Here is a 144,179-nt window from a genome sequence, read left to right as displayed (position 1 = left end):
GAATATGATTTCAATCTTTATGATACATTTTTCATTTCCATGGCATAAAATGTACTCTCTGGCATATTCTCTGAGTGAGTTTGTTCAGTAAAAAATGTGTGATGAAAGAGACAGATGTGCTATATATCTGGAGAGACAGACAGACAGACTCTGACAGACAGGTCTGCAGCAGTGCAGGTTTGGTACAGGACGTGAGGAATCGGCAGGAGTGCAGGTTTGGTACAGGACGTGAGGAAACGGCAGGAGTGCAGGTTTGGTACAGGACGTGAGGAATCGGCAGCAGTGCAGGTTTGGTACAGGACGTGAGGAATCAGCAGGAGTTCAGGTTTGGTACAGGACGTGAGGAATCGGCAGGAGTGCAGGTTTGGTACAGGACGTGAGGAATCGGCAGGAGTGCAGGTTTGGTACAGGACGTGAGGAATCGGCAGGAGTGCAGGTTTGGTACAGGACGTGAGGAATCGGCAGGAGTGCAGGTTTGGTACAGGACGTGAGGAATCGGCAGCAGTGCAGGTTTTGGCCCAATCGAGTGCACCAGTCTACCAGTGTGTCACATGAGGACTTTCAAGTATATTTCACACATTATTTTGGGGCCCTTGGCCAGGACAAAACACACCTTTTCGAACTCTACCTTAGTCCTCCCTCCTGATTTCCCCCGCCCCCCCTTTCTGATATCCCTATCCTCATTGTCTAACCCCCCAAAAAAAAAAAAAAAAAAGAAATGCACTTATGATAACGACTATATGTTTAGAACAGCATTCCATGTGTATTTTCCTAGTTATGGATGTGATGCTTTGACTTGTGGAAGAACCTATGCACTTGTAAGTCGCTTTGGATTAAAAGCGTCTGCCAAATGACTAAAATGTAAATGTAAATGACAAGTGGCCAAAAACCGAGCTTTGTTGTTTTATCCGCACTTCCTCTTCTTGTTGAGAGACGTTGCTCACTAGCACTTCCGCAGTCAGCTCCAGCAGAGGTGTTTCAGACACCACCTTCAAGACAATGGTACGGTAAAACTAGAAAGTCAATCCCACAAGAAAATGAAGATACAGTTGGTGTTTTTTCTTTGTCTAATGTCTCCCCTTGTGCCGATTTGTTAAGTTATTGTGTTATTTTGACAATACAGGTACATTTTGTGGATTAATCAGGTGCAGTGTTTGCAGTCACTGCCGAGTCACTGTATCTCACGAGCTTAGTGGGCGACTTGGATGCAGATATCTCTCTACTGCGCAGTCTCTGGCTCCGATTCCTACAATATGGCTCCACCCAAAAACTGGTATTGCACGGTGTCAAAAGTGCTTTTCACAAGCCCATGGAAAGTAAATGGGTGAGGTCACACACACATTTTTTCTTCAGTCTATGGTGTGGGCATGTGACTCGGTACCCATCCGGACATGGGTCACCGATTGGCCAGTTTTTGTGATCATTCTGGGGCCTGGACGAGCTAGCTAACAGGGAACGTTCAGAGAACATTCAGTCACGTTTTCAGTAGTTTCTAAGAAGGTTCCACTGTAACATTACAAAAATAACATTCCTGGAACGTTCTAGAAACATGCGATGTAAGAATATTTTGCTTCATTGTGTTTTTAGAACGTTGCTCACATAACGTTCCCAAGAAAATGTTCCTGCAATTTTCCGGAAACTTGCTTCATAATGTGTAGTGAAAACAATGCATAAAACCGTCCTAAGAACTCCCAGAAAACTTAAACAACATTGAACATTCTGGGAACTAAAACTAACCTTCAGAAAACATTGTTAGCTGGGCACTCAGAGGTGTTCTGAATGGCAAATGGCCAAAGGCAGAATGAGTTGCCCCTCATGTGTTAACTGTTGTCATAATGCCTGAATTTACTATCATGCCGCACAGCTAGGTTTTCAAAGGATTTTACATCCAGAATTGGAGCAGTGAGGAGATTTGCTCCCCTCTGCTGGCTTCTCCATTAAACCACATCATGCACTGGGGGCGGGCTGATTCTCACTTAAACCAGATCTCCATAAATACCTCTGTGTCTGATGTATACTTATCAAGCACTTTATTAGGAACATTTTTATTACACCAACTTATTCATGTGATTATCTAATATACATTCAGTAACACCCAAACATTCATTGGGACAGGGCAGCCTGTCGCGTAGTGGTTAAAGTACATGACTGGGACACGCAAGGTCGGTGGTTTGATTCCCTGGTGTAGCCACAATAAGATCCGCACAGCCGTTGGGCCCTTGAGCAAGGCCCTTAACCCTGCATTGCTCCAGGGGATTTCTAAAAAATCAACTGTAAGTCGCTTTGGATAAAAGCGTCAGCTAAATGACATGTAATGTAATATTTCTGAAGGCCTTCTCAATAAAATACTTAAAATACAGTCAAAGTCTTTGGTATTTTTTGCTAGAATAAGCATTTTGGTATTTTGTGGACAGCGAGTACTTTTCTTTCATTCAGAAGACTCAGTGTTACAATTATGATGCACATTAGTGACCCAATACACTAGACAGGTGAGTGATTGGTTTGGGAGTGATTTCTTATTGCCACTCAATAGGTTAGTCTTCAAACATGTATTCATGTACAATCCAGGGTATAGGTGAATCACTTATTTCTGTGGTTTCTGGTGGTCTAGCAACTAGGCAGAAATGTTTCACATTTCAGATTTCAAACGTCAATAGTACTAGCGTGATGCCTGTAATCAATCCAATAGCTGTCCTGGTTGGTCACAATAAACACTCTCTTGGGCCATGGAGATGAAGAGAAAGGGGTTACCGGTTTCCATACGTTTCTGACACCTGTGACGTGCCTTATCAGTCCTTTAAAGCTCGGAAGCCCTTTGCTGACATTCACAGGGAGGCAGGGTTGCAGTCTGAGTGACACAGCTTATCTGAGCACACTTTAAAAATGGGTTTTACAGAAGCTGATTTTAATAGCATGTTAAATATAGTTACAGGGCTTTATGTCTGTAATGAATGGCATGTGAAGGTCGTTTTGCATTACATGATCACCGTGCTGTGGGAAATACAATCAAGGTAATGCAAAGGATGGTGACCCCCCCCCCCCCCCCCCCCCCCTCTCCTATCCAACAAATTATTCAGAAGGACAATAGTGGAGAAAAATCCTGTGACAGTCCTGCCAGGTCAGGTCTAGATCAGGAGTGCCAGTCCGAGCTTAATTAGCTTAACCGCTGCTGATGGGTGAGCACACGACTGGCTGCTGTTTGAGCATACTGCATCACACGTTGGGTGCAACTCGATGGAGGCTGATGGTTTACCACCTTCAAAGAGAGAGAAAGAAAGGCTCTTTTCCTTGTGTGGACCCTTCCTGCAGACATGATGGTCCTGGATAACGACTCTGTACATAAAGTATCAGCAAATAACTGTAAGAAGTGGTTTTGATTATAAGCAGGTTGCATCAAGTTTGTAGACAGAGGCCCGGAGTATGAGAGTGAGTGTCGCAGATTGTTTGTTGAAATTCTAGAGGTCCAATGCCTTCGGCATTCTTCCCCACGGTGAGCTGTACCGTTACGTCCTCTTTCAATTAAAATACCGCGCATGTATAACTCGCATGGCCTCCAGTGGCTGGTCTGTAGTCAGCCATTACTGCACGGATGTTTTATCGCCGCCTGTTGTTTTGACTCTTGGACTCTCCAAAATCTAGCCACATCTCCGCGAAGTAATCGATACCCGCGGAACGCAAGCCGTGAGCACGGCAAACTTTTCCATGAAAGCCACGCGCCCCGGGATATGGCATATTGGCCTGGTCTGAACAACATAACACAAAACAGAGAGTGTCTTTTGCAAGTCGTTACTCGTGGCATCTGAATTCCAAGTGGTTATTCAATCATTTCGCGTTTAAAACCCAAGACTAATAACATGTTCACAATTTCACAGGACAGAAGCGACTTCCTAGAACTAGAGGTGCTCGTCATAGGTGTTCGCGTGAGCCTAATTAATATCGCAGAGAAAGGGACAGACGGGATACGTTTAATTTTCGCTAGTTATTTATTCTAAACGGCGTCAGCTTTACCTCTAAAGCTTGTGCTTGTCTGTCTCGCTCGCAGACTGTTTGTTGTGTTGTGAGTAAATGTTTACACAGCTAACATGTATGTCCCTGAACGATTGGTTTTGGATTTGAAAATTATTCTGTATGTATTGGTCTTAAAGTGCCATCTAGTGGCCATTTTGTGGCACAGTACCAAGCTGTTTCTCACGAGGTGGGCAAGGGCGAATCAATGTCATGTCCCCATCTCTGCACTCGGGGGTCGGGTTTGAACAGGACCCTAATTGCAGCGCTGGTGGTCTTGCTTACATGAATCACTGTGATGTAGCTCTCTAGTATTCCATGCTGGTTTAGTCATAATACCCATAGCATAAAACCAATATATGTTGTTAAATAATACAATACTGTATATGATCTTACCTTTTCTTAAGAGAGGCTCTTCTTCACTCTTCCTCATAACGAGTGGGTCCATTTAAACACATCCCAAGGGATGATACAAGACGGAAAGTAAAACAGTCTCCAGGTTTCTGTGTTTGATCCTGCACAATATCCTGCCATATACTGTCTATACAATATCCCTTCACCAGTATTATTCATAAACAACCCTCAGCAATCCACATTTTAGCTAAATTAAATCACTGTTCTAGAACTCAATTACCAGTAGTTAGACCTGCAAGTTACATCTCCCTTAACAGACGGATGTGACCTGCACATTACATCTCCCTTAACAGACGGATGTGACCTGTGTGTTACATCTCCCTTAACAGACGGATCTGACCTGCGCGTTACATCTCCCTTAACAGACGGATGTGACCTGTGTGTTACATCTCCCTTAGCAGATGGATGTGACCTGCACGTTACATCTCCCTTAACAGATAGATGTGACCTGTGTGTTACATCTCCCTTAACAGACGGATGTGACCTGTGTGTTACATCTCCCTTAACAGACGGATGTGACCTGCACGTTACATCTCCCTTAACAGACGGATGTGACCTGCACGTTACATCTCCCTTAACAGACGGATCTGACCTGCGCGTTACATCTCCCTTAACAGATGGATGTGACCTGTGCGTTACATCTCCCTTAACAGACGGATGTGACCTGTGTGTTACATCTCCCTTAGCAGACGGATGTGACCTGCACGTTACATCTCCCTTAACAGACGGATCTGACCTGCGCATTACATCTCCCTTAACAGACGGATGTGACCTGTGTGTTACATCTCCCTTAACAGACGGATGTGACCTGTGTGTTACATCTCCCTTAACAGACGGATCTGACCTGCGCGTTACATCTCCCTTAACAGACGGATGTGACCTGTGTGTTACATCTCCCTTAGCAGACGGATGTGACCTGCACGTTACATCTCCCTTAACAGACGGATCTGACCTGTGTGTTACATCTCCCTTAACAGACGGATGTGACCTGTGTGTTACATCTCCCTTAGCAGACGGATGTGACCTGCACATTACATCTCCCTTAACAGACGGATGTGACCTGCGTGTTACATCTCCCTTAACAGACGGATGCGATTATTGTATTTCATCATATGACCCTTTTTCAAGACACAAGACCGTTGCAATGCATTGTGATTCCTAGTCAGTGAGGGAGTCAGAGTCAGTGAAGGAGTCAGTGTCAGTGAGGAAGTCAGAGTCAGTGAAGGAGTCAGAGAGGAAGTCAGAGTCAGTGAGGGAGACAGTGAGGGAGTCAGAGCCAGTGAGGGAGTCAGAGTCAGTGAGTGAGTCAGTGAGGGAGTCAGAGTCAGTGAGTGAGTCAGTGAGGGATCCAGTGAGGGAGTCAGTGAGGGAGTCAGTGAGGGAGCCAGTGAGGGAGCCAGTGAGGAAGTAAGAGTCAGTGAGGGAGTCAGTGAGGGAGTCAGAGCCAGTAAAGGAGTCAGTGAGGGAGTCAGAGAGGGAGCCAGTGAGGGAGTCAGGTAATGGCTGGATGGACTGTGTTGTGAAGGCAGCCCGGCAGGCTTATTGCCTGTGTGGTAAATGCAGAAGTCACAGCTACGACAGCAACCAGCGATCACTCCCCTGCCCACGATGCCTCGCCCACCCAGTCTGTCCACCCCTCTCCACCCCCCTCCAGCCCTCTCCACCCCTCTCCGCCCCTCTCCAGCCCTCTCCACCCCTCTCCTCCCCTCTCCGCCCCTCTCCAGCCCTCTCCGTCCCTCTCCAGCCCTCTCCACCCCTCTCCTCCCCTCTCCGCCCCTCTCCAGCCCTCTCCGCCCCTCTCCAGCCCTCTCCACCCCTCTCCTCCCCTCTCCGCCCCTCTCCTCCCCTCTCCGCCCCTCTCCAGCCCTCTCCGCCCCTCTCCAGCCCTCTCCACCCCTCTCCTCCCCTCTCCGCCCCTCTCCAGCCCTCTCCACCCCTCTCCTCCCCTCTCCGCCCCTCTCCAGCCCTCTCCACCCCTCTCCTCCCCTCTCCTCCCCTCTCCTCCCCTCTCCGCCCCTCTCCTCCCCTCTCCGCCCCTCTCCAGCGCTCTATCGATCCCCGTACCCGCCGCTCCGCTCGGATACAGTCCGGGTGTCTGTTCATCAGTGGCAGCTGAGCGCTCTGTGCCTGTTGAAGGGCTGCATTTAGATGGTAAATGTCTGCATTTATATAGCACCTTTATGCAAAGCGCTGTACAATTAATGCTTCTTATTCATCCTTACACTCATTCACACATGACAATGGCGATTGGCTGCCATGCAAGGCACCAAACAGCTCATCAGGAGCATTTAGGGATTAGGTGTCTTGCTCAGGGACACTTCGACACACCCAGGGCGGAATCAAACGGGCAACCCTCCAACTGCCAGACGACTGCTCTCACCTCCTGTGCCAATGTAGCCCATGTGCATTTAGGGGCACTGAAAAGGCTCCTCCAGCAGAAACAGAAGCTAATTTACAGTAAGGGAGGGGGATAGGCGGGGGTTATTATAAAACAGGCCAAAGAATCCTCACCTCTGTCCTAGGTGAGGGTTCTCTCCCCCCCCCCCCCCCCCCCCAAAAAAAAAAAAAAGATTAAGAATGAATAGATAATGCATGATGATGAGAACATTAATGTAATTTAATATATCAGCAAGAAGCACAATATTCAACACACAATACTCTGTAGAATTTACATTTTACAGCTGTTCTTCAAACATCCTCTGGACCCCCGTAGAGGGTTGCAGTTTTTGGGGTCTATGCAACATAGAGGGCTACTCTGTGTCTACAGCAACCCCACTAATATTCAAACTAAATGTACGCCTTCTTTCTTAAAACTAATGGCTGAATTGCGATGTCCTTGCCATTCTTCCACAGCCGAATAACTTAAAAATATTAAAGTGGTTGCGGAGTTATTGACAACATATAAAAAGGAGAGAAAATGTTCTTCATAAATACTGCTCCTGACGGGCCTTGAAGCAATGCTTACTATGATAAAAATCCATTAATGGTCTGCTTGTATAATATTCACACTCCTTTTACAAGCACTTTCAATTAGGAACTCAAGGGTAAAGGAACTCAAGGGAAATCTAACACGGTGTCCAAAGTAAAAGAACAAACAAGGACCAAACAGCAAAATAACAAATGATATTATTATGATTATTGCGAAGGCACCCTATTGTTATTTTCAATGCTTTCACATTTTTATTTTTTTTATTTTGTATTAAAATTATTCCGCAGTGGGAGTCTATGGCTGCAGCTGGTCGCTTTTTATGACACTATGCACAATGGTGGAGGGTAATGCAGAAAGGCCATTACATGAATTTTACATCGGTTGGCCAAAGGGTGGCGCTATAACAATCAATTGGAATTGCTAACTTTGAACAGCCACTACAGGCGCAACCCTTTGTCCTCATATGTCATTTATGATGAAAACATTTGCCTACTTAGTTTTTCCGCCATTTTGAAATCTGCAATAAAATGCTACTGCTCCTAGGAGATTTGACAAATCTCCATGAGACTTGGTAAATATGGTCCATGGACCAAGGTCTAAATTGCACAGCATCAGATTTCTGATATCTCAAAAAAACAAAGCTACTCTGAGGCAATTCATTCTTCTTTTGATAGAAATAGCTATAACCTCAAGATGGTTTCATATAATGCTGCTAAACTTAAGTCTATCAACAACCATAATAGGAAGCTAAGCCTCAAATATTGGTCCGATCAAATAAAAGTGGGCTGCTAGTAATTTCCTGTTTAGGCATAACCACTGTGTCGATTTTTCTGAAACTTAGTACAATTTTGGTAGGGTACCCTTAATAACTGTGCTGGTATCCTGTCAAAGCTGGTCAACCAGCTACCAACTGTTTCAAAACATAGCTTGAGTGGGTCAAACCATGTCAAGCAGAGAGCTGGTCTGAACTGCTCAACCTGCTACCAGCTGTTTCAAAACATAGCTTGAGCTGTTTCTTTTCAGCAGGGTTGCCTTGCCTTTCTGATTTATTCAGAGCATTCGATGAAGCACAATGTTCAAGCCAACTGCTGGGATTTAAGACACGTCATAATTACAGTGGTATTTATGTGAACTGGAGCAAAGTCAAAGGGAGAGCTGTCCTTCTTTTTTTTTAAAGAACAGTGTTTAGTCATCTGTACCTGATATCCCCTGGTCTGAAGGGGAGTGCACCTTTTTTGTATTTAAGAAACGGACAGCTTCGGATGGTGGGAGCTATAAACTATTCCTGATTCAGCATGTACCGAATGTCAAACAAGCGTAAAGAGAGCTGTGGTTTCGATGGTTGATGTAGGGGCCTGGGGCCAGTGTAGTGCCTGTAATTTAAGCCCACTCTGCTGGCCTTACAGGACAAAACGGGGGCTGTATATCTACCTGCCCACCTTCTTCTCACCGAATGCGCGCATAAGAAAGCCTTCGCATTATATTTGATGGACAGTTCCTCCCAGGGAACAGGGCTAATGCAGCACATATCTCACAGTACACTGCGATGTGGTGCAGTAGTTTTATGTGCACTGGAAATACAATTTTACAGGGTGAAAGCAATTTGACAAGCTATTTTTCATCACAAAATTGAAGTTGGCAAGTTAGCTCACTGTCTGTGTATGAGCACATGCTTGTAATGGTTGTTTGACAAAATATTTTTGGAAAAACCTGGTCAAAGTATTTAGCTGTATAGGAATCATATTTCGGGACATATTTCATGCATGATACTTCAATAAAGCTCTGATCTGTGCAGAAGCGAGGGGGATGTCCTTGCAGTTCACTGAAGGTCACACGATTTCCTTTGGAATTCCATGATGGAAATAGTCTCCCCAAAAAATGAAAAAAAGGACCATCAAAAGGCCCTCAAATAATGGTCAAAGAGGGAGTCCTTTCATCTGGTTTTCAAAGAGGGAAATACAAATTAATAAAAAATCTAAACAAACTAAATAGTGATTTGCAGAAACATGTTGGTTTGCAAATGTGTGTCTGGTCTAGTTGACGTCCTTACAAACTCAAATAACTTGGTCAACTTCATATATCCAGCATTTTCAGTTACTCAAAAAGCCACACTACAGAAAAGCTTTCCTGATAAGGAATAAGGATAAGGAATTTTTGGGAGTGGGAAGTTAATTATTTCTCTATCCTTACAAATGTATGCATGGGTTTAGTAGTGTACTTGTACATGTACTAATAATTGTAGCACAAATAAAAATGTTGCTTTCATTCTGTAGATTTGATTGAACGTGGGCCTTAAATGTGTATGGCAGGGTCATAGGCCGAAGCTTGCCGTTTATATATAGTATTTCTTCCACTAATTTATTTTGAGAATAAACCTTTCACAATAACCATTGAAAACTATTTTTAGAAAATGTAGTCATCCATTGAAGAACAACGTACACTCACCGAGCACTTTATTAGGTATTTATTAGACTTCTTTTTTAGACTTCTACTGCATACCACTGTTGTAATATGTGGTTATTTGTCACCTTCCTGTCAGCTTTGACTAGTCTGGCCATTCTCCTCTGATGTCTCTCATTAACAAGGTTGACAGTTACCTGCCTAACTGCACTGGAAATACAATTTTACAGGGTGAAAGCAATTCACAAGTTAGCTCACTGTCTGTGTATGAACACATGCTCAGTTACCTGCCTAACTGCAAGGCTCGAGTATAAACTATACCACCAAGAAATAATATCTGCAAGTAGTCATTCACATGTGCACAAAGTTTAGCTTGCGTCCACTGCTGTATAATATTTCCTGTCCTGTCTGAGGAGGGAACTCGAATCGTGCCCCCTCCTCCCCTACCGTTTAAGATTTTAGTTTTGTTTCATTTGTTTACTTCAATGACCGTGCTTCGTTTCTGATTCTGATTGGCTACTTCTCCGCCTGTCAATCTCCGGACTGTCAGCAGTCTCCGCGTCCCTTAGGACGCTGTCCTTGTTGCACACGGTGATTGGTTTCAGCTGGGGGGACGGCCCCCGGCCCGGCCGAAACCCCGAGGACGAAAGCGCAACTTAATGAGCCGGGGCTGCCAGCCGTCGTGCCCTCGATCGGCTTCGGCGGAGTAAAGGTTTATGGCTGCTAGAAACCAAACGCACCGCGCCCTGACATCTTAATTAGTCCGCTGTCAGTAAACAGAGACCGTGCCGGGAGCCCCCCAGGGGCCCACCCCATCTGAGGAAATCAAACGAGGGGACGCCCGTCGGCTGGTTAAAAGCCCCTCCTCGTTAACCCGGAGGAACGCCAGCCATAAACAACTACGCTACGGAGAGGCCTAAGGGTGTAATATGTGCCAGACAGCCTGAAGAGGGAAATGGAGGGGTACTCAGCACCAAGGGCCCTCGCTGTTTACTATAAGTGTTTTTGCGCAGAAGCATTTGAATGTCCTTTGGTGTAGTTAATCGGTTCCAGTCGTACACATACACGGTATATATTTTTTTAAACTGAGCTGCAATTCCGTTGGTCGCATTCGTGCGACACGGCCGTCAGTTAGGTGTCCACTGCTTGGCAGCAAGGATTTATGCGTTTTATTACAGATAGTGTCCACTAGATGGCAGTATGCATTTCTGCAGTCCTGTGAAGGGAGGACTTTTCCGTCACGCTCAAATTGCGTATTAGAACTGGAGCAAAGCGGTTTCCTGGAGTACATTGTATTCAGTGAACTGGAAATTTTATTGGCAGCTAATATGGTGCAATTACCATGGTTAAATATTAGATTCAACAGACTGACTAATTGCCCTGGAAATGCTGCTGTCAAGGAAAAACGATAGCTGGGAATGACCACATCCACATGCTTGTTCTCTCGCATCCTGGGGTTACGCTTGTGCAATATTGGTCTAGCCCATGTAAGACTGTATTTACAGTATTTGTCATCTGCAGTTCTCCAGAGGAGAACAGTCTGAACCCTTCACAATGAGGCTCATAAAATAACCGCTCGTAATGAACAGATTTGTTCTTGTTTGAGTGATTTAAGAGAACTTGGCACATTAACCAACGTTCTTCATTTAGACTTTTTTCTAACATTTATGAGTGGTCCCGACCTGTACTACGAATCATGTAAACATCCGTTCCAGAGTGTGGATAGAGTGGGTGTGAGTAGAGTGGTGTGGGTAGAGTCGGTATAGTGGTGTGGGGATAGTGGGTATAGTGGTGTGGGTAGAGTCGGTATAGTGGTGTGGGTTGAGTGGGGATAGTGGTGTGGGTATAGTGGTGTGGGTAGAGTGGGGATAGTGGTGTGGGTAGAGTGGGTATATTGGTGTGGGTAGAGTGGGGATAGTGGTGTGGGTAGAGTGGTGTGGGTAGAGTGGCGATAGTGGTGTGGGTAGAGTGGTTATAGTGGTGTGGGTAGAGTGGGTATAGTGGTGTGGGGATAGTGGTGTGGGTAGTGTGGGTATAGTGGTGTGGGTAGTGTGGGTATAGTGGTGTGGGTAGAGTGGGGATAGTGGTGTGGGTAGAGTGGTTATAGTGGTGTGGGTAGAGTGGGTATAGTGGTGTGGGGATAGTGGTGTGGGTAGAGTGGGTAGAGTGGTGTGGGTAGAGTGGGGATAGTGGTGTGGGTAGAGTGGGTATAGTGGTGTGGGTAGAGTGGTGTGGGGATAGTGGTGTGGGTAGAGTGGGGATAGTGGTGTGGGTATAGTGGTGTGGGTAGAGTGGGTATAGTGGTGTGGGTAGTGTGGGTAGAGTGGTGTGGGTAGAGTGGGGATAGTGGTGTGGGTAGTGTGGGTAGAGTGGGGATAGTGGTGTGGGTAGAGTGGGGAGAGTGGTGTGGGTAGAGTGGGTACAGTGGTGTGGGTAGAGTGGGTATAGTGGTGTGGGTAGAGTGGGTATTGTGGTGTGGGTAGAGTGGGGATAGTGGTGTGGGTAGAGTGGGTATTGTGGTGTGGGTAGAGTGGTGTGGGTAGAGTGGGTATAGTTGTGTGGGTAGAGTGGGGATAGTGGTGTGGGTAGAGTGGGTATAGTTGTGTGGGTAGAGTGGTGTGGTTAGAGTGGTGTGGGTAGTGTGGGTATAGTGGTGTGGGTAGTGTGGGTATAGTGGTGTGGGTAGTGTGGGTATAGTGGTGTGGGTAGAGTGGGGATAGTGGTGTGGGTAGAGTGGTGTGGGTAAAGTGGGTATAGTGGTGTGGGTAGAGTGGGGATAGTGGTGTGGGTAGAGTGGGGATAGTGGTGTGGGTAGAGTGGTGTGGGTAGAGTGGGTATAGTGGTGTGGGTAGAGTGGGGATAGTGGTGTGGGTAGAGTGGTGTGGGTAGAGTGGGTATAGTGGTGTGGGAAGAGTGGGGATTGTGGTGTGGGTAGAGTGGGGATAGTGGTGTGGGTAGAGTGGTGTGGGTAGAGTGGGGATAGTGGTGTGGGTAGAGTGGGGATAGTGGTGTGGGTAGAGTGGTGTGGGTAGAGTGGGTATAGTGGTGTGGGAAGAGTGGGGATTGTGGTGTGGGTAGAGTGGGGATAGTGGTGTGGGTAGAGTGGTGTGGGTAAAGTGGGTATAGTGGTGTGGGTAGAGTGGGGATAGTGGTGTGGGTAGAGTGGTGTGGGTAGAGTGGGTATAGTGGTGTGGGAAGAGTGGGGATAGTGGTGTGGGTAGAGTGGGTATAGTGGTGTGGGTAGAGTGGGAATAGTGGTGTGGGTAGAGTGGTGTCAAATATCTAATCAGCAAATCAAGTGGCAGCAACTCCATGCATAAAAGCATGCAGACATGGTGAAGAGGTTCAGCTGTTGTTCAGACCAAACCTCAGAATGGAGAAGAAGTGTGATCTAAGCGACTATGACTGTGGAATGATTGTTGGTGCCAGACAGGGTGATTTGAGTATCTCAGAAACTGCTGATCTCTTGGGATTTCCACACACAACAGTCTCTAGACGTCTTATAGAGAGAGAAAAACAAAAACATCCAGTGAGCAGCAGTTCTGTGGGCGTAATCACTTCGTTACTGAGAGAGGTCAGAGGAGCAGGGCCAGACTGGTCAAAGCTGTCAGGAAGGTGACAGTAACTCAAATAACCAAACATTACAACAGTGGCATGCAGAAGAGCATGTCTGAACACACAACATATGTAAGTGGATAGGCTACAGCAGCAGAAGACCAATAAATCTAATAACTACCTAAGAAAGTGGTCACTGAGTAGATCTATAAACTATGTCAGTCTGGCCACTGAGCAGCCTGCCCTGTCCGTTCTCTATTCCGGGTCTTAGCGAGCCCTGAGCTAGCCAGCTCCACATATATCACAATAAACACCAACCCCCCTCCCCCATGCGCCCGAGATCACCATACACCCCAATAATTCCTGCTGTAATCCTCTGAACCTCATGCCAGTATTCATGAGAACTCAAGTCACATAATTCAGATTCCATTCTGATTGAGGTCAGGCAACTGAATTAAAAATGATATAAAAAAGATATTGTAAAACGTTTATTATGCATATATGGGCAAATTATTGATTCTTTCACACACACACACACACACACACACACACACACACACACACACATAGATATACTGTATGCCCTGAAATGGGGGCTTGTACTTTTCATGGCCCTCACTGTCTATACCTATAATATTGATTTTACTGGTATTTACCAACTATTGTCATTATATTTCAGTGGGACTGTAGACAGGTCAAAACCGAAAGTCCCAATAACTCAGTATTTACACTGCTCAGCATGTCGTGTGCCCCACCCTGCCCCAAACTGTTTGTAATATAAGATAAGACTGGGGGAGAACGGGGGGTTTGTAGCCCCCCTGGGTCTACGGTCACCCTACACCCTGCGCACTTCAGGCTGGCCTGGAAGAGAAAGAGCACAATTGGATTAGGTAGGAAAATATGGCCGGTGTTTGTTTTAATCAGTCTGGTGACATAGGGAGCTTTTCAGAGTGCGGGGAAGACAGCTCAGTGGGAAGAGAGGGGGCAGCTTGGGAGGGGCAGGGAGAGGTCACGGCCAGAACCTGGACAAGAAGAGGGGACAAAATGGCCGCCCTCTCCCCAAATTCCGCCACGGTCCTCTCTTCCCAGGCTCCATGCAAAGACTGCGTTGGAGCTGTGTTGTGATTATTATTATTATTAATAATAATGTTGTCCATTTTAATCTAATACACGACACCGTTTCCAGTGCATCGTGGCTATTCAGAGTGTCGGGTTACAGTGCTGTAATGCGCGGTAATCTCAGATTGATGTCAGATGGATTCCCTAGAATGGAATGTAGTTCGATTCTGGAGTCTTCCCCGGCAGATCCGGTTTCTTGTAATGTGTTTTTGTTTCTCTAGCTGGATTTGGAACGGAGACGGTGAAGGGGACTTTGGTTAGTTAAGCAGGTCCTGTTTCCCCTGGCTCCTGTCAGTTAGAGGGGTCTAGCCCGGCTCTCGCCAGCTGTGTCCGCAGCGCCCACTCGATCTGCTGCATTTAATTTCACACACTCTCTCAGACCCTCTCTCTCCACTAAAAGCTTGTCAGTCTGTGGGAATGAACATTGTATGATAACCTATTTGCACAACTGGACTGAATTCCTCCCTTGCTGAAAAAAACAGCTCACGCTAGGTTTTGATAGTTGGTAGCTGGTTGATCACTTATACCCAGCTAGACCAGCTTCATGAACAACTTCGCCATGCTGGTTGACCAGCTCATACCCAGCTAAACCAGCTTATCACCAGCTTGATCAGCTCAATTTTCGAGCTAGTCAAGCTGGCATAGCTACATTTTACAGCAGGGTCTTGTGGGGAATGTAGTCACAAATATCTCTTCATCAGTCGCTGGTGCTGTTGGGGGAGGGTGGTGTGTGTGTGTGTGTGTGTGTGTGTGTGCTTGGGTAGGTGGGGTGGGGGTTGGATGCTATGAAAGCTGAACCGCCTAGTCTCTGCCGGCCCCTGCAGAACTCTGGTGACTGTAACAGCATCCTGTGCTCGGAAGTTCAAATCCAGCTGCAGTGGCCCGGACATGAATCCAATTCTCCACAGTTTGGAGAAGGCTCAGACCGCCGCGCTATTGGGGAAGAACACAAAGTGTGCTCATGAGCCCCACCGGCTCCAGTAGATCACACAATATCAAGCTCTCAACCCCCCCCACACACACACACTGACCTCCCCCACCTTGCCTTAAATATACTCCCCACATACAAATAATTACACAATCATTAATATACCCAGAGTATAAACAGGGTGAAAAACCAGGAGCCACATCCAGAGCTCAGCAGCCAACAGGGCTTTGTGTGATGCCCACAGACCCCTGGGGCTAATTGGGTCTCATACGGCTGCCCAATAGTGATGTCACACCCTAAAGGGGTCATAGAGCTGCCCAACAGTGATGTCACACCCTTAAGGGGTCATAGAGCTACCCTATAGTGATGTTTCACTCTGACCAGCTCAAAGAACTGCCCTACGGTGATGTCATACCCACACTGTGGCTGAGACAGGGCCTGCTAAGTGCTATCAACCTATGAAGCTTCTCTCTCCACTCAATTCAAATGCAAATGCTTTGTTGGCATGACATGTTTCAGAATACATATTGCAAAAGCATAGTGATAACAATCAATCAGCAACAATACTGAAAACTAAAACAGCATAAATAACAGTAATACAACCTTTATTATACATTAAATATTATTTGATTCAATTTATTTGTATGTGTCCATATACAGTGATCCTTTATTGTTGGATGTTTCTTTGCTGTACCTGTGGCTGTGACAGGCAAAAACATACTGAGCTGTGAGTGAGGCTGTTGTGCCTTCCCCTGAAAGCTTGTGTTCATTTCCCACCTTGTGTGGTCATGGTGGCTGAGTGGACCCCATACTTCACTGCCATATAAGGCAACTGTTTGGATTTATTATCAAAGATTTTATGCCAAATTCAGGTATGTTTATTTTGTGAAATTTCCCTCTAATTGTATATAAGGCTCTACATGGGCTTTCCTTCACCATGTTTACTTCCTGCCAAATGTTCCCTGAGACACTTATTTTGAGCCCCAGGTAATCATAGGACAGGGAGTACTCTAGTGTGGTGTTTCCTAGAATGAACACATTACTAGATTTGGAATATCATTATTTTATTTTTATTCTTTTTTTGTTTGCTGTCAGGGCCCAGTTCTGACAGTATTGCTCGAGCAGAACCAGATGTTGATGTAGCCCTTGTTCTGTGGGTGACAGCAGCACCAGGTCATCAGATGCAGATGTTGCTGTACATTACGTGGCATTTAGCAGACGCTCTTATCCAGAGCGACGTACAACAAAGTGCAAATCAAACACAAGAACACGTGCAAAAGTGGACCTGAGAGGACAGTACAGTTCCGAGTCCTAGTGTAAACATACAGAAATTCAGAACCCTTGAAGAGTACAATCAACTTTCAAACTAGCATACCACAGTTGGCAGCTAGAATACAGCAATACAACAGCCAATAAAAACAACAATACCTATACAAGTAACGATATCTATACATAAGTGCCATTACAGTCTAAGGCTAATCACGGTGATTGTGAGTTGGGGAGGGAAAGGTGTAGCCTGAAGAGATGGGTCTTCAGTCTGCGCTTGAAGGAGGTCAGAGACTCTGCCGTTCTGACATCCACCGGGAGGTCATTCCACCACCGTGGGACCAGGACAGACAGCAGTCGTGAGCGTGAAGTGCAGGTGTGGCGCCAGACGGCACAAAGTGGCAGAACGGCGGGGTCTTGTTGGTGTATAGGTCTTAATAAGGGATCGAATATATACAGGGGCTGATCCTTTAACTGACTGGTATGTGAGCACCAAAGTTTTAAATTTGATGCGAGCCATAACAGGCAGCCAGTGGAGGTTGCTGAGCAGGGGGGTGACATGTGAATGTCTGGGAACATTGAAAACCAGACGGGCTGCAGCATTCTGGATGAGTTGTAGGGGTCTGATGGCAGATGCTGGAAGGCCAGCCAGCAGAGAATTGCAATAGTCCAGGCGGGACAGGACCATTGCTAGAACAAGGAGCTGAGTGGAGTAGGTGGTGAGAAAGGGTCGGATTCTCCGGATGTTGTACAGGAAGAACCAGCACGCCCGGGTCTCCGTAGCGATGTTCTTGGAGAAGGATAGCCTGTTGTCCATCACCACTCCAAGGTTTCTTGCACTAGGGGATGAGGTCACTGTGGTATCCCCTAGTGAGATGGAGAAATCAGAGAGGGGGAGAGGTTAAAGCAGGGATGAAGATCACCTCCGTCTTACCTGGGTTGAGCTTTTGATGGTGGTTGCCCATCCAGCTCTGGATGTCTCTCAGGCAGGCGGAGATACGGGTAGAGACCTGTGTGTCTGATGGGGGAAGGAGAGAAAGAGTTGGGTGTCATCGGCATAACAATGATAGGAGATGCCATGAGCAGGGATAACGGGGCCAAGAGATCTCGTGTAGATGGAGAAGAGGAGGGGTCCGAGGACTGAGCCCTGGGGGACTCCTGTAACAAGGGGGCGAGGGGTTGACACTCCTCCAGCCCAGGACCCCAGGGAGGACCGGCCAGAGAGATAAGATTGGATCCACTCTAAGGCTGTGCCACAGATCCCTGTAGATGCCAGGGAGGCTAAGAGGATGGAGTGGTTGACCATGTTGAACGCCGCAGAGAGGTCAAGAAGGATCAGGACAGAGGAGAGAGAGGTTGCTCATGCAGCCTGAAGGGACTCGTTGACAGAGAGGAGTGCAGTCTCCGTAGAGTGGCCAGGTCTGAAGCCGGACTGGTGGGGGTCCAGCAGGTTATTCTGAGAGAGGAAGGAAGAGAGTTGGTTGGAGGTGGCTCGTTCAATGGATTTGGATAGCCCTTGTTCTGTGGGTGACAGCAGCACCAGGTCATCAAATGCAGATGTTGCTGTAGCCCTTGTTCTGTGGGTGACAGCAGCACCAGGTCATCAGATCCAGATGCAGATCTTGCTCGAAGCAGATCTCACTCTTTCTCTTTCTGTCTCATTCTTTTTCTCTCTCTACTTCCTCAGTATGTATGCTGGAGGGCATGATGATTTCTGAGTGCTTTTATCCGTCATTCAAATATGAAGTGAAACATGCATGTTGAAGCACAAAGATAAATTTCACTAAATGAACATGACAGGGCTCTCTGGCTTATGTGGGAACAAACAGCAACCACAACAAATGTTCAAGTTCACGTAAGACTGTGGTAGTTTTCATGTAGCAGTGGCACAAAGCTTTGAGAATGTTCAAGGCTAACTTTAACTTTAAACTATTGTTCCAATGAAAATTATGTTTACAGCAACAATAAAAATACAACATCAGAACGCATAAAACAACATATAATAAAAGACAATCCTAAAACAAATACAAGCCTAAAACAAATAAACAAGTCTGAATGGAATCGCTCCCATCAAATATAATATACAGTGTCATGTGTAAAGTTCCTGTGTCGCGAAGAACCAGTTCATTTTTATGTGAAGTGATTCAGTTTGTTTAGGGCCGCAGGAACACTTCTATGTGTTCTTGTTTGGGCCATCTTAAATCTGCGGCCAGAGGGAAGGAGCTCAAGTCCAGGATTGAATAGGCCTCCCTGGTGACATGCCTAAAAGCATATCCCGGAGCTGTGTCTGATCCTCCCCAATCACGTTACAGGTGATTTTTCCGCAAATAGATGTGCCTGGATAGTGTTGAATGCTGAGGAGAACTCAAGGTGTTGATGTAAAAGCTGTAAGAGGGTGAGTTTAGTATCATTGACGCCTTTACCTGCCCAATAGGCTAAATGTACTGGAGCAACCTGACCCTTCTCCTGCCTCGGGGCCTTTCTTTTCGCCAGTTTCTGTTAAAGACTGTTAAAAACATTTAATCGTTAAGAAGTGAGGCAACCAGTCTAAAATCATATCGAACTTTTTGGGACTTATTTTCAGAAACAGGAACAATGGTGGACAGCAACTCAGTCCATTTATTTTGTGTGTAGTGTCATGAAATATAAAAAGAAAGCACAGCACAGGTTCTAAGCACCTATCTACCAATATTATCTGGCCCTGGAATTGAATTTTTCCTGAAGTCCAGGGGTGTCCGATCTTATCCGAAAAAGGGCCGGTGTGGGTGTAGGTTTTTGTTTTAGCCCAGCACTAACACACCCGATTTTACTGATCAGGATCTTGATTGAACACCATGATTAGTTCAGGTGAATCACAAGGCATAGTGTTGGGCTAAAACAAATACTTGCACATATACCAGCCCATTTAGAAGGTTGGACACCCCGGCCTTAATCTGCCCAAAAGACACTGGACAGTAAGAGTGAATCATTATTTACCAGAGGCTGGTCTCTCTACCTGCCTGGCCCTGGTTATCAGTGAGCCTGCTCAGGGCTGGTCTCTCTACCTGCCTGGCCCTGGTTATCAGTGAGCCTGCTCAGGGCTGGTCTCTCTACCTGCCTGGCCCTGGTTATCAGTGAGCCTGCTCAGGGCTGGTCTCTCTACCTGCCTGGCCCTGGTTATCAGTGAGCCTGCTCAGGGCTGGTCTCTCTACCTGCCTGGCCCTGGTTATCAGTGAGCCTGCTCAGGGCTGGTCTCTCTACCTGCCTGGCCCTGGTTATCAGTGAGCCTGCTCAGGGCTGGTCTCTCTACCTGCCTGGCCCTGGTTATCAGTGAGCCTGCTCAGGGCTGGTCTCTCTACCTGCCTGGCCCTGGTTATCAGTGAGCCTGCTCAGGGCTGGTCTCTCTACCTGCCTGGCCCTGGTTATCAGTGAGCCTGCTCAGGGCTGGTCTCTCTACCTGCCTGGCCCTGGTTATCAGTGAGCCTGCTCAGGGCTGGTCTCTCTACCTGCCTGGCCCTGGTTATCAGTGAGCCTGCTCAGGGCTGGTCTCTCTACCTGCCTGGCCCTGGTTATCAGTGAGCCTGCTCAGGGCTGGTCTCTCTACCTGCCTGGCCCTGGTTATCAGTGAGCCTGCTCAGGGCTGGTCTCTCTACCTGCCTGGCCCTGGTTATCAGTGAGCCTGCTCAGGGCTGGTCTCTCTACCTGCCTGGCCCTGGTTATCAGTGAGCCTGCTCAGGGCTGGTCTCTCTACTTGCCTGGCCCTGGTTATCAGTGAGCCTGCTCAGGGCTGGTCTCTCTACCTGCCTGGCCCTGGTTATCAGTGAGCCTGCTCAGGGCTGGTCTCTCTACCTGCCTGGCCCTGGTTATCAGTGAGCCTGCTCAGGGCTGGTCTCTCTACCTGCCTGGCCCTGGTTATCAGTGAGCCTGCTCAGGGCTGGTCTCTCTACCTGCCTGGCCCTGGTTATCAGTGAGCCTGCTCAGGGCTGGTCTCTCTACCTGCCTGGCCCTGGTTATCAGTGAGCCTGCTCAGGGCTGGTCTCTCTACCTGCCTGGCCCTGGTTATCAGTGAGCCTGCTCAGGGCTGGTCTCTCTACCTGCCTGGCCCTGGTTATCAGTGAGCCTGCTCAGGGCTGGTCTCTCTACCTGCCTGGCCCTGGTTATCAGTGAGCCTGCTCAGGGCTGGTCTCTCTACCTGCCTGGCCCTGGTTATCAGTGAGCCTGCTCAGGGCTGGTCTCTCTACTTGCCTGGCCCTGGTTATCAGTGAGCCTGCTCAGGGCTGGTCTCTCTACCTGCCTGGCCCTGGTTATCAGTGAGCCTGCTCAGGGCTGGTCTCTCTACCTGCCTGGCCCTGGTTATCAGTGAGCCTGCTCAGGGCTGGTCTCTCTACCTGCCTGGCCCTGGTTATCAGTGAGCCTGCTCAGGGCTGGTCTCTCTACCTGCCTGGCCCTGGTTATCAGTGAGCCTGCTCAGGGCTGGTCTCTCTACCTGCCTGGCCCTGGTTATCAGTGAGCCTGCTCAGGGCTGGTCTCTCTACCTGCCTGGCCCTGGTTATCAGTGAGCCTGCTCAGGGCTGGTCTCTCTACCTGCCTGGCCCTGGTTATCAGTGAGCCTGCTCAGGGCTGGTCTCTCTACCTGCCAGGCCCTGGTTATCAGTCTCCCCAGGACTGAGGCAGCAGGAGAGGCCAGCTTCTTCCAGGCTACAGTTTGTACAGCAACTTTTTTGTAGATTGAGTTGAGAGAGTAAGAGGAGAGAGGAGAGAGGGAAACCTGAGAGCTCCCACAGTCCTGCGATGACAAGGGATCCCACTGGGCTATGCTTTTAATAAGCCACTTATTTTTATCACATTCACCTATAATAAGGATTTCTAAAATCAAGCTGTAGCATAATGTAGCCTGCTGTGTTCTTACAATAATTCCCATAACTGACATAGATGGGTAATTTGTATCATACAGATTTCCCCTCTCTGCCTCGTGACTGCAACATTGTTTATGGCCTTTGACTTCGATACTAAACGTTGCTCTACTGTCAGACTTTGGTTCCATTGGCTGCGTGTGCATGCCTGCGTTTGCGAGTCAAATTATAACTGCTCGTCCACCATGCATTTATATTGGCCGTGTGAACTCACCCAGTCTCAGCAACACACATACAAAAAAAAAAAAAAATCTATTTGCGCGCGCGTGCGTCATGCGTGTGTGCTATTATGCATGTGTAGTACGCTATAGGCTTGCTTGTATACTTTAACCGGAACGGTGTGCAGCTTAGTGTGACGCTGGACTGGACTTAATCTTAGGAACCTGAGAAATCGCGGCAAGGTTCTCAGTACGGGTGTTCTGGAACTGGTCTGCGATCCAAAGCAGAGAGGGACAAGGATTTTACATCTGGCGGTCTGTACGACAGGATGCTGCGAACGCCAGGAGGGTGTGAGGTAACGACTCTCCGGCAATGACTAGGCCACTAGGACAGGCAAAGAACGGACTTGTAACCCGACACCTATCAGGTGTCTGGCCGAAAGAGTGGGCCGCAGTAGCCTCGATTAAAACAAAATTATAAACACCTAATTCTGGAAATGTAAAACTAAACAGATTTGAAATGTTTAGCGTTTTTACTTTACGACACGTTGGCTATTTAATTGCTATTGATTTATATTTTCACGAATGAAAGAACTGGCATCCAGAGCAAGAAGTGAGCTAGCCTAATTATACGCCATACTCACCACAGTCCACAAAGATGTGGCATGGCAAAATAATTGTGCTTCACTAAAGTTTTACTAAAGCCATCCTTTTTTAAATGTATTTATTCAGTAGTGTACTAATTAACATAGGTATACCTGCCCCCTCTAAACACCGAGAATAAGCTAAACAAAACAGTATGCGATTAAAGCCGTTTTCTTATTTAATTATTTTGAGAACATACATTTCATATTAGATTAGATCCACTGTAATTTGGAAAGTTGTATTTGTTTTGCTTGAAATCTGCTTGTTGTGATGTTTTGTAATGAAGGAGAAAATGAAGAAGTCATACTGCACTTGGTGTTTGTTTGTTTTTTTCATACATTCTTGACTTTGCCTCATGAGTAACATCGGATTTCCTCTCAACTAGCCTAAACCATGAAATTCTCTTGGAAAATTTGATTGTCTTTTTAAGACAAATTATTGCGCAGTACTAGCATGCTAAATGCATTTTATCAAATTTACAAAAATATTTTACACACACATTACACACAGACTATGTGTTTTTTTCCCCACAATAGCCTATAATTAGGATATGCGAAATGGGTTTGTTATTTTCTCTGCTACACATTTTAGCCTATTGCTACCCTTTTTTTTATGTTTTTTCACGTATCATGCGCTTTTTAAAAATCAGGCTTGCCTGCGTATTGTTAGGCTATTTATTTTTACATTTGCCAATGTGAAACGCATAGATTAGATGACAATTCCCGTCATTACAAAACAACTTTAAATGTGTATCTGTCTTTCATTGATTGGTTAAAATTTGAGTCGTGCGACGAATCCCTTCTTTTATGCGTGCCATATAGTCATTGCAGAATGTCATTCATTGGCCTATACCGAGGTTAAATGACAGAAATTGAGTTATTATCAACCATATTCTAGACAATTTACGTTATAAATTTAAAAAATAAAAATTATCTCAAACCCTATGAATCCTGACACTGAAATTAGACTCTGTTGCCCATGAGAAACAATTGTGTTTGGTGTTCTTATACGCCTGTCGAAAAAAGTTTATTTTTATAACGACCTTATGAAAGCCCTTGTAGTTAGAAAATTACAAGAATTTACCATCTTGCCCGTTTCGTGACTACAGGGTCTTTAGTCGCTCCGACTTTGAGATCCCAGAGAACAAAGCATTATTTTCAGATGTGCTGTTTAACCATTTCCAACGGTCACGTGGGAGCAAGTGCAGATAGAAGCTCTTTGAGAGACTGTCACCCACACAACGAACTAGAGGTCCGGGGTATTCCGGACCAGGCGAGCCAATTTTTCTTCCTTGTTCAACGACGCACAAATAACGTCTGCCTGAATGAGTTAGCGTGCAAAAGATACAAGTTCCATACAAACTAGGAACGAATTTAATAATAATAATAATAATAATAATTAATAATAATTAATAATAATAACAACAATTATAATATAAGTCTAGTAATAATAATACCAATAATAATAATAATAATAATAATAATAATAATAATAATAATAATAATCGTCGTCGTCGTCGTTGTTATTATTATTATTATTATTATTATTATTATTATTATTATTATTATTATTGATGTTGTTGTTGTTATTATTATCATCTTAGTTGTAAATCCAGTTGTCTGTCATTCGCAGGCGTTTTGTGAATGGAATTAAATTCCTTCGAATCATTCTCGAACACGACACAACTGCTTGAGCCTTCTTAAAACTTTGTACTTCGCTGTAGGAGCCAATCGCACATTTCCTTTACAATAAACCAAACCTCAAATAATAATTTCAAGCTAAGAATGTAAAAATCAACAGGAGAAACTTTGATGTGACTGTTTCCAGGCTGCTGGGTTTGCGGTTGAATCGCATCGGCGCTTTACACATGCAGTTCCTTTTTACAAACAGCGGTAAAAAAATTACATTTAGGATAGCCTTCATTTTCAAAATTGAGACATTAACAGAAACGTACTGTCCAATCCATATTAATCATTGGGATGTTTTTTCAGCACCTGGCACCATTTATTGCTTTAGACCTATGTTTGTCCGATGAAAATGAGCCACTGAGCACTTTATTAGAAACTTATTCCTGCGATTATATAATCAGCCAATCGTGTGGCGACAGTGCAGTGCATAAAATAATACAGATATGATTCACGGGCTTCAGTTACAGTTCACATCAACCATCAGAATGGGGGGAAATTTGATCTCAGTGATTTCGACCGTTGCATGATTTTTGGTGCCAGACAGGGTGGTTTGAGTATCTCAGAAACTGCTGATCTCCTGGGATTTTCACTCACAACAGTCTCTAGTTTGCAGAGAACATCCAGTGAGCAGCGGTTCTGCGGGCAAACACGCGTTGTTAATGAGGAGAGGTCAGAGGAGAAGGGCCAGATTGGTTGAAGCTGACAGGAAGGTGGCAGTAACGCAAATAACCACGGATTACAACAGTGGTATGCAGAAGAGCATATCTGAACACGCAACCCTCTTTAGTGGATATGCTACAGCAGCAGAAGACTTAATGTGTCTAAAAAAAGTAATAAATAGGCCTACCTAATAAAGTGCTCACTGAGTGTATTTACAGCCTGTCGGCCTAATTTCTAAGTTCTACAAATGTTATCTTGTCACAAGCAGTTAGCCTACCTATAGGCCTACATCGAAACAGTGTAATTTATTTTGATAGACGCGGTTTTGACTTGTGTGTAGTTCTATAAACTGCTTTGGGTTATTCGCTGTCAGTAACAGTGAAAGTTACTCTATCGACATCATTCCACATCTCATTGCGGAAAGTAGGTTGTTGCTCGGTGGAGATTTCCACGTGAATTCGCGGAACCTCGGGTCGCGAGGACCAATAGCCTTCTATATGGCGGAATTCCTTTGGTAGAAAGCGTGGAAAGCGCTTTGATACACATTAACACGCGCTCTCTCTCTCTCTCTCTCTCTCTCTCTCTCTCTCTCTCTCTCCATTCTGAATTGAATGCACAACGTGTTGCAGCCCATTACGTCTAATAAGATGACTCTTCTCTTGCCGTATTTTTTGTGGAAAATAATTTAAAAGTACGATATTGGATATGTCGCATTGTTATTGTAGACTTGACATAGGCCTACATATTTTAGACTGATAGTGCACTGGTGATTTTTTTTTCGTTTTAGTATATATCTATCAACCTCCGCAAGGCAGTCTGCTGTGAGGACGGGTCCCAGTGCTTTGGCTATGGTCCTATGGATGAATCGGGCTAGGCGTGGCGGGCCGAGGCGGTCGCCCACACTGCCCGGGGTTATGAGGACCTCCGTCCAGGTTCCTGTTCTCCAGTCGGGGATAATGAGAATCCCATGGCCGAGCTTCCGTATATGCAAACGCGGCTTCGTGGCCGTCGCACGCTCACGTCTAATTTAATCAGTCCCGCCAGGTCACAGAAACACTCCGCTAGCGGTTCCCCGTCAACTATAAACACATTGGAGATTATTTATTTTTAGCACGAGTGTGCGTCCATAGCGCACAGGTCAACCGATCCCCAGATGGTTTCGGTAAGATGCCTGTTTATGGATTCCTGCAGATTCCGACGCAGAAAAGGTCCTGCGGGCAGTCAGTGCAGTCAAACAGCAGGACACGGGTCTCCTGAACCAGCGTGAGCGAAGTGGGATGTTACTACACAATGTGCCACATTTATTATTTAATGGAAAAATAGGCTATATCACATGCTGCTTTCCTAATATTAAGACATTTTTAATGTATCCTAACTGTTTATGTGTTGGAGAAATACAGTGGCACACGTGCAGGTTAGCGTGTTGTTTTTAGCCAGTGTGGCGAAACTGTTGTTTCAGGGTCGGCTCTTGCGTGCGTACTCTATTCTAAACTATATCCACTGGACTTGGAATACCCGGCCGGAGAGCGCCCGAAAAAATATATTTGCTTTATTTTTTTATTTTTTTTAAAGGGGGCCCTGAGCAATATTCTTTCAGAGGTCCCAGAACTCCTAGCTACGCCCGTGCGCATTGCCAGCTCGCAGCCGTGTCACACTGTAGCCCCGCACGTGCAGCTCGCAGACGATTCAGAGGACGTGCAGGTGGGCCTGCAGGTGCTCCATCCCCCCAGTAGGACTGCTAGACTGCGATGAGACATGGATTCATGCAGCCAAAACCCTCTCTAAGCCTGGGCAACACTGCCACTAATTATTCCCCCTCCTGTGCGGCTATGCTGACCCAGTCCAGTCAGGATAGCCTGGACCATGGGGCTCTACCTGGAACGGTGCCTTATCTTAACCACCCGGCAGCCCAGATTGTTTATACAGTCCTGTTTAAAATGTTCTTGGGTATTTTTTCTCCTCCATCTTGTTCTGGTGTGTTTTATCAGAACTTTTTTATTTCCCTGCTCCGCAGTGTAGTGCAGTCTGGCCCACACAGCCCCTGGCACTGCGAGCCCTGTGCTGTGTGTGTGCCTTTGCGTGTGCTCATGCGTGTGTGTGTGTGCCTTTGCGTGTGCTCATGCATGTGTGTGTGCCTTTGCGTGTGCTCATGCATATGTGTGTGTAGGTTTGCATGTGCTCTTGCATGTGTGTGTGTAAGTTAGCGTGTGCTCTTGAGTGTGTGTGTACATTTGCATGTTCTCTTGCTTGTGTACATTTGCGTGTGCTCTTGCGTGTGTGTGTACATTTGTGTGTGCTCTTGCGTGTGTGCGTTTGCGTGTGCTCTTGTGTGTGTGCGTTTGTGTGTGCTCTTGCGTGTGTGTGTACATTTGTGTGTGCTCTTGCGTGTGTGCGTTTGTGTGTGCTCTTGCGTGTGTGCGTTTGTGTGTGCTCTTGCGTGTGTGCGTTTGTGTGTGCGTTTGCGTGTGCTCTTGTGCCCTTCTCACAGCATCACACCTGCTCTTCACAACCTTATCTAAAGACACATTTCATTCGGTCTGTCATTTTCACTCAATGAAGTCAGAGATTATCATCCTGTTGATGCTGATAGTTCAGATCATAAATCTTGTAATACTTGCTTGTCCCTGTCCCTGGTAACTATTGAAACCCTTGCCTAAATTAATTGCGTAAACATTAGTTAAGGTTACCCCTTTTCAGCATTGGTGCACAAATCAGACCTGGATTTAGGTTGTTGGTGGATAGTGACAGAATAGTGATAGTGTTATCCAGAACAGCGGGTCCAGGCAGAGGGATAGCAGCCAGTGGGTGCCCCACTGAAGGAGCGGTGGAGGTGGGGATGGGAGACCCCCATGAAGCTCACCATGTTTAGGGTGTTTTGGCAGGGCCGCTCTGGGGGTGGGTTCAAAAAAAGGACAGCGCTCCACTTTCCTTCTGTCCCCCCCAGCCTGTCGGCCCCCTCGGCCGGCAGAATGACCCCGCCCGCCCCCGTCTGTCCCGCCTGGTGACCCCGCGACCCCGTGACCCCGTGACCCCGGGGCTTTGGCAGCTGTCAGTCAGGCCCCAGAGCCGCGGTGCACAGAGGAGGGTCTGTCAGCGTCTCCTTCAAAGCCCGGCCGTCGCTGCGCACTCATGACACGTAATTCAATTATGCCTCTACCACCCCCCGCCCCCTCTCTTCCTCCTCCTGCCTCTTCCTCCTCCTCCTCCTCCTCCTCCTCATCCTCCTTTATTCCTCCACTCCTCAGGTCTGCTCCGCGGGTTGGAAGGGGGGGGGGGGCGTGCGGACACACATGTTTCGAATGTGTGTGTTCCTGTGGTCGTGCGGGGCGGTCAGCGGCGGCCATCTCGTGCCCAGCCCACAGAGCGATGGTCTGTCTGCCTCCCCGGCCTGGGCCCTGCAGCGCTGGCTCAGCCTGACCCGGGGCCCCTCGGCCAGAATGTGCCGGAACAGCCCTGTTAGGAGACCACCATCCCTCCTTCCCCCTGTCCTCCATCAAAGACCTGCTGTGTGTCGGCGGCCTCTCTCCACCCTGGGTACATCCTGCACAGCACACCTGGCTCAGGCGCCTGCAGTAATGCACCAAACCAGCACAATCCCTGCTGTTTGTGGACCTATATTTGGACCAATATTCAAAATCAAGTCTCCTTTCGTATGAATGTGCCGTTGTGTTGGCAACGAAAAAGGTACACACGTTTCACTGAAAATTCACCGGGATGTGAGGGAGTATTTGACATCGATAGAGTTATAGCGTTTTAATCCGGGACCTTCTGCTTCTGTGCCTCTCATTGTGTTCCAAAGTGTCATTGATGCTATTTAACCCTTTCAGGTGTGAGATCGCAAATATGTAACAATTACTATTACAAACAATTGAGCTCTAGAGCAGACTGGAAAACAAAACATTGCAAAAAAACTACTCTTCAAGAGTTAAATGTCTTTTAATAAATAACTCTACCTGCATCCACACCTCTGCCTTGCCCCTGATACTACCTTTGACAGAGAACTCTGTTCTGGGCAGGCAGAACTCCTGCACCTTCCTGCTTCCACCTTACCCAGGAAACGCGAGCTAGTATCATTTCTTCTTCTTAAGCTTGATTGATACTTTGTCACACACCCTTGCCATAAGTGTCGTATGAAACAATGATGCATTTTCAACTGAAGAAACGTACAACACAGTGTCCGTGTTACATCCCCTGCATGCATGCGGCTGGCTCCTTCAGGTGCAGCCAGTTAATTGATTGATTTATTGACTGGTAATTATGTTCAGCTGCACAAAAAGCATAAAAGGTGGAAGTTTCTACAGTTAGAGAGATTTTTGAGGAGACTTTGTGGAGTCATTTTGAAGGCGCCTTTTGTGGTGGGGTTTTTCTTGTTGGTTTTTTTTAAGACTATAGTTTGAGTGGTGTTGTGCCATGGCTTGTTTGCAGTTTTTCTGTTTTTAAAATAATTTTCTAAGGTGTTTTTTTTGTATTTAGATTTTGGTTTAGTAATTTGGCTTAGCTTGCTGTCCAACCATGCCCCCTATGCTCCATGGGAGAGGTTGGGGCACCTGTAGGATTTTTTACACAGTCATACTTTGTCGCGCAGCGTTGATTGGACAAGCAGATGGAACATTGTCATTGATAGGCTCCGCCCAGCTCCGCCATATTTTCAAAAATGGAAACCTCAGCTGTCTGGCATCTTCTTACCATAGACACAACAGAACCGTTATCGCAGACCTTTGCCAAAGTATAAAGGTAAAACATTGTGTGACATGCTCATTTTCATCATATAACACTTGTCGCAAGGGTTGTCCAACAAAGTATAAATCAGGCTTTAGTGTTTCTTTGATGTTCTGTAGAGATTATTGCATCAGCTGGGACAGAAGGCAAGGTGAGGTGGTGTTTGGAGGGGTGGGGGGGTGGGTGTGAGCGATGCGGCAGGGTGGGGGGGGGTTGGATGGAGACACAGGCACCCCCCAGGGCCTCTCAGCTGGGTTTGGGGGTCTCTGAGGTCACCCTTATCGGGTCTGTGCTCCAGTTCAGAGGGCAGACGAGGGGGAGTGGAGGGGTGTATGGGGGCTGCCCACAGACTGGACTGATTTTGTCTGTGGGGTCACACTGGGGACAGGACCTGAGAGGGGTCATAGCAACAGTGCCCCCTGTGGTGACTTATCAGATTGCTGTCTGCTGCCCCAGTGCTGATAACGAAATGAGATCTTAGCCTCATTAGGGTGTTTGGAAAGCACCAGTTTTTACATTACATTACCTAACAGGCATTTGGCAGATGCTATTAGGGCAGGGCTATTATGGCAGCCTGTAGCGTAGTGGTTAGGGTAAATGGGACCCGGTCAATCCCTGGTGTAGCTACAATAAGATCAGCACACCTGTCGGGCCCTTGAGCCCTCCAGGGGCGATTGTCTCCTGCTGAGTCTAATCAACTGTAAGTTGATAAAAGCGTCAGCTAAATGACATGTAATCTAATGTACTGTAATCTATTAGTCAGTGCAACGTAAGTAGTACAAGGGATTAATAATAAGGGACAAGTGTGCTGAAAGACTCTAGACCAGTAAAGTAGCAATGAAACCGTCTTTATAAAGACAACCCGAGTAATAATTGAACGAGTATACACAATTGTGAAAACTGCAATAACAGCTAACACAGTCGGGAGGTAGGGAGGGGTGGGGAGAGGTGAAGCCTGAAGTCTGCACTTGAAGGTGGACAGCATCTCTGCTGTTCTGACCTCTACAGGGAGGTTGTTCCCTCCACCGTGGGGCCAGAACAGACGATAGTCATGACAGGGAAGTGCAAGTGTGGAGAGGGGGAGGCACCAGGCGTCCTGTGGTGGACAAACGGAGAGGTCTGGCAGGCGTGTAGGGTCTGATGATCTTTTGGAGGTTAGCTGGGGCTGACCCCTTAACTGCCTGGAAAGCTAGCACCAATGTTTTGAATTTGATGCGAGCCATGACAGGCAGCCAGTGGAGGGAAGTAAGCAGGGGGGTGACATGGGAGTCTTTGGGAAGGTTGAAGACCAGACGAGCTGCAGCATTTTGGATAAGTTGCAGGGGTCTAATAGTGGATGACGGAAGGCCAGTGAGAAGAGAGTTGCAGTTGTCTAGGCGGGACAGTACCATCACTGGGTTGAGTAGGTGGTGAGAAAGGGGCGGATTCTCCGGATGTTGTACAGGAATCTGGATGTGCGGGTAACTGCTGAAATGTTCTTGGATAGGGACAGTCTGTTGTCCATCACCTTGCACATCATCGGGGTGTCCCCTAGGGAAATGGAGAAAACAAGAAGGGGGATAGGTTTGAGCAGGAATGAAGATAATTTCCGTCTTATCTAGATTGTGCTTTTAATGGTGGGTGTCCATCCAGCTCTGGATGTCCCTCCGTCAAGCGGAGACGCAGGCTGAGCCCTGTGTCTGATAAGGAGAAAAAGAGTTGGGTGTCATCAGCATAGCAGTAATAAGACAAACCACAAACAGTGATAACAGGGCCAAGGGATTTAGTGTAAAGGGGGAAAATAAGGGGAGCCCTGTGGCGAGGGGTGAGATATCGATACTGTACCAGCCCAGGCAACCTGGAAGGAGCGACCAAAGAGGTAGCTAAAGGGACAGCTCCATTGTATCTTCAAAAAATTATCTGACCCTGCATACCTAGAACACTCCTCCATTCTGCTACAGAAAGAAAGAGGAGAGATGGAATTTGATTATTTAAAAATATCGCTTTAGTTTATTTCCACATGCAATAAAATAAAATATTAATGGTATGATAGTCAGTTGAATCACATGAGAAAATGGGATGCAGGTAATGTAGCTGCCCATGTGATATTTTTGACCAATTGTAAGTGATCTGAATTGACATTGCTGTGCTAACATATCAGGTCGTGTGGCCAGGAGGGATGCACACACTGCAGTGGTGGGAGTTAATGCAGAACTTTGTTTTCACTGCCATTTGCGGCATTTCGTTCACACAAACTAGGCAAAGTTTGTTTCCGTAGCAAGTATACTTCCAGACTGTGAGCCTGTGGTGTAATATAAATGCTGTGCTATGTGATTGTGCCTGTCCTGCACAGGGTGAGGGCCAGGTCAGATGCAGTACCTGTCACTGTGCTGCAGGGGGCAGTATGTTCTCCCCCTCTCTTCCTCCCTATAGCCCCGGCTATCGCCTAATTGAAGTCACACTGCTCATGAATTGAGTTAGGCTTCAGGAAACACTCCATGTGCACTAACCCTGCCTCGACAGCGGTCATGCCTCTGTAATTATGCCGTCACACAGAACTGAGTGAGGTGTGTCCACTGTGCAGTCTGCCACGTTCAGCCAGCACTGATGAGCAGCTGAGTGATACTGAGGTGTCCCACAATGCTTAGTGTGCAGCCTCCTCCTTTGCTAAAATGAACTTAAAATGAATCATTTAGTTACATACAGCATGCACGTTGGTATGAAGGCTGAATCATTTCATCTATTGTATGCAGTATGCACGTTGGTATGAATTCTGAATCATTTAATCTGTTATATACAGTATGAACGTTGGTGTGAACTTTGAATAATTTAATCTGTTATATACAGTATGCACATTGGTATGAATTCTGAATCACTTCATCTGTTATATACAGCGTGCACATTGGTGCACATTTCTCCCCAGTTGTGTTAAAGCCACCTGATTCATTCCATCTGTTCCCCCATCTGACTCACAACTTCCCCCGTATATTTATGCGTGAAACTTTCTGTGACAGGCCAGGTCTACCTACGGTCCAAACCCTCACATTCCCCAAACCCTCTCCAGAGGCATGATTGGTTCCACACTCTGTCCCAAGCTTGCAGGAATGCCTGGGTCCCCTCCATGCCAAACTCATTTTCACTCTTACTCTCAAACAATGCCCGGCACAATACAAAGGTTCAGAGTTCAATGTTAAGTTACTTCACTTTGTCCCTGGTGGGCTCATATGAACTCTATTGGAGTTGAATTAACACTGAACATTCTATTACGTTATAACGCTGGTGTTCATCTCCATTAAACTTGGCTGTCTCCCCATATGTTGGCCTCCTCCTGGTTACCTATATCAAACTAAAGACAGTGTCAGTGTTCTAGAAATCTATTGCTTTCAGTTAACAATAGTAACTGTTACAACAGCATTAGAATATTCAGGTATGAACATCCAGAGCTGGATGGACAACCACCATCTAAAGCTCAACCCAGCTAAGACTGAAATGATATTCATTCCTGCTATTACCTTTCCCCATCTGGATCTCTCCATTTCCCTGGAGGATACCTCACTGACACCATCACCCTGTGCAAGGAACCTTGGCGTGGTGATGGACAGCAGACTGTCCCTCTCTGAGAACATTGCGGCGGTGACCCGGGTCATACAGGTTCCTCCTATACAACATGCGGAAAATCCGCCCCTTTCTCACCCCCTACTTGACACAGTTCCTGGTCCAAGCGATGGTTTTGTCCCACCTGGACTACTGCAACTCTCTCCTGGCTGGCCTCCCAGTATCTGCCATCAGACCCCTCCAACTCATCCAGAATGCTGCAGCTCGTCTAGTCTTCAACCTTCCCAAACACTCCGATGTCACCCCTTGCTTACTTCCCTCCACTGGCTGCCTGTCATGGCTCGCATCAAATTCAAAATATTGGTGCTAGCCTTCCAAGCAGTTAAGGGGTCAGCCCCAGCTTACCTCCAAAAAATCACCAGACCCTACACCCCTGCCAGACCTCTTTGTTCAGCCTCCACAGGCCACCTGGCACCTCCCCCTCTCCGAACCTCCACCTCACGCTCACGACTACTGTCTGTTCTGGCTCTACTGTGGTGTAACAAACTCTCTGTGGAGGTCAGAGCAGCAGAATGTCTTGCCATCTCCAAGCACAGACTAAAGACGCACCTCTTCAAGCTGCACCTCTCCCTGTCCCTCCCTACTTCCCTGTAAACATTAACTGTTGTCTTTACCTGTGTTAGTTACTTGTATTCTTTGCATGTGGCGGTATTACAATTAATAATAATAATAATAATAAAAAAATTATAATAATTTTAATCTGATGATCGAGTAGGCACTGGGCCTTATCTTTGTTATACAGGTAGCAGTCAAAATTTTACTTCCTTCTAGGGTCTTTCAGCGCACTTATCCCTGGTATGGGTATGCACTTTGCACTTTGTTGTATGTTTCTCTGGATAAGAGCGTCTGCCAAATGCCATTAATGTAATGTAATGTAACATTCTAATCATATATCTGTGATCTTCCACCTGAAAGGGATATTTCGCTTAGGCATAACACAGGTCATTTTATGGAGCATTGTGTAAATACTAGGTTGCTTTTATTTTCAATACACGAAATGCTGATGTACTTTCTACATATTAATGCCTTCAAAATAATAAATGCATAATTACACCTGCGATTCCTGTACACGTTGTGCTGAGCGACAGCAGAGACTCTCCACCTCTATCCTAGTTTAGCTTCGTATTCTTAATGTGTTCTCTCGCTGTCCTTCCAATTCATTGCAGGGCGCGACGAATAGAAATAGTCCCGTGATAATGGATGTTCTGCAATGGAATATAGCACCAGAGACGCGCAAATCGGCTATCTGCACCGCAGGTAGAAGTGAATTTTGCAAATGCGCATTATCCAGCCGCGAATTGACGGACGATCGCGATTTAACTAAGCGAAAAGTCCCCGCCCCATTAAATACCAAAATTCCCACCCCAGGATGACATTGGGGTAACGCCCCCGCTTGTCACCCCGAAACTCCTGTAAAAGGAGAGGGGGCAGAAGGGTGTGAGAGCTGGGTATCTGGATGAATAAAAAAATCTGTGGAAACGTCGGGTCACCCCGCAGCTGTGTCCCCGCTGGACCACACATCCAAAACTGCCCCTTTGCCTCGTGCCCCCCAGTGGTGGAATGGGGAACCTGAATATGTCAGCGTCACAAAAATCGTCCATTGACTTCGGTAAGAACTTGAAAAGCACCTGTTCAGACTGCGTTTTGGTGCCTGGGCGCTGCACGCAGTCTGTACTGTGTACTAGTACCGAGTATGAGGCTTGTGTCCGAGGCTTGTCTCCGTGTCTTAAGCCGCATACCAGACAGAGCAAAAGCAAAGCAAATCAAAGACATAAGGGTCTGTGATCACTCATTGCAATGAAGGCCTGCGTGTGTGTTAAAATATTTTCTTTAAAAAATGTCTAAATATATTTGCCTTAAATGGTATTTTTATTTAAATTAAACATTAAACAGTATGCTATGTTTCATTAAAGAATCAAGAAGTATTTATTTGCCGAACCTGATGACAACTGATATCTTTGACTTGCAGAGTAAGTCATGAACATACTTTTAAATTATATTTGACTCTCAAAATAAGTGAAACAAAAACATAAGATGGTGCAAAATATGCCAGCTTGTGAAATATACCTTTGGACAAACGCAATATATTTCTCAACATTTCTACGATGCGTTGCCTTTAGTTTTGTGCATATTTGGCTCAAATATATTGGCCTACTTTTCCCCCTCATTCTGACAGCTTGGCGTTTTAGAATGGTTGGAGATTTAAATGGGCCTCGTGTCCTCGAGCGCTGCAAATGGGCCGCGTGTTTACACACCTGTCCGTCAGTCCGGCTCCGCGGGCTCACAAGTACAGAAAGGGCCAATGTGACGTCCTCCCAACCTCCGTGCCATTCTAGAACTGTGTAAGTGCTCTGTAGCCGGAGATGGCTTGGGAAGATTGCATCGCTCGTGTCAATATCAACGTCGTTTTAGCCCTCAAACCTCAGAACCTTCGTTTTGGCTTTTCCTTGATAATCTATAGTGTGAGGGCGACTATCCGTTTTCTTGGCTGGGTGTCGTTTGTGTTTGTTTTTCGCAATGTTAAAAACCATGCCCATGTTTTTTGCATGTTAAAAAAAAGGAGTTGGAAGCCTTTGTCGCCAACATGCCGATGGTAATGCTAATTATTATCATGAAAACCGCGAAGTCGCATGTATGTATGTGCTCGCATCGGCAATTTACTTGTTCGTTCTCCTACTTTCTTACATTCAACAACCTTCCCTCGGGCCGCGCCTATTGTAAAATGTCCACGGAAAACAACATCAGAAAAAGAATGCACTCCCTTTTTACATGGATTTGACTATTTCATGAATGTAGTTATGATATTGTGTAATTCACCAATTATTCAGTGTTCCATACAAATTTTAAAACTAGGCAACATGGGCACGTTGCATATTGCAGTGCAGGTACTACTTGCTTGTAGCCTACGTTTATATCTAAATTTTGTTAATACATTTTTACATTACATCATATTGCCATTTGTGTTCAACTTTTTGGATAATTTCATAATTGCATTTCTCGATTTTTCACAGTTTGTGCAAAATAGCCAATGCATGCCTCGTTTTGTTTCCCATAATTTGAACAATTGTTATGTGTCATTATTTCTATAGAAATTCTGTTGAACCAAAGTCTTCTTGGTGTTTTGATTTTGTAGCCTATTGTCCGTAACGGACAGTGAATGCAGTTGCAAAGATATGAGATACTTGTGAGTTAAAACCTTTAGTGATTTATTTTTCTTTGAATGTGCCATTGGACATTGCCAACGTACTGGGTTTTATATTTTACAACTCAGTACTGAGTAGCCTACGTTATAAACTGCGAGAATAAGTGTTATTAAAGTTAGGCTCATAAAAGAATACAGTAAAAATACCAAACATGTCTCAACAATGCTGCTACGGTGTCAAAATTTACTTTTCTTAACATAAGTGCTGATTGTGTAGAATTGAATCCTTGCTTGCAGATCGCGATGATGTTGCTCTTAAGTGGTTTATCCGACCGGACATCCCACTTAAAAATTATAGGTGTAACAAATTGTTGTAAAAGAAATGGTTTAACCAATGATATAGCATTTTTTATGGACAACTGGTCATTACAAAACGCTGCAAGTAATGCATTTTTATTATATATTATATCTTATTATTATTATTATTATTATTATTATTATTATTATTGTTATTATTGGTAGTAGTGGTATGGGACGTTTTTTGTTGTTTTTCTTGTTATGGCAGTCCAATGATAGATGTATAGCTATCAAAAAATTCTGCATTCTGACATTTACGATAGGTCTATCTTTAGGTAGTATGTATTAAACATGGTGAATTTACCCAGATTCTTGTTACTCTTTTGCGGACTGGTATGCTTTAGAAGCAAATACATAGCCTAGTAATTAAATTAATGTATGTACTAGAATTCTCGCAAAATGCTACAAACGATTACTCCATTTTCATAATTGGAAACGGAGTGCGAAATGTATAGATCATCCATTAAATAAGTTTAAATTATTTTGTTTTTATTTATGTATATTCACTCTTTTATCTGCCAGTTAGTCTAAGCTAAGTGGATTTCTTTATATTCCAAGCAATCTGCCTTCTTGTGTCCATACGAGAAAATAATGGCTAATTGGATTAAGATCAGAGAACCATCTTTGAAACATCTGGCTACCACCCATCGCCAATCGAATATAAAAGGTGCGACATGGCTCAGGCAGTAAGAGCAGTCGTCTGGCAGTCGGAGGGTTGCCGGTTCGATCCCCCGCCCGGGCTGTGTCCAAGTGTTAAGACACTTAACCCCCAAATGCACCTGAGGAGCTGGTCGGCGCCTTGCATGGCAGCCAATCGCCGTCGGTGTGTGAGTGTGTGTTTGAATGGGTGAATGAGAAGCATCAATTGTACAGCGCTTTGGATAAAGGCGCTATATAAATTCCAACCATTTACCAAAAGGTGAAAGTATGCTATCGATATATTTCGACAAATGATAATCATAATAATAATGTAAAATAATATAAAAATAATGTCAATTGCAATGTCCTAATATGCTGTTTTCTATTCATGAAAAAAAAATCATTGTTTGCAAACGTCAAAATTGTGAAGTTGAACTTATTTTAACGGGCGCACATAAACGTGAGTAGCAGAAATGGAGCGAGTCAGTGACCCTAATTAAATGGTAGGACCTTGAATTTTCGTCTCTGAACAATTGAGGATATAGATATATAGGGCTAACATACCAACTGTTTTACATGATATACTTGCATTATCTATTATTCAGTGATAATGCAAGTGGACATTTTCGTTTAGCTAAACTTCTAAAACATCCAATAATAATCATAACAGTTATGTTATGATTATTATGATTATGATTATTGTTCATAATAATGATAAAACGCATAATAATAATAATAATAATAATAATAATAATAATAATAATAATAATAATAACAACAACAATAATAATAACAATAGTAATATTTGTATTAATAATAATAATAATAATAAGAATTATTATTATTATTATTAATATGAATATTATTATTATTTTTATTATTATTATTATTATTATTATTATTACAACCACCCAGCTGCTTGAAGGCAGGTCTACCGCTTTCTTACCTTAGATAATGTGTTTAATAGTATGTGTGTGGCGCATATTTAGGCGCGCTATGTGCTGTATAGGTGACGACAACTGTGTGTTATAATTGCACGTGTATTAATTGTGAGATTTATTACAAGGTATATTTTATATATTGTATTCATTGTGAGATGTATTAAAAGGTATATTACAAATATACATTATTCTAGTTTACTTTAACATTGAAAGAAAATGCCAGCTGAATTGTGGATGCAAACATCACTTGAAATAAAACAAATCACAGAAAATCTATTATGTATATGAAAGTACAGGTGTCAGTCTGTCATTTGGGAATTTATTTGCTCGGCCTACATGAAATTGACTCAAAACGGTATCCATCCTCGATATTACTATTTTTGCACTTCGGCCTAGGCCTGTAGGATCTGTAAAAGGTGGTGAGGGTGTCTATCTGCTTGCATGGCCCAGATTCGCCAGTAGAGCATACCTGAGCTCTGTTGTTGTCTGTGTAATTGTATTCACCGTCTCCTGTTTGTAGGATATTTGTTTTGGTAACTAAACCAGGGTGGAATTAAATGGTTAATTAGCCTAAAAGGAACCACACGTGATTGAATTCTTAGCGGATTAAATCAAACTGCGCCGCCTAGTCCACCCAACCCCTCCCCCGTTTCACGGGGTCTTTGTTTCTGATCTGTTAAATCCCACCCATTTGAAATGGAGACCTTAAAAAAAAATCACCTCCTCTCACACACACAAGCGTTTAACTCCAAATAAGACGTTCAAAATTGCGCGCTGGACTGGGCGATGGAGACGGATAGTTGTTTGTCTTTCTGTTCGCAACAAAACAGAAGAAGCCCAGACACCCCGCCGGCTCTGGAGCACAGCTCCAGCTCCTTCCACCCGGGCGAAGACCTGCAGAGCCCCCCGCACCACCCTCATCCGCACCGGCTGAGCTTGCGGACCGACTTCTACGGGACCCCGGGCGTAGGGAGGTTCGCTGACAGCGCCGCGGACTTTACGCACAACGTCGCCACGACAAACCCAAGCGCGTCACCCCACAAACTGCAGAGTAAATACCTGGAAAATATCAATCAAGGCCAAAAGGGTTTATCAATAAGCGGGAAATCCTTTTATGAGAACAATCCAGAAGGTAATAACTTTTTTTTGTCTTTAATAAAAGAAAAGTGTTAGACAGTGTTATGACTATTATTATTATTATTATTATTATTATTATTATTATTATTATTATTATTACACATTTTATGTGGGTTATATTACACCCAAAAAATTGGAAGGTTTGCATGTTCTTCACATTTTTATCGGCTGCTAGGCTATTAGTATAAAGTCACACATATTATGACTATGACTATGATTCGACAGTATATTTTGCCTGCGCAATTTAGGAATAAGGCGTCCATGTCTGAAGATGGCGGGGTAGATTTCTTTGATCTTTTGTTATTTATTTATCTGGTTTTAGATTAAATTGTATATATGTTCTTGATGATATATAGTCTTTTATAATAGCTCCATGTTCATTTCTATTTTAACTTACATTGTTTTACTTTCTATCTTAGAAGACAGTTTCATTATCATCTTTACTTTCTTGCAACGGTTAGAGCAAAGAACGGTCATTAAATTATACGACCACGATGCTTTAAATGTTTAAATATGACGGTTATGTAACGATGCGGCCATGATTCTTTTTGAATTGATTTTGTGACTTTAATCCCAGTTTTCTTCATGACTTAGCCTACTTTCAGTAGTTTGTTTTTGCTGTTAGGCCTGAAGGCACTTTGAAAACATATTATAGCCTATCGGTCGAAGTTAATTTAGCAATGATACATTTGATCTATTTTCTATCGAAAAATGTGGGGCTCAATTTGTGTGACGTATGTAGCCTACTGAAAGACTACATAAAACTTGCGTTTGTGTCAAGTGTTTTCTAGTAAATAAACCAATAGAACGCTACAACACGAGCAGTATAAGGTTCTAACTGACATTTAGTTTGTGATTATGTTGTTTACAGGGAACTGAATATATATGTGCGAATATATGTGCGAAGTTTTGCACAAAAATACTGTTTAAAAGTATGAAAAGTACTTAACTTAGGTATCATTGAAGTTCAATATCTCAAAGCCACTCAGAAGGCCGATAGAACTTTATAATTCCAAGGTCACAAAAAAAGAAATAGAAAATTGTCTCAGTTGGCTCGAAATTAGTTTCTAATAGTGTTTTGACACCCGGTCGAACTGGTCGCTTACAAATACAAATTACACTGTCACCTCTGTGTCAAAAATGACACTGTGTTTTCATATTAAGTTTAAGTTGTAACTTATTTGGAATAGGCTATATAACAGCAATAGTAACTACATGGTCGGTAATATTAACAAAGTAGGTCTAATTCGTTCATTCTATCTGGAACAGAAATTCAAGTAAGAATAGCCTAACAAGGCATGTTCATTATTTTAGATTAAAGTTAGTGCAAATCGAGAAGGAAATAACAGAAACTAAAGATAAGCCTACGGGACGGGTTTAACCGAATAGCCCATTGTTTCAGTTTACGAATTAGATTTTGATCAAGTAATGGTACAGTACACTTTGGATCTAATTTTTGGAGTTGTGATTATATGGACTGGTAGCATGAGGATGCGGAATAGACTAGTAGGTAGTTATGCAGGTAGTATTATTTAATTAGTAAATCCAACCAATAGGCTCGCCTATATTATTGCAAAGTAAACATTTCTTCTTTGTTCGTATGGGTCATATATGTTGAAATTATAGCAAAACATAAGGCTTTGAAAAAGAAATTGCGAAAAAAATTATGTTAATACGTCTGCAAGCAATTAAAAGGTATTTTGAATATAAAATGTTGTAATTATATAAAAATGTCTTCACCATAGCCCTATATTTATGTATATTTATGTACATTGTTTTCGTTGAAGTCCGATTAATATTCACTGGATGCCTGGATTACTTTCGATAGTGGAATGGTGGTATTGACATACGATCAAACGGTTCAGATTGCTCATGTTGGCGACATCCAGAGCGTCGTGATAAAACTGTCAGTCGGGTTTATCTGTGCTCTGACACCATAATCGCAATTAGTTTTGATGTAAAGTGGAGCGGGTCAAAGGTCAGTTTATTAACTTGCCCTCTTGCGACAGAATGAGCCTGTCTATCCTGGTCTACGGTAGTCTAAACACGAACCGGCTGGAGACTAGCTATAATCTAGTTTCATGAAAGCAAACATTGCCATCTTCTGATACAGAGTTAGAGATAAATTGTTGAGGTTCGTCTTGGTCGGTGGTTATTGTCAATCTCTGACCAAATATTAGCAATTCTCTGCAACAATCAGGCGCGATTTCGCTGAGATTTTGGTTAATTAGTCATTTATATTTGTGGATTTGGCCATTTGCATCGTATGCGGCATCATGCTTTTGGATAGCTATTGATTCAGTTATGATATTTGGACTAAAATATGAACACACCAACGATTCTGGAATTGCAATGGTATAACGGGTATGGATTTAAGAGAGGGAAATAGCTTTTAAAGGGAGTGGCTTATGGGTCCAGCCATGCAATAAAAGTAATGACTCAGTAAATTAGGTCGTTTCACACGCATCGGAGAAAATGCTCGCCTATACTAATAGATTAGGCTACTGACGGATTGCCATTTAAACGAGGTTTTGTCATTTTCTTTTCTCGAGGGAATTGTAGTTTATTTGGTAGGATTCGCGACCTTGGAAAATCATTTAGTATAATATGTGGTATAATAGTTAGTATAATTAGTATAATAGAATTGGCACACATTATTATGAATATTATGAATATTCTTCTTCTTCTTCTTCTTCTTCTTATTATTATTATTATTATTATTATTATTAGGCTATTATTATCATTATTGTTTGAATAGCTTGAATAATAATAAGAAGATAAAATAAAATAATTAGTTACGAAGAAATATCAAATTATTACTTCATAAAATGATGGGCAGTGGTTGTACACAGTATGTGACTTAAACTGATTAAGAACGTGCTTAGTCAGTTTAAATATACGTAATAATAGTGCGTGCAACTGCTGTCCATAATTGTATATGTTTATAAAATGTACTATCCAACATATTCCTTTTTTTAGTGTACTTGCCAAAAAGCAAAGATTAAGCTGTCAGCGGTGTGGAAGTGGAGCCATCACGACCAACGCCTTTAAAATAAACAACATACACATTGTGTCAAGATGTCGGAAACAAAATCAGTGCAAAACAATTCCAGGCAGGGTATAAACACGGTAATACTCACCAGAAAGAGATCCATGCCGGGTATAAACACGGTAATACTCACCAGAAAGAGATCCATGATAGGCTCGCTCAGGCTCATTTTGAATTCCCTTTCCTTCACTACTCCGGTAGTTTAATATTTAGACAAAAAATTAGATTATTCATATATTTAATAACTTAATACTCTGTTAGTGCACTTGGGTATCTCGAGGAGTGAAGTACTAAATGTGTTGAATGCATTTCAAATATAATCAAGGTTATTTACATGACCTTTTAAAACATGCTTTTTCAGAGTGCCTTTATTGGAAAATGTGTATTTATTTAATCGAAGATTTAATTTATTTTGTCTAGATGGGATATGGAAACAAACTTTTAGGAAGACTTAAATGATATCAATCGACAGAATAATACACAGAGTTTCGTTTCATGTTACAGCCAAGAACAACACATCTCCAAGACACATGTTTTTGGTGAATTTTTTTGCAACTATATATCACTTTTCGTGTAAATTTGCTCTCTAAAGATCCAGACTGCAGACGTAAGCCAGCATCCCAAAGAAATGTTGCAATAGTTGGTCATTTCAGTTTTTTAATCTAACATTAATTGCTTTCTGGATGACCGCAATACGAGACTAGTTTGCTTACGTGTCTTCTGTTATTAACGGTGTGCGCGTGGATGTTTGTTGTTTTAGTGATCAACATGATACTCTGCCACATATTTGTTTTTTTCTGAAGCTAGATATTGTAGCATAGTCTGATCTCATTAAGGTAGGTATTTGCTGAGAGCGTAGCACAAACAACCCCGCTCTTCCTTCAGAGAATTCCTTCAGAAAGATGTTCATTAATTGTAGACGAAGATTTTAAGGACCGAAAAACTAAAAACAAGACTTCGCCTCAGAACGGCGATCCCTTCGAAACGACACTGGTCACAGAATTAGTTTCTGAATGGCGTCACCTCTTGCTGAACTCTAAAATATATAAATAGAGATTTCATTACATAAATTGGGCTCAGGGGATGTATTTTTGTTTTGCTCCCTTCTCTTCTTAAGAAGAGTTAAAAGGTCAGCCTCTCTCTGTCTCAATAGCTCCGCTCGCATTCAGGTCAGTAACTTTCTCCTGATCTCACCGTCAATCGCTTATTCCTGCTGTCTCTCACACTCTCTGCAGGTTATCGAGTTTTAGTCCGTGAGAGAATAGCCTATGTCGCGTGTTTTTCTTTTATTCATTTTTTATCATGTGTTGTTCAAATAATTTTTTTTCAAAATTAGCACGGAAACATTTCCCGTTAGTCGGGACTATTCCACTATAGTTTGACTATAACACTCCAGTGTTTGAACATCACCTGCAGATCTTTAATGGAGTCGTCGCACTTTCTCTGAGAAAAGTAGCCTACGTGCAGAAAAAAATCACAAATTGGTTTATCTAGTGGTGAAAATTAGACATTACTGACAAAATAACCTGTTTGTTTGTTGTGTCTGATCATCGTTGTGAAGGTTTCCAGTTGGTCGTTAGTCAGTTAAGGACTCACGTGCTTTCCAATGGGCCCAGTCACATGCCCTTTGATTTAACCGCCCACAATAATAATGATTGCATTGTTGCTGTCATTAATTTCTATTTGGTCAATGTTTCGACATCAGTTTTGCTCAGATTTTCTTACTTTCACCATCTGCCTCTCAAAAAGTCTCTGCACATCCCTGCTACATCAGCCGGGACTGCGATCTGCTCTCTCTTTTTTCTTGTTCTTCTTGGTTGATTAAGACGATAGGAGAGAAGTGAAGAGCTCCTACAGACTAAGAACAATCGATTTTATAAACATCTAAGCCGAGGGACACGGGATTTTAAATAATCAGGGAACGCTATAAACATTGGCAAAAAGTTGTCATACCATCGAAGTGTGGCTCCCACGCTAAGCATTCCGGTTTCCACCCGGGAATTCTGAGCTGGCAGGAGCCGGGCACGACAGGGCTAGCTCACGCACAGCACGCGCTCGTATTACCGAGGGTACAGGGGACAAATCCAATGCGTTTCCATTTTCGCGGTGAGGTCAGCGTGCAGGAATAGCACGGTGCGGGCACGCTGTGTACTCCTGCTTAATTAGGCCCAATTGGAGTTTACCTTGAAACGCTCCACAGTGCCGTTCGCATGCATCTCCAATTACGGCATGGAAAAGAAAACATCATTTGAATGCCTCTTTCAAAGACGCTGCTCTGTGCGTCCTCGGTACAGATGTTCTATGCAGTGTTTTGAGCCGCTGAAAACTGGAGCCCATTCAGTTTGAACTATCTCACAAGGTCGGGTCCAAATGGACATTACAGATATTTTTTTACGTTGTGAAAGGCTCCCTCTGTTGGGACTAAAAATCAAATGAAGCGAACTGAGTGATGTTTTTGACTTACCGATGTGATCCTGCTGATAGCACTCTCACGGGCCAAGAAGAAGAAGTCCTGGCAGACACGATGGACAGCTGAATTTATTCAGCTTAAATGGGTCTGGTTGCTATTAGTAAGATGCACAGCCAGGTTCAAGATGTGAATTATGTTCTATATCTAAGCATTATCTACACTCAGACACTTTATTAGGAACACCTTTCTCGTACTGGATAGGACCTCCCCTTTGCCCCAAGATCAGTCTGAATTATTTGTGGTGAGGATTCAACAAGGTTCTGGAAACATTCCTTAGAGATTCTGGTCCATGTTGACATGATAGCATCACACAGTTTCTGCTGATTTGTTGGCTACACATTCGTGCTGTGAGTCTCCCGTTCCACCACATCCCAAAGGTGATCTACTGGATTGATATCTGGTGTCTGTGGAGGCCATTGGAGTACATTGAACTCACTTCCATGTTTGTGGGGATGTGTGCTTTGCGACTTGGTACGTTAAATTATGGAAGTAGCTATCAGACATTGGGTAGACTGCGGCTGTAAAGGGATGCACATGGTCAGCAACAATAGGCTGCATTTAATGATGCTGTATTTGTATTAAGGGGCCTATTGCGTGCCAAGGAAACATTCCCTGCACCATTACACCACCACCAGCAGCCTGCACCAAGGCAGGATTTATGCATGGATCCGTGTTGTTTACACCAAATTACGACCCTACTATTTGTGTCACTGCAGAAATCAAGATTTGTTTTTCCAATCTTTAACTGTGCAGTTTTGGTGAGCCTGTTCCCACTGTAGCCTCAGCTTCCTATTCTTAGCTGATACTTAGCTGTGGTTGGAAAAAAAGATTAAATATCAATTCAGCAAATGAAGACATGGCAACTTTCAGTCATGGCATAGCCTACATCTCAGGTGTCACACCGGAGGGCCACAATGTCTGCTGGTTTTCAGGTTGGTCTCGGCACCCGTGGTTCAAGTCATTGATTGGCAAACAAATCCACCCACCTTGTTCTCAAGGCCTTAATTGACAGCTGATTGAAAGGAAACCGGAAAAACCTGTGGACAACTGCGGCCCCCTGGGAATTCAGTTTGACCCCCCCGTCCTACACCGTCAGACATCGCTCAAGCTCTTCCTTCCCCGGGGCCACTCTGAGAGGAGGACAGGAGGAACTCATACACAGCAGGTCGGCCATTTTATACTCACCCCCAACCTTGGGCTCCAGCTGCGGGGCTCTGGGGCAACATGGGGATATATGCTCCTTTTGGACTCACCGTCCTCCCCAGGACAGTCCCCGAGTACAGCAAGGCCCATACGGCTGCGTACTGTTTACTGTTGGGCTCATTAACCCGCCCTGGCAGCGCGTTCAGACCGCATTAACCCACCCACCCAGCGAGTTCAGACTGCAGTCTGCTGAGTGTCATCTCAAAGAGCTCAGACTCTTCTGGCAAAAACCTGCAGGGCCTGTTACCGTGATTGGCAATGAACCTACGTCTGCGGCACAGTACTGCAACCTGGATTCAGTCAATAGGTGTACCTGACTTTGACATACGAAGCAAGTGCTATGTTCTTCTGCTTCACAAGCAGTTTGTGAAGCACAGGCATCCACATGCATCTGCAGTAACAGCAGGGCTGGCACCAGAACCATGAAGCCCAAGGGGGGGGTTCTATACATGTATAGGCTGTATGTCAATAAATGACTTTGCAATTCACTCAGGATTAAGTGTATTTGCTAAATGCCTAAATCAAATGCAGTACCAGGTGCATGGTGCATTCCATAGGACAGCCTATATACGACTCTGGCTGGTGTGTTGATTTCCTGCCATGGTCCGTGCTGTGATTTGTAACTCCCTGCTTTCTTTGTCTGAATTAAAAAGTACATAAGGAGCATGTAATGTACACTCTCACTCTCCCTCAAAACATAATTAAATTAATACCAGTATATCTGTACATTTGTTTTAATTTATCTTCAGCATGCGAATGAATATTACTTTGGGATTATTCAAGAGGCTTCTAAAATAGAGGCTGTTCAGAAAACATTCTGTTTATTCTGAATGATTTTCATACATTTTGTGACTGTGTTGTGGGGCGGGAATGTTGTTTTCGCTAGCTTGGCAGATAAGCAACATATGTTCACCTGTGTAATTGGTTACAGTATAAAAGTGCACACTCTGAATTGCCATACTTCTGAATAGCAACATTCTGCTGCCAGATCCTTAGTTCAGTCCCGCTCATGTAAGACTTGAATCATCTTGAATCAGCTTCTGACAGCGTTCCATTAGAGTTCTCTTTCAGACCCAGAGTTATACCAATGCACTGGGCTAACCTGTTGCCATGTGTTGTTCCTGTTTGGATATTCGGAAGCGGTGAGATTTCACCTCAGTGTAAGTTATGTAGGATACTGTAAGTTATGTAGGATATTCTGAAAGTAAGTTGGCAAAACAGTATCCTACATAACAGTCTGTTAGGCACAGTTTGCCTCATTGAAAATAGAACTGTTTTTGTTTTGTTGTATAACTGTATCAACTGGGCCTACATCTTCATGTAACAGAGTACACTGAGAACATAGTTCTCATTTGCCTTGAAGACCTGGATAATCAAATTATATTCTTCGATTAAATAATAGAAATTAAGAATATTGTGCAAATAATTTGTGTGTAACCTAGTGGCTAAGGTACTGGACAGTGTAGCCACGATAAGATCTGCACAGCTGTTGGGCCCTTGATCAAGGCCCTTAACCCCGCATTGCTCCAGGGGTGATTGTCTCCTGCTTAGTCTTATCCAATTGCATTGGATAAAAAGAGTCAGCTGAATAACAAATTATTATTAATCATTATAATTTCACACAAAGATGGCTGGGATACCAGGCAAACGTGGGCAAGCAGCAGTGTTTGGGGTGCCATTCTTCAGTCCTCCGTCTCTACTCAGGTGGAGAGAAGGGGCTGCCCAAGTCTCTGGGGTTCCCGGCTCTGGACTCGGAGTGCTGTGTTAAGCTGAAGGCCCCGTCGGCCGCCCTGCCCGGGGACTCCATCGCCGACTCCATCGACCTGTCGGGGAAGAGCAAGAAGCGGAGGAACCGCACCACCTTCAGCACCTTCCAGCTGGACGAGCTGGAGAAGGTGTTCCAGAAGACGCACTACCCCGACGTCTACGCCCGCGAGCAGCTGGCCCTGCGGACCGAGCTCACCGAGGCCCGCGTGCAGGTTGGGCCTCGCCCGCACGCCGCCCCCAGCCCCCCAACCTGGGCCCCCCAACCTGGGCCCCCCGACCTGGGCCCCCCGACCTGGGCCCCCCGACCTGGGCCGTGACCAGGAGTGGAAAACTTGTAGATCCTACTCCGTCAGATTAGTAACTTCGCCTCAGGAACCAACAATGGCAACTGATGATTGTCCACCATTTAGATTTACCTTTAGTAATCATAGGTCGTAAAACATAGCTTCACCAAATTAGCTTTGAATGAATCCGGGGAGTCTAAAATGTAATAATTATTTTTAAATGTTGACCTTTCAAAACAATATGGCTGCCCGATGCAAATTAATTGCTGTAAAATTTGAGAACATATTCAAGATAATTTATTCCCCTCCTAAATGAATTGAAATCTATATTTTTACCACAAGTCCTCAATGGTTCTTATAGGCTTGGCTGCACTAAGGTACCCCCACCCACTCCCCCAACAACCAGCACACACTGCCCCCCCCCCCCCCCCCGTCTCTCTCTTTCTCTTTGGATGTGGAGTTTATTTGGACTTGTTTTTGTTTGGGTTTCGAAGTTCTGAATTTTCTGCCTTTGAGCTAGGTCCCAATGAAGGGGCTTTTAAAATAAAATCTCTCTCTCTTTCTCTCTCTGACCTGCAGGTGTGGTTTCAGAACCGACGGGCCAAGTGGAGGAAAAGGGAGCGTTATGGCAAGATCCAGGAGGTGCGCAACCACATCGCTGCCACATACGACATCTCCATCCTGCCCCGCTCTGACACCTACCCTCAGGTACCCCCTCACCTCCATCCTGCCCTGCTCTGACACGTACCCTCAGGTACCCCCTCATCTCCATCCTGCCCCGCTCTGACACCTACCCTCAGGTACCCCCTCACCTCCATCCTGCCCTGCTCTGACACCTACCCTCAGGTACCCCCTCATCTCCATCCTGCCCTGCTCTGACACGTACCCTCAGGTACCCCCTCATCTCCATCCTGCCCCACTCTGACACGTACCCTCAGGTACCCCCTCATCTCCATCCTGCCCCGCTCTGACACCTACCCTCAGGTACCCCCTCATCTCCATCCTGCCCCACTCTGACACGTACCCTCAGGTACCCCCTCATCTCCATCCTGCCCCGCCTGACACCTACCCTCAGGTACTCCGTCATCTCCATCCTGCCCCACTCTGACACGTACCCTCAGGTACCCCCTCATCTCCATCCTGCCCCGCTCTGACACCTACCCTCAGGTACCCCCTCATCTCCATCCTGCCCCGCCTGACACCTACCCTCAGGTACTCCGTCATCTCCATCCTGCCCGCTCTGACACATACCCTCAGGTACCCCCTCATCTCCATCCTGCCCTGCTCTGACACCTACCCTCAGGTACCCCCTCATCTCCATCCTGCCCCACTCTGACACGTACCCTCAGGTACCCCTCATCCACACACAGCCCACCCTGGTACCTGAACATTGTTTAGCTCATAGTTTTGTAAACACAGACTTACTCTTCATAAAGCCAAAGTGCAGTCAAAGCAATCACACCAGTGTGAGCCTGCTGTGTCACAGTACCACTGGAAAAACAGCCACATGTTAAAACTCCTGTCCTTCACCAAAGTGGACGTTGAACCATTCCAAGAGATCTCAAGTAAAATATCCATCAGGACATCAACTAAGCTGGTCCACAGAACCCTTTTTCTAAGGGCAATCCTCCTTGTCTGTCAGTTGTCTAAAGGTAATCCTCCTTGTTTGTCAGTTGTCTAAGGGTAATCCTCCTTGTCTGTCAGTTGTCTAAGGCTAATCCTCCTTGTCTGTCAGTTGTCAAAGGGTAATCCTCCTTGTCTGTCAGTTGTCTAAGGGCAATCCACCTTGATTTCAGCTGTCTAAGGGTAATCCTCCTTGTTTTCAGTTGTCTAAGGACAATCCTCCTTGTTTTCAGTTGTCTAAGGGTAATCCTCCTTGTTTTCAGTTGTCTAAGGGCAATCCTCCTTGTTTGTCAGTTGTCTAACGGTAATCCTCCTTGTCTGTCAGTTGTCTAAGGGTAATCATCCTTGTCTGGCAGTTGTCTAAGGGCAATTCTCCTTATCTGTGAGTTGTCTAAGGGCAATCCTCCTTGTTTGTCAGTTGTCTAAGGGTAATCCTCCTTGTCTGTCAGTTGTCTAAGGGTAATCCTCCTTGTCTGTCAGTTGTCTCAGGGGAATCCTCCTTGTTTTCAGTTGTCTAAGGGCAATCCTCCTTGTTTGTCAGTTGTCTAAGGGTAATCCTCCTTGTCTTTCAGTTGTCTAAGGGTAATCATCCTTGTCTGTCAGTTGTCTAAGGACAATCCTCCTTGTCAGTCAGTTGTCTAAGGGTACTCCTCCTTGTTTGTCAGTTGTCTAAGGGTAATCCTCCTTGTCTGTCAGTTGTCTAAGGGCAATCCTCCTTGTTGTCAGTTGTCTAAGGGCAATCCTCCTTGTTGTCAGTTGTCTAAGGGCAATCCTTCTTGTCTGTCAGTTGTCTAAGGGCAATCCTCCTTGTTTGTCAGTTGTCTATGGGCAATCCTCCTTGTTTGTCAGTTGTCTAAGGACAATCCTCCTTGTCTGTCAGTTGTCTAAGGGCAATCCTCCTTGTCTGTAGTTGTCTAAGGGCAATCCTCCTTGTTTGTCAGTTGTCTAAGGGCAATCCTCCTTGTTTGTCAGTTGTCTAAGGGCAATCCTCCTTGTTTGTCAGTTGTCTAAGGTCAATCATCCTTGTCTGTCAGTTGTCTAAGGGCAATCCTCCTTGTTTTCAGTTGTCTAAGGGTAATCCTCCTTGTCTGTCAGTTGTCTAAGGGCAATCCTCCTTGTCTGTCAGTTGTCTAAGGGCAATCATCCTTGTCAGTCAATTGTCTAAGGGCAATCCTCCTTGTTTGTCAGTTGGCTAAGGGTAATCATCTTTGTCTGTCAGTTGTCTAAGGGTAATCCTCCTTGTCTGTCAGTTGTCTCAGGGGAATCCTCCTTGTTTTCAGTTATCTAAGGGCAATCCTCCTTGTTTGTCAGTTGTCTAAGGGTAATCCTCCTTGTCTTTCAGTTGTCTAAGGGTAATCCACCTTGTCTGTCAGTTGTCTAAGGGTAATCCTCCTTGTCTGTCAGTTGTCTAAGGGCAATCCTCCTTGTCTGTCAGTTGTCTAAGGGCAATCCTCCTTGTTTTCAGTTGTCTAAGGGTAATCCTCCTTGTTTTCAGTTGTCTAAGGGCAATCCTCCTTGTCTGTCAGTTGTCTAAGGGTAATCCTCCTTGTCTTTCAGTTGTCTAAGGGTAATCCTCCTTGTCTGTCAGTTGTCTAAGGGCAATCCTCCTTGTCTGTCAGTTGTCTAAGGGTAATCCTCCTTGTCTGTCAGTTGTCTAAGGGTAATCCTCCTTGTCTGTCAGTTGTCTAAGGGCAATCCTCCTTGTTTGTCAGTTGTCTAAGGTCAATCCTCCTTGTCTGTCAGTTGTCTAAGGGCAATCCTCCTTGTTTTCAGTTGTCTAAGGGTAATCCTCCTTGTTTTCAGTTGTCTAAGGGCAATCCTCCTTGTCTGTCAGTTGTCTAAGGGTAATCCTCCTTGTCTTTCAGTTGTCTAAGGGCAATCCTCCTTGTTTGTCAGTTGTCTAAGGGTAATCCTCCTTGTCTGTCAGTTGTCTAAGGGTAATCCTCCTTGTCTGTCAGTTGTCTCAGGGGAATCCTCCTTGTTTTCAGTTGTCTAAGGGCAATCCTCCTTGTTTGTCAGTTGTCTAAGGGTAATCCTCCTTGTCTGTCAGTTGTCTAAGGGTAATCCTCCTTGTCTGTCAGTTGTCTAAGGGCAATCCTCCTTGTTTTCAGTTGTCTAAGGGTAATCCTCCTTGTTTTCAGTTGTCTAAGGGCAATCCTCCTTGTCTGTCAGTTGTCTAAGGGTAATCCTCCTTGTCTTTCAGTTGTCTAAGGGTAATCCTCCTTGTCTGTCAGTTGTCTAAGGGCAATCCTCCTTGTCTGTCAGTTGTCTAAGGGTAATCCTCCTTGTCTGTCAGTTGTCTAAGGGTAATCCTCCTTGTCTGTCAGTTGTCTCAGGGGAATCCTCCTTGTTTTCAGTTGTCTAAGGGCAATCCTCCTTGTTTGTCAGTTGTCTAAGGGTAATCCTCCTTGTCTTTCAGTTGTCTAAGGGTAATTCTCCTTGTCTGTCAGTTGTCTAAGGGTAATCCTCCTTGTCTGTCAGTTGTCTAAGGGCAATCCTCCTTGTCTGTCAGTTGTCTAAGGGCAATCATCCTTGTCAGTCAATTGTCTAAGGGTAATCCTCCTTGTTTGTCAGTTGTCTAAGGGTAATCATCTTTGTCTGTCAGTTGTCTAAGGGTAATCCTCCTTGTCTGTCAGTTGTCTCAGGGGAATCCTCCTTGTTTTCAGTTGTCTAAGGGCAATCCTCCTTGTTTGTCAGTTGTCTAAGGGTAATCCTCCTTGTCTTTCAGTTGTCTAAGGGTAATCCTCCTTGTCTGTCAGTTGTCTAAGGGTAATCCTCCTTGTCTGTCAGTTGTCTAAGGGCAATCCTCCTTGTCTGTCAGTTGTCTAAGGGCAATCCTCCTTGTTTTCAGTTGTCTAAGGGTAATCCTCCTTGTTTTCAGTTGTCTAAGGGCAATCCTCCTTGTCTGTCAGTTGTCTAAGGGCAATCCTCCTTGTTTTCAGTTGTCTAAGGGTAATCCTCCTTGTTTTCAGTTGTCTAAGGGCAATCCTCCTTGTCTGTCAGTTGTCTAAGGGTAATCCTCCTTGTCTTTCAGTTGTCTAAGGGTAATCCTCCTTGTCTGTCAGTTGTCTAAGGGCAATCCTCCTTGTCTGTCAGTTGTCTAAGGGTAATCCTCCTTGTCTGTCAGTTGTCTAAGGGTAATCCTCCTTGTCTGTCAGTTGTCTCAGGGGAATCCTCCTTGTTTTCAGTTGTCTAAGGGCAATCCTCCTTGTTTGTCAGTTGTCTAAGGGTAATCCTCCTTGTCTTTCAGTTGTCTAAGGGTAATTCTCCTTGTCTGTCAGTTGTCTAAGGGTAATCCTCCTTGTCTATCAGTTGTCTAAGGGCAATCCTCCTTGTCTGTCAGTTGTCTAAGGGCAATCATCCTTGTCAGTCAATTGTCTAAGGGTAATCCTCCTTGTTTGTCAGTTGTCTAAGGGCAATCATCTTTGTCTGTCAGTTGTCTAAGGGTAATCCTCCTTGTCTGTCAGTTGTCTCAGGGGAATCCTCCTTGTTTTCAGTTGTCTAAGGGCAATCCTCCTTGTTTGTCAGTTGTCTAAGGGTAATCCTCCTTGTCTTTCAGTTGTCTAAGGGTAATCCTCCTTGTCTGTCAGTTGTCTAAGGGTAATCCTCCTTGTCTGTCAGTTGTCTAAGGGCAATCCTCCTTGTCTGTCAGTTGTCTAAGGGCAATCCTCCTTGTTTTCAGTTGTCTAAGGGTAATCCTCCTTGTTTTCAGTTGTCTAAGGGCAATCCTCCTTGTCTGTCAGTTGTCTAAGGGTAATCCTCCTTGTCTTTCAGTTGTCTAAGGGTAATCCTCCTTGTCTGTCAGTTGTCTAAGGGCAATCCTCCTTGTCTTTCAGTTGTCTAAGGGTGATCCTCCTTGTCTGTCAGTTGTCTAAGGGTAATCCTCCTTGTCTGTCAGGTGTCTAAGGGCAATCCTCCTTGTTTGTCAGTTGTCTAAGGTCAATCCTCCTTGTCTGTCAGTTGTCTAAGGGCAATCCTCCTTGTTTTCAGTTGTCTAAGGGTAATCCTCCTTGTTTTCAGTTGTCTAAGGGCAATCCTCCTTGTCTGTCAGTTGTCTAAGGGTAATCCTCCTTGTCTTTCAGTTGTCTAAGGGTAATCCTCCTTGTCTGTCAGTTGTCTAAGGGCAATCCTCCTTGTCTGTCAGTTGTCTAAGGGCAATCCTCCTTGTCTGTCAGTTGTCTAAGGGTAATCCTCCTTGTCTGTCAGTTGTCTAAGGGCAATCCTCCTTGTTTGTCAGTTGTCTAAGGGCAATTATCCTTGTCTGTGAGTTGTCTAAGGGCAATCCTCCTTGTTTGTCAGTTGTCTAAGGGTAATCCTCCTTGTCTGTCAGTTGTCTAAGGGTAATCCTCCTTGTCTGTCAGTTGTCTCAGGGGAATCCTCCTTGTTTTCAGTTGTCTAAGGGCAATCCTCCTTGTTTGTCAGTTGTCTAAGGGTAATCCTCCTTGTCTTTCAGTTGTCTAAGGGTAATCCTCCTTGTCTGTCAGTTGTCTAAGGGCAATCCTCCTTGTCTGTCAGTTGTCTAAGGGCAATCCTCCTTGTTTTCAGTTGTCTAAGGGTAATCCTCCTTGTTTTCAGTTGTCTAAGGGCAATCCTCCTTGTCTGTCAGTTGTCTCAGGGGAATCCTCCTTGTTTTCAGTTGTCTAAGGGCAATCCTCCTTGTTTGTCAGTTGTCTAAGGGTAATCCTCCTTGTCTTTCAGTTGTCTAAGGGTAATCCTCCTTGTCTGTCAGTTGTCTAAGGGTAATCCTCCTTGTCTGTCAGTTGTCTAAGGGCAATCCTCCTTGTCTGTCAGTTGTCTAAGGGCAATCCTCCTTGTTTTCAGTTGTCTAAGGGTAATCCTCTTTGTTTTCAGTTGTCTAAGGGCAATCCTCCTTGTCTGTCAGTTGTCTAAGGGTAATCCTCCTTGTCTTTCAGTTGTCGAAGGGTAATCCTCCTTGTCTGTCAGTTGTCTAAGGGCAATCCTCCTTGTCTGTCAGTTGTCTAAGGGTAATCCTCCTTGTCTGTCAGTTGTCTAAGGGTAATCCTCCTTGTCTGTCAGTTGTCTAAGGGTAATCCTCCTTGTTTGTCAGTTGTCTAAGGGTAATCCTCCTTGTCTGTCAGTTGTCTAAGGGCAATCCTCCTTGTTGTCCGTTGTGTAAGGGCAATCCTCCTTGTTGTCAGTTGTCTAAGGGCAATCCTCCTTGTCTGTAGTTGTCTAAGGGCAATCCTCCTTGTCTGTCAGTTGTCTAAGGGCAATCCTCCTTGTTTGTCAGTTGTCTAAGGGCAATCCTCTTTGGTTGTCAGTTGTCTATGGGCAATCCTCCTTGTTTGTCAGTTGTCTATGGGCAATCCTCCTTGTTTGTCAGTTGTCTAAGGGCAATCCTCCTTGTCTGTCAGTTGTCTAAGGGCAATCCTCCTTGTTTGTCAGTTGTCTAAGGGCAATCCTCCTTGTTTGTCAGTTGTCTAAGGTCAATCATTTTTGTCTGTCAGTTGTCTAAGGGCAATCCTCCTTGTTTTCAGTTGTCTAAGGGTAATCCTCCTTGTTTGTCAGTTGTATAAGGGCAATCCTCCTTGTCTGTCAGTTGTCTAAGGGCAATCATCCTTGTCAGTCAATTGTCTCAGGGTAATCCTCCTTGTTTGTCAGTTGTCTAAGGGTAATCCTCCTTGTTTGTCAGTTGTCTAAGGGCAATCCTCCTTTTTTGTCAGTTGTCTAAGGTCAATCCTCCTTGTCTGTCAGTTGTCTAAGGGCAATCCTCCTAGTTTTCAGTTGTCTAAGGGTAATCCTCCTTGTTTGTCAGTTGTATAAGGGCAATCCTCCTTGTCTGTCAGTTGTCTAAGGGCAATCATCCTTGTCAGTCAATTGTCTAAGGGTAATCCTCCTTGTTTGTCAGTTGTCTAAGGGTAATCATCTTTGTCTGTCAGTTGTCTAAGGGTAATCCTCCTTATCTGTCAGTTGTCTAAGGACAATCCTCCTTGTCTGTCAGTTGTCTAAGGGCAATCATCCTTGTCAGTCAATTGTCTAAGGGTAATCCTCCTTGTCTGTCAGTTGTCTAAGGGCAATCATCCTTGTCAGTCAATTGTCTAAGGGTAATCCTCCTTGTCTGTCAGTTGTCTAAGGGTAATCCTCCTTGTTTGTCAGTTGTATAAGGGCAATCCTCCTTGTCTGTCAGTTGTCTAAGGGCAATCATCCTTGTCAGTCAATTGTCTAAGGGTAATCCTCCTTGTTTGTCAGTTGTCTAAGGGTAATCCTCCTTGTTTGTCAGTTGTCTAAGGGCAATCCTCCTTGTTTGTCAGTTGTCTAAAGGTAATCCTCCTTGTCTGTCAGTTGTCTAAGGGTAATCATCCTTGTCTGTCAGTTGTCTAAGGGCAATCCTCCTTGTCAGTCAGTTGTCTAAGGGTAATCCTCCTTGTTTGTCAGTTGTCTAAGGGTAATCTTCCTTGTCTATCAGTTGTCTAAGGGCAATCCTCCTTGTTGTCAGTTGTATAAGGGCAATCCTCCTTGTTGTCAGTTGTCTAAGGGCAATCCTCCTTGTCTGTCAGTTGTCTAAGGGTAATCCTCCTTGTTTGTCAGTTGTCTAAGGGTAATCCTCCTTGTCTATCAGTTGTCTAAGGGCAATCATCCTTGTCAGTCAATTGTCTAAGGGCAATCATCCTTGTCAGTCAATTGTCTAAGGGTAATCCTCCTTGTTTGTCAGTTGTCTAAGGGTAATCCTCCTTGTTTGTCAGTTGTCTAAGGGCAATCCTCCTTGTTTGTCAGTTGTCTAAGGGTAATCCTCCTTGTCTGTCAGTTGTCTAAGGGTAATCATCCTTGTCTGTCAGTTGTCTAAGGGCAATCCTCCTTGTCAGTCAGTTGTCTAAGGGTAATCCTCCTTGTTTGTCAGTTGTCTAAGGTCAATCCTCCTTGTCTATCAGTTGTCTAAGGGCAATCCTCCTTGTTGTCAGTTGTATAAGGGCAATCCTCCTTGTTGTCAGTTGTCTAAGGGCAATCCTCCTTGTCTGTCAGTTGTCTAAGGGTAATCCTCCTTGTTTGTCAGTTGTCTAAGGGTAATCCTCCTTGTCTATCAGTTGTCTAAGGGCAATCCTCCTTGTTGTCAGTTGTCTAAGGGCAATCCTCCTTGTCTGTCAGTTGTCTAAGCGTAATCCTCCTTGTTTGTCAGTTGTCTAAGGGTAATCCTCCTTGTCTGTCAGTTGTCTAAGGGCAATCCTCCTTGTTGTCCGTTGTGTAAGGGCAATCCTCCTTGTTGTCAGTTGTCTAAGGGCAATCCTCCTTGTCTGTAGTTGTCTAAGGGCAATCCTCCTTGTCTGTCAGTTGTCTAAGGGCAATCCTCCTTGTTTGTCAGTTGTCTAAGGGCAATCCTCTTTGGTTGTCAGTTGTCTATGGGCAATCCTCCTTGTTTTTCAGTTGTCTATGGGCAATCCTCCTTGTTTGTCAGTTGTCTAAGGGCAATCCTCCTTGTTTTCAGTTGTCTAAGGGTAATCCTCCTTGTCTGTCAGTTGTCTAAGGGTAATCTTCCTTGTCTGTCAGTTGTCTAAGGGTAATCCTCCTTGTTTGTCAGTTGTCTAAGGGTAATCCTCCTTGTCTGTCAGTTGTCTAAGGGCAATCCTCCTTGTTGTCCGTTGTGTAAGGGCAATCCTCCTTGTTGTCAGTTGTCTAAGGGCAATCATCCTTGTCAGTCAATTGTCTCAGGGTAATCCTCCTTGTCTGTCAGTTGTCTCAGGGGAATCCTCCTTGTTTTCAGTTGTCTAAGGGCAATCCTCCTTGTTTGTCAGTTGTCTAAGGGTAATCCTCCTTGTCTTTCAGTTGTCTAAGGGTAATCCTCCTTGTCTGTCAGTTGTCTAAGGGTAATCCTCCTTGTCTGTCAGTTGTCTAAGGGCAATCCTCCTTGTCTGTCAGTTGTCTAAGGGCAATCCTCCTTGTTTTCAGTTGTCTAAGGGTAATCCTCTTTGTTTTCAGTTGTCTAAGGGCAATCCTCCTTGTCTGTCAGTTGTCTAAGGGTAATCCTCCTTGTCTTTCAGTTGTCGAAGGGTAATCCTCCTTGTCTGTCAGTTGTCTAAGGGCAATCCTCCTTGTCTGTCAGTTGTCTAAGGGTAATCCTCCTTGTCTGTCAGTTGTCTAAGGGTAATCCTCCTTGTCTGTCAGTTGTCTAAGGGTAATCCTCCTTGTTTGTCAGTTGTCTAAGGGTAATCCTCCTTGTCTGTCAGTTGTCTAAGGGCAATCCTCCTTGTTGTCCGTTGTGTAAGGGCAATCCTCCTTGTTGTCAGTTGTCTAAGGGCAATCCTCCTTGTCTGTAGTTGTCTAAGGGCAATCCTCCTTGTCTGTCAGTTGTCTAAGGGCAATCCTCCTTGTTTGTCAGTTGTCTAAGGGCAATCCTCTTTGGTTGTCAGTTGTCTATGGGCAATCCTCCTTGTTTGTCAGTTGTCTATGGGCAATCCTCCTTGTTTGTCAGTTGTCTAAGGGCAATCCTCCTTGTCTGTCAGTTGTCTAAGGGCAATCCTCCTTGTTTGTCAGTTGTCTAAGGGCAATCCTCCTTGTTTGTCAGTTGTCTAAGGTCAATCATTTTTGTCTGTCAGTTGTCTAAGGGCAATCCTCCTTGTTTTCAGTTGTCTAAGGGTAATCCTCCTTGTTTGTCAGTTGTATAAGGGCAATCCGCCTTGTCTGTCAGTTGTCTAAGGGCAATCATCCTTGTCAGTCAATTGTCTCAGGGTAATCCTCCTTGTTTGTCAGTTGTCTAAGGGTAATCCTCCTTGTTTGTCAGTTGTCTAAGGGCAATCCTCCTTTTTTGTCAGTTGTCTAAGGTCAATCCTCCTTGTCTGTCAGTTGTCTAAGGGCAATCCTCCTAGTTTTCAGTTGTCTAAGGGTAATCCTCCTTGTTTGTCAGTTGTATAAGGGCAATCCTCCTTGTCTGTCAGTTGTCTAAGGGCAATCATCCTTGTCAGTCAATTGTCTAAGGGTAATCCTCCTTGTTTGTCAGTTGTCTAAGGGTAATCATCTTTGTCTGTCAGTTGTCTAAGGGTAATCCTCCTTATCTGTCAGTTGTCTAAGGACAATCCTCCTTGTCTGTCAGTTGTCTAAGGGCAATCATCCTTGTCAGTCAATTGTCTAAGGGTAATCCTCCTTGTCTGTCAGTTGTCTAAGGGCAATCATCCTTGTCAGTCAATTGTCTAAGGGTAATCCTCCTTGTCTGTCAGTTGTCTAAGGGTAATCCTCCTTGTTTGTCAGTTGTATAAGGGCAATCCTCCTTGTCTGTCAGTTGTCTAAGGGCAATCATCCTTGTCAGTCAATTGTCTAAGGGTAATCCTCCTTGTTTGTCAGTTGTCTAAGGGTAATCCTCCTTGTTTGTCAGTTGTCTAAGGGCAATCCTCCTTGTTTGTCAGTTGTCTAAAGGTAATCCTCCTTGTCTGTCAGTTGTCTAAGGGTAATCATCCTTGTCTGTCAGTTGTCTAAGGGCAATCCTCCTTGTCAGTCAGTTGTCTAAGGGTAATCCTCCTTGTTTGTCAGTTGTCTAAGGGTAATCTTCCTTGTCTATCAGTTGTCTAAGGGCAATCCTCCTTGTTGTCAGTTGTATAAGGGCAATCCTCCTTGTTGTCAGTTGTCTAAGGGCAATCCTCCTTGTCTGTCAGTTGTCTAAGGGTAATCCTCCTTGTTTGTCAGTTGTCTAAGGGTAATCCTCCTTGTCTATCAGTTGTCTAAGGGCAATCATCCTTGTCAGTCAATTGTCTAAGGGCAATCATCCTTGTCAGTCAATTGTCTAAGGGTAATCCTCCTTGTTTGTCAGTTGTCTAAGGGTAATCCTCCTTGTTTGTCAGTTGTCTAAGGGCAATCCTCCTTGTTTGTCAGTTGTCTAAGGGTAATCCTCCTTGTCTGTCAGTTGTCTAAGGGTAATCATCCTTGTCTGTCAGTTGTCTAAGGGCAATCCTCCTTGTCAGTCAGTTGTCTAAGGGTAATCCTCCTTGTTTGTCAGTTGTCTAAGGTCAATCCTCCTTGTCTATCAGTTGTCTAAGGGCAATCCTCCTTGTTGTCAGTTGTATAAGGGCAATCCTCCTTGTTGTCAGTTGTCTAAGGGCAATCCTCCTTGTCTGTCAGTTGTCTAAGGGTAATCCTCCTTGTTTGTCAGTTGTCTAAGGGTAATCCTCCTTGTCTATCAGTTGTCTAAGGGCAATCCTCCTTGTTGTCAGTTGTCTAAGGGCAATCCTCCTTGTCTGTCAGTTGTCTAAGCGTAATCCTCCTTGTTTGTCAGTTGTCTAAGGGTAATCCTCCTTGTCTGTCAGTTGTCTAAGGGCAATCCTCCTTGTTGTCCGTTGTGTAAGGGCAATCCTCCTTGTTGTCAGTTGTCTAAGGGCAATCCTCCTTGTCTGTAGTTGTCTAAGGGCAATCCTCCTTGTCTGTCAGTTGTCTAAGGGCAATCCTCCTTGTTTGTCAGTTGTCTAAGGGCAATCCTCTTTGGTTGTCAGTTGTCTATGGGCAATCCTCCTAGTTTTTCAGTTGTCTATGGGCAATCCTCCTTGTTTGTCAGTTGTCTAAGGGCAATCCTCCTTGTTTTCAGTTGTCTAAGGGTAATCCTCCTTGTCTGTCAGTTGTCTAAGGGTAATCTTCCTTGTCTGTCAGTTGTCTAAGGGTAATCCTCCTTGTTTGTCAGTTGTCTAAGGGTAATCCTCCTTGTCTGTCAGTTGTCTAAGGGCAATCCTCCTTGTTGTCCGTTGTGTAAGGGCAATCCTCCTTGTTGTCAGTTGTCTAAGGGCAATCATCCTTGTCAGTCAATTGTCTCAGGGTAATCCTCCTTGTTTGTCAGTTGTCTAAGGGTAATCCTCCTTGTTTGTCAGTTGTCTAAGGGCAATCCTCCTTTTTTGTCAGTTGTCTAAGGTCAATCCTCCTTGTCTGTCAGTTGTCTAAGGGCAATCCTCCTAGTTTTCAGTTGTCTAAGGGTAATCCTCCTTGTTTGTCAGTTGTATAAGGGCAATCCTCCTTGTCTGTCAGTTGTCTAAGGGCAATCATCCTTGTCAGTCAATTGTCTAAGGGTAATCCTCCTTGTTTGTCAGTTGTCTAAGGGTAATCATCTTTGTCTGTCAGTTGTCTAAGGGTAATCCTCCTTATCTGTCAGTTGTCTAAGGACAATCCTCCTTGTCTGTCAGTTGTCTAAGGGCAATCATCCTTGTCAGTCAATTGTCTAAGGGTAATCCTCCTTGTCTGTCAGTTGTCTAAGGGCAATCATCCTTGTCAGTCAATTGTCTAAGGGTAATCCTCCTTGTCTGTCAGTTGTCTAAGGGTAATCCTCCTTGTTTGTCAGTTGTATAAGGGCAATCCTCCTTGTCTGTCAGTTGTCTAAGGGCAATCATCCTTGTCAGTCAATTGTCTAAGGGTAATCCTCCTTGTTTGTCAGTTGTCTAAGGGTAATCCTCCTTGTTTGTCAGTTGTCTAAGGGCAATCCTCCTTGTTTGTCAGTTGTCTAAAGGTAATCCTCCTTGTCTGTCAGTTGTCTAAGGGTAATCATCCTTGTCTGTCAGTTGTCTAAGGGCAATCCTCCTTGTCAGTCAGTTGTCTAAGGGTAATCCTCCTTGTTTGTCAGTTGTCTAAGGGTAATCTTCCTTGTCTATCAGTTGTCTAAGGGCAATCCTCCTTGTTGTCAGTTGTATAAGGGCAATCCTCCTTGTTGTCAGTTGTCTAAGGGCAATCCTCCTTGTCTGTCAGTTGTCTAAGGGTAATCCTCCTTGTTTGTCAGTTGTCTAAGGGTAATCCTCCTTGTCTATCAGTTGTCTAAGGGCAATCATCCTTGTCAGTCAATTGTCTAAGGGCAATCATCCTTGTCAGTCAATTGTCTAAGGGTAATCCTCCTTGTTTGTCAGTTGTCTAAGGGTAATCCTCCTTGTTTGTCAGTTGTCTAAGGGCAATCCTCCTTGTTTGTCAGTTGTCTAAGGGTAATCCTCCTTGTCTGTCAGTTGTCTAAGGGTAATCATCCTTGTCTGTCAGTTGTCTAAGGGCAATCCTCCTTGTCAGTCAGTTGTCTAAGGGTAATCCTCCTTGTTTGTCAGTTGTCTAAGGTCAATCCTCCTTGTCTATCAGTTGTCTAAGGGCAATCCTCCTTGTTGTCAGTTGTATAAGGGCAATCCTCCTTGTTGTCAGTTGTCTAAGGGCAATCCTCCTTGTCTGTCAGTTGTCTAAGGGTAATCCTCCTTGTTTGTCAGTTGTCTAAGGGTAATCCTCCTTGTCTATCAGTTGTCTAAGGGCAATCCTCCTTGTTGTCAGTTGTCTAAGGGCAATCCTCCTTGTCTGTCAGTTGTCTAAGCGTAATCCTCCTTGTTTGTCAGTTGTCTAAGGGTAATCTTCCTTGTCTGTCAGTTGTCTAAGGGCAATCCTCCTTGTTGTCCGTTGTGTAAGGGCAATCCTCCTTGTTGTCAGTTGTCTAAGGGCAATCCTCCTTGTCTGTAGTTGTCTAAGGGCAATCCTCCTTGTCTGTCAGTTGTCTAAGGGCAATCCTCCTTGTTTGTCAGTTGTCTAAGGGCAATCCTCTTTGGTTGTCAGTTGTCTATGGGCAATCCTCCTTGTTTTTCAGTTGTCTATGGGCAATCCTCCTTGTTTGTCAGTTGTCTAAGGGCAATCCTCCTTGTTTTCAGTTGTCTAAGGGTAATCCTCCTTGTCTGTCAGTTGTCTAAGGGTAATCTTCCTTGTCTGTCAGTTGTCTAAGGGTAATCCTCCTTGTTTGTCAGTTGTCTAAGGGTAATCCTCCTTGTCTGTCAGTTGTCTAAGGGCAATCCTCCTTGTTGTCCGTTGTGTAAGGGCAATCCTCCTTGTTGTCAGTTGTCTAAGGGCAATCCTCCTTGTCTGTAGTTGTCTAAGGGCAATCCTCCTTGTCTGTCAGTTGTCTAAGGGCAATCCTCCTTGTTTGTCAGTTGTCTAAGGGCAATCCTCTTTGGTTGTCAGTTGTCTATGGGCAATCCTCCTTGTTTGTCAGTTGTCTATGGGCAATCCTCCTTGTTTGTCAGTTGTCTAAGGGCAATCCTCCTTGTCTGTCAGTTGTCTAAGGGCAATCCTCCTTGTTTGTCAGTTGTCTAAGGGCAATCCTCCTTGTTTGTCAGTTGTCTAAGGTCAATCATTTTTGTCTGTCAGTTGTCTAAGGGCAATCCTCCTTGTTTTCAGTTGTATAAGGGTAATCCTCCTTGTTTGTCAGTTGTATAAGGACAATCCTCCTTGTCTGTCAGTTGTCTAAGGGCAATCATCCTTGTCAGTCAATTGTCTCAGGGTAATCCTCCTTGTTTGTCAGTTGTCTAAGGGTAATCCTCCTTGTTTGTCAGTTGTCTAAGGGCAATCCTCCTTTTTTGTCAGTTGTCTAAGGTCAATCCTCCTTGTCTGTCAGTTGTCTAAGGGCAATCCTCCTAGTTTTCAGTTGTCTAAGGGTAATCCTCCTTGTTTGTCAGTTGTATAAGGGCAATCCTCCTTGTCTGTCAGTTGTCTAAGGGCAATCCTCCTTTTTTGTCAGTTGTCTAAGGTCAATCCTCCTTGTCTGTCAGTTGTCTAAGGGCAATCCTCCTAGTTTTCAGTTGTCTAAGGGTAATCCTCCTTGTTTGTCAGTTGTATAAGGGCAATCCTCCTTGTCTGTCAGTTGTCTAAGGGCAATCATCCTTGTCAGTCAATTGTCTAAGGGTAATCCTCCTTGTTTGTCAGTTGTCTAAGGGTAATCATCTTTGTCTGTCAGTTGTCTAAGGGTAATCCTCCTTATCTGTCAGTTGTCTAAGGACAATCCTCCTTGTCTGTCAGTTGTCTAAGGGCAATCATCCTTGTCAGTCAATTGTCTAAGGGTAATCCTCATTGTCTGTCAGTTGTCTAAGGGTAATCCTCCTTGTCTGTCAGTTGTCTAAGGGCAATCCTCCTTGTCTGTCAGTTGTCTAAGGGTAATCCTCCTTGTTTGTCAGTTGTATAAGGGCAATCCTCCTTGTCTGTCAGTTGTCTAAGGGCAATCATCCTTGTCAGTCAATTGTCTAAGGGTAATCCTCCTTGTTTGTCAGTTGTCTAAGGGTAATCCTCCTTGTTTGTCAGTTGTCTATGGGCAATCCTCCTTGTTTGTCAGTTGTCTATGGGCAATCCTCCTTGTTTGTCAGTTGTCTAAGGGTAATCATCCTTGTCTGTCAGTTGTCTAAGGGCAATCCTCCTTGTCAGTCAGTTGTCTAAGGGTAATCCTCCTTGTTTGTCAGTTGTCTAAGGGTAATCCTCCTTGTCTATCAGTTGTCTAAGGGCAATCCTCCTTGTTTTCAGTTGTCTAAGGGTAATCCTCCTTGTCTGTCAGTTGTCTAAGGGTAATCCTCCTTGTCTGTCAGTTGTCTAAGGGTAATCCTCCTTGTTTGTCAGTTGTCTAAGGGTAATCCTCCTTGTCTGTCAGTTGTCTATGGGCAATCCTCCTTGTTTGTCAGTTGTCTATGGGCAATCCTCCTTGTTTGTCAGTTGTCTAAGGGCAATCCTCCTTGTCTGTCAGTTGTCTAAGGGCAATCCTCCTTGTTTGTCAGTTGTCTAAGGGCAATCCTCCTTGTTTGTCAGTTGTCTAAGGTCAATCATTTTTGTCTGTCAGTTGTCTAAGGGCAATCCTCCTTGTTGTCAGTTGTATAAGGGCAATCCTCCTTGTTGTCAGTTGTCTAAGGGCAATCCTCCTTGTCTGTCAGTTGTCTAAGGGTAATCCTCCTTGTTTGTCAGTTGTCTAAGGGTAATCCTCCTTGTCTATCAGTTGTCTAAGGGCAATCCTCCTTGTTGTCAGTTGTCTAAGGGCAATCCTCCTTGTCTGTCAGTTGTCTAAGGGCAATCCTCCTTGTCTGTCAGTTGTCTAAGGGTAATCCTCCTTGTTTGTCAGTTGTCTAAGGGTAATCCTCCTTGTCTCTCAGTTGTCTAAGGGCAATCCTCGTCTGTCAGTTGTCTAAAGGTAATCCTCCTTGTTTGTCAGTTGTCTAAGGGTAATCCTCCTTGTCTGTCAGTTGTCTAAGGGTAATCCTCCTTGTCTGTCAGTTGTCTAAGGGCAATTCTCCTTGTTGTCAGTTGTCTATGGGCAATCCTCCTTGTTTGTCAGTTGTCTATGGGCAATCCTCCTTGTTTGTCAGTTGTCTAAGGGTAATCATCCTTGTCTGTCAGTTGTCTAAGGGCAATCCTCCTTGTCAGTCAGTTGTCTAAGGGTAATCCTCCTTGTTTGTCAGTTGTCTAAGGGTAATCCTCCTTGTCTATCAGTTGTCTAAGGGCAATCCTCCTTGTTTTCAGTTGTCTAAGGGTAATCCTCCTTGTCTGTCAGTTGTCTAAGGGTAATCCTCCTTGTCTGTCAGTTGTCTAAGGGTAATCCTCCTTGTTTGTCAGTTGTCTAAGGGTAATCCTCCTTGTCTGTCAGTTGTCTATGGGCAATCCTCCTTGTTTGTCAGTTGTCTATGGGCAATCCTCCTTGTTTGTCAGTTGTCTAAGGGCAATCCTCCTTGTCTGTCAGTTGTCTAAGGGCAATCCTCCTTGTTTGTCAGTTGTCTAAGGGCAATCCTCCTTGTTTGTCAGTTGTCTAAGGTCAATCATTTTTGTCTGTCAGTTGTCTAAGGGCAATCCTCCTTGTTGTCAGTTGTATAAGGGCAATCCTCCTTGTTGTCAGTTGTCTAAGGGCAATCCTCCTTGTCTGTCAGTTGTCTAAGGGTAATCCTCCTTGTTTGTCAGTTGTCTAAGGGTAATCCTCCTTGTCTATCAGTTGTCTAAGGGCAATCCTCCTTGTTGTCAGTTGTCTAAGGGCAATCCTCCTTGTCTGTCAGTTGTCTAAGGGCAATCCTCCTTGTCTGTCAGTTGTCTAAGGGTAATCCTCCTTGTTTGTCAGTTGTCTAAGGGTAATCCTCCTTGTCTCTCAGTTGTCTAAGGGCAATCCTCGTCTGTCAGTTGTCTAAAGGTAATCCTCCTTGTTTGTCAGTTGTCTAAGGGTAATCCTCCTTGTCTGTCAGTTGTCTAAGGGTAATCCTCCTTGTCTGTCAGTTGTCTAAGGGCAATTCTCCTTGTTGTCAGTTGTCTAAGGGCAATCCTCCTTGTTGTCAGTTGTCTAAGGGTAATCCTCCTTGTCTGTCAGTTGTCTAAGAGCAATCCTCCTTGTCTGTCAGTTGTCTAAGGGTAATCCTCCTCCTTGTCTTTCAGATGCAGAACAACCTGTGGCCGGGTACCAGTGCTGGGGGGGCAGGCGGGGGCTGTGTTTTAGGAGCTGACGGGGTGCCCCCCTCCTGCATGAGCCCCTACTCCCATACCCATGGCAACCTCCCAGGCTTCGTGGGCATGTCTGCTTCTCCCAGCCACGCCCACCACCACCACCCTCACCACCCCGGGATCAACGGCCTGTACTCCCTGCACAGCTTCCCCGGGGGCCTGGGGCCCCACCCCTTCGAACCCGCGTCCGAATCCGAGTACAAGCCCTCAGGCCTGGTGGCACTGCGGATGAAAGCCAAAGACCCTGGCGGCCTGCTCTCCTGGCCCACATGACTGCAGCAGTGATCTCAAACCCACATAACTGCAGCAGTGATCTCAAACCCACAATGATTGCAGCAGTGATCTCAAACCCACAATGACACACATTCACCCCTCAAAAAATGCCCCTCTCTGCTCCTGGAATACTTTTCCTGAAGAGAAGATGTGAAAATAGGCAGATGGAAAGACCAAAGGTACAGACAGTGAGAAAGATAATTTAAATGATTGTTTTGCACACAGCTCTGCAGGTAGTGTAAAATTGCATTCTGTTGATCACCACTCCGCTCATGAATCATTGTGGACCAAAAGTGCTCATCCCTCCCAACGTACGATCTCTGAGTCCAGCATCAACTGGATACATGGAGCAACTGTGAGTGCTGGCTGAGTTACATTTGTGTTTCTTCCAGGAGACACTTGCCTGCCTACATCAGATGTACAGACATGTGAACCTCACTGTTTTTGGACATCTAGTGTGGAACATTTAAGTATTGAATTTGGACGATTCCTTTGAGGACATTCACATGTGTGAAGGCTAAAGAATAATAAAATGCTACTATTTAAAGTATTGTATGACTTTAAGAATGTTAAGTGCAGCCTGTCACTGTGTGCAGTGTAACCTACCGCAGATGGCTGAAAATAAATTTGTTTCAATTCTTTGTGGTAAAGAAATTAATTTTGTGAGAGAAAAAAATTTGGATCTAGAGCTGGATGTAATTTGTGTGAAACGAGTGTACCATAGGTTTCTGTGAAACTTGAGTCAATAGAAGCAGCAAAGCAAATAAGACAAACACTATCGAGTCCTATCCAGAGTGAGGCTGGGATGGGACATTTTGGGTCCTTGAAGGTTAAACAGAGCGTTAAATGCAGATGTTTTGGGTTTCAGTGCCTGAGTCAGCAAACACTGCCACCTAATGCGTTCAGTGCTTTGTTTGTTTGCTTTGTTGCGGCACACTATGTTCGCAGCAAGCAGTTCCTGTGGAATGATTTTAAATTAATGTGTCATTCCGTGTCAAATCAGCGGAGAAGGCTGTTGCAGCACCATCTCAGATTTTATTCAAACCTTGTCTATATCATGAATGGGTCCCAAAACCTAGGCCTGTAAAATATTTCTGGTTGCATCCTCAAATATGTTTTCATATTTTTTCCGCCCTTGATATTATTTCATTTTCATAGGCTCAAAAACTCCTTATCTGGGCAGCCATGTTTAGGCATTAATATCTTGACAATATAATATCTTGATAATAATATCTCACCAAACTTTATAGAATGGAAGACAAACAATATTTTCTGTATGCCGAAACCATTCAAAGTCTGTACTGCATGCCATTTTATTTTTATAAGGCCCTAGATTTGGAATGAAGTCCAAAATTCCTAAACGAGAGTGATCTTTTATAAATTTTGTGCCAATATTTGAGGTCTCTACCACTAATGGACATTATATGGATATTAGAAACAAAACAAGGCGTGTCTAGCATATTTTGGTCATTTTCATAGGACTAACATTTTAAGTGGGGTAGCTGGTAGGAACATAGAAATGTACATGGAAATGGTTTGATGTATGGTTATTAAGGGTACAAATTACAAATGTCCTTCCATGTTCCCTCTAGGAAAAAAGTGTCCATAATGAAGAAGCAGATGTCATGTTTGGAACCTGGATTCAGAACGTTCCCCACAGGGAAACGATTGTTTTAGTCTCCAACTTATGATTCTCTTGAATTTATCATTATGAAATTTGATATTTCTTGCCATTTCAACACACAGCTTTGCATGGGTTTATTCAAAGTGTGCTCTTTGCAGAGTGCTGATAAATATCTTGTTCTGGAATTTTCTGGGTATTTTGGAATGACATTGCATGTCCCAGCTAAATCAAATACCGAATTAAACCATTGGAACATTATATGCCCTTCTGGTGCGGCATGACTTGAATTTGAGATCCAGATTACTGTGCATAAGCCTCTCCATTTACTTCAATATCCTTCATAAAAACATTTATTAGCCATAACCAGATTTGTGAGTTTTTTGTTGTTGTTTAGAATCACACACAGGGTATGTAAATGAAGCAGTTAAAGTTTCTAAAAGGGACAGTTCACCCAAGAATAAAATATAGCTATTTTTCCACTTACCCAGAGTGCTATCTATCCATTCAAATAGTTTTGCTGAGATTTGATGAGTCTTCTATATTTCTGCTCCAGCTCACTGTGAAAGTGGACCTCAATGGTGCCAGTATTTGCAGCACTCAAACTACCAAAAATGTATGACTAAATGTTTGGCCATGCCTACAAACTATTACTAAGGTTTCATGGTGTGCATTGGTTTTGTACTCATGTGACAGAGGTGAGGCCTGTTCCAGGTGTCAACCCACAGCCCTCCCTCCCTGGCTGGCCGGATAAGCCTGAGCGAAAGACCAAGGTCCCCTGCTGGCGTGTCCAGGGGGTGAACCACATCCTGTGGCTGCCTTTCACCGGCTAACTCCGGTCTCCAGCCTCCGCTACATTCACTTGTCCTCCATAATAACAAAGTCCCGTTCCGTTAACTTCTGATATGCACCAGTACAGACCCACTGTCATCCCAAATCTGTGCCTCCACCATGTGATGTCAGCTCAGGGGAACAGAACTGCATGTGGCACGTGAGGAGAGTGGTCCAATGATGCGGAACCGTGCATGGTGCTTCACTGTGAAATAAACAAAGTGTGTTCGTGACTGATTTTCATATATTAGCGAGCCAGGGACTGTTACTGCCTGCTTGAATCATCCTGACACGGCTGATGACTTGCAGTGATGCTTGTGGGGTTTGGATTCATCCCTGCATTGATTGAGTTCCAGTGGCGTAATGAGACGACATCAGAAGAGACAAGCCAGCTTGGTTCCAGATCCAGCCGGAGACACTTGTGTGAGCCAGTAGTTCTGTGTCTGCCCAGAAAGGCCCGTTTATAATGCGCCTCAGATGAGAAGGAATGGGTGTGTGTTTGTTTTTGTGTGTGTGTGTGTGTGTTTGTGTGTATGTGCATACTTGTGTCTGTGTGTGTGTTTGTTTGTTTGTGTGTGCATGCATACGTGTGTGTGTGTGTGTGTGTGTGTGCAGTGTGTGTGTGTGTTTGGTTGTGTGTGAGTGTGTGTGTGTGCATACTTGTGTGTGTATGTATGTGTGCAGCATGTGTGTGTGCATACGTGTTTGTGTGTGTGTTTGTGTGCACGCATGTGTGTGTATGTATGTATGTGTGCGGTGTTTGTTTGTGTGTGTGCATGTGTGTGTGTGTTTGGTTGTGTGTGTGTGTGTATGTGTGCATACTTGTGTGTGTATGTATGTGTGCAACATGTGTGTGTGCATACGTGTTTGTGTGTGTTTGTGTGCATGCGTGTGTGTGTATGAATGTATGTGTGTGGTGTGTGTTTGTGTGTGTGCATGTGTGTGTGGGTTTGTATGTATGTGTGCGGTGTGTGTGTGTGTTGGTGCATACTTGTGTGTGTGTGTGTGTGTGTGTGCATGTGTGTGTCTGTGTGTATGTGTGTTTGTGCATACTTGTGTGTGTGTGTGTGAGTGTGCTTGCATGTGTGTATGTGTGTGTGAGCTTGCATGCGCGTGTGTGTGTGCGTGCATGCATGCATACATGTGTTTCCATTCCAGTAATATGTGGGTAGTGCCTAACCTAACGTTAGTTACTGCTAACACTGGTACAAAAATTGGGCCCTTATAAAACATGTCTGCCGTTCACCTGCTGGTTCTACTTTCCCCCATTTTCTAAAGTTGGGGGGGCCCAAGAAAAATAATAAACCAACTTAGCTACACGAGCTGATCAACCGGCTAGTGCTGGTAGCTTGTCTGAGCTGGTAGCTGGTCAACCAGCTGTTTCAAAACATGGCTTGAACTGGTATGAACTGGTCAACCATCTACACCATGTTGAGTATGGAGCTGGTCTGAACTGGTCAAGCAGCTACCAGTTGTTTCAAACCTAGCTTGAGCTGGTATAGATATGGCCCATGCCCTACCAAGGTGTAACTACTTGGCAGATATGCCAATAGCAGTTAGGCCAAATTATCCCTCTTTTCCACTTCTTAAGCATGAAAATAACATAATCCCTACAATCTTTGGTGCAGCTGCAGAAATCCTTTGACTGTGAAAGGATAGCTGCAGTTTTTGAATACACTGAGCTACAGATGGGTCCCATCACCCATATCTACAAACAGTCTGGGTGGAAGGTTTTTAAATCTAAAAAACATATAATGAGATTAAATGATTGTGCTGTCGTTACATCACACAACATTTTTCTCAGGCATGTTTTAGGTTTGTTTGTGTGTTTTCCTGCTGTACACAGCATTGATGTTTACTCTAGTTCTAGCTGGTAGAAATGTAATCACAGTTAACTGATACACAACTGCGGTTTCACAAAAAATGAGTTTGTTTGAAAGGAATGTCAGTCTACACCCATGACAGAGTCAGGGGTTTCATGTTGGGTGATAAACTACCATGGCCAACCAGTACAACATTATCTTGCACCGATTTTTCATGCCCTGGAAATCAGTTCATATATATATATATACTGAATCCTGGATAAGCGCCACCCCACAATGATATTCTGCAATTGCAAGGAGAAATATAATAGATATAAAATAGATGTAAATACATATAATCTGTGAAAGATTGTAGCAACAAAGGTTAAGGTTAGGGTTAGGGTTAGGGTTAAGATGTAACATTAACAATATTAATTGAGCATAGAGACGTTTGTAACGTTTTGTATGTGCGCGTTTGAGAGCCTCGGTTTCGGTTGGGGAATTAGATCGTACTGTTAACTCCGACCACTCATATGGCCGGGCGTTCAGAATTTGGAACACAGCGGCGGATTTCAGTGGTCAGAACATTTCACCTGTCGTCAAATTAGTGTGAGATCAGACTCACCTGTAATGGTGTGCAGGGCAGGGGCTAAAAACTGCCCTCCATGGAGTACTTTCTGTGGGCCCATGAGAGATAAGCAAGCTAACAAAATAAAGCATTTTGTATCATTTTCCACAGAGGATAGACAAATAAAAGATAATAATCTGTCATTATGAATTATGCACTGCCTGTGAAGCTAGGGCAACTGGAGAAGTGCTGCCCCCTCACAAGATACGTACATCTAATGGGAGGAGCTGTATAAAACACCAACCTTACCTGTTCTGGCCCGTGCTCATTTTACACTGCTCTGCCATGCAATGCGGCCCGCTAGCTGTAGCTGCATTGCTGGAATTGCCCTGCTCTGGAAATCCTCAAAGCTGCCCTGCTGCCTGGCTCAGTCTGCATGCTAAAGCCATAGCGCTGCCTGGCTCATTCTGCATGCTAAAGTCATAGCACTGCCTGGCTCATTCAGCATGCTAAAGTCATAGCACTGCCTGGCTCATTCAGCATGCTAAAGTCATGGCACTGCCTGCCTCATTCAGCATGCTAAAGTCATAGCACTGCCTGCCTCATTCAGCATGCTAAAGCCATAGCACTGCCTGCCTCATTCAGCATGCTAAAGCCATAGCACTGCCTGGCTCATTCAGCATGCTAAAGTCATGGCACTGCCTGGCTCATTCAGCATGCTAAAGTCATTTTAGTTTTGGTATGCCTATGCTGTTGTTCTTTGCTGGCACATGTACCACAAATGTAATTTTATTTGTGTTGGCATTGATTTGTATTTGGCAATACAATTCAGCACAAAGTCTAAACTGTCAGCGGTGCACATTCTGTACCACTGAATATATTTGAGATTAACCTCCCTTTAATAAGGCAACAACAAACGCTCTATGTCTAAATCAAAAATTAACTTTACAAAAATAAACATAGAGAAATAGCCTATATTTATATTCTTCAAATGTGAGATTAACTGAATATACCAAATTGAGTATCTTCACCCATGAACTTCACCTTTACAGGCACGCCACCAAACCAATTAGTCAAGATATCAGTCAGAAATATGCACAGTGAAAGTACTGCTTTTCCTTTTATCTCTGTCTGTGACATCAAATACTTAATCTTAATCACCTCAGTAAAAAAGTAATGTATCAAAATTGACATTGCGTGGCGTATTCAGATGTGCAGTCTTCCCCTGTTGACAAGACAATTATTGTCAATTATTGTTACATGTCAACAGGTAAAATCTAACCTTCATGAGAAGTAAAGCATCGCTGCTAGCTAAAGGGCAGCGAACTGCACAACCGTTTACAGATAGATAGATAGATAGATAGATACTTTATTCATCCCGAGGGAAATGTTAGGCATCCAGTAGCTTATACATACACACATATACACACATATCTCACACACATAAAGATCAAAATCACTCACAGAAAAGTAAGAAATAAAGAGCATGTGAAGTGATTACAAAGGCCTAGTAGGGACTGGCCCTGTGATATATTGACCATGATAAGGTGCTATGGTAGATTGTGTGGAATGGTGGTAGTGCAAAAGTACAAAGTAAACAGTAAACAGTAAACTCAACAGGGGTAAAAGTGAGGATTACAGTCCAGATTGTGTAGAGGGCTAATATAGCCTGTTAGGACAGTCAGACAGATATTGGATAGAGGATGGTAGACAAGGTGATGTGGTGGAAGGAGCAGAACGAGACTCATGCTGAAAAGTCCAATTCTCTCCTCCCGTTTTGTGTGATATTGTATAACTGAATGGCCCATGGAACAAAGGACCTTCTTAACCTGTCTGTTGAGCATGTCAGAGACAGGGGTCTGCTGGGGTGGGTCAGGCCTCGCTCCCTAGCTTTGCTCCTACTCCAACTTCCACTCCTGTCGCGTCACCACTTCTGCCTGTGCCTGTGACTGCAGCACTGCCCTGCTCACATCTGGCTCCAGTGGGAAATCACCCACCTTGTGAGGGACTAGCTCTGCGCTAATAAATAACAGGGCTTCACATCAGTGCTAATCCCAGACTGTGGGTTCACCCAGGCGAAGGATGGGGACGGGGACCTCGCTATGAGCGGCCAACGGATGGTACAGTAACTCACCTCCCACTCAGGAGCTAGCATGTTGCTGCATTGGGAGCTAGCGTGTTGCTGTGTCAGGAGCTTGCGCATTGCTGTGTCAGGAGCTAGTGTGTTGCTGGGTCAGGAGCTAGCGTGTTGCTGTGTCGAAAGCTAGCACATTGCTGTGTCGGGAGCTAGCATGTTGCTGTGTCGGGAGCTAGCACATTGCGATGTCAGGAGCTAGCATGTTGCTGTGTCAGGAGCTAGCGCGTTGCTGTGTGGGGAGTTAGCACATTGCTGTGTCAGGAGCTAGCATGTTGCTGTGTCGGGAGCTAGCGTGTTGCTGTGTCGAGAGCTAGCATGTTGCTGTGTCGAGAGCTAGCACATTGCTGTGTCGGGAGCTAGCGTGTTGCTGTGTCGAGAGCTAGCACATTGCTGTGTCGGGAGCTAGCGTGTTGCTGTGTCGGGAGCTAGCGTGTTGCTGTGTCGAGAGCTAGCACATTGCTGTGTGGGGAGCTAGCGCGTTGCTGTGTCAGGAGCTAGCGCGTTGCTGTGTCGAGAGCTAGCACATTGCTGTGTCAGGAGCTAGCACGTTGCTGTGTCGGGAGCTAGCCATTGCTGTGTCGAGAGCTAGCACGTTGCTGTGTCAGGAGCTAGCGCGTTGCTGTGTCGAGAGCTAGCACATTGCTGTGTCAGGAGCTAGCATGTTGCTGTGTCGGGAGCTAGCGTGTTGCTGTGTCGAGAGCTAGCACGTTGCTGTGTCGAGAGCTAGCACATTGCTGTGTCGGGAGCTAGCGTGTTGCTGTGTCGAGAGCTAGCACATTGCTGTGTCGGGAGCTAGCGTGTTGCTGTGTCGGGAGCTAGCGTGTTGCTGTGTCGAGAGCTAGCACATTGCTGTGTGGGGAGCTAGCGCGTTGCTGTGTCAGGAGCTAGCGCGTTGCTGTGTCGAGAGCTAGCACATTGCTGTGTCAGGAGCTAGCGTGTTGCTGTGTCGGGAGCTAGCGCGTTGCTGTGTGGGGAGCTAGCACATTGCTGCATTGGGAGCTAGCACGTTGCTGTGTCAGGAGCTAGCACGTTGCTGTGTCGAGAGCTAGCACATTGCTGTGTCAGGAGCTAGCACGTTGCTGTGTCAGGAGCTAGCACGTTGCTGTGTCGAGAGCTAGCACGTTGCTGTGTCAGGAGCTAGCGCGTTGCTGTGTCGAGAGCTAGCACATTGCTGTGTCGGGAGCTAGCGCGTTGCTGTGTGGGGAGCTAGCACATTGCTGTGTCGAGAGCTAGCACGTTGCTGTGTCAGGAGCTAGCGCGTTGCTGTGTCGAGAGCTAGCACATTGCTGTGTCAGGAGCTAGCACGTTGCTGTGTCAGGAGCTAGCACGTTGCTGTGTCAGGAGCTAGCGCATTGCTATATCGGGAGCTAGCGTGTTGCTGTGTTGGGAGCTAGCGCATTGCTGTGTCAGGAGCCAGATGTAGGTGGGTCCACTAAGAGGAAGCTAAAGAGAAAGTGGTTCTGAAATTGCAAGGTTTTTAGTTTATTTCGAGCATGTCCATATTTCTATCATCCTGCTTGTGTATTTATATGAGTTTATTTCCCTCTTAAATGGCCTCTATGATGCTTTCACCCTAATGTGGGATAGGCCTACCTCCAGGGGCCTGTTCTACAAAGCAGGATTACTGAGTTAGCTGGATAACTACACTGAGTAAAACCCTGTTCAAATCTGGAACATGGACTGAAGTAAAATGCAGGAGGCTTGGCTGAACATAAAAATAGCTTCTTCTTTTTTTTTTTTCTGTCTTGATTTGCAGATACCAGCATTATGGAGGTGACGCATCTGAAATGCTTTGTTTGACAATTTACTTCCCAATCAAATTTTATCATAACACATTTATTGTCATCTGAAATGGTTCTGAATGTCAGTTTTTACATTAAGAAAATAATCTGAAATGGTTTTGAATGTATTCAAGATGGCCGCCAAATAGCATTGATTTCAATGGTAAATAATACCATTATTTGACTGATAAATACATTTTTAAGCATTTTCCTGTTGTTTATCACATTTCACAAAGGTCACAATCGACTGTTTGGGACATAATAAGTTTAATTGGGAAGTAAGTAATACGGCACAGGACATGGATTTAAAATAAATGCAACACCTTTTATCCATTTCTATCATAATATTCATTATGACATGTTGTGTAGATAAATATTTATTGCTTTCATAACTCATGCAGACACAATTTTAAGTGACCAAATAAGCTGGCAAAGCATGTTTACGAATACAAGGATACCCATTAAGTGTGAAGCAGTGAGAAAAAACTGAGGCAACAGGTTTTGAATATCAAACAAGCAGTCTGTTGCACTCTTTTTTTAAATGTTCTACTTTTAGCTTAAGAAAGAAGGTAAGATTTCCTGAGATATTCACAGTCACAGTTTTGTTGGAATGGATTTTGTCTGAATGAAACAGGCATCACTGCAGTTACTACAGCAACCATTAACAACACCATGCCCTGCAGTTTGCCATCAGATTAGCCGATGACTGTCTATAGCTGGAGGCCTGTGGCATGGCCACTTGCATAATTCATTATCATGGTGAACCGAAGCAACTTTTCCCTGGGTTACTCATAATTGAATGGAATCATAGCATGAATAGTATTATTATGTTCACCGGTCCTTACAAGATAGGAATCCTTGTTACTGGATAAATGGTAAATGGCAATACCACACACTAATGAGTTTTCTCTGAACAGTAGACATCAAATTCAAACAGATGTGAAACATAACATGTTAAATAAAAGATAAATGAATGTATGCAACAGTTCCTCCATGGTTCGTCACTCCTGGTACATAATTTGAATGTGTCCAGACAAGCAAATGTAAGTAATTAACGGCAGTTGCACTTTCATTTGGTTCAACTGCAGAGCCTTTTTACTAAACCTTAAGAAATAATTGAAACAAGTGTGAAATAAAGGCATTAAAAGGCCTCTTGCTTGCTTTCATTACTCAAGTCCAGACAAAAGTGCAAAGCCAACTACACAGGTACACATGAATAGGCCCATCTGGAATCAATGCCCAGATGTCCCTTGTAAGGACTCCCCCCCTCCTAAGGGCCAGTTTTTGTAATGTTTGTAATGTATAGGATGTGACTTGAAATGCTATCATGAGTGGACAGGCCTTTCAATGCAGCCAATTCTCCAAGATTTCAATGGGAATAGAGTGCTCCAGGCGTGTATTTGTTCCACCATCTTCTCCAATGTACGTTGAGCATGACTGGTTTGCTGGAAAGCATTAGCTGCCAGTCTCCTGGACTGTGCCGCGTTTCATATGAACTGACATGTGGTTTTAATCGAAAGTGGACCTGGCCCATCAGAAACACTTTCCACACCCCCAGCCTTGAATTCCTGCACAGGGCCTTGGAGACAGCAGCATTCTCTCCAACTAAACAGACCCACTGATTAAATACTAGATTAAGTGAATGAGCTAAAAAAAATAAAAAAAAATCCTTCTGAAAATTTATGTGGAGACAGTTTGTGGAATTTTGTAGGACATACGTAGATAGAGTCTGGATATGAGTCCTGAAGTTCACGTTATACCACAGAAGATTTCTGAACTTTTCCTCCGTTCTGTTCTGCTGTATATGGTACAGTATAGTCCATAACAGAGTTCTCTGAACACTTTCCCTATCTATGCGTGACCGTTATTATTTTACCAAAGATATTAGGATACAATTGAGATTCTAAAACCACTGCAAAAATATAACGATAGTTCTACTTGGTTTTGAAATATGAGTGAATAAATCAAGCCCTATCACAAAAGCCCTATATCACAGTTAGGGACAGTGAAATAGAACCTGTGGATATGGGTCCATAAATGCTTTAAATCATACATGCCAGAGGAAGTTAATTTAGCCATTTGATAATGGTGCAATTCTGCCATTTGTAATGTAAGCAAAGAGTGGCTTTAATTAAGGTAAGCGAGCAGACCTCTCGACCTGAGTCTCTAGCTCATTAACTTGAAAACACACTAGTCCAATGAACCCATTAGCAACTGCAAAACTGTCTGACTTCAGTCTGGTAAAGATCCATGCAACGTAAAGGGAATACAGGCCAAATGATCGGGTTCAGTCTCATCTACGTCTCATAATATTTTAAGACATTATTGAGGATAATTCAATGCAGTTGTTAACTTGTTAACGTCAAATGCTATCTAAAGACATAGCCTAGCCAACTCTATCACACTGATTTATTCATTATCGAGTGATTTATAGTTTTGATGGAGGTATGCTGGTCTTCCCTCTCGTCCTTTGAGGGCTTAAATTAATTGACGTGTTCAGCTGACGTATTCACTTATCTGCACGAGAAGCATGTTTTCACTCAGTGGCTCGTACGCGTCCCACTCGTCTGATACTAAGGGCAGCGGCTGCTGAACCGGCCTTCCAAGTTCAACTGTCAAAGTGCATCAAAGTGCCGCTGGCGACACTCCCACCTCCTCAGATTTGGCAATGCTCGGATAATAGGCTCACCTCAAACACTGATCACAGGTGTGTATTCCGAAGCAAAATCTGCAACTTGTCTCAAAAAAAGAGCTTACATATTTAGTTTAAAATTTGCTCAACTGGTTATCTACAGAATAATAGGTAGGCTAGGCTAGATGGTTTTGGCTACTTTCACATAATTCCCCTTAAAATTGAAATCAACACAGCTGAAGGTTGTAATCCTACCAAGGTCTAATATCCATCTATGAAATGTAAATGTGTCTGTAGTTTGGCTTGCAGCGTGTTGCTAACTGATTTACTGAAGTTGACATTAGTGGTTTACCTGACCCATAAAAAATAATTATAGCAAGCCTATAACAAAATTATGGCATGTACAGGGCTCATCCAACAATCATTATTTCATAACTTCAAGTTCAGAATTAGGAAAGGGCTCGTCCAACAGTGTATACAGTGTGATGTTAGCTCACACAGTACAAGCCTGAGTGAGCACGAGTCACCAAATCCGAACTCTGCCGGAGGAATACACAACGATACCACGCAGGGGATAAATGGGACTAATTCAGTCAGCAGGGATGAATATTCAGTCTCAAACTGGTAAGGGAAATTTGTGTCATTTCACAGTATACTTTGGTATATTTTTACGTACACTATCCGTCTCGCTCGTGACTGCAAAATGTCACTTGTAATGCAGCAACGGTGAGCAACCATGCGACGTCACGCTCCCGAGATGCTTTTATTATTCGAAAAACCGGGACAAAACCCACAGGATCAATTTGATCTGTGATAGCATTTGAAATGCATTTCAAAATCAGGATAATTCTGATCAAGTTCTGAAATACTGGGCCCTAGTGTTTCAAGTCACAAAAGCGGTGTATTGAAGCAGTGCCGTAGCACATTCCATTAAAGTAAGGTAGGCTACTCCCTGCTTAATTTGGATTTAAACAGTACATTTATTTACAGTTACATGGAAAATAACCATTAAATTATTCGTAGTGCATGGCCATATATCATTATGAAGACGCTCTTGGGATAGATTTGAAAACATTGTACGTTTGCCATCTTGTGGTCAGAACACAGAGCAGCAGCTTTGTGAAGTCAAATCCAGCTGGTTTTCTGTTGAGTGACGGCTGAGTTTACAACCACATCACTGGGCAGTTGTTTTGCAGAGTGTTGTTTGACAGTTGTTTCTCGGTCATGTCTATGAAAATCCCATTTCCTTCTTCTGCTCATATCGCCTATTTGAAATGTACAAAGCATACAATACAAACTGCTAGTAATACTAACAGGCTACTGCTACTACTATTACAACTATAGCTAATTAATAATAAGAAATATTATATTCTTCTTCTTCTTCTTCTTCTTCTTCTTCTTCTTCTTCTTCTTATTATTATTATTATTAATTATATTATATATTATATATATATTATAGTATATTAATATAATAATAATAATAATAATAATAATAATAATAATAATAATAATAATAAACAAATCCTAGTCATATTTTCGAATTTGGAAAATTGGCTTTTAGTTATAAGGCAGTCTCGTCTTGGCACGTGCTCCGAAAACAAAATGTGAGTGAAATGTGAAGTTAGTCAAAACCTGAGATGATTTACGCCACGCCTTTCTGAAATAGCTTTTCCTGGTTTCCTAATATTTTGACATCACGTGGACAATCTAGGAGAGGGTTGCGCTTTAAAACATATGAATTGCATCGAATACGTTTATAATATTACTATGCACGCAACCATGCAGTTGTGTATTGACCGAAGTGCGTATGAAATTATGAAACTGGAAGAAGAACCTCCCCATTTTGAGCAATCTCGCAATCATGTCTGAGGAGAGCCAAAATGGAGGCGCTGCCTGGGAGTAAAAAGATTGACATCTTTTTGAGCCAATCCCTTTCTCTTTACTCTGTTAGTGCCACCAGTAACAACATCTGGGCGGGACTTTACGCGTTTATCTTTTCAAAATGGCGGGTGAGGTCGTATTAGGAAGGGGCAGTGAGTGAAAAGCGTACTTATTTGGATTATTCGCTCAAACAGAGTAAGAAAATATTCTCTCACAGTGTAAATAGTTATTGTTTGTTTTCGTGTCTGTAGTGGCCGGCATACGCGGACTGTGTAAAATGAAGGGGAAGGAACGGTCGCCGGTAAAAAAGCGTTCACGGGCCTTGGATGAGATCCGAGATAGAGGAGGGAACCACCCAACCAGCAAGAAAATGGGGGCTCTTTCTGCCTCTGGAGGCAGCAATAACGGTAACAGCTCGGCGAAAAGTGAAGGGGGTTCGGCCCGGAGAAGTTTACTCGGCGAAAAGAGAGAGAGTCGGGATTTTGATGGACACGCTTCTAGCCGAACTGGGAGTAACCACAGCTACACCAGTCCTGCTGCGAGTTCCAGCAGCAAGAACCACAACCCCAGCCTGGCGCTCGAGCCCGCTGCGCGGACCAACTCGCGCGCTGAGCCACGACCCCCGCTTCCCAATAACGAGAGTGAGTACAAGACCCTTAAAATTAGCGAATTGGGCTCACAACTGAGCGATGAGGAAATTGAGGATGGACTCTTTCACGAGTTTAAGAAATTCGGGGACGTCAGTGTAAAAATAAGCCGAATTAACGACGAGAGGGTGGCCTTCGTTAACTTCAGACGGCCTGAAGATGCGCGAGCGGCCAAACACGCGCGTGGACGATTAGTGCTGTATGACAGGCCGCTAAAAATCGAGGCTGTGTACATTAATCGGAGGAGGAGTCGCTCTCCCATTGAGAAAGATCCATATGCAGCTGTTGCTGGGCACAGACATTTGCATACCCAGAGACCGCTGTCTCCAACAGGTTTGGGATACAGAGACTACAGGCTGCAGCAGTTAGCCCTGGGCCGCCTCCCCCCTCCCCCGCCGCCACCCCTGCCCCGAGACCTGGAGAGGGAACGGGAATACGCTTTCTTTGAGGCTCGTGCGCGCCCCGCCTACATCGCTGAACGCGCCGCTTTCCGCGAAGAAGAGTTTATCTCGCCAGAGGATGACCAGAGGGCGAATAGAACGTTGTTTCTGGGCAACCTGGATATCACAATCACGGAGAACGACCTCAGGAGGGCGTTTGACAGGTTCGGCGTGATCACGGAGGTCGACATCAAGCGGCCCAGCAGGGGGCAAAGCAGCACCTACGGCTTTCTCAAGTATGAAAACTTAGACATGGCGCACCGGGCCAAGCTGAGCATGTCCGGCAAGATCGTGGGCCGCAACCCCATCAAGATCGGCTACGGCAAGGCCACGCCCACCACCCGGCTGTGGGTCGGCGGGCTGGGGCCGTGGGTGCCCCTGGCGGCGTTGGCGCGCGAGTTCGACCGCTTCGGCACCATCCGGACGATCGACTACCGGAAGGGCGACACGTGGGCCTACATCCAGTACGAGAGCCTGGACGCGGCCCAGGCGGCCTGCACCCACATGCGGGGCTTCCCCCTGGGCGGCCCGGAGAGGCGGCTCCGGGTGGACTTCGCCGACACCGAGCACCGCTACCAGCAGCAGTTCCTGCAGCCCCTGCCCCTGCCGCACTACGACATCGTGGCCGAGTCGTTCGTGCACCGCGCGGCCCCCGATGCGCTGCGGGTGCGGGACAGGAGCCCCCCGCCCCCCCTGCACTTCCGGGAGCGGGAGCTGTACCCCGGGGCGGAGTGGGCGGCCCCGGGCGTGCGGGAGCGGGGCCGGCCCGCCGCGTTCGAGGCGCTGGAGCACCTGGAGCGGGAGCGGCGGCCGCGGGAGGCCTGGTCGCTGGAGCGCGAGCTGCAGAGCCGCGACCCCGCCCGCAAGCGCCGCCTGCCGGAGGACGGCCGCCCGCCGGACCGCTCCCCCGACGCCCTGCGGCGCCGCCACGCGCCCTCCCCCGACCGCTCCCCCGACGCCGGCCGCTTCAGCGACTCGGAGCGCCCGCCCCGCCTCGACCGCCCGTCCCCCCCCGACCGCCCCCTCGCCGACCGGCACCTCAAAGCGCCGCCGGGGGCCGAGCCGGGCGCCGGCGCCCCCCCGGGAGGTGACCGGAAGCGTAGGACGGGGCCCGGCGAGGCAGGGAAGGGCCCCGCCAAAAAGGAGCGCCTGTCGGACCCGCCTGGCTCCTCCAAGGGCTCCCAGGGGCCCAAGCAGGACGGCGGCGGGCAGAAGCTGGGCCTGGCCTGGCAGGGCATGCTGCTGCTGAAGAACAGCAGCTTCCCCACCTGCATGCACCTGCTGGAGGGGGACCTGGCCGTGGCCCGCGGCCTGCTGCTGGACGGCTCCACGCGCGAGCAGGTGGGCCAGCTGAAGATCACCCAGCGGCTGCGTCTGGACCAGCCCAAGCTGGACGAGGTGACGCGCCGCATCCGGGCCGCGGGGCCGGGCGGGTACTCCGTCCTGCTGGCGGTCCCGGGCGGGCCGGACGAGCCCTCCCCCTCCGACCCCGCCTGCTCCACCCAGCGGCCGCTGCGCAACCTGGTCTCCTACCTGAAGCAGAAGCAGGCCGCCGGCGTCATCAGCCTGCCAGTGGGGGGCGCCAGAGACAAGGACAACGCGGGCGTCCTGCACGCTTTCCCCCCCTGCCACTTCTCGCAGCAGTTCCTGGATTCCTCCTCCAAGGCGCTGGCCAAAACGGAGGAGGACTACCTGGTGATGATCATTGTGCGCGGGGCCTCGTAGTGGGGAGGCCACGCCGCACGGGGAGCGCACACGGGCCCTGTGAACGCGCCGCGGGGGAGCGCACACGGGCCCTGTGAACGTGTCTGGAGCACTGCATGCACTGTCCTGCGTTATGGGATGAGGCAATCTTAGCAGGGAACGGCCGTACACGATTTTCTTTTGCCAGACAGAATCCACACTCCTGTAAGTGCGTGTCAGTGACGTGTGAATGTAGTTATTTGGGACACAGTTGGTAAACAGGTTCTGCAGTTTAAAGGGTCAGTGTCATGCATGGTAACTTGAAATAGTCTATTAGTGAACCACATAGTGTAATTGAATATAATTATAATATAACATGCCTAGTTAACGCCTTTTTGACTCGAATTGTCCAATTATTAAAATTATAATAAAGCTAAAAGCACAGTTTGGATATGTTCTTTAAAGCTATAATTTAAAGGTAGAATCACAGACCATTAGAGTAGCCGCCTTCCAATGACAATAATAACCTTTCTTCATGCTTTTGATCTTGGTGTTGGTGTTCATACGTCCATAAGCACCAAGTCCTGGGTTTCCATGACACGACACCCTGTTTGAACTGATAATTAGCAGATGGGAAAGTGATGTATGTGAGCCGGGTCACGCTCTTTTTCAGATTAATCCTCAGAGGGTTCGCGCCGTACTGTCTCTGGCTGCAGATTGCCCATCCCATAATAATCCATGTGGTACTCCCATGACGACCGTGTCAGTCAGGTAGCCTGTAGAACACAGAAATCTGGAGCCGGCTTTGAATGATGTTTTGCAGGATACTGCTGTACTGGATAGAGCCCAGTTCCTGAGATTTGCACCATTATTTTCATGTTAACTGACCTGGGATGAAAAGAAAAATGTTAAAAATCTGCCGTCAGATTATTTGTGAAATTGTGGGTTTGGGGGGGGGGGGGGAGAGGGAGAAATACCTTTTGAGACATCTTAAAACCATTTCTGGCTGGCCCTAGTGAATGTGATTAAACTAGTTTGATAATTTACTTCAATTCAGCGTTTTCCCTGCAAGAACACAAGCTTTTTAATATTGGGGGGAAAAAAATCAAACCCATTTTTCCATATTTCTGTTCTGTTCTCTCATTTGTAGGAATTATTATTCTTTTTATTTTATTTTTTTTCCCCAACAGAGGGTTTTCACAGAATAAATAGCGGTGTTCTGGGGAAGTCTTTCTCAATCCCAGAAGGACCTTTATTCATAAACTATGAGCTGGTCTGGCCTCTGGTTTCCATATTCCATTCTCTTTCCATTATCAACAAAAAGCTAAAGGAACCCTGTCTCAGTAGTCCTAATCTGAGCTGATTTATACATATACGATATTATGAATATGGCCAGGGCTTTTTGGGTATACTCGGTCACCCCTGCAGAAGTTTGACTTGGGCATTTAGTTGCACGTTTGACAGTAGAGGCTTTTGTTAGAGTTATTTGGGCGCGCACATTTTGAAGGCTCTAATGAAATAATCCAAATGCAGTCCTTACACGTTGTTTAATTGGTTAAAGGCGCATTAAGCTGTTCGGCGCCCCATCTAGTATTCTCAGTCATTCAGCTGGAAGGATAACATTAAATCAGTTTGTTTGGATAAGTTATGGAAAAACAACCTATAATTTGAAGATTTGACTGTTAAAGATGTACAGTTATCACTGTCTCTTTATTTAGTCCTCATAGATGTTTTGGTTTTTTTATTTGTATTTATTATTTATTTTATTTTTTTATTTTTTTATTTTTTTGGGGCTTGGCACCAGTAGAATGGAGGTAAAAGGTGAATAAGAAAATCATTTATTTGCAACGTGCGACTGAAGCTGTGTTTGAGAGCTATTTGTTGATATTTTGTGCTGTGGTAAAACATTGCTTAAAATTATATAAACTAAGCCAACGGAGCTACTCATTTTTTATTTTCTTTTGTAATGAACATGCCATTTGTCATTGCATGACCCTGGTGACCCAGTAGTAATTGGATCTTGTTCCATAAAGTGTTAAAAGAATTAGGCAAAGCGTTCCTGTAGGATTTTATTTCGAAGCCAGCTGAAATGCAAAACTGTCTGAAAACCAAAAACAAAACAAATTAATTATTTAAAATGACAACCAGAAGTATCCCATGGACTCGGAACATAATACAGTTGCTTTTTATTTAACCAGGGTACACAAGTATGGAGTAATCATGATTTCATAAGGGAGATTAATATTTTTATCATTTACCATGCTGATTTATTTTGGTCCTCATTTTAAATGTATTTTTGTCCATCCTTTTTAATTTGATTCACATTTATTGTACTCTTAATACAACTGAAATATACATGAGTGTCAAATACATGAGTGTGTCAAAGTGTTCCTGTAAATTTGTTGGTGAAATATTTCCTGTTTTATGCTTGTCACGGACAGGGGTGTTATGATGGCCTGATATTAAGGGCTAATGACAGCAGTGAAAAGCCCTGTTAATAGCAGTGAAGTTTGCCCTTAGGATTGGTACTTCCAGAATCCCTATAGTGCAGATGTCCTGATTGATGCTGGCTTTGTTTTACAAAGGCTCACGCCCAGTCTAACCACACTGCTGCTGTAAGTCAAGGAAATGAAGTGTGTAAGAAGGAACACCTAACCATGAGCAAACGTGTAAGTGTTGAATTTGAAAAGTGGCAGTTGGGCTGAACGGAGCCATAACTGAAACTGGTAAATTTGTAGATGATGAAATGAGCGTCTGAGGGTGACCTGTAAAGAGTACGCAGAGGTGACCTAAATCCTGTACAGTGCATAGTGTCATCATCACCTTTCCTCTAAGATAGTTTTACATTACTATCAGCACATTGGTCATCAATTGAACGTATATGTAAGGGCTTGTTAATATATATATTCAAATATTTGAACATGTTCCATCAGAAATTATGGTGTAAACTGTAAAATGACTCCTCTTCAGTTTCAGATGAGTCTTGCTTTCTTGCGTTGTATTGCAGGATTGGTTAACCTTCACATGAAGTGGCTCCTTGTGGTAACGGATTAGCCATCTTTAAAAGAAACCTTTTGTCACAATGTAAAACCGAACTCCTGTTCGAATACACCTAGTCCAGCAGGGTCAGACTCGGCATGAAGTCATGGAGCCAATGTGTTTAGCAGAATGTTAGTGGTGCCACTTCTCATACAATATATATGCTCATTTTAAATCTTACTTTGTTTTGTGCATTTGTTTTCTGTGTACTGATGTTTTCTTTGAGAACGGGCTGATTTGTCAGTTGGCATTTGAATTGTATGTATGTACTGTTCCAAGGATGCCGGCACTTTGCCGCGTACGTGCCGCGGGACTGGATAACCCGCGCACAGACACTTTTAACGCCGGAAAGGATCCTTCCCGCCACAAAGTCGAGTAACGCGTTGCGATGCCAGTCGCTATGTTTTCAGTGGAAACGTGACCTTTTCTTGCTTCGCGCTGTACACAAGTCTGATTTCTGGGGGAAACGGAACGCCCCTGTTGCACACACGGCTCAGACGTGGCTGTTAATGTACACACAGCAAAGTGCACGTGCACTTCCCAATCTGTCTGAGTGTCAATAAATTGTCTTTTGAGGAAAAAAAAAAAAAAGAAAAAAGAAAATGTTTCTGCTTGGGAAATGAGTTTGAAGACGACTTGTGACGTTTCTTGTGTTGCGAAGGAGTCGTGGCCTTGCTTCTGATGGCGACAGAAAGCCTCACCCTTTGTGGGCCAGGAAGGAGTGAAGAGCGGCAGAGAGAGGGGGGTGGGGGGACCTTTATTTCGCCGTGCGTCATCATTGATCTAGCGCCCCTTTTGTGAAGAGATCCTGATTGGCTCACTGTAAAGTGTGGCTCCGCCCTACCGTCCCTCGGCAGTTACGGCTTTCATCGGAAGGGGTGGAGCCTGGCGAGTGATGCGGGGGTCGCGTAACCAAGGGAGCCGCGTGGCATCATCACCACAGCAACAGGGCTCCAGCCGTCGCAAGTGGCTCTTCTCCAACATCTGATTCGCCCCCCCCCCCCCCCCCCCCCCCAAACACACACACAAGTGCAGGAGTTGTGTGACGAGTTACCACACATACCTCCCCAGAGCCCGCCTGATCTCCCAAACACGAGACCAAGCCCAACGTCGCGTCCTGCTCCTCTGGAACCACTCGTTTGTTTCCTTTTGGTTTGTATTTTCTCAAGTTCTGGTGTGGTTTGTGTTTTTGGTCCCGTTCTTAAGCTGGAATGAAAGGAAAAGGATCCCCCGGCGTGAGGGGGAGTCTGGTCTGGGGGCACATGTTCATTTTGGTTTGGTTGCGCGGGACCCCCCATGAGCTGACCTCACTGGAGATCCAGGAAGGGCCACGCGACTGTTTCCAGGGGAACCCCCAGAAGTCTGTCTGCCCCTTATTGCATCCACTCCACTTGTGTTGCTGATGTTTTAAAAAAATATTGATTTTAAAAACAAAGAAGGGGAAAAAAAACACAAAAACAAGTTTTCTCCTGCAGTGGTGGCTGCTGTCCTGTATGCGGACCCAGCATGTTTGAGAGTTATTGAGTGATCCAGCCAAGAAACTCGTAAGCTGTGCTCTCCTGGCCCCCCCATGGTTAAATCTGCCTGGAGGGCTGCTGACTCAGGGATCCACCGGTACCCCCCTCCCTTCTCAGGACGTCTCACCTAGCCTCTGAAGGGTGCAGACAGAGCCCCTCTACAGGAGGGCAAAGGTGTGGTAAGTTCAGGTGTGTGATGACTCTGCTGCTGGCCAGGAATGCTAGAGAGGAGCTAACTAGTGCAGCAGGCCAGGTAAGTGTTCATCAAGGCCTGTAGCCACAGCACACAGAGCAGGAGTGTTTGTCTGGGATCAGGTTTCTTCCCAGTCCTATTCTGACCCAGCCAGCTAAAACAGATCTGAGATCACCAGCTCTTCTGACCCTGTGAACACAGGCCTTGATCGCATTTGTTGCTCTGGTGAGGGAAAAAATTTACACTACCTGTCAAAAGTTTTAGCACACTACTCTTGTTTTTGTACTCTGTTTTAGTGAAATTTAAGCCGTTTGACTTCTGTAAATGGCACAAGCAATCAAGTGTCAAGTTTAAAAATATGCTTCACAGGATAGTGACCGACATTTTGAAGTTTGTTAGCCATCTTTGGCTAAAATGGATGAACTAATTATTTCCATTTAACAACAAGCAAAGTAAAATCGAGCTAGTTTGGGGTGAGTTGGGCCGAGAGGTCCACAAAGAGCGGCCCACAAGTGCAGAACCAGCGGTGCTGGTGTGGCCTTTCAGAACCATTTGACTGCCTTTGTAGAAAAATCCATGAATATGGCAGGTTTTACTGCAAAAGGTGGCGAGTTTGATCAATCTATGATTTGGGGTATTTCTTTTCTCTGAGAATAGTGGGTGGACTAAAAACCTTTTACTGGTAGTGTACCTTTTTAATGTGTGTATGGATTGAACATTTTTCATGAGTTTGGAGAAGTTCTAGATCCCTGTGACCTGTACAAATTAAGTCAAATATATCTATAGAATTCATTCTTATCCATGGTTTATGGGCAAGCTGCTTTGCAAAGTTGGACAAAAATCGATGTAGAATAAAAGAAAGAAAAGGTTTTTCAATATACGGTATATACCAGATATTTACACTGAGAGGAAATTAGGTGTTAACATGAAAGTAGTGTGATTAAGCAATTTACTGACACCTGTACAGTAAGAAACCTGGTGTACACTTCAGGTGAGAATATATTGCTGCCACATTTGCAGAAGTTTAATTCAGATTGTATGTTTAAATGCAAAGCCCCCACACTGCTTTCAACATACTACTGTATTGTACTGTAACACTCAACATACTAATTTACCTATACAGTGGGCTCCAGGATTATTGGCACCCCTGACCGGCAATGCACAAAAAATACTTTAAAAAAATGAAATATAGTGTGCTAATGTTTTGATGGAACCAACCAAACCAAACCAAACATTTAGTGAATTTTTCTTTTTTTTTGGGCAAAATCAAGGTTTCATAATTATTGGCGTCAAGGTTAAGGAACACAGTTGGAGGGATTTTGGACCATATCTCTATGAAGATCCTTACCAGATCCTTCACATTCTTTGGTTTGCGCTTATCAACTGCCATCTTCAGTTCAGCCCTCTGGTTTCTGATTGAATTGAGGTCTGGCATCTGCATAGTGAAATGACCATTAGCCATTGAGGTATGCTTTGGGTCATTGTCTTGCTGGAACATCCACCTACTGCCCAGTCTGAGCCTGGTCTGAGCCTTATCAGATTGTCAGCCTAAATTGCCTGATACTTGATGGAATCCATTATGCCATTAATCTTAACCAGCGCCCCTGGACCACTGGAATTAAAACGACCCCAAAACATCATATTTCACTGTGTATGATGCACATCTCCTTTTATGCATCTCTGTTATAATGCCAAACATGCCAATGCTATATTTGACCAAAATGTTCTCTTCTGACCACATCATCTATATTGAAGCACAATTTAAATGATCAAATGAGACCAATACTTATGGGCTGAACTGAAGATGGCAGCTGATAAGCACAGACCCAAGAATGAAGGATATTGCAAGGTTCTGCATAGAATCGCATAAATCCCTCCAAATATGTTCTTCAACCTTGTCAAGCATTGCAGGAAAAGACTCCAAGGTTAATTCTGGAGCCCACTGTAAATAAATGTCCACTAAATGTACATTTCTAATCTAAGGGTTAATTTATTCAACCGCAAACCAACCATTATGTAAAATAAATCTATAGTTGAAAGTATCAAAAAGATATTGTATGGATTTAGCACAATTGTCATAATGGGCAAATATAGAAATAGTCACTTTTAAATATTGCAGTACATTTCTTTACGAACAGGATGCTGTGCAATTATTAATTATGTTCTTAATATAGTAATGTATTACTATAATATAATATACTGTATTACTATAATGGCTGTATATGCCATTTAAACAAGGGAAGAAATCCTTTACAATCAAGTGGCATTTCCATGCTGCACAAAATCAAATGTAATTAGATGGTGATACCGATGTTTGCGTTTAATTATGACGGCCAAGTTCGTTTACTGGGAAACGCGCAGTACAAAGGATATAAAAAATAGCCAAGGTGTTGGGTTATACAGAAATTAATTCAGGGGAAAAAAAAAAAAAGTTTTTAAAAAGATAGTTTGTGTGTGTGTGGATGGCTGAATGTCTTACTTGTACACTTGTCTGAATAAGAGGTGAGAATTTGAGGAGGAAGGTTTTGGGGCAGCACTGCTAAATGCCCCATCACCAGGTGAGGAGAGGCATAAGGTGGGGATGGTCAGTTGGCCTGGAGACGAGGGGCACAGCCAGCACTAGAGGCAGAGTAGCAGGCAGTGGATGGAGTGAGCTGTGTGTGCTTCTGTTTTACCCAGAGTAGCAGGCAGTGGGTGGAGTGAGCTGTGTGTGCTTCTGTTTTACCCAGAATCACAATAGGTAAATCACCATTAGCACTAGAGGCAGAGTAGCAGGCAGTGGATGGAGTGAGCTGTGTGTGCTTCTGTTACCCAGAATCACAATGTGGGGCTATATGAATGTAACATGAATGGATGTCTTAGTTATACATTCCAGAGTAGAATTCGACCAGTGCATGATCATATAATTCAATGTGGCTGCAACTAGATGTTTTATAATAATAAATTGTGGTTACCGGGAAAAGTATGTGCAACAGTATTGCAAAATGCAAATTTGACCACAACTCAGGCAGCCATGAGAGAGATCACGTGACTCTCAACATCCTGAATATCAGGGAATCCTGAATAAGAATTGAGTCTGCATAGCTGCAGTTTGAGTGGTATGTGATTGGATGACAGGACAGCAGTGTTGACCTGTGGTTGCCCTGGTAACGGCACCTGCCACCTGTCACTCCAAACACAGCGGTATTAATCGCTCAACTGCCATTTATCTTCAGTGTATTGTATTCAGGGGAAAATATGCTGAGAAGATTTTTTATTTTTTTTAAGTAACCCATTAAAACTAATTATTTTTCAGTTACACCTCTGCCCTGCTACTGTGCACTCGCCCCCAGGCCTGTGCTAATATTGAGCTGCAAGCATTAGCAGATGGATGCCTGACTTTCATGAGCTTGTTGCATTTTTCTCTCAAAAAAAAACCAAACATATAATGATCTAATTAGAACTTGCATTTTTAATCTTGCTAACAAAAGTCTTAACAATTAAATCCTAGAAAGCTTGGCAAGCTCGTGGCTGGCTTTGCCGAGTTCACTCCGAGTCTGGCTTATCCCAGGGTTCAGCGGCCATGCTTGGTACGGCTGTTTGGGGGTTTCTCCTGGGCTGACCTGAGTTGCCCTTTCTGTGTAGACAGACTTTAGGCCTCTGAGGAATTTCAGCCACTGCTCTCACATCTCAGACAGAAACGCTGCACAGAGCATTCCCGGCCAGCCAGGCCAGACTACAGCATGTGACCTGTGAAACTTTCATCTCTCTGGAGCTCCTTGGCATGGTTTTCTGCCCCCCTGCCTCCCACTGTTGCATGAGGAATTAGTGAGATGAATGGTGGCTAAGCTTTATCGTTGAAACACAGTCCTGTGCACTTCACAGCAGCATTGTGCTTCTGTTCTGCTTAGCCCCTCACATGACTACATGATAATCTCTCATTCTACCATACCACACCTTAACACACTGCACCGTACTGCACCATACCACACCTTAACACACTGCACCATACCACCCCTTAACACTCTGCACCGTACTGCACCATACCACACCTTAACACACTGCACCATACCACACCTTAACACACTGCACCATACCACCCCTTAACACTCTGCACCGTACTGCACCATACCACACCTTAACACACTGCACCATACCACACCTTAACACACTGCACCATACCACCCCTTAACACTCTGCACCGTACTGCACCATACCACACCTTAACACACTGCACCGTACTGCACCATACCACACCTTAACACTCTGCACCGTACTGCACCATACCACACCTTAACACACTGCACCATACCACCCCTTAACACTCTGCACCGTACTGCACCATACCACACCTTAACACACTGCACCATACCACACCTTAACACACTGCACCATACCACCCCTTAACACTCTGCACCGTACTGCACCATACCACACCTTAACACACTGCACCATACCACACCTTAACACTCTGCACCGTACTGCACCATACCACACCTTAACACACTGCACCATACCACACCTTAACACTCTGCACCGTACCACACCTTAACACTCTGCACCGTACTGCACCATACCACACCTTAACACACTGCACCATACCACACCTTAACACTCTGCACCGTACTGCACCATACCACACCTTAACACACTGCACCGTACCACCCCTTAACACGCTGCACCGTACTGCACCATACCACACCTTAATAAACTGCACTGTATTCTACCATACCACACCTTAACACACTGCACTGTATTCTACCATACCACACCTTAACATACTGCACCATACCACACCTTAACACACTGCACTGTATTCTACCATACCACACCTTAACACACTGCACTGTATTCTACATATCATACCTTAAAGGTACAATAGACCATTGTAAATCCCTTCCTATCATTGAAAAAGGCTCCCTGACATGTTGACTCACCCTCTGCCTGTATCTATAATCCTATAATTTGGGTTTTTTAAATATATATATATGTAGTTGACGGCCTGACCAAAACATTGTATAACTGTACAATAATTCAAGCTCAATGGTTGAAAATTGGTTCTAATTGCCACAGCCAATGGTGTTTCAATGTCAGCATGTTTACAGAGAAGGGGGAGGGATAAACAGTGTTGTGGTTTGAAGGTGTTTGTTGCTGCTATTCTTCTTCTGACCGCTAGAAGTCCGAAATTACCTATTGTACCTTTAATATACTGCACTGTATTCTACCGTATCACACTTTAACACCCTGCACCATGCTCTACCATACCATGCCTTAACATACTGCAAGCAATGGCACTGTCTACTGTAAAAAAAAAATGTTATGGTATCAATGCACTTCTGATGACAACTATGTTTAGAACAGCATTTCCTGTGTATTTTGCTAGTTTCTGGATGTGATGCTCTGACTTATGGTAGAACCTATGCACTTGTAAGTCGCTTTGGATTAAAAGCGTCTGCCACATGACTAAAATGTAAATGTAAAATGTGTCATTATTTTGCCAAATCATATCGAGTGTTTTTGAGGAAATATGCCTTTGCCTTTGGAAATATGTCAGATGATGTTAAGTTACTTATTTCACAGCATGTCAGTTTGGTTTGTCATCTTAAGGTAAATAATAATTCAATGTTTTGTTCTCCTCTAGAGGTATGGTGTGAAGAGAGCCTGACCCCAGACAGCCCAGGGACCAGGCAGTGAACCTGGCAGAGTGGCTTCAGCCCCGCTGTGCTCCTAACTGCAGCCCACTGACAGAGGGGTAAGGCACTGTATGTCCAGCATTGAGACCTTATCAGAAGAATTCGGAGATAGTTTATGGTGTGAGTAATCAGAAACAGCCATGTTGGTCACTGAAAGGGTGATTCCAAGTGGATTTCCAACACTTTGTGATTTCAATTATTTAAAGGTGTTACTCATGTATGATGCTGGTTAGGCCTGTGTGTGTGTGTGTGTGTGTGTGTGTGTCTGTGTCTGTGTCTGTGTCTGTGTGTGTGTGTTGTGTGCGCATGTCAGCTGGTTTCTAGGCTTTTATGTACCAGTGCTGTGTGTGTGTGTGTGTGTGTGTGTTGTGTGCCCACGTCAGCTGGTTTCTAGGCTTTTATCTACCAGTGCTGTGTGTGTGTGTGTGTGTATGTATGTGTGTGAGTGTGAGCGATAGCTGGATAGCTGGTTTCTTGGCCTTTGTGTGCCCCTGTTGTGTGTGAGAGCTGATTTCTAGGGCTTTGTGTGCTCGTGTTGTGTGTGAGAGCTGGTTTCTAGGCCTTTGTGTGCTCATGTTGTGTGTAAGAGCTGGTTTCTAGGCCTTTGTGTGCTCATGTTGTGTGTGAGAGCTGGTTTCTAGGCCTTTGTGTGCTCATGTTGTGTGTGAGAGCTGGTTTCTTGGCCTTTGTGTACCCGTGTTGTGTGTGAGAGCTGGTTTCTAGGCCTTTGTGTGCTTGTGTTGTGTGTGAGAGCTGGTTTCTAGGCCTTTGTGTGCTCATGTTGTGTGTAAGAGCTGGTTTCTAGGCCTTTGTGTGCTCATGTTGTGTGTGAGAGCTGGTTTCTAGGCCTTTGTGTGCTCATGTTGTGTGTAAGAGCTGGTTTCTAGGCCTTTGTGTGCCCATGTTGTGTGTGAGAGCTGGTTTCTTGGCCTTTGTGTACCCGTGTTGTGTGTGAGAGCTGGTTTCTAGGCCTTTGTGTGCTTGTGTTGTGTGTGAGAGCTGGTTTCTAGGTTGTGCTCTTAGCTTGTCTTTCAGGACCATCAGCTCAACAGCTTCCGCTGGGGCTGGGACCTGTCTGTGCCTGTCTGTACCTGTACCTGTCTGTGCCCACAGAAGGTGAGTGACCTACACCTCCCGGTTCCTCACCTCCCTCACAGTGCAGTGTCTGCCACCCGGCCATGAACCCCTTTAGATGCACTTATCTCAAATAAGTCATTAGACTGTCTTAACAAAGTACTCTAATGCTGAAGTGATCACTACTACTGATTGAAAGTAATGGAGTGCTAGAACACAGACTCTCAAGAAAAACCTTCTCTTCAAATGTCCTGGGAAACAAAGATCTGCCTGCTGTGTTTAGACACCAGAGAAATTCCTGCTGAATTAAAAATAAATGTTTCTAAAGACCTTTCTTGTTTCTTTTTTTTTCTTAAAGATGCTTGTGTTGCCCTTACATTGTTGAGGACCAGTGGGACCGGTCTGGAGATCCGCTGTACCGATGGAGAGGCGAGAATCCTCTATTCAGGTAAGCTCCAAGCAGTCCCAAAAAATACACATGAATGAGCTAATAGCAGACGATGTGTTGCTGGAGTAGATTATTTAAGGAGTTTCTGTGAGTCAGGCGGACTGAAAGCATTCGATGGATCCCATCTGCTTTGTGCTTCAGTGACCTCCAGGATACTAAAAGCCATTTCATCATTTTTCGGCGGATGTTTGAGGTGTAAATCCATACACCACAATATTTACTACAAGTATTTTACTAATCAATTAATGCTTTGCTATTGAAAAACCGGTTGTATACTAGGGATGGGCATTGGTTAATCAATTAACCGGTTTTTACAAATGTTTTTAAGACTTTTTTGATTGGAGTTGCGGGTAGCCTACAGCTTTGGGATCATAGAATTTCAGATTAGCCAAATTAATATGATTTGAAAACGCAGCGGAGTAGGTTATGACAAGCAACTTTGAAGAGGATAATCTGTAAAAACTTTGTTGCATCAAACTTAGGTTCAACAACTGTGTGATATCATGCACAACAAGACAAAAGCACCACGACTAATCTCTAGATGAAGGTAAACGATAGCAATCCTTTTGTGAAAACAAAACACATCCGGGTATATTTTTCTCTCATTTAAACGGTGTGTTCTAAATAAACATCTTTGATGTAATACATATTTCAAATTTCAAAAATGTAGAACTTATTTGGTGACCACAATATTTCTGATTGTTTAAAAAGATAATTTTAATGAAAATTATTTTTGTGACAACCAGCCCCATTTGTTACAGGGTCTTTGTGAGTTTCTAACCTTTTTTTATATTAAGCAAGAAGATAAAGGTATACATACTATTACCTGAGACATAAAGGGTTGCACGCGTGTTGAAATGACTGTGTTACAAGTGAGTAAAAAGTGTTCCAACCATCCCCGGTCTCCCCTGCAGTCTATTACAGTTCTAAAAATAGATTTTTAATCGGATAATCGGTTAAATGTTGCCAGTTAACCGAAACATGAAAATACTGAAAATGCCCATCCCTATTGTATACCCCTTATTTTTCCCAGTACCTTTTCATCCAAACCAAAATGACCAAGCCAGTTTTTAATTACTTTTCGCTTTGTATTAGGATGGCAGGTATGTGAAATTACCATGATACATGTATCTGTCATTTATGCATTTCATCTTAATAAAAAATAGTTTTGCCTGGTTAAAATGTGTTGTGAAATTATTGAACGGTAATTTCTGTAGATTTGTGTTGTTAAAGTATGACATAAAAGCTGAAAGCCGTGTTCCTACCTGTGGTGATGATGTGGGAAGAATCAAGGCAAGACACAGTCACTGTGACCTTTATTGCAATCAATATTTTTACAGTCTGCTAAAGTAAAGCAAAGGAGCTAATGGACCGGACCACTGTTAGAACCTCGGCCTCCTTACATTTTCCACTGTCCATACAACAGGGCTTTACTACTGACTGAACTGGAGGCAAAACTGCTGGTACAATTCATCTTGGAAAATAAAAAAAACAGGATTTGAATTTGTCTTCAAAATCAAATATACCAAGCACATGTCACATTTTCAGGACATTCTCTGATTGTGAGACCCATTAAAAACTCGACACACCAATATTTTTACTCTGTAACTGAATGTGCTAATCCTTTTGCATAAATTACATGTTTGTTATACTGCTGTTCATAAACATAATAAAAAAAACCTTTCATTGAATTATAAGGAATGAAGTACATAGAAATATAAATGACTTCCACCGTCATATTGCTTATGGATTGTATAGGTTTAAAAAAAAAAAAACGGTTTGCTGTGCGATAATATTTCAGTTACAGCGCGAAATGTAACGGAGAACGGAGTTGGCGCACAACAAACAGCAGAAAGTGCAAAAAACGACTGCGAACTCAAACGCTTCATTCGTGAGCTGAAGGAGGCACGTTTGACCAGAAAAGACTCGTGACATTGCATTTGTAGTGCCATTTGTTCACCACCAGGGGGCAGAAGTCACTCAAGGAAACGGAAAACGCTCCTTAAAATGTCCCCAAACATTTCTCTGAATATGAGATCCTGGTGTAAGGAAGTCACCAAGTGGGAATTCTGTGCTCAGAGGACGGTATCATTTACAATCAAGTATTTATGTGAAGGCAATAGCTGTCTCTTTGGTTTGTATTTGTATAAGGGGAAGGTTAGTGAAGCTACAAAGGCAAGAAGGCAAATAGTGGTGATAGAGACCATTCTAAACATTTTTAAAACCCCCTCCAAGAAACAGAATCAAACCATTCCCAGACATGCCATAAGGACTGTGGCCTTCATGGCTGTCAGGCGAAGTCATATAGAACATGTAGATCCTCATTGTAGGCAGAAAAAATCATGTTAAATTCAATTTCAGTGAAAAAATCCACTTCCTACACCCATCAGTAAGATGCCTCTTCAAAGGAAGTGATCACTACGCATGAAGTGAGTCATCCAGTGATTGCATTGTGGGTAATGAAAGGCTGGAGGAAGCAGGGAACAGTTCTTCACTGAAGCACACATGAACTTCGTACGCTGTTGCCTTTCACAAACAGATCCCAAACCAAACCCAAGATCTAGAAGCAGGTCAAAAACAAGCACTTATAAATACTGAAAACCAAAAAATGTCAACGGAACCAAACAACATATTCGAGTTTGATTATTGCTTGTGTATTGTGCACAAGGGGTGAGTGCAATAATTTCAGAATGTTTGAATAATATATGTTTCAGCTGCAGTTTCTTCTACAACTAAACTGGAACTGGCTTCTGTAAGCACAACACTACATCTTATGGATTTCCTTACTCCCTGCTGATCGCAGATGAGCAGTCAGCACTAGTGAGCTTAGCAAAGCACTGTTCCCAACACGGGGCTGATCCCCAGTAGACCAGCAGTTGGGTAGGGGGGGCAGGAAGCCATTTTACAAGACAAAAACCGGAGGGTGTTAATATTACACAAATAAGCTCTCCAGTATCACATTTTTATGTTCTTTTGACCCAAATGGCCAACTGAGTACCACCAGAGTCTTCAGATCAGACCTGTGTCAAACACGTAATTGTTTTAGACAAATACTTTTCTGTGTCCGATAGATCTTGCCTGGTGCAAATGAGCCAACCAAGAGGTTTGCACTTTTTGAGAGTATTTCAGGTTCCAGTTCACCAGACAAGCTCAGCAAAGCATTTTTTGAATCCAAAACAATTATGCCCAGGTCTGCTCAGATACCACACCACACTTGGTTTTGCTGAAAATGACAACTGTCCCTACAAGTGGAGCTGAAACGTGCAAATCTGGTGTGGCCAAGAACAACCACGAAGCAATAGATCCAACCCTGGTCCTGGAGAGCCACAGGGTCAACTGGTTTGCATTGTTACTCTGCACTTAATCAGTTAGAGCAGTCGATTACACAGTTAACTCGCCTCACCTGGTTACCTGGGTCTCAACATGGTGCTGATTTCAAGGTGAAAACAAAAACCAAATAGCTCTCCAGGACCAGGGTTGGAGACCACTGCAACAGATGTTCTGCATGGTAACAGAGCACCATAAACTTCTGCTACCGGATACCCCTAGCCCTGGACAGGAGCTCTCAGGTTATAGACCATGACTACCCTTTAGGGGTTAAGACGAGAAACAGAGTGTAGGAAGACAGTGTCAGTGTGGGGGGGGGGGGACATGTCACGGGCCGCGGTAGTTTCCTCCCAGGAGAAGGGGTGTCCATTTCAGCTCGCTATCAGAGAGATTGCATAGAACGACATCTAAAATTAGCACGCCGCGTGGCGCGTCCCAAGCGCTGCGGATTGGGTTCGAGGGGAAGCCTGCATTGGGCTCTGCATTGCAGTGCTGTGCAGTCTGTGCTTTACTGTGTGTGTGTGTGTGTGTGTGTGTGTGTGAGTGTGTGTGTCTGTGAGTGTGAGTGTGTGTATGTGAGAGTGTGATGTCTGTGTGTGTGAGTGTGTGTGTCTGTGAGTGTGAGTGTGTGTGTGTGTGTCTGTGAGTGTGTGAGTGTGAGTGTGTGTCTGTGAGTGTGAGTGTGTGTGTCTGTGAGTGTGAGTGTGTGTGTGTGTGTCTGTGAGTGTGTGAGTGTGAGTGTGTGTCTGTGAGTGTGAGTGTGTGTGTGTGTATGTGAGAGTGTGATGTCTGTGTGTGTGTGTGTGTGTGTGTGTGTGAGTGTGTGTGTCTGTGAGTGTGAGTGTGTGTGTGTGTGTCTGTGAGTGTGTGTCTGTGAGTGTGAGTGTGTGTGTGTGTGTGTGAGTGTGATGTGTGTGTGTGAGTGTGTGTGTGTGTGTGTCTGTGAGTGTGTGAGTGTGATTTGTGTGTGTGTGTGATGTGGGGCTTAATCAGCAAGGCTCCTCGCTGTGAAGGCTTTATTAATTTTCCAGGCTTTGTGGTGGGGCTTTTAAGCAAGACCAAAATTAAATGAGACTGAATTTTTTTTTAAAATGAAAAAAGAAAAGCATTCTTCCAGTGTTCAATTGGTTGTGTTCAAAGTTATAGGGTAAGGATTTAAGATTGCCCGTTCGCCTGTTGAGGTTTCTCTGAATAGATAATGGCGGTATCCATTCAGGTCCGCTTTGCATTCTGTCTTTAGTGTGCTGAAACGGGTCTCGGAGGACCGGACCAGGTGGGTGCGGGTACTGTTTGGTTGATGCCCTGGTGTAAAATCCAGCTCTGACCAGCTTGAAATTACCAGCTACCAGCTGTTTCAAAGCATAGCTTGAGCTGGTCAAACCACGTTAAGTATGGAGCTGGTCTGAACTGGTAAACCAGCTGTTTCAAATCCTTGTGTGAGCTGGTCAAACCAAGTTGAGTATGGAGCAGGTCTGAACTGGTCAACCAGTTGTTTCAAATCCTTGTGTGAGCTGGTCAAACCAAGTTGAGTATGGAGCAGGTCTGAACTGGTAAACCAGTTGTTTCAAATCCTTGTGTGAGCTGGTCAAACCAAGTTGAGTATGGAGCAGGTCTGAACTGGTCAACCAGTTGTTTCAAATCCTTGTGTGAGCTGGTCAAACCAAGTTGAGTATGGAGCAGGTCTGAACTGGTAAACCAGTTGTTTCAAATCCTTGTGTGAGCTGGTCAAACCAAGTTGAGTATGGAGCAGGTCTGAACTGGCCAACCGGCTGTGCGTGAGCTGTGGATTTCGGCAGGGGCGGGGCGGGGCCTCCTTACACCACGCCGTTGCGCAGTGGCTCGGCGCGAAAGCACCCGTTGGTCCTCCAGTCCTGCCGGGCGGTTTGGGAGGCCCTCCTGCGGCTCCACCTCTGGGCTAGCGGCTCCAGGAACAGCGACACGGACGACAGCAGGTAGCACACGCCCGCCAGGTAGAAGGAGCAGTCGTACGTCTGCGTGTAGTCGTACAGGAAGCCTGCAACCCACGGGAAAAACACGGGCCTTCACACAAACGGCACAAATCGCAGACCCAATCGGGGTCTGTGCTACAAAGCAGGATTACTGAGTTTTCTGGGTAACTGCAGAGAATAAAGCCTGAGACCCATCCAAATCTGAAGAAATCAAGAAATATTTTTTTGCTCATAAATGTAATAATTTGAATACCTTTTCCCATACACCTCTTTCTCCCCTTTTCCCCCTAAAGTGGTATTCTAAACAGTGGCCCATCAATATGAATGGCAAAGAAGCTCATCTTTGCCAGTGTTCTACAATGACAGCGCTGCAGATAACCCACTGTCCATCACAGCTGCAGTGCACATTCCCTCCAGCAGAGGGCCCTGTTCTTGACAAGCTTGCTGGCGTTTGGGGCCCTGCTGCTCCCTGCAGTCAGACGGGTAAACAGCCAGGCTCTATTACTAAACAACACCTCTGCTGCCACCACAGTTACCCCTGGGTATCCATGAAGTGTCCACTGTCGTCGAATGTCTTTCTGTTTCAGGTACACTGCTAACCTAGACCCCAGACAATCAATCGCTTATGCCCACCAACATGCTTTTTCTGAACAAATTGCACATAAACAGAACATCAACTGAAATATTATTCATGGCAGTTGAAGCGGTCGCTTGCAATGTGTTTATCTTGCATGTTCATATCTGGATGACGACATTTCCCATATATCGTGCAGCCTGACCCCTCCCAGACAGGAGAGAGAGGCTCTGTGTGTGTGTGTGTGTGTGTGTGTGTGAGTGTGAGTGTGAGTGTGAGTGTGAGTGTGTGTGTGTGTGTGTGAGGGGGGGGGGGGGGGTGTGTGCGAGTGTGTGTGTGTGTGTGTGTGTGTGAGGGGGGGGAGGGTGTGTGTGTGCGAGTGTGTGTGTGTGTGTGTGTGTGTGTGTGTGTGTGTGTGAGTGTGTGTGTGTGTGAGTGTGTGTGTGTGTGAGTGTGTGTGTGTGTGTGTGTGTGTGTGAGGGGGGGGAGGGTGTGTGTGTGTGTGTGTGTGTGTGTGTGTGAGGGGGGGGGGGAGGGTGTGTGTGTGCGAGTGTGTGTGTGTGTGTGTGTGTGTGAGGGGGGGGAGGGTGTGTGTGTGCGAGTGTGTGTGTGTGTGTGAGGGGGGAGGGTCAGGCTAGGGTGTGGGTGTCACTGGGTTCAGGGGTTCAGGCAGTGTAGCTCCCTTAAAGGGGCCCAGATTCCAGGGGACTGGGTGCTGATCTCTTCTTCGAAGGGGCCCTTTGATCGTCCAGGACATCTGGCAGGAAGATCTGATTCAGAGCATCACTGTAATCCTCTGGCAGCCATTCCAGTTGGACAGGGACATATGCAGCTCCGGTGCAGCTGATACGCGCATATTTTATGTTTGTCTGAGAGACACAAAACCTTCGTTGCCAACATTGTGAAATGTTTTGGATGACAAATGTCCATCCAAACTTTTGGATGACAAATGTCTAGAAAGATCTCTGAACAACCTCAACAGCTTTCAAAGCAAATTAAATAATGTTTTTAAAAGCATGCATGCATGCATACACACACTCACTCACACACACTCATAAGTAATCTTATTAAGCCCACACAGTGGCAATTGTTCCTCACTGTTACAATTGCGCACACACACATAAGCAGACAAAGCCAAGTGCTGTGTTTCTTCAGACACACAGCCCACATACACAATCTGCTCCACACACCGTCTTTTGGGTAACTCTTAGCTCTAAGCATAATTGCTGTTATGTATCATTAGTGGAAAGTGGAACTATGGATACCACTTTTCTTAGTTAGTGGTCTTGGTGGTCTTAGGACCACTTCCCAAGAAGCCCCATTTCCCGGGGGGGCTCACCTGCGAGGGGGGGCCCTGTGAGGCAGCCCAGGCCCACGAAGAACATGGAGAATCCCATGGAGTTATTCAGCTTCTCCGGGCCAACCAGGTCAACCTGCAGGAGAAAAAACAAGCACAGGAAAAGCACATATCAGGCACAGTCAACAACAGGTGCATTGTCACTCATCCCCCAACATCATCACTCAACCCCAACATCAACACTCATCCCCCAACATCATCACTCAACCCCAACATCAACACTCATCCCCCAACATCATCACTCATCTCCCAACATCATCACTCATCATCACCCATCTCCCAACATCATCACTCATCACCCAAAATCAACACTCATCCCCCAACATCAACACTCATCCCCCAACATCATCACTCATCCACCAACATCATCACCCATCTCCCAACATCATCACCCATCCCCCAACATCATCACTCAACCCCAACATCAACACTCATCCCCCAACATCATCACCCATCTCCCAACATCATCACTCAACCCCAACATCATCACTCATCATCACCCATCTCCCAACATCATCACTCATCACCCAAAATCAACACTAATCCCCCAACATCATCACTCATCCCCCAACATCATCACTCATCCCCAACATCATCCCCAACATCATCACTCATCTCCCAACATCAACACTCATCCCCCAGCATCAACACTCATCCCCAACACTCATCACTCAACCCCCAACATCATCACTCATCTCCCAACATCAACACTAATCCCCCAACATCATCACTCATCCCCCAACATCATCACTCATCCCCAACATCATCACTCATCCCCAACATCATCACTGATCCCCCAACATCAACACTCAACCCCAACATCATCACTCATCCCCCAACATCATCACTCATCCCCAACATCATCACTGATCCCCCAACATCAACACTCAACCCCAACATCATCCCCAACATCATCACTCATCCCCATCATCACTCATCCCCAACTTCATCACTCATCACACAACATCAACACTTACCTCCCAACATCAACACTTATCCCCATCCTCATCACTCATCCCCAACATTCATCCCCATCATCATCACTCAACCCCCAACATCATCACTCATCCCCCAGCATCAACACTCATCCCCAACACTCATCACTCAACCCCCAACATTATTACTCATCCCCCAGCATCAACCCTCATCCCAACACTCATCACTCATCCCCAACATCATCACTCAACCCCCAACATCATCCCCAGCATCAACACTCATCCCCAACATCATCACTCATCCCCCAACATCAACACTCATCCCCATCCTCATCACTTATCCCCAACACTCATCCCCAACATCATCACTCAACCCCCAACATCATCCCTCATCCCCAACATCATCACTCAACCCCCAACATCAACACTCATCCCCAACACTCATCACTCATCACTCATCCCCCAACATCAACACTCATCCCCAACACTCATCACTCAACCCCCAACATTATCACTCATCCCCCAACATCATCACTCATCCCCCAGCATCAACACTCATCCCCAACACTCATCACTCATCATCACTCATCCCCCAACATCATCCCCAGAATCAACACTCATCCCCAACATCAACACTCATCCCCCAACACTCATCACTCATCCCCAGCATCATCACTCAACCCCCAACATCTTCACTCATCCCCAACACTCATCACTCAACACCATCACTCATCCCCCAGCATCAACACTCATCACTCATCCCCCAGGATCATATCTCATCCCCCAGCATATAAAGTAGAGACTGTTCCCCAGTGGAAATCCCAGTGGGTCAGCAGTTTCTCAGATACTCAAACCACAGTGTCTGGCACCAACAATCATTCCACAGTCAAAGTCACATAGATCACATTTCTTCATTCTGATGTTTGGTCCAAACAACAACTGAACCTCTTGTCCACGTCTGCATGCTTCTATGCATTGAGTAGCTACCACATGACTGATTAAATATTTGCATTAAACTGGTGTGCAGGTCTATACAAAAGATGAGTGTATATACAAAATATCATCAGACCCTACACAAATACCAGACCTCTCCATTCTGCCACCTCTGTGCCTTTGGCAGCTGAGTGTATGTAGCACCTGAGTGTATGTAGCCACGTTTTTGGTGGGTCCCTAGCACCTGTTGCCCCAGGGAGGGGGAACAGAGGGGGAAGCACACTCACTAGGACGGGTAGGAGGAGGGCCATGTACCCTCCGCAGAAGATGGCGAAAAAGATGGCGTACACCATGAGCAGGATGTAGGTGTCGGCCAGCGGCGACAGCAGGTTGACCAGGCCGCACAGGATCAGGTAGGCCTTGTGGTAATGGTACTTGTGCAGGAAGTTCCTGTCCGTCAGCCATCCGGAGGCCAGCTGGGCCACCGTCTCTGTGATCCCTGTGGAGAGAGAGCATCGCCATTACTGCTGTTACAAACAAGCCATACTCATATATTCAACTATGGTCCCTCACCCTATTCTCACAGACCTTTATAAAGTTACTAATCCATCCAGCCATTATCTAACCCACTTCTTCCTGGTTAGGGCTTCCGGGCGTGCCGGAGCCTATCCCAGCATGCATTGGGTAATAATAATAGTAAACTGTATTTGTGTAGCACCAGAGATGCAGCTCAAAGTGCTTTGTATTGTGCATAATAGGAAAGGCTCACTTGATTATTAAGTATATCACCCTTGTAAGTAGTGAGATGTGTACAGTGCTTTTCAGGGAACAGTGCAAGTACAACAGAATATTGTTATAGGGTATTCCAAATTTGGTGAAAGACGAGAAAAATATATTTAGGGTATATTAGGGATACTGTTACCAAAACACAGTAAAAGTGCAAAAGTACTTGCTTTTAAATGTACTTAAGTATCAAAAGTAAAAGTACTGTGATTTAACATTTAAAAGCAAGTACTTTTCTATTTTTACTCAAGTATAGGATTTGTGTATTTTGTCCCCCACCGTGGTTGACTGAGATTCATGCAGTAGAGTGGTTAACTGGCATGCTATTCAGTACAGTATCAATAAGTATTCTGGGGAGCTGGATATTGTAGCACACAAATCAAGCGATGAGTCCTATGACAAGTAATATATTTTCATATAGCAACTTGTATTACTTGTATTATATTGTATTATAATGTATTATATCAATGCATTATCTCCACAGTTTGCTTTGTCTTATGTGGTCTAGCTGTGTACGGTGTTGTTTGATATGCTTGTAGACTAACTTTAGCTATGAAAGAACAATAGCTTGATAGCTTGACAGCTAACATTAGCATTCTTCAATGCTTATGCAGCTTGGAGAATCGACAGGCTGGTTGGGTTTAGCTGGTTCTTTGGTGGAGCCATGCACTTATGAACGAAGTCAGTACCTCTTTCCTCATCGTAAGTCTGACTGGCCACCAGCTGCACATTTCATTCGTGAGAAAATGATTATTATCTCAGGAGCATTGATGGAGGTATCTGATACCCTGGAGAGATGCAGGTTGTGCTGGTTTTTGTTTTCACCCTGATATCAGCAACCAATTCAGACCCAAGGAACCAGGTGAAGTGAGCTAACTGTGAAATAAACTGCTTTCACTGATCAATTAAGTGCTAAGTAACAATGAGAGCCAGCACACCCTGCGGCTCTCCAGGACCAGGAGTGAGGACCACTGTTTCAGACTGACATAAGCAGAAGACGGATTATGGAGTGTAAAGAAATCACAAATTCGTAGTCAATGTAATTTGTTTTGAGGAAAAGCATTCTTCTGTGTGGGTGTCTTATTTTTAAAACATCATAATGTCGATATGAAAAAGTAATAAAAAAGACATAGCCCCCTTTCAGTGCCACACTTCTGCTGCATGGCCCAGTGCCACAGCGTGTGTCATGGCTCAGATAATCACAAAATGGCAGTCATGATCAAGAAGTCCAAGGAGCCTCTGGCTTCTTCACCACCCAGATCCCGCCCTCAAGCTGTCCCAGGGGAACACCACGACCGACCCCAGCTGGGAAACTGCAGCCCTGGTGTCTGTCCCAGACCGTCTATGGACCTGCCAGTCAGGGGGCCCAGATCTCTCACTCTCCTCTCGGTCACTCTGATTGGTGGTCAGGGCCCATGTGACCAGGGCAGATGGAGCACAAAACTATGCCCACGGGCTACGGCACTCTTCAGACTGCGCTCTCCGCCTTTGATGTGCTCTCTGCTCATGTCTGCCAAAGAAACCTTCACTGATGCCGCGTGTTTGTACAGATGGCCTATGAGGTACAGACCAGGGCAGGAGCAATCCCTCCTCTTCCTGTGACAGGGGTGGGCAATTCTGGTCCTGGAGGACCAGTGTGTATGCAATGTAATAAATGTAACTAAAATGTCATACCATACAGTATAAATGATTGGGCCCATTAAACAATTAATAGCAGGAATAATTAAGTTGACATGAAATCAATCTTGCATAATAATAAAAAAACTGGGATTTACTGGGATTTAAAACCAGCAACCCCTTTTTTGGCACTCATGACCTCCAAACCACAACCCAACAACAGCACTCCACAGCAAAAGCGGATTTGACACAGCTCTATTTCCTCCTGGTCAATGTTGCATTGTCCCTTTCAAAGCTGTATCTGACACCCCAGCAGGAACGCCTCTAAAGATGCCCCGGGAGTTAACTAAGCCCAGACACAATCTGCAGGCATTGAGCTTTCCGTGCTGTTTCAGGGAAAGTCTGCAGAAAATCAGCAGGGTGATTTGTTTTGCTCCAGAAGTGTTTGATGGCTAGTCACTACTTTAATCAATGTGTTCTGAGCAAATAATATAGCCACACTAATGTGTTACAGGAGGATAAAAGAAAAATCAATTGACTAATAACCACCCTCTATTATACATACACCCACTGAATATACACTCTTTGTTAGGAACATTTTTTACTTTATTACACCTACTTATTCATGCGATTATATAATCAGTCAATTTTGTGGCAGCAGTGCAATGTATACAATCATGTAGATATGGGTCAGGAGCTTCACATCAACCATCAGAATGGGGAAAAAATGTGACTGACCATGGAATGATTGTTGGTGGCAGACAGGCTAGTTTGAGTATCTCAGAAACTGCTGATCTTCTGGGATTTTCACACACACTAGTCTCTAGCGTTTGCAAAGAATGGTGCAAAAAAACAATAACAAAAAAAAAAATTAGATAGGATACAGCAGTAGAAGTCTAAAAAATAAGTCTAACGAATACCTAATAAAGTATTATATATTGATTAATTTATAACCACTCTCTTCTGCCCACACTGCTTAGCTCTGGGTCTGTTTTTATTCGAAAGGCCAACGGTCAATGACTCTTGCCTCTTGTGGAGCCCATATGTTACATGTTGCCAAATGGGGGAGAGGTTAATGTCGGAGATTGCCTATTGACGACTGAGCTCTGCTCTAAATTCCCTGTATTCTCAAAAGCACAGAGGCCTTGTTTTGTGAAGCCGGTACAGGAAGGTAAACTGGTCAGCAGAACAGCTGAATGTGTGTGCATATCTGTGTGTGTGAGCATGCGTGTGTGTGTGTGTGTGTGTGTGTAAAGGTGTATGACTGTGACTCTCTCGCTGCATGGCCTGGTGTTGGTGTCTCCTGGTCAGGGTTTCGTTGCATTATTGATATTTTAGGAAAGGCTGGCGGCAGCATTCTGTCCGAGATCAATTGCGCTCCAATCAATACCGCTATCCTTTGCAGCCGCACCACAGATCCAACTGACACTCTCACCTTCAGAACACCAACTGCAATGCCACCATCGCCCTATATACAGAGCAGTCCAATAGTATTTGGACAGGGGAACTTCAAATAAAAATTTTTTTTCATGTTTTAGCTCTGTACTCTGAATTTGAAATAAAACAATGACTATGAAGTTAAAGTACAAACTTTTAGCTTTAAGTTGAGGGTTTTTATATCCATATTAGGTGAACAGTGTAGGAATTGTAGCTGTTTTTATACTCTTGATGCAGTTTTTTGCCCTCAATAGCAACCTGGGGTCCGACAGATGTGTTCTGCTTGATGTTACTACCAAAACTCTGTTCTACCCTCTAAACTGAGAGTTGCTCCAATTGACGTTCAGTTAAGAGTGGCTTTCCCCAAACCCCCAGGACTGAGTTGAAAAATAAAATTTGTCATTGAATCATTTTTTTAAAAGTGAAACAAAGAGGGGAAAAAAGGTGAGCCTTGAACCCTGATCTCCTGCATGAGACAATCACACGAGCCACAACCTGACTGACTGATGAGCAAACATGCAGGGGTGCGGTATTACAACACAAGATTACCCTTTTGATGCAACCATCTGCACCCGGGGTGCTGTTGAGGGCAAAAATATAGGTAGCCTTTTTATACATAGATATCCATTATACAGATGAATAGATCTGTTAAGTTTCATTGCTAGTTCATGCATAAAAGAGCTAGCAGTAGGTCTAGAGATGATTCTACATTTGGAGTTGTTGTCTTTCAACATGAGAGACAACACCTCACCTCCCACCTTATCTGTCAAACATGGTGGAGGTAGAGTTATGGCTTGGGCGTGTATGGCTGGAAGTTGTGTTCATTGATGATGTCACTGCTGACAGCAGCAGCAAGATGAATGCCGAAGTATACAGAAACATCTTGTCTGCTCAGATCCAAGCTAATGCCTCAAAACTAACTGGATGGTACCAAAGCACACAGCCAAAGTGTGTGAGAGTTTTTTGGGCCAAAAAATTGAATTTTCTTAACTGGCCAAGTCAATCTCCTAATATCAATCCAATTGATCAGGCATTCAGTTGAGGATATTACCTGATATTAAAAGACTGCAACCAGACTGGGGTTCAAATATATGATGATATTAGATTCAATTATGTGTATGAGTGCCAGCTGCAGATTGCACATGTATCCTGATGATTTTACTGTGTGCCAGTACCAGGGTCATTTATAGAGCTTAAAAACAAGGCAATTGGTTGGAACAAAACCAAGTATGCAGACTGACAATCAACACTCATTCATGCAATTAAATGTAATCATGGTAAGAATTTGGAAAGGATCTGACCCAGAGCTGTGCTGCTTTATATGTATAATAATTTGTGTGCCAATTACATAATTTATAACCAGCTACAATAGTCTGGAAGTACCCTGTACAGTAGGCTACTGGTCAAACCATGTAATTGAGTTGATCAGCTGCCAAATTTCCTGAGGTCATAAACTCGGACAGCCTCAAGAAATCAATAAATTTGTGCACTGATTGAAAGAACTACAGCTTATTTTAGAGTGAGCCTGTTAAGCCAGGTTCATTTTCAGGTGTTAGTTTAATGAAATCTGATCTCTCTACTCTCAAACAAGTAGATCACTTTGATAAGAAGGGTGTGTGTAAGAATAACTTTCAAATTGGATGTAGCCTAGCCTATATCCGAAGTGAAAACGAAAACACACACCTTGTTTGGCAAGGTGCAGACCAACAGGTTTAAAAGTAAATGCACTACACCACCTGATTTAACTAATTAGTTTATTATCTGAACCAAGCAGGTAAAATAATTTGTGATAATCCGGTGGTGTAGCGCACGGTCAGAGCAAATACCTCCAGACAATGCGGCCCGCAGGACGAGGAGTTGAGTAGCGCTGCTATAGAATAAACACTCCAGGTAGATTTATTTTTAAAGGGCCAAAGCTCCCCTTATTTTATACTAAACACCTTATACTAGCCATCTACAAGTCATGTTATGTACAACTACTCCGAATCCAAATCTCAATCCAATACAAACATCTTGTCCAAATCCATCTCTCAATTTCCAAATATCTCTTTAAAAACATTTTCCATTCAAACTTTTCAATTTACTATTCACTAAACTTATCTAGGGGGGAGGAAAACCCCCCAGAGCAGGCAATCCAAATCACTAAACTATCCATAAACATAATCCATTCCATAAGCCAATCCATACAATTCATCCCACGCCTCTTAATGGCATTTGGCAGATGTCTCCTCACCTTCTCAGCCCTGCCACATCTAGCAGTCCTGTCCTAGATCCCTGTCCTCAAATCAAGAACAGACCGAACCAGGTCCTGGAGGCACCCCTCAGCACTGAACAAGGCCTGGCCAGACATTCACACAACTTTCCCTCTGCGCTAAAACACACACAAAGGAACATGGCCCTCTTTCTCCCACTTCATACTCTGGTTAGCTTAATAATCACTATGGCAGCCCTGAAAATGTGATTACCACAGCAGCAACACAGAAACGTGTGCTAATATTTTGGCATTGTTATTAATACTATTCTCTCTCTCTCCCTCTCACCCTCTAAGTCTATTCCTGGGGTCCCATGGTTGTTCAGCTGCTGTGTTACCATGCCTCCCCTGACTCCATGTTGCATCCGGTCAGTGTTTAGATCGTAACATCTTCCAGTAACTACTAAACAGTTATTTTCTGTTTAAGACTGACACAACCCTTTTGTTTTCAAAGTCATTTTCAAGCTAGACTATTTTAAAATACCGAGGTCCCAACAGTGATCCCTGGGGGACCCAACTTCCTGTGACAACCTTCTCAGATATAATCCCTTCCATTATTACTCTCCATTATTACCACCCCCTTCAAAAGCCTGTAGCCTAATGGTTAAGGTACATGACTTGGGCCCGCAAGGTTGGGAGCTCAAACCCGGTGCAGCCACGATAAAACCTGTCTTGAGCAAGGCCTTCAACCCCACATTGCTCCAGGGGGTTTTGTCCCCTGCTTAGTCTGATCAATTGTAAGTCGCTTTGGATAAAAGCATCAGCTAAATAACTTGTAATATAATGTAATGTAATACTGAAGCACCACTCAGTGTCAGCACAACAGCTCTTGCCAGAATTAGTCCAACAAAATGCTGACACATAGCTAAAAAAAAAGAACAGCAGATACAGCTGTACAATGTTTATGTACACTCAGCAAGCGACAGGTATCTCCTAGTGTGTCACCACTTAAACACAGAAGAGTTGTGAGCTTGTTTGAGTACTTTAATCTCAGCTGGGTTCCTCAGGCTTCCCAGCTGTCTCTGCACCATGTGACTTCCTCCTTCTACATCCAGTTTCTGTGAATGGGAAATGCGGTTCGCCCTCGCAGATTCACAAGTCTGCTCGTGTGTCTCTATCCGAAGTCAGACAGCGCGTGACAGGCATTTGTAACCCGGCCCTCTTCTCTTAATAGACTTCTCCATCTGAACAATAACGGGGCAGACACTTTTAACAAAGGGAGCAGCCCAGTCCCACTGTTAAACAGGCTATAAAATGCATCGAGAGCTCTCCGGCTGGCTGGTCACAAAAGCGAACCCTGTTGGTTGGCGGGACCGGTCTTTGTGCGCGCCACTGCCCTAGCCAGCCGCTTCCACACTGCGCCGAACCCAGAGCCCCCGCGTCGCCAGGGCGCCCACTTCGCCCGGGAGACCGTTGCCTAGCAACTCTCCAGGGAGTTTGCCAGTGGTGGATGGCCTTGGGGACGTATGGGCAGAAAGGATGTGTGAACTTCCAAGGGGAGGAGGGGTGAGTGTGTGTGTGTGTGTGTGTGTGTGTGAATGGGGGGCAGTGGGGGGGGGGGGGGGGCCTGGATGAGTGAGTTGGTAACTGCTGCCAGTCTTGGAAACATTTCACACACCGATGGAATTCGCTGAGCGAGTTGGGCCTGCTCAGATGCCCATTGTGCCAGCGATCCTTTCCCAAGGAGACAAATGGGGTATCGGGGTGTGACTGGAACACCCTTTCAGCGGGCCTGGAGCCCAACCAGTGCTCCCCCCCCGCTCCCCCTCCAGACAGCTTTATTCGCAACCCCCCCACAATCCCCCTGCCCAATTCCTCACTCTACACCCAGCGCTACTCAACTCCACGCAGTGTCTGCAGGCATTCAAACCTCCCCGTGCGCCACACCACCTGATTTCACTATTCACAGTATTTTACCTGCATGGTTTGGATAATATGCTGATTAGTGAAAACAGGCGCAAGGTTGAAGCAAATGCCGGCAGACACTGCGGCCCGCAGGACATGGAGTTGAGTATCGCTGCAGACACTACGGCCAGCAGGTCATGGAGTTGAGTAGCGCTGCAGACACTGCGGCTTGCAGGTCATGGAGTTGAGTATCGCTGCTCTACCTCATTCCACACACTCACCCCCCTCCTGCATTTGGTCTGCAGCCACCCAAACTCAAGAGCTAACGTCTGTATTAATTCTGAAAAACAACGAGTCATTGTTCTCTTCTGAGAGTGCAATGTAGTACTACTGACCTGACAGATCTGTTAGATTTACAATTCTTTAATGAGCCCATGGATGTTCTTCACTGGAGTGACCTTTGGCTGTTTTCGCTACCGTGAGTACTTGTAGTACCCTTCAGCGCACCTGTCAGACATGTACGTTTGGAAATGAACAGCTCATCCTAGGGCCGTAGATTCGGTTCCGCCATGACAGATGAATTTGCTCGGTTAGCAGGGTGTGTTTGTTTTGGCAGTCTTGTGGCACAAAACATTTCTGTTCCTGTATTATGGTCCCATCAAAGGGGTACCTATGAACCAGCCTCCACGGCTAGTGGGCTAAAGTTCAGCTTTTGCATAAGATCACTCATTACATAAGACCCTGAGAAGCTCACAAATAATTAATACCCTGGCTGAGGGCGTTGTGAACCACTCTAACTTTATATCACACTGGAGGAGCTGGGAGAGCTGGTGTTTTTAAGAAAATTAGTGGGCGTGGCCAGGCAGATATCGTCTGGGGCACAGAATCAGGGTTATTAAAGCATGGTTGACGAGCTATAACAAATAAAATGATTACTCACTGGCATTCACTCCATTAAGCAGACATGTCACAATCTGTCTTAGCCATGTCTTGCTTGCAAAGAATTAATAGCACTCCACGCCCATGAGCAAAAACAGAATGTACAATGAGCAAATTATATCTGGCTGGTTATCTGGGTTCAGCATGTAGGAAGACACTGAATATGAACTTCGATTCATCTGATCTCAAATCTCTCACAATTCATCTGATCTTCAGCGAATTACTATGCCGTTTTAACCAAAGAACCTGGAACCAAAAGAAACCTTGGAAGAACTGAATCACGATGACCCTGCACTGAAAGTACTGTCATTTTACATACAACCATGCAAATACTACACTGCTGACAAAAGTCAAATTAAGTGATCAGCATACAGCATAACCTTTGGGTAACATGAATAGAACATGAACATGGACCAGAAGGTACTTCTGAGAATACAAATGAAGCATTTCCAAGTTTGTGTTTCACTGTAGAACCAATAATGGTCTTGTGCACTGATGGTCCTGTGCGATATCTCGCCAGACTCACCGGCAACGGAGATGATGAAGGACGCGTCCATGGGGTCGATGTCCAGGGTCCGAGCACGGGCTGACAGATGGAAGTAGGGGATGAAATAGGCCAACTGGCTGAAGACCAGCGACCAAGTGTAGATGCAGAAGAAGGGGTTTTTCAGAAGTGCAAAGTCCAACACTTTGGCCCTTTTCGAGGGCTGCTCTCCTGGTACGCTCACTGTTACCGGAGACTTCCCATTCAGCTCCTGGGTCACCTCTCCAGACCCAGCCTTGCAGTGGTCCCCGTCTTGACCTCCAAGCCCATTTCGGACCAGGCTTGTGAGATCAGAGGTCAGTGGTGCTTTGAGCTCTGGGACTTGCGGTTCCGGGGACGGGGAGTCCCAACGGGGCCCAGAGGAAGGGTCCGTTTTGGCTGTGCCGTTGGTTACGGGAGAGGAGCCATTCAAGCACAGCTTTGGAGCCTCCTTCTCTGTTCCACTCATTTGGCTGCTGGTGTCTTTGTGAGTTTGTGGTGAGGATGTGGGAGGTGAGGAGGAGGAGGAGGAGGAGGAGGGAAACCTGACGTGGAGGGGTCTAAGGAGCATCCCGGAGGCCACCAGATTCAACATGAGTCCCCCCAAAATCAGCAGAGCCCCTGTTTAAATGATAAATGATAAATGATAGCCACTGGTCTCAATACCATTCAGGAATATAAATGACTAGATAAATATTATGATTAATAATTACATTATTTAATATCATACACTAAAGAGTGTTTGACAGTAAAGGGTCAAACACTCACCTCAACCTCAACCACAATGTGTATTGCTAACTTCCCTTCCATATTGATCTAAGATGAATGTAATTGTCAGTTTCTCAATAACTTACAAACTGGGGACAGGGACTTCTTGGGGCCTTGAACATGTCCAGTGTCCAATGGTGAACTGTATAGTAACTTTTGTGGTGCAATGTTTGAAATTGTTGGCAGTTCGCTTTTACTGAAGCTAAAGTCCAGAGCCATGGGAAGCTAGTACTTGATGCTGCCTAAAGCTTATTGAACCAAGAGTACTACGTATCTAGAACTGCAAGGATTGAAGATATATTCCTTGGGGTTTTGATACTTTCAGTGTCTTGCAAATAAGTGTTCTGTAGATATATATTTTTTAAATACAAAAAAAACTTTTTTTTCATTCACCAACAACAATATGATTCATAAGAAGAAATGTCTCTTACTTTTTGAACGGAAGTGATTTAATTGAGTAGCTTGTTTACTGAAAGCCAGTAGTTATGTGGCAGGTATATGTGGCTGCTGTTTTTTTGTTTTGTACCTTGCCAGGCGTACTGGTCAAGCAGGAGCTGAGTGAAGGGAGCCAGTGCAAAGGTCAAACCCATTCCTGATCGACCAATCGAGTACGCCGTGGCCAGCCTCTTCCTGAAATAGGTTGCCGTGACGACAGAGGTGGCTTGATACAGCAGAGCAAAGCCCATGCCTGCAGGAAACACAAACAAACACACTAACATGGAGGTTCACCATAAATTACAGAAAAGCCGCTGTCCTCCACTTCTTTGCCAAGAACTACAAGGTCTTGTATTCTCTTCTTGTCCAAAATAATTGCACACTATTCTGTCAATGAATTGCTTTATCCTCAAGGACACAGTAAGATATATGACTCAAAATGTTTTTGCAAGTTTTGGCACATTTAACCACGGAGCTTTAACCAAGATCGACCACTTCAGTCAACACACACTTTATACAAACGTCCTCGGTGTGCTCCTGTAAGGACTTTTTACCTGAGGTCTGAAGTGAGACTTGAACCCAGGCCTCTCGCTCACCCAAAGTTTCCGAAGACAAAGTCAGCTACATCTTCACTGTGCTTACTAGCGAGCTAGCCGAGCTGCAGGCGTTGTGTGATGCAGGTGGACCTACCTACAATCAGCCCCATGCTGACGTACAGGAACACCGCACTGGTGGCCAGCATACTCAGGAGGAACCCAGCACTGACCAGCAGCGCCCCAACAATGGAAGTCGTTCTGTTCCCAAACTTAGCGCAGGCCACAGAGGCCAGGGGACCTATCAAGGAAACCCAAAAATGTCCTTCAGAGTGCAAAACATTGCAAAGGAATGAAAGAGGAAAATGGCCGACTGGGAATATGCAGCAAATTACAGAGAACTAAACAGGTCATTCAAGGCAGGGGGATCACTTTCCAGTTTGTCAATATTGGCTCAATGTGGTTTTTCAGGGTTTTTTTCCCTATAGATATTGTCAATTATGAAGCGTAATGAAACAAACTGTAAATGGTTCTGCACAAAAAAATAGATTTATAGATGGTGGTTTGTTCGATAGAGTAATTGAATGATTGATTGATAGATTGGTTAATTTGTTGGTGAATGCATTGACAGTTTGAATGATTTATTGAATGAGTGATAGTTTGACGACTTGATTGATTGGTTGACTGGTTCATTTGTTGGTTGATTTATTGATAGGTTGAGCGATCGAATGAGTCATAGGTTCATTACATGATAGACTTGATTGATTGACTTGACTTGACTTGACTTGACTTGACTTGACTGACTGACTGACTGACTGACTGACTGACTGTTTGAGTGACTGAGTGCTAGTTAGCCTCGTGGGGGTCTAGCTGTGGCCCCTGACCTCCGGACAGCCGCAGACTGGACATGATAGATCCGATCCAGCTGATGCTCTCTGCTGAGCCGCCAAACTCATCCTGGAACGCCACGAAGAAAATCCCAAAGCTCTTCAGGGTTCCCATCACCAACACGTTTACCTGAGCCCGCAAACGACAGCCAATCAGCTTAATGCCTGCTTACAACAAGCCAATCGCCTTAATGCTCACACAAGTGGCATATCAACTTGAAGCCTGTCTATATAGTATCTAGCCAAATCTGAAAAACATACTTTTTAACAAATGCCATAGGCAACTTCTAGATAGTGCTGCACATGTTCAAAAGTTACTTATATTTACAAGATCTGGTGCACAAATTTTCCGAACAATAAAGGGATCAAAACATTCAGTTTCTTATGATCTTTTTGTAAGCTTTGGATAACATGGTTTCAGTAATGCTTAGAGCTCAAGGGTCTTGCTGAAAAAGGATGTGTTGAGCATATTGGTAACTATCAACACATTTCTTAGTTTTACACTAAAAAGACATAATAAAAGGTAGAAACCATCAAACAAAATTATGAAGGTGGGCAGGAAATGACCCGGGCAACGTACCAGGAAGCAGTGCAGTACAATCATCCAGCCCCATCCCCCGTCTGGGGGATCTACATAGTGTACCTCCTTCTCCTTCTTCTCCTCCCTGAAAATCTTCATCTTGGGTGACTTGAACTCACTGAAAAAAAACCCACACTAACTCTCAAACATAAATCACCTCTTACTCAGACGCAAGCTACAATCATACTTGATCTGTTCATCTGAAACCACAAGCAAATAAGGTTTGTGCTTTCTGAATATGAACTCATTTTTCTGAAAAAAAAAGAAAGAAAGAAAACCAATTCAGGTGGCTTCTTTTGAGAGTGTTCTCTGCCCCCCTTATAGGAACAGAATATGCTTCAATATATTGTAATGAAACATATCATCAAGATCAGGTAAAGAATATAGGGCCAATATTTCACATTATGCTTAAACATACCTTGCTGTTAAATATAGTATCATTACTTTTTTTATATATTGCAGTATATTTTCATAAGGACCTGTCCCACTTCATTTCAGAATGCACTGGCAGAGGGTAGGGGTATACCACGTTACATGATATCCTTATCATATCCTTAGATACGTGGCACCGCTGTGCAGCCATTTTTATTGATTTATCCAAAGCCTTTGACACTGTTGACTTTTAGTATTGGACTTGTCAGAACAAACAGTGTGTTTGAAAACAATTTATGAGGTAGATTGCAGTGTGGGTATTTAAAAAAATTTTTAATATCCAAGGGTGTGCCCCAGGGATCAGTTCTAGGACCATTCTTTTCACTATTTATATTAACAGCCTTGGTCATAATCTATCCAATGTAAACCTTCATCTTCATCCTGATACTGATACATACTGCTCCAACACAGAATCAGGGTCTTTTCCAGTTCTAACTTGCTTTTAATACAGTAAAAGGCACAGGAATCCCACGCAGCCATGGACATAACATGCAAACTCCATGGAGATAGGTGCCAGTTATTATGGCACTGACATGACTTGCTGGTTGTTTGCATGGAGCATGAGCTACTCCTGGAGTCCTCTGGAATAATCTGTTAATTCCGTCAGGCACTCTGCTTTTTGTCCATGCATTGCAACCTTCTCAGCTCTCACTGGACTGAGAAACTGTGGACTGAGAAAACTGTAAACTATAAACTCAGGTAAATAAACTAAAAAATTTGTAACACGGCTGCACAGAAGTAACAGCTTAAGTGAGCCTGTCACAGACCCGGGTCAAATACATAATTGTTTTGGATTCAAATACTTTTCTTTACTTTACTGAGCTTGTCTAGTATATTGCCTGATAATGCTCATGGCTTCCTACCCTCACAGTCAGTCTCTGCTTCACCTCATAATGCTCAGTGACCTGCACTTCAGAAAATGAGGGCGATATGTCTGTAATACTACACTCCATAAGAAACACAGGAAAGAATTTCAGTTTCTTGAGCAGGCAGGTGTGCATTATTAAGCTCCCAGTGCTGGCACCTGACCTTCCCATTGACATTGGCCTTTTCGGGGCTACAAACTGTCACAATAAAATACAGTACACCCTGTCACAGTAAAATATGGTATACCCTATCACAGTAAAATACAGGACACCCTGTCACAGTAAAATACGATACACCCTGCCACAGAACACTTGCTTAGGTATACATTCAGAACAAGTTCCTTATGGGAAAAAAATCAATTACTGTACAGGCTTTAAAATACAGCATTATCCTCGCATGGTTCACAGACAATTGGGACCACAGGTGAAGAAGTATCTCGGCATACTTCATGACAGGCAGTCCTTTCCATCACTGAAAATGCTTAGACAGTTGTATGTAGAACTGAAGTGTCTTGTTTTTTGCATCTCCATTAGTCAAAGTGCAAGTTCTCCTGGACCCTTAGCCTGCGCTAGCACTGTGCAAGGTCTCCTGGACCCTTAGCCTGCGCTAGCACTGTGCAAGATCTCCTGGACCCTTAGCCTGCGCTAGCACTGGGCAAGGTCTCCTGGACCCTTAGCCTGCGCTAGCACTGGGCAAGGTCTCCTGGACCCTTAGCCTGCGCTAGCACTGGGCAAGGTCTCCTGGACCCTTAGCCTGCGCTAGCACTGGGCAAGGTCTCCTGGACCCTTAGCCTGCGCTAGCACTGGGCAAGGTCTCCTGGACCCTTGCACAGTGGATCCCTAGCATAATCACAAACTGATAATAATCCTGTTTTCGTCTCACTTGCTCAAATTACACAGACGGCAGACAGCCAGCTCCATCAATGTTTACCGTGTGTGGCAGTAATGCAGTACGTGTAAATATTTAATTATTTTCCATCTCTAGAAGCGGTGAACCATGTCATCGTCAGCAAATTGATTGTTTTCCCCCAAAGCACCGTGGTTAAAATTTGATTAAAGGGTGACTTTACATTCCTTCAGTTCCAGATAAAAAAATATGCCACCTAAAATATTTGCGTAGCAAATAATGTCAACCCGTGATATAGAACATAGATTAGGTAGATTTTCGGTGACCTATTTCATGACTTATTTTATTTCACATTTAGCCTTGAAATATGACTTGTGTTTTTTTATCAAATCCGCTGCTAAACTAAGGAATTTCTTTTTATTTTTGTGCGTTTTCTTTCTTCTTATTGATGCTTAAGACATCAGACAGCCACACCACTGACAGAGCACTTTCCCCCCAGTTTGACCCATTGTGACGAGGACAAATGAAGAAGACATCTGCAGGTGTGTGAGGACTAACTGACCTATCCACAGTACCCATGTGCAAACGTTTTATAAAAATCATGAATGTTGATGAATATGTTTTACTAAATTAAACATATAGAAAGCATATTTATTTTTACATGACTACGGCCCCTTTTATATACAATATACAGTGCAGTCCGGAAGTTTTCGGACAGTGACACATTTTTGTTGTTTTTGTTCTGTACTCCAGCACACAAACAGTTGAACAATCACAATGTGGTTAAAGTGACTACATGGTTCTTACATCCATATTGGGCGAACTGTAAAGGAATTACAGCCCTTTTCATATATAGTCCCCCCAATTGCGCATTCTGCATGCTATACATACAGTATATGATTTTACAAACCTTTTGTATGCAGGTATGCCTCAAAGAAAAAGATTTATGACCTCAAAGATCGAGATGCCAAACTGCCAATCCAAGACTGGGATGTATTTCTGGGACCGGGAAAGGTAGGGAGTTTTAAAAAAAACTCAATTGGGCAGCAGTTTGAGATGCACAGAAAGGGCATTTGGCTTCTATGCATCTCAAAGTCAGTCTGGATTGGTCGGAAACACTGGTTGTGAGCAGAATTCCCAGTTGGTTATGATTTGTAGTGACAGTAACTGATGGATACACTGAACTAAAGGCCACCAATGATAAATACGAGATCACAAAATTCAACCACTTACTTGGAATGAGTGTTGCACACTAAATAACCATTTAACACCTACATGTCTCACATACATGTCTCACATACATGTCTCAAATGCAGTGTCTAAAACTTTATTCCAGCTGGAGGTTTCATGCAAATTTATAAGTGAAAAAAATAATATTTAAATACATAATCAGATACAGTTTCAGGGTATATTCAATCAAGCAAACTAATTTCTCTCTGAGAAATATCCATGGAGATTCTTATGAACGATGGTAGGTGCAAGCGGGATGTAGCGGGTTTAAGTTTAAGTAGGACACTTAGGGTTATAAATGGGTTATAAACCCATAATAAATGCCTACAGTTCAGTGTTAGTTCAGCCATGATGCTCGACTATTCAGCCAATGGCAGAAGAACGTAATCAGAGTTGTCTTTTAACAAAAAGTTGGGGGAGCGGGTGTATGTTGTACAGGTGCATATGTGGGTGCGAGTGGTGACAAAACAGCTAGTTATTCCAAATGTTAAAAATTTATTTTCCGATAGTTTTTCAAGATTGTATTTTTTTTTTGGCTCGACTAAATAGACACGCATCTAAAAAATCAGACACAATTTAATCAAACCCTGTTCTCAAGTTATGTTAAGCAATCAGAGAAGTGTAAAAATATCAAAATGTTGTACATATTCATAAGAACAACTTAAATGGTCTTTGAACCGGCCTATATTCTTCAACTTGTTGTTTGCGATAGGAATGGCAAGAACAGGTTTACAAAGTAGTTTGGGAGTTTCTCCTCAAGAAAAAATTAAATAGTTCAGCTTCAGAGCAGTAGAGCTACAAAGCTACAGGCAGCTAGTAAGGAATCTTCCTGACCACCAGAATGACCAGACATTCCACAGCCACATGCTTAATCAGGTTTAATGACTTGTGTGGGTGTGCCAGATGTAAGATGTCATGGGACCCAAGATTTACTGAGTCAAATCCCTTTCATATACTTTGTAAAGCTCAGAGTAGCCAAACCTACTGAGGTAACGGACTCCAACTCCAGCTTCAGACAGTCAGGCCTGCCATAGGGTGGTGAGGATGGGGGTGGGTGGGGAATGCATATTTAAAGAAATATGATTTCAGTGTGTTTGCATTCTGAAATTTGTCCACCAAATGCTGTTTTCCCTGGTCATGTGTCTGGTGGGACAATCTTGCAAACTATTCAAATGATGATGATGCACACAATGGAACTTGCAAGCCGAATGCATGAGCAAGTCTCTAAAATGCAAAAAGCATCTTTAAAGTTAGGTTCGATGTTGCTGAATATTACTGTGTCAAACTACATTGTTGGCTGTCTCTAGGCAGTCCTCTGTCACCAAAATACTCTACCTCTGTATTATCTAAGAAAAAAACAAGCACTCAATGTGCTCCGAGTAATGGCATCCCTTCGAATGGGTATTCTGTATTAGGAGTATGAAATCCAACTTTGGTAACTCTTCAATGTATCTTGTGATAGCTGTTATGTCATGTGTATGACAGTGTTATGTCAGCCTTATGGCGAGGGGATGACAACCAGTCATCACATATGTTGCCAAATGGACCAAAATGTAAGAATTAAGGATAGCAATAGACCCCGAAATATGAGACCAGCCACGTACAAATGAGTAGGGAGCAACTGTGAAGACACGTCGCACCTAACTGTGAAGACACGTCGCACCTAACTGTGAAGACACGTCGCACCTAACTGTGAAGACACGTCGCACCTAACTGTGAAGACACGTCGCACCTAACTGTGAAGACACGTCGCACCTGTTTCACAGCACTGACAGAGCCTCACCATTCAAGCGTGAATCTGTACTCCCTACTTTCCTGGAACGACTTCAGCATCTATGTGCATTACCATAAGTAAATGGTTGGCATTCATATTGTGCTTTTATCCAAAGCGCTGTACAATTGATGCTTCTCATTCACCCTTTCACACAACAACGTAATCGGCTGCCATGCAAGGCACCAACCAGCTCATAAGGGGTTAGGTGTCTTGTTCAGGGACACTTCGACACACCCAGGGCGGGATCGAACCGGCAACCCTCCGACTGTCAGACGACAGATCTTACCGCCAACATCGGTAAGCCAATAAGCCAGTAAGTGAACAAACATGGCTGCAAAGCAAGTGATAGCAAAGTGTGTTGACCAAACAAAAGATAATAAAATACAGCTAGTTTTATGTGCACAGTAGTATCTCATGGCATCTTCTGTTGTGTGTGAAAATCCCAGGAGATCAGCAGTTTCTGACATACTCAAACCACCATGTCCGGCAACAACAATCATTCCACGGTCAAAGTGACTTAGATCAAATTTTTTCGCCATTCTGACATTTGGTCTGAAAAGCAGCTGAACCTCTTGACCATTTTTGCATGCTTGTATTTGCATTTAGTTGCCGCCACATGATTGACTAATAAAATATTTGCATTAACAAGCTGGTGTACAGGTAGGTCTACGTAATAAAGTGTCCACTGAGTGTATATAATATCTTATTCAGGGGAGATATCAGCAGAATCATCGTCTGATGTTTGATATCAATATGATTTTTAAAAATCTATAGCTAGCTAGCAAGCTATTTTTTCTATTTACAATGCTAACTACAAGCTAATTAATTAATTAAACGGATTGTCCCAGAATGTCAATTTTGACACTGGTATTTCTCTATGGTGCAATTGTGGACACTCAAAATGTACTTATTCAGTGCTGGGTATGACTGCATTATAAAACCTTAATCCTAGTTGTCATGGTTGTAAGATGATCTAAACACTTGTAAATACAGTATTATTTTATAGTCTCCTGTCTATGAACAGTGCAGTGTAGGGGAGGCCTGTTGCACATGTATGTAGCGTGTTGTGATAATGGTCTCGCACTGATAACCACACAGGCCTCGGCTATCTCCCAGATGTCCCCGCAGACAGTGATAAGCTAGGCGTGTAGTACGGGCAGATGCTGCTCCTGATCCAGTGGCTGATAAGCTAGCTGTATGACAGAAGTAGCTTTTAGCCGTTTCACACACTTTCTCTGCTTGTGCGTGTCAATGAAGGGGCAATGGCCAGAGGACGGCTCAATTCGGCTTTCCCAGGCAAAAACCAGCCATCACTTAGCCCAAATATCTAGTATGTTGTTCCATTAGAGGTGTGTGTGCAATGGACAATGGTGTTTTCCTGCCTCTCGCCCAATGCATGTTGGGATAGGTGCCAGCACCCTCTGCAACTCTTTCCCTGTATAAGCGGGTTAGATAATGGATGGAAGGTTGTTTTTTGTTTTTGGAGCTAAATTCAGTTAAATATTGTCTCTGAAGGAAGACTCATATATGACCCATTACCGCAAAAACTAAAGCAAGAGACATACATCTGGGGGCACAGTCTAAGGGCACCTGGTTCAGCCATACAAACTGTAAAACATTCCCTACACAAGTAAAAGTCCTCCCCAAAACCACCTGGATTTGTTCATTAATATCATTCTTAAACCAGGAGGTAGAACTAATTAGCTAAATCGACTGGCCGAGTTCATGGGTGGAAGAAACACAGGGGGGACTTTTAGCCTTTGACCACCAGACTTTTCACCTCTGGTGTCCTGTGCATGCATCCTGTGGCACACCAGGACCGGACATCGCCACCCCTCTCTTATAGCACAGTTAACAGCAACGAGCATCAGTGATTTAGTGAGGGCAGAAGGCACTTGTTTCAATCTTTGAATATAAATGATATTTATTGCCGTAACAGTACTCCTTCAAAGCTGTATTTTTGATAAAAATTTTGGTTCATGTTTCCTTTAAAAAAGGAACATTAAATTCTTAATGTTTTTTCTATGATTAACACAGCTATTTCGTTACTGCGGACACTTCAGAAAAATGTTGCCAACTCGTTTACACAAAAGGTAGCCACTGAACTTTTATTTATGTGTATATGCACCTGGGCTGCTAGGCGGCCCATCTGTATCAAGGAGCAATGCTGTAGTGCAGGAATGAGACCCACGGTCTCGGATGGAATCTGGACTGTGCCGGTGCCCAAGGAGTTCCACAAGTGCCAGCTGTCAGCTAAATGGCCGACTACACTTACGTTAGGCCGGATACTTTTAGACACACATTTAAGGATTGCTCCTTTTTGTAAACGAAACAATTTGTCTCCCCACTGCCAACACCCCTAACTGGCTTCTATTCTCACCGGGCTAGCTCCTGAAAAGATCGGGGGACCCCCCTGGCTGGTAGATACAGAGTGCGAGCGACAGCTGATTCCACAGCCCAGGGTACAGGAGTGCTGGTTAGGGGCCCACATTTCATGTGCACTGCATGTTAATTTGCAGATGAAATTTCTTCCTCTGATTTAACTTTATGTGAGCCTGGCCGTGGACCGAGGGGTGAAAAGACGCAGGCTGGTGACATCATATGTTTTGGAGGAGAACTGCAGACATCTTCATTCTCCGGAGTCGGCAGTGGAGACTGAACATGAATACTGGATATTGGAAAATGGATATTACAAACTAGGGTGGGAATGGGACATATGAAAATTAAAACAAATTACCAAAATATACTTGTATATGCACACACTTCTAATTATATTCCAAATAAATGCATCCTATTCCACTATATTCTTGATTTAAACAAACTATTTACCAGCAAACGCAAACAGTATTTAATGCACTGATGCATGAAAGGAGGACTGAATGAAAGACAGAGCAGACACAGCTTGTGTAGGGACAAAGACACAACGGCTTCACGTTTAACGGAAAGTTAAATAATAACATTTCAATAATAACACGCACACTGCTTACGGTGAACTGACATTTGGCTCTTCCCCAAATTGCTGGAAGGGGACAATAAGGTATATCTATGTGCATCTATGGTATGTACTACCGTACATCTAAACGATAATAGAAAAACCCACAGGACAGGATGTGCACTGAAGAGGAATGTGGGTCGGGAACTGCACCTTTGGTCTCAGAAAGTGGTTTCAGATTTCACTGTGGGGAATATGCATTGACATTGACATTTATCAAATTAATTTGTCCACCATTTTGCCACACCATTTTATGGTTTCCTAAACAGCATTGGTATAATAGGGGCAAGCACACATCGAAAATATTAAGGTACAGAAGAACAAAGGAAGACAATAATACCTGTACACAACTGATACTGTCTGTTTTGCCTCCATTAAAAAATTATGTGTGTCAAAATCAACTTGACACACACTTTTAAGAAGCAAGAAGGGGCTGGTGGGCTCACCAATGGCAAACGACCTGGTAGACCGCGGAAGACCAGTGTAGTGGATGACAGAAGAATCCTTTAAATGGTGAAGAAAAATCCCTTCGTAACTGGTCAACAGATCAAGACCACTCTCCAGGATGTAGGTGTAGATGTGTCAAAGATGACCATCAAGAGAAGACTACCCCAGGATGACCTCAGAGGGCTCACCAAGCTTCAAGCTGGCAAGCTTCAATAATAGAATGGCTAGAAATGTACATTAAAAAGAGTTCTGGAACAAAGTGTTATGGAAAGATCAGACAAAGATCAACCCATACCAGAGTGATGGAAAGAGTGTGAAGAAAAAAGGAACTCCCCAAGAACCAAAGCACACCACCTCATCTGTCAAATATGCTGGAGGTCGTGTTATGGCCTGGGCATGTATGTCTGCCACTGGCTCACTTGTGTTCATTTATGATGTAACTACTGATGGCAGCAGCAAGTTGAATGCCAAAGCATACAGAAACTTATTGTCTGCTCAGATCCAAGCTAATGCATGGTTGTTGTCCAAAACTGATTGGACAACACTTCATCATGCAGCAGGACAATGATTGAAAACATACAGCCAAAGCAACAAATGATTTTCTTCTGGCCAAAAAGTGGAATGTTCTTGACTGTCCAAGAGAATCACCAGACCTCAACCCAACTGAGCATGCATTTCACTTGCTGAAGACCAGACTGAAGGCAAATAGCCCCCAAAACAAGCAGAAGAGTACAGGCCAAGCACCACCAGGAAAGATACCTACAGTATATCTGGTGATGTCTATGAGTCATAGTCTTGAGGCAGCCATTGACTGCTAAATATTTGCAACTAAACATTGAACATGATGACTTCATTTCAGTTGTGCTATGTTAAGTTTGTCCAATAAATTTTGGTCCCCTAAAATTTGAGTTACTTTGTATAAAAAGGGCTGTAATTCCCAAATGGTTCACCCGATAAGACCCATTATTTTATTATTGTATTTTTTATTGAATGTCCCTTGTTGTTATGTTTCAGCATGGGTCTGCAGCCTTACACAACCTATTTGGCCAAATGGAGATCTGCTCTGAAGACAGGCGGCTGCTTGATTTACTACGATGTGCTCTCCGGTCCTGAATATGCAAGCTGAAGACGAGCTATGGCTTCTCTCTGGAGTGCCTCGCCGAGCACAATGCACTCTGAAAGTATAAGTTATTAATGTTCAGCGTTCACTGTCAAATCCCCTTTCAGAGTTTAAAATCCAGTGTGAGGGGAAACCCAACTTGTTCCACAGACAAACTGAGAGCCTACAGTCATATTTCTGGTCCAAAAACAACCCATCCGCATTTTGCACTGCTGAACATATGATTTTTCTATTTAAAAAGTTCATGTTTACATTTTACATTACATTATTGGCATTTGGCAGACACTCTTATCCAGAGCGACGTACAGTTGATTAGACTAAGCAGGAGACAATCCTCCCCTGGAGCAATGCAGGGTTAAGGGCCTTGCTCAAGGGCCCAGCAGCTGTATGGATCTTATTGTGGCTACACCAGGATTAGAACCCCTGACCTTGCATGTCCCAGTCCTTTACCTTAACCACTACGCTACAGGCCGCCCTATATCATGTCAAGTCCATGTCTTCTTTGTAGTCCGAAATTGTCCTATGTTGTCTGGGCAATTCGGCTAACAAAAGTTCACCGCAGGGTAACATGTACACTTTGATGTTTCGATATGCAAGCCAAGTGCAACACCAAACAGCTGGCTAAAACCGATGAAAACAATTGATTGATTTTGCCCCAGAATACTGGTGTGCTCTTGCTGTCAGCAGTTGGAGAAATACTGCAGTTCCCTTTGAAACGTTCCCTCATTGCTCTGGATAAAATGCCAAATGCCATTAATGTAATTAATGTAAAAACAATCAGTTCAGTTGATGTTTGCAAGTAACTGTGGCATTATATTTGGAGAGAGATGATTGATTTTTTAAAATGTAAATCTTTGGCGCATTGATGGCCAAAAAAACAAGTGATCCTTAGAGGTCCATTATATCGCTGCAAACTGCATCTAAAAAAAATAGCCAAATCTAGAAATCTGACTGAAGCTATCTGAATTCATAGCACTATCAGTCCAGATATGGATGAGTGGAAACATATTTTAATTCTACCTTTGGGTGAGCTGCCCATGTTCTGTTGATGTTTTTAGATTTTTGGCACCATGTTGTGCATGAAAATCCCAAGAAATTAGTTAATTTCTGAAATACTCAAACCACCCTGTCTAGCACCAACAATCACTCCAAGTTCAAAGTCACTTAGATCACCTTTCTTCCCCATTCTGATGTTTGGTCTGAAAAACAAACTGAACCTCTTGACCATGTCTGCATGATTTTATGCACTGCCAAATGATCGGTTGATTAGATATTTGCATGAACAAGCTGGTGCACGGGTCTGCCTAATCACCAGACTTCTCTGACTCCTCTGTTGTGCTGCCTCAGGGCTCCTGCCTCCTGCATGTTTGCACTTCCAGGTCACGTCTCCGGTCCGTCCCAGCCCCCCACTGGTGCAGTGAGCTTCCCACTGCAGTCAGGACAGCAGAAGCTCTGCCCATATTCTGGCTCAGACTGAGGGGTCCCCCCCACACCACGGCTCCCTTTCTTTTCTCTCTGCGCTCCCTCAGACTCCCTTGCAGGTATAGCTGTGCAAGACATACACTCAGTGAGCACTTTATTAGGTATTTGTTAGACTTATTTTTTTAGACTTCTACTGCTCCAGCCTATCCACTTAGAGTTATAATGTGTTGTGTGTTCAGAGATGCTCTTCTGCATACCACTGTTGTAATGTGTGGTTATTTGCAGCCTGGCCATTCTCCTCAGACGGCTCTCATTAACAAGGCGTTTCTGTCTGCAGAACTGCTGCTCACTGGGTTTTTTTTTTGTTTTTTTGTTTTTTTCACCATTCTTCACAAACTACTGTATGAAAATCCCAGGAGATCAGCAGTTTCTGAGATACTCAAACCACCCTGTCTGCCACCAATGATCATTCCACGGTCAAAGTCACTTAGATCATATTTTCCCCCCATATCTACATGCATTGCACTGCTGCCACACAATTGTCTGATTAGATAATCGCATGAATAAGTAGATGTAATAATGCCAAAATGTTCCTAATAAAGTGCTGGGTGAGTGTAAGGCTATCTGTTTATTCGTACCGTGTTGTGACGATACAAATAGCCGTCTGCTAGGTCAACGCTACACTTAGTGATTGTGAAGGGCCCCGCGCCTTCATGGGAGATGTTGTACGGTTGTATTCCTGAGAGCAACACTGCCGCTCTCCATGACCGATAAGATCTTCACAGCCGAGCGGCTCTAATGGAAGTAAATGTAAGTAAAAGAAAAAAAAGGTTCAGCAGCCAGATGCACATTCCAGCCTGAGCTCTCCTGCTCTCCTGAACAGAGAGAGGGTGTTACAAGACGGAAGAGGCCTAGACACGTTACGGAAGACAAGCCCAGCTAGTGCTAACTGAGGCCAGCAGCCCCACAGGGGTGTCATGGTGCTATCAAGTTATGAGGCTAATTTCAGGTCATTTTCATTTTACCCCCAACTGACATTTCACCCCACCCAACCAAACCATTTGAACATCTTCAAGTCACAACAACCCATCGAATGAGTGTAGTGCTCATTCGAAAACTCAAAGTCTTTGCTTTTAAGTTCCTGACTCACCTTTGGAGTAGCCTGTCAGATGCAAATTTGCAGGGGAGGGCATTAAAAAACCTTCTCTGTTCAGGTGCCCATTATCCCACCAAAATATTTTACTATGGCATATGAAACCACTGCACCCGGGAACAGTACAAGCACATAAAACTGACAGTTGTGTTTATCATTATGGATAAAGACTATAAAATGAAAATATTGAATGTGTAATGCCCAGCCTCTGGGATCATGTTGAAGCACACTTGAAGCACACTTGAAGCACACATTGAAACATACACTACTTGATTGCACAAAACCTGAGTATGCCCTATACCAGCCATTACCATGTTTTACATGAGTTCAGTACTGAAATGACCTCGCAATGCATTTAAGCAGCAATAAAAATAAAATAATAAATTTTTACATAAGCTTTCCTTTCCAACATGCGAAAAGTACTGTAAAAAAAAGTATAATGATTCAATGGAATCAACCAATGGCTTACATTTTTCAAATAAAATAAAACAAAAACAAAAACAAAAACAGGTTCCAGAATGATTGACACCCCTGGTTAAATACTTTGTGCAAAGACCCCTGGCAAAGATGACAGCAATGAGTCTTTTTGTATAATTTGAGATAAGGCTAGAGAACAGGTTTGGAGGGATTTTTGACCATTCCTCCATGCAGAACTTTTCACAATCATTGATATCCATCGAATACCCCCCTCTTCAGTTCAGACCACATGTTAGGTTTCGTGTTTTCAATGGATTGTTTTCTGTCTGTGTCATTAGCGTTTCCCTGTTTTTGTTACCTCTGTGCCCACCGTAGCCACCCTGTTTCACTTCATTCATTTGTTTCACCTGTTTCACTTCCTGTTGTTTCCCACACCTGATTGCCATTCCCTCTCGTTACCTGTATTATTTAAACCCCTTTGTTCAGTTCCCTGCCAGATTGTTTTGTATCTTATCCATACCTTCCAGCGTTTTGATTGATATGACCTGTTTCACCCCTGACTTCTGCATTTTGTTTATCCCATCTGTTTTATTTTGAACCGTAGCTTATCGACCTGTTTCTGTACCTCGACTTTTGTTTCTGGATTCTGTTTTTGTCTGCTTAGCCCGCTTGTTAACGACCCTTCGCCTGTGACCACAACTATGTTTCGGATTATCCCTGATACACCTGTTTGCTGAAATTCTGACCCATTGCCTGGACTTTAGATTACAAACTGCCTGATCCCTGCTCTATCTGTTCGCTGGCTATTGACCCTCACCTGTCTGACCTGCATCTTTATAATAAAGACTTTTATTATAAATCCTACACCTTGGTCTCGCATCTGGGTCGCTTGTTCTACGGACCCGATAATTTAAGACTGGAGACTGAGATCGTCATTGCACAACATGGTTGTTTTTATTTAACCATTTCTGTGTGAATTTAGATGTATGCTTGGAGTCATTGTCCTGCTGGACAACCTACCTACGACCAAGACCTACAACAAGATTTTCTGCTAGGATTTCCTGGTACTTTGTTGAATTAATTGTGCCATTGATCTTAAATAGTACCCATGGACCACTGGCAGCAAAACATCTCCAAAACACCAATGACCCACCACTATACAGTCACTGAGCACTTTATTAGGAACATTTTTACTTTATTACACCTACTTATTCATGCGATTATCTAATCAGCCAATTGTGTGGCAGCAGTGCAATGCATACAATCATGTAGATATGGGTCAGGAGCTTCAGTTAATGTTTACATCAACCACCAGAAAGGGGAACAAATGTGATCTAAGTGACTTTGACCGTATAATGATTGTTGGTGGCAAACAGGGTGGTCTGAGTATCTCAGAAACTGCTGATCTCCTGGTATTTTCACGCACACTAGTCTCTGGAGTTTGCAAAGAATGGTGCAAAATACGAGAAAGAAAATCCAGTGAGCAGCAGTTCTGCAGACAGAAACACCTTGTTAATGAGGGACGTCAGAGGAGAATGGCCAGACTGGTCAAAGCTGAAAGGAAGACAGTAACGCAAATAACCACACATTACAACAGTGGTATGCAGAAGATAATCTCTGAACACACAGCACATAACTCTAAGTGGATAGGCTGCAGCAGTAGAAGTCTAAAAAATATGTCTAATAAATACCTAATAAAGTGCTCAGTGAGTGTATATGTGCAGCCTTTTTTCTCCATTTTTATTAAGGATGCCAATAATTCTGGAGCCGAATGTATTACACTGAAATGTGTATCCTCCGGAAAAATGTACCTCAGTGGGAGGGCAAAACACATTAAAGCTTTGGTGCTGAATATGGGTCAGTCGCAGTTTTTCAGGAAGACGTAGTATCAGTGTTGGTCTGGCGTCAGGAGCAGACCTGGGTCAAACAGTAATTGTTTTGGATTCAAATACTTTTATAAGCCTTACTGAGCTTGCCTGGTGTATTCAAACTTCTGAAATACTCTCAGAAAAGTATTTGAATCCAAAACAATTACGTATTTGGCCCAGGTCTGCTCAGGAGGGTCTCTGTCCTCCAGTGACCTGGTGACCCTGTAGTTGGGGATTCCGGATGTTAGCAGGTGTGTGACCGTGTTAGTGCACAGGACGTGTACACGGACTGTGTGCCGGCCCTCAGGCATCTTTGGAAGCCTGTCCCCAATTAGGCACTAAGTGCTTAGAGGATTACGGGGGAATGAATCGGTCTAGTGTACTGCCTGGCCTGCCCACCCTTCATGTGCTTCTCACAGCCTGAGTGGCTGGGGGGAGGGGCTGGGGGGAGGGCGGTTTGACCGGTGGTGGCACTGCGTGGTTTGGGGAAGGGGGGTTTGACCGGTGGTGGCAGTGGGTGGTTTGGGGAAGGGGGGTTTGACTGGTGGTGGCAGTGGGTGGTTGTAGCTTGTAGTGAGTTAATCCATCGCCCCTCACCCACCCCCTCCCATAACTTTGTTATTAACGCCTCATTCATCTTGTGCTAATCAGATGGCTGCCGTTCCCAACAGTCATGAGCAGAGTTAGGAGGGGGTACGATGTCTGACTAATGTCCCCAACTAGCCAATGACCCGCTCGATAACCACACTGACTAGGTGCATCGTCACTAGTTCCCTCTCTCTCTCTCTCGCTCTCCCTATCTCTCTCTCTCCCTCTCTCTCTCTCGCTCCCCCTCTCTCTCTCTCTCTCTCTCTCTCTCGCCCCCTCTCTCTCTCTCTCTCTCTCTCTCTGCTCTCACAGTCTTGTTCTGCAGCTGTAGGAGATTCTGTTTCAAAATGTCACACATCGCATTTGTTTTCATTCAAATTCATTCATTATGACTAGCAGTTTTCTGAAATTTCATTTACAGGGAACCCAAAGGAGGTGACACATATCTACTATGTGTTACAAGAGGTGACACATATATACCACACCAGGTATATTTGTCAGCCATTACCTTTTGGATGTCTTAACCAATCAGTAACAATAACCAGCATTATGGGGACTATAATGTTACACAGCTTCAGGAGGCCTCTCTTCTGGAACCTCAAGTGCATTTGCAATCATCATGAAACTGTTTTACTGCTGGGCTGGAGCTTGCTTGGGCCGCCACTTTCTTGCACTTCAAAACCGAGAACAAAGACCCTAATATGCTTCACAACCAGCTAATAACTTTAAAACCCTTCAAAGTAACTGCTGAAAAAACAGCTCAAGCTATGTTTTGAAGCAGCTGCTAGTTGACCAGCTCGCAGCTCAGACAAGCTACCAGCACTAGCTGGTTGACCAGCTCATACACAGTTAGACCAGCTTATGACCAGCTTGACCAGCTCAAGTTGGGCAAGCTGGTCTAGCTGGATTTTACAGCAGAGCTGACTGTAAAGCAAGCGACTGAAAACTGACCAGTGATTCTTTTTCACAAACCCTGTTTCAAAGGATGGTATTATTAATCAAAACAAAATAAGAAGATCAAACAACAATTCTACAGAAAACATATGAGCATAAAATATCACGTAATTACGCATTTAAATAATCACTGACCCATCCATTAGATATCAATAATTACTAGGTATGGTAAATGCACAACGATTAATCAACAATCAAGACTGCAGGTACAGCTATTTTCCAGTCTTATGGGGCCTACCTGCTGCTGAAACACAGATACAACATCTTATGGACCCTACCTGCTACTCAAATGCAGGTAGGAGCTATAGTCTTATGGGGCCTACCTGCTACTCACATGCAGGTACAGCTAGTCTTATGGGGCCTACCTGCTACTCACATGCAGGTACAGCTATAGTCTTATGGGGACTACCTGCTACTCACATGCAGGTACAGCTAGTCTTATGGGGCCTACCTGCTACTCACATGCAGGTACAGCTATAGTCGTATGGGGCCTACCTGCTACTCACATGCAGGTACAGCCTTATGGGGCCTACCTGCTACTCACATGCAGGTACAGCCTTATGGGGCCTACCTGCTACTCAAATGCAGGTACAGCCTTATGGGGCCTACCTGTTGTGTTCTTTAGGAAGCATGCTATGGCAGCTGAGGGGGCAGGGGCAGTAGAATGTGAAGGAGGCTTATTCTCTGGTCCCCATCCTCTGGGCTGGTGCTGCAGTGTTAGCGGTAAGAGTGATGGGCTTCCTCCTGTTTATCCTGCAGAAGCAAACACAAGCACTGGTCTGAGTCCTTTTTTATTCCAAACTAAAGATGACCACACACACACACACACACACACAACCAAATTTGGTACACCCAGTCTATCATTGCCAACACATTAACACAAAAAATCAGACTTAAAATATTCTGATAGGGAAGCCATTTTGCAGCATCAGTGCCCAACCTCATATATAGGCAGGTGAGAAAAAACCTAAATAAAATGGTGTTGGGAGAACAGCTCCAATGTGCCTTGAATTAGATTCTACAAGTCTAATGGAGGGATGGAACACCAGTCCTCCAGAAGATATTCCTCATTTGGCATTTTGAAGATGGTAGCGGAGAGTGCAGTCTAACTTGTCGGTCCAAAATCTCCCATAGGTGCTCAAGTGGGTTGAGATCTGCTGACTGTGAAGGCCATAGCATATGCGAAATGCTTTCAGCATATGATAAAGGCAATCCTTTATATAACTTTGTATTGATTTCCAGCGACTATTCCCTCAAAGGGGACAAGCGGACCCAAACCATGTCAGGAAAATGCCCCCCACAGTATAACAGAGCCACCGAAGGGGCTTGTACCGTTCTCATGGTGTAAGCCACACATGCACTCGCACACTTGAGAATATTGTGAAGGATGACTCATATGACCATATCACATTTTTCCCACATCTCTGTTGACCTGTGCCTATGGTTATTGTACCACTGAACTCTCAAATGTGCATTTGTCTTTGTAATTGATGGTTTTATGTACTGCAGCCCTACTAAAATATCCCTCGCAAGGTAGTTGTCAATGAACTGTTCTTGCGGACACAGTCTTGATCACGTCCAGAATTGACATTCTCAGTCACCGGAGGAAGAGTTGCTCTTCTCTTCTTCCTAACATATCGCACTAATGCACAAGCATCACGGTCATCAAATGTGCTATTTTCACCACAACTTTCAACCAGATTTATCGATGTCACTTTAGACACTTTACTGGCTACCAACTCTGGTGTAAAATCCAGCTATGACCAGCTTGAAATTACCAGCTACTATCTGTTACAAAACATAGTTCAAACCATGTTGAGTATTGAGCTATTCTGAACTGCTCAACCAGCTACCAGCTGTTTCAAAACATTTTAGTAATTTACACATATGGTAATTTACACATCTAAATACATTCAAAAAAGGAATAGTACATGCTAAACATCCATGGATGCAGTTCTGGTGTCTATTTCTGACAGATCAAGACATGGCTGTTGAATTAAAGAGTTTGCATGACATTGGTGGGCCATCAGTTAGAGATATACTTCTTATAGCTATCAACTAAATTATGTTCTGTGAACTGCCTGCTGAATGCTCTGATGTATGACTCTGCCAACTCTGTTTCCATGGAGCAGATAGAGCTTACATGCAACAGGAGAATGAGATTACATGCTATCTTGTGTTACAACCATTTCAACTAATACAACAGCACCAGGCAGTGAATGACAGCACATGGCACACCCATTATGAGGTTCAAGAAACATCTCAATCACGGTCAGTTTTTTATTTTAATAAATAATTACAGCTATGATTCTTCAGGGCAGATCCCCAGAAAGATATTGGCCACTGCAGTCTTGAAATAAATACTTTGCTTCAATCCAACTGGGCAGTAAAAATGCAAAGGTTGCGTCTCTCTCTCTCTCTCTCTCTCTCTCTCTCTCTCTCTCTCCATCCTCTTTTCCTCCAGTCGAGTGACTGAAAACTGCTTTGAGAAGAAACAATGAAATGCAAAAAATGTATTTGAAGTCTACATCCAGCCTGTTTTTCCTATGCTTATAGTGTATAATCCTAAACAGGCTACATGTACTGGCCTGGTATCACTTAATGAGTTTGTTTAATTTGGCAGGTGAATAAATGCTTTATTCAGCCTAATGCCCCTGACTGAAAGAATCTGCCTGGTCTTCCATTCCTGGCTGTGTTGGCCACAGTTGAGGACATTACCATTAAATCAAATAAGTACATACATAATCAGTACATAAAGGATAACTGTCGGTTTAAAAGTAATCTTGTGTCAGACTGGGGGAGTGAATGGGGTACACACAGATGAGCAGGGGGTCAAGGTTTAAAAACTCACAGCAGATGTTCCCAGAGAATAAACAAGGGAACATGGTTTTATGCCAAACTTTGAGCTTCCCCATAGTTCCCAACATTCTCCCATAAAACACGAGTGCTGCCCTTCACAGGGGCCGGCAGCTGCTGTGTGAGGGGTCAGAGGTCAGTGTTTAAACTCCTCACTGGCTAACATCAGGTGGTTCTTCAGCAACTTCCTGTTTGCTTTCACTGCCCTTTAAACCCAGTTATTCACAGCAGGCCATCACTGGTGTGCCAACACCACAGAGTGCAGAGACATTGGTGCGGATAACTTTTCACCACGACATTTGGATTTGTACCATGGGCACAAAGCTGTATGGCACATGATTCATGCCAAAAATCAGGCGTATCAGAGGGAGAGTCGGGTACTTACATAACGGGGTGAGCCAATGATACAGCAAATTCACTAGCGACCCACCTGCCTAGACTCACAACCCACCTGCCTAGGCTAGGGACCCACCTGACTAGACTAGTGACCCACCTGCCTAGACTAGTGACCCACCTGTCTAGACTAGTGATCAACCTGCCTAGACTAGTGACCCACCTGTCTAGACTAGTGACCCACCTGCCTAGACTAGGGACCCACCTGCCTAGACTAATGACCCACCTGTCTAGACTAGTGACCCACCTGTCTAGACTAGTGACCAACCTGCCTAGACTAGTGACCCACCTGGCTAGACTAGTGACCCACCTGCCTAGACTAGTGACCCACCTGCCAAGACTAGCAACCCACCCTCCAAGACTGGCTACTCCAAATACTAGGTTGGCAACATACTATCCTACTCTGGCAATTGACTTGTTTGAATACTGATTTTCCATGATGCTGACTTCAAACAAGGGGTTTAACATATATTTTCAAATGAGCCCACAAGTTTGCATTGAACAAAGACAAGGAAAGGGCGCACGCATCGCTCATAACGTGTGCCCATATTGAAGTCTGAAAATCATCCACTTGAAAATCTAACATGATTCTTATGTGTTCAATATAAATCATGCAATTGGCACATATGGCAGCAAACACACATACAAAATCTATGTTAGATTACAGGAAGCAATACGTCATGGAAAACGTGTAAGGCATATAAGATAATGTAAAATATATGTGGTGAGAAATGTGTAAGACCCCAAACAGTTGCATTAGTATTAAAGTCCATTTGTACCTGAGTGACTATGCACATAGCCCAATGAAAAGTAATAACAAATTAAGAGACAATTTCATTGCAAATCCATTTATATTTTGCTTATCAAACAGAAAAGTATAGAGTATGTTTTGCATAAATCTTCATTGAATAACTCTTATTTTCTTTCATTTTTTGATATGCAGGGGCGACTTGCGACGCTCAAATGTGTCAAATCGATGGACAGTAAAATTGTGGTTGTCAAGGAAGCCATTATGAGACTGAGAAGTAAAAAAAACGGTTAGAGGCATCGGCCAAACCTTACCGAAGGTAATCAACTGTTCCAAATCAATGTTTGGAACATAATTAAGAAGAAAAAGAGCACTAAAGCCAAAGGGGCTGGGAGGCCAAGGAAGACCTCCACAGCAGATTAACATTTTTTAGCTTTGAAAAACTACTTTGTTGCTTTAGCATTATGTTAGGGATCATTGTCTTGCTGTAGAATGAACCGCTGGCCAATGGGTTCTGAGGTATTCCCTTTAACTTAAGCAGATAGGATGTGTCTATAGACTTCACTATTCATTTTGCTACTACCATGCACGGTGGCACAGTGGAGGTCTGGGGTTCGAATCCTGGCCTGGACCTTTCTGTGTGGAGTTTGCATGTTCTCCCCGTGTCTGTGTGGGGAGGGCGTTGCTGCAAAAGAGCATGTGTGCTCAGTCAACTCAGCCAACTCAGCCTGTACAAATAAAGGTTCATAAAAATAATAAATAAACATGCCCAGGCCATAACACCCCCACCACCGTGTTTCACCGATGAGGTGGTATGCTTTGGATCTTCTGCAGTTCCTTCTCTCCTCCATACTTTGGTCTTGCCATCACTCTGATATAAGTTCATCTTCATCTCATTTTTGGTGGCCAGTGGTCATTGACAAATCCACACCTGACTCCTGAAGAGAGTTTCTGATCTTTCGGACAGGTGTTTGGGCATTTTTATTATGGAGAAAATAATGAGCTGTGGAGGTCTTCCTTGGCCAGCCAGTCCCTTTGCCTTTAGTAAGCTCGCCAGTGCTCTTTCTTCTTAATTATGTTCCACCCTGTTGATTTTAGTAACCCTTTGGTTTGGCCAATTTCTCTAACCAATTTTTTCTCAGACTCATAATGGCTTATTTGACTTTCATTAACACAACCTTGGTCCTCATGTTGATAAACAGCAATAAGAGTTTTCAAAGGTAATCTGAAGACTAGAGGAAAGACTAGGTGATGAGAGCTTTCTTACACCAGCATTAAGGAGGCAATTAAACACCTGAGCTATTACAAACACCTGTGAAGCCATGCATCCCAAACATTATGGTGCCCTGAAATGGGGGGACTATGTATAAACACAACGCTGTAATTTCTACATGGTGAAACCAATATATATATATATATATATATATATATATATATATATATATGTATACAACGATCAGCCACAACATTAAAACCACCTGCTTCAACCAGTTGAATGATTAAAAATGCTTTAAACTGTATAAACTTGTCTATAATCACTTAATATTTCATTGTATGATATGTGTATTTACATAAGCTGATAACCATAATTAAATTGCATTCAAAAGTTTAATTTTAAATGAAAATCTTGTAAGCTCATTGGGAGGGGGGGTGCATTGTTTTGTTATTTAAATATCTTGGTACGTACTGGTGTTCATGATCACGTCTACCTTAACAGGCGCTCCAGGACCTTCATAGAATTCTTCAAATAAAAAAAATAAATAAATAAAAAAAGACCACCCACCATATTTCAAAATGCATGGGATCTATTCCTACATAGATTTCACCACATGCAGTACCATGTCATTCCAATGGAGGGAAGAAGGGTGAAATTGATGTAGGATTAGATGGATACATTTTTAAATATGGTGTGGGATCCTTTACTTTTTTTTATATGAAAACTTCTACAGGTCCTGGAGCATCCGTTAAGATAGACGTGATCATGAACACTTTCAGTAAGCACTTTATTGAGTACTTTATTAGGACTTTTAGTTATTGGTCATCTGCTGCTGTAGCATGTCCACTTAAGAGGTTTGATGCACTGTGTGTTCAGAGACACTCTTCTGTATACCGCTGTTTAATGTGTGGTTATTTGCATTACTGTCACCTTCCTATCAGGTTCGACTAGTCTGGCCCATCTCATCTGACCTCTGGTAAATGGTAAACGGTTGGCATTTTTATCCAAAAAGCGCTGTACAATTGATGCTTCTCATTCACCCATTCATACACACACTGACTGCTGCTCACTGGATTTTTTTTTTTTCGCACCATTCTCTGCAAACTTTAGAAACTGTTATGTGTGAAAATCCCAGGAGATCAGCAGTTTCTGAGATACTCAAACCACCCTGTCTGGCACCATTCCACAGTCAAAGTCACTTAGATAACATTTCTTCCCCATTCTGACATTTGGTCAAAAATGCCTTGTTAACGAGAGATATCAGAGGAGAATGGCCAGACTGGTCTAAGCTGACAGGAAGGTGACAGTAAATCAAGTACCCACACGTTACAACATGTCAAACGCTGAAGTGGATGGGCTACAGCAGCAGAAGGCCAGTAAGTACAAAAAGGCTAATAAATACCAAATAAAGTGGTCACTACGTGTATATTTCTATACAGATGCTTAATCATTTTTGCACTTTTACATTACACTTTATTGAGCAGACGCTTGTATCCAAAGCAACGTACAAAGCCGTGCATATCAAGGTTGTACAACAAACAACCGAACACGCCAGATATGGTACAATTGATATAGGAATTGTACTCAACTAGGTCCACATATCTAGCAGGATTTTTAGGATGTAAACATGTCCAAGTACCCACACAGACAAACACGCGCACACACATACTCTCTCTCTCTCTCACACACATGCACCCTGCCCAAAGCCACACTTACATACAAATGTCTGTAAATGTCTAATGATCACATTTTATATATTTTACAAGGTACAGGAGGTATGATTTATACTCCCAGAATCTCTTGGTAAAAGCATATAAGCTTACTTTGACTGGCTCCAATCCTATGTCCTCACTTTATTTACACTTTATTGATCTATACAATATACATTGATTTTGACAGATTAAGTTTTGCAGACCCCCAACGGTCCATCAACAATACAAACCCACATTCATAAACACAGGCGTGATCTTCAGACTGGGACTGCGCATTCTTGTCATCAGCAAAATATAGGTCCCTTGAGGATTTAACATTACATTGCAGCTAATGTACGGCTATTGGTTTGTTATTTTATGACTTAACTTTGGCTACTATCCATGAAAAGTACGTGAACGGGACGACAGATCGAGACCACTCAACTCAACTCAGTCGTAGGCTACTTACCGAAAACTTGAGTCCTGTTGTTATTATGTATGCGTTTCGCAATTCTCACTTTCATAGCGCCCCTCTGTGCAGAACAGATAAATGAAATTATCAGTCACTGTCGGATCGATTGTGTGTGTTGCGTCAGTGGATGTTGAATTCGTTGCAGTAAATTGTCAGTCGGCAGTGCAGCGCTTCGCCAAAGCGCGTAGAGTAATGTTATTGCTCAGAGGGTCGATCGCGCTGCCAGCACGCGATGCTGAAAAAAGACACGCACAGAGGCAAGGTGGAGATGCAGTACTGCCTCTAGCTGCAAAGTAACCGATCCGCGCAAGTCGTAGTACCGCAACCACTGTGATCCTAAATCGGTGGGCTAATAGAATACAAATCTGAACTAAAGCAAAATGACTGACGTGGCCATTAACTCGGTCATTTAAGCTTTTAATACAAAAGCAGGCTTATACTCTAAACGGCGATTCCTTTTGTTTAAAATAACATTTTAAATAAAAAAGAAAATGTCCATTTTAAAAACCAAAAGACCTCTATATTACAATGAATCCTCATACTATTTCGAGTACAAGCCCATGCCTGACCATCGGTAGGAAGACATTAATTATTCCAGTTAAAATAACTTGTTGACTTGCCTCATATTTTCATTTCGTGACGGGTTACAAGTTTGGCACTACAAGCAAGACTAGCCACACAAAAGGCTAATCCTGATCAACAACAACAACCATTATTATTTCTAGCGCGTACTTACCTGCATTTGGTAAAGTAGGTATACACCAAGAAAAGGCTTCGATAAAACACTAAACATTTCATATAAATATCGCGCGATGCATGCAACTGCTGGAGCGAGTCCAGTGACTCGAGCTCCATCCCACTGCTGATTCACTCTGCGTGCCAGTCCATACGGGAACACACCGAAGGTAAAACTGAGTTCATTTTCCTTAGCCAAATTCCCCTTGAAGAGACGATAGTGCCGCAGTTTTGCAACGTCCTGGAATTTGTCGGTTGCTATTTAACATGTCAGTGACACCATGCAGGAGCAGCTAAGTAGGGTCGCAAGAAGCCTGTAGGCACCCTCACAGAGGTAGCCACGTGATGCCGAAGCGCAGGCTACTAACTTATCGGCGCAAAAAAGCCGAATCCGCATTTAAGGCAGTCATTACAATTACAAATGTTTCCATCAGGTCAGATCTCACACGACACAATGCTACAATTTAAGCATTAGCGTAGAGTTTTGTGTCAGAAACGGATAAACAAATATTTTATGGTAGTAAGGAATAGGCTATCAACTTAAAGCCAAAAATTGTTGGGGTCCTGAGTTGTAGGCTATCCGATGTCATAAAATAGCACAAAACATAAACAGCAAAAAAATAAAAACTTGTCTTTTCGCGTTTTCGTTAAATCCAACTGTAAGAGTCCATCTACTGATGCAAACGAACATTATTATTAGTAGACAATACACCGATCATCCACAATACCAGCTTAAATAATTTTTTTAATGATTAAAAAGTGTATCAACCTTTATATAAACACTTCATATTTCATTATATGATATGTTTACTTATATAAGCAGATAACCATAACTAAATTCAATTCATTTAATTTTTTTATGTAAATCTTGCAAGCTCATTGGGAGGGGGGGTGCATTGTTTTGTTATTTAAATATCTCGGTACGTACTGGTGTTCATGATCACGTCTACCTTAACAGGTGCTCCAGGACCTGTAGAATGTTCCATATAAAATAAAATTAAAAAACGACCACCGACGATATTTCAAAAGGCATGGGATCTATTCCCACATAGGTTTCACCACATGCAGCGCCATGTAATTCAAATGCAGTGAAGAAGGATGAAGCTGATGTAGGATTAGTTCCCATGCATTTTTAAGTATGGCAGGTTGTCTTTATTTGTATTTTTTTTACTATTAAAAATTCTACAGGTCCTGGAGCATCTGTTAAGATAGACGTGATCATGAACAGCAGTACGTACCAGGAGCAAAACAATGCACCCCTCCCCCTCCCAATGAGCGTACAAGATTTCCATTTTCGTTCAAAAATTAAACTTTAGAATGCAATTCACTTACGATTATCTGCTTATATAAGTACACATGTCATATAATGACATAGTGTGTATACAGTTTAAAACACATTTAATCAGGAAAAAAAAACTCAGTCATAAAAAATCTCAGTTAGTTACTATTAGCTTAATACTTACCACGCATTACACTGCCTCAAAATTAAGAAGATATTGAAATGGTTAGTGCAGTAGGCGATAATATATTCTTCAACAGACGAACATAGATGAAAAGGTCTCAGATTAAGAGATGTAGAGGCTCTAAACCCGTCAGCCTACTTTGAGTAAACTAGACCAGATTCAGCATAGCAAATGCATTCATGAATATTCATGCATATTTAATACTGTCCAGGCTATAATCTCATTTGTAAAAACCATTACACTGATTTATGACAACAGGTATTGCTTACCACACACTGCTCTGGGCAAAATGCAGAACGACATTAGAAGTATTAAACAGTTGCCATGACAAGGAAAAGGAGAAAATAATGGCCCCTCGACACTCAAGAGGTCGACTTAATAATCCCCTTTCAAGTAAAAGTTTATCCAAATGTTTCTTCAAAACGTGTTTTCAGGGCCACGTGTGACAGTTGGGAATTCAGTGGAGCATCCCACTGTTGTGAATGATTGTCCCCGATGCCTCACATCGTCAGTCTCTAACCAGTCAGTTTTGAAAGGGCAACGCGATTGTTCGGGCTTGTTGCGGGGTCTCTGCCTGTCGGCTGTTTTTCTGGCCCCTGTTGCCCCTTATTGCTGGAAAAGAGTCTCTAGAAATATGCTATGTTTTCCCGCAGAAAGAAAACCATTTAAAATGTACCCTCCTGCGGACCGTAGGCTCCGGTATGTGAAGAGAATTGCGGGAGTAATGCTGCCGCACAAGCAACAAACTATCGCATTACTCCCTGGTGATGTTTCCACATTTCAGAAATCCTTGTCGAGGTACACCAGGATATTTACTGCAGATATAGGAGCAGTGCCCTGTGTCCCACTTGGGAATCTGTCTGCATTGCAGGCTCATTTTTACCCTGCGCCTTCTTTTAAATGTGTGTGTGTGTGTGTGTGTGTGTGTGTGTGTGTGTGTGTGTGTGTGTGTGTTTCTGGTGTGTCAAGCAAGTTAGGGACTTCATGTCTGATATGAACCGATATGGAAGCGCTTATCCCAGTCTGCGTTCTTCAGCTTTTCTGCCCTCTACTGTTGAAAGGGTGGCACTGCAATCGGTGCATCGCACCGCGTCTACTCTACCACGTCCGCTCTAAAAGAAACATTACATTGAGCGGGACAAGAAGGGCAGAGGTAATAGGCAGGTTTATAGACACGTTACAGAATTTAAACTTGCGGTCGGAGGTCAAACAGTTTATTTTCATTTTCCAATTGCCAACCAACACCTTTCAGTTTTGTAGAAGTATACTGTATATACAGACAGTGACAAAAATATGTGGTCACTATCAAGCGTTAAAACTGTTTTGAAAGTCAGGTGGTTCATGAGTTAATTACGAAATAACAATCCGGCTTGCTCAAGGACATGTACAGAAGAAGCTGGGCAGGCCTGTTTGTCTATAATTATGGTGAAATATGGTCAATTACAATACAGAGATACAGCTGGTTACTCACTGAATCATTTAACATCAGGTACCTTTTTCAAGTGTACAACGGCAAACTTGTAAAACCCGACACACACTATTCCCACCCCGGTGCCACATTGCACCACTGCCATCCATAATCACACACTATGTTCATAACATGGGACATCATCTGTGGGCTCTTTTTCAGGTGACAATATATATCTCTCCAAATCAGAATCATCTGTGCTTTCAACCGCGCGACTCCTACTAGCTCCTCTGGGCTGCCTGCTATTGATCCCCCTCTTTCTTTTGTCTTAAGCCTTTCCTTTCTGGGCATTGCACTGTCTAAAAGCCTAGACCTGGACCAAAATGTCAGCATAGAGGTGTGCTGGGACCTGTTTTACCTTTCATTATAAGTAATGATGAGATTCTAGATCAGCAGTCCTACTCTGGCATGCTTGATATATAAGCCCCCTGAATTTGGGGTTTCAAAATCCCTGTTTTAATGTTCTGTATCATTGCACGGCACAACTACTGAACTACAGTTTGATTTTAGTACATGTTTTTGAGCATCACACTGAGAAGTATTTCGCCTTTCATTTGGGACAGGAGTATTTGCCTGTTCTAGCAGTGTTTATGCTGCTTCTTATTTCCCAATCAAAATTGATTGAAACTCTTATTTCAACAGGTGAAACACACTGCGACATGCCCAAACAATAATACTCTTTTACACATTGCGTTTAAAAAAAAAAAAACTGGCTATAAACTAAACTGAACTACCAAAACTATTCCAAACGTAACTACCTGCTTCGGAAAATAATTGCATATTTAAAAGTTGTGCATGAGGATGAGGTACTTAATAGTTTTTTTTAACGGATATATAACATAAAGTAAGTAAATGTTGTTTAACCGTGCTGTCATAATGAAAACAGTGCCTACCTGAGTGACATTCGCCGTAACCAGTCTGGAGATGGGGGTGCGGTGTCATGCCAAGTTGCATTCGGAATGTCGGAAGATGCGACTCTTATTGATTGATTGAGACGAAACCATTTGGAAAGGGTGGGGATTTGTTGGAGATCGGTGTACTTTTTAAATTGATGAGGCGGATTTCTCGTGGATACTACTATACATTTCCCTCTTTATATTTGATAGAATTTCAATTACGAATAAAAATAAAGAAAAAGAACGCGAGCCAAAAAAGGGGACTTTTTATTTTACTCTGAGGGCAAAAGGGCAGGGGCTCAAGCCCCCCATGGACCCTATCTTTGCACGTGCCTGATTCACACAACCTAGGAGTAGCAAAACCAGTTCCACAACATACACAACATATTTCGATATGAAAACCGGAGCAGATTAACCGGTAGGTAGGACAAAGGAGAACGCACGATTTTTTTTTTTTTATGTTTTGCT

General features: G+C 44.2%; 3 protein-coding genes across 3 annotated transcripts; 2 read left to right on the top strand and 1 right to left on the bottom strand.

The window, feature by feature from the left end:
* Nucleotides 1–38,837: 38,837 nt before the first annotated feature.
* On the top strand, nt 38,838–66,117 carry alx3 (ALX homeobox 3). Its single transcript, XM_061259005.1, has 4 exons — nt 38,838–39,183; nt 47,615–47,889; nt 48,541–48,669; nt 65,686–66,117. The coding sequence occupies exons 1-4, from the start codon at nt 38,838–38,840 to the stop codon at nt 66,022–66,024; spliced, it is 1,089 nt and encodes a 362-aa protein (XP_061114989.1). The 3' UTR covers nt 66,025–66,117.
* Nucleotides 66,118–79,406: 13,289 nt separating this feature from the next.
* rbm15 (RNA binding motif protein 15) lies at nt 79,407–83,011 on the top strand. The gene has a single exon (XM_061258950.1). It carries the CDS (start codon nt 79,555–79,557, stop codon nt 82,087–82,089), a length of 2,535 nt encoding a protein of 844 aa, XP_061114934.1. The 5' UTR covers nt 79,407–79,554; the 3' UTR covers nt 82,090–83,011.
* Nucleotides 83,012–99,131: 16,120 nt separating this feature from the next.
* On the bottom strand, nt 99,132–126,799 carry slc16a4 (solute carrier family 16 member 4). Its single transcript, XM_061258906.1, has 9 exons — nt 126,684–126,799; nt 115,664–115,781; nt 115,081–115,213; nt 114,354–114,497; nt 113,755–113,916; nt 112,464–113,081; nt 103,353–103,564; nt 101,180–101,273; nt 99,132–99,331 (listed from the first exon to the last, which is right to left on the bottom strand). Exons 1-9 carry the CDS (start codon nt 126,734–126,736, stop codon nt 99,132–99,134), a joined length of 1,734 nt encoding a protein of 577 aa, XP_061114890.1. The 5' UTR covers nt 126,737–126,799.
* Nucleotides 126,800–144,179: the final 17,380 nt, after the last annotated feature.

The sequence above is a fragment of the Conger conger genome, chromosome 10, assembly GCF_963514075.1.
Source record: "Conger conger chromosome 10, fConCon1.1, whole genome shotgun sequence".
Classification (NCBI taxonomy): Eukaryota; Metazoa; Chordata; class Actinopteri; order Anguilliformes; family Congridae; genus Conger; species Conger conger.
Note: the sequence above shows the minus strand (reverse complement) of the source record. Positions and strands in the feature narration are given on the sequence as shown.

Coding starts and splice junctions, on each gene's coding strand:
- alx3 (XM_061259005.1), top strand. CDS start 38,838: ATGGAGACGGATAGTTGTTTGTCTTTCTGTTCGCAACAAAACAGAAGA. Junction 47,890..48,540: donor TCACCGAGGCCCGCGTGCAG/GTTGGGCCTCGC, acceptor TCTGACCTGCAG/GTGTGGTTTCAGAACCGACG. Junction 48,670..65,685: donor GCTCTGACACCTACCCTCAG/GTACCCCCTCAC, acceptor CTTGTCTTTCAG/ATGCAGAACAACCTGTGGCC.
- rbm15 (XM_061258950.1), top strand. CDS start 79,555: ATGAAGGGGAAGGAACGGTCGCCGGTAAAAAAGCGTTCACGGGCCTTG.
- slc16a4 (XM_061258906.1), bottom strand. CDS start 126,736: ATGCAGGAGGCAGGAGCCCTGAGGCAGCACAACAGAGGAGTCAGAGAA. Junction 103,565..112,463: donor CTTCATCATCTCCGTTGCCG/GTGAGTCTGGCG, acceptor CTCTCTCCACAG/GGATCACAGAGACGGTGGCC. Junction 99,332..101,179: donor CACAGGGCCCCCCCTCGCAG/GTGAGCCCCCCC, acceptor CGTGGGTTGCAG/GCTTCCTGTACGACTACACG.